The 143,220-nt window shown below is 44.6% G+C and overlaps 5 protein-coding genes and 2 long non-coding RNA genes across 32 annotated transcripts in view; 4 read left to right on the top strand and 3 right to left on the bottom strand.

Annotated features, from left to right (window-relative positions):
• LOC125740525 (uncharacterized) overlaps positions 1–7,962 on the bottom strand; it is a 30,908-nt gene extending 22,946 nt beyond the window's left edge. Inside the window, exon 1 of the long non-coding RNA XR_007397641.1 lies at positions 7,882–7,962. This is a non-coding gene — a long non-coding RNA (uncharacterized LOC125740525). The remainder of the gene's footprint in view (positions 1–7,881) is intronic.
• Positions 1–11,925, top strand: part of LOC125740452 (trichohyalin-like) — a 65,237-nt gene extending 53,312 nt beyond the window's left edge. For 6 of the 19 annotated variants that reach the window (XM_049011597.1, XM_049011594.1, XM_049011598.1 and 3 more), the window contains exons 3-6: positions 3,288–3,530; positions 8,356–8,592; positions 9,191–9,319; positions 9,601–11,925. In XM_049011597.1, coding sequence (XP_048867554.1) covers positions 3,288–3,530; positions 8,356–8,592; positions 9,191–9,319; positions 9,601–10,970 — 1,979 coding nt within the window. In that variant the 3' untranslated portion in view covers positions 10,971–11,925. The remainder of the gene's footprint in view (positions 1–3,287; positions 3,531–8,355; positions 8,593–9,190; positions 9,320–9,600) is intronic. The other 13 variants (XM_049011593.1, XM_049011595.1, XM_049011591.1 and 10 more) reach the window with 9 other exon arrangements.
• Positions 11,926–53,823: 41,898 nt separating this feature from the next.
• dcaf8 (DDB1 and CUL4 associated factor 8) lies at positions 53,824–62,856 on the top strand. 3 transcript variants are annotated; one of them, XM_049011614.1, is made up of 13 exons: positions 53,824–53,905; positions 55,521–55,592; positions 55,718–55,804; positions 56,037–56,725; positions 56,821–56,961; positions 57,320–57,414; positions 57,597–57,707; positions 57,808–57,938; positions 58,442–58,549; positions 58,699–58,829; positions 58,909–59,028; positions 59,178–59,294; positions 60,597–62,856. In XM_049011614.1, the coding sequence occupies exons 2-13, from the start codon at positions 55,556–55,558 to the stop codon at positions 60,705–60,707; spliced, it is 1,878 nt and encodes a 625-aa protein (XP_048867571.1). In that variant the 5' UTR covers positions 53,824–53,905; positions 55,521–55,555; the 3' UTR covers positions 60,708–62,856. The 3 variants fall into 3 exon arrangements, with proteins under 3 accessions (XP_048867571.1, XP_048867570.1, XP_048867568.1); XM_049011613.1 differs by having other exon boundaries at positions 53,834–53,909; XM_049011611.1 differs by having other exon boundaries at positions 53,853–54,092.
• Positions 62,857–65,063: 2,207 nt separating this feature from the next.
• Positions 65,064–69,413, bottom strand: LOC125740526 (uncharacterized). Its single transcript, XR_007397643.1, has 2 exons — positions 69,228–69,413; positions 65,064–68,198 (listed from the first exon to the last, which is right to left on the bottom strand). It is a non-coding gene; the product is annotated as an uncharacterized LOC125740526 (long non-coding RNA).
• Positions 69,414–70,582: 1,169 nt separating this feature from the next.
• LOC125740424 (complement C3-like) lies at positions 70,583–121,268 on the top strand. Of its 2 annotated transcripts, XM_049011510.1 has the most exons (40): positions 70,583–70,767; positions 70,984–71,176; positions 72,715–72,877; positions 77,753–77,823; positions 79,580–79,671; positions 79,887–79,969; positions 80,065–80,152; positions 80,569–80,680; positions 81,343–81,451; positions 83,836–83,948; positions 84,776–85,111; positions 85,425–85,625; positions 88,888–89,043; positions 89,514–89,643; positions 89,937–90,011; positions 90,753–90,947; positions 92,060–92,165; positions 92,342–92,427; positions 92,798–92,937; positions 93,125–93,337; positions 93,423–93,480; positions 93,731–93,817; positions 96,286–96,489; positions 96,957–97,032; positions 97,659–97,818; positions 98,273–98,365; positions 99,483–99,642; positions 101,811–101,968; positions 106,078–106,245; positions 108,816–108,875; positions 110,156–110,267; positions 110,553–110,607; positions 111,530–111,617; positions 113,067–113,156; positions 113,308–113,413; positions 113,502–113,591; positions 113,685–113,753; positions 113,924–114,007; positions 119,171–119,309; positions 120,975–121,268. In XM_049011510.1, exons 1-40 carry the CDS (start codon positions 70,667–70,669, stop codon positions 121,111–121,113), a joined length of 4,959 nt encoding a protein of 1,652 aa, XP_048867467.1. In that variant the 5' UTR covers positions 70,583–70,666; the 3' UTR covers positions 121,114–121,268. The 2 variants fall into 2 exon arrangements, with proteins under 2 accessions (XP_048867467.1, XP_048867468.1); XM_049011511.1 differs by lacking the exon at positions 96,286–96,489.
• A 4,446-nt stretch (positions 121,269–125,714) lies between these two features.
• Positions 125,715–136,326, top strand: LOC125740497 (heterogeneous nuclear ribonucleoprotein C). 3 transcript variants are annotated; one of them, XM_049011742.1, is made up of 11 exons: positions 125,715–125,869; positions 127,430–127,465; positions 130,242–130,287; positions 130,806–130,968; positions 132,123–132,388; positions 132,496–132,568; positions 132,872–132,922; positions 133,291–133,466; positions 133,597–133,710; positions 134,730–134,893; positions 135,624–136,326. In XM_049011742.1, exons 4-11 carry the CDS (start codon positions 130,964–130,966, stop codon positions 135,732–135,734), a joined length of 960 nt encoding a protein of 319 aa, XP_048867699.1. In that variant the 5' UTR covers positions 125,715–125,869; positions 127,430–127,465; positions 130,242–130,287; positions 130,806–130,963; the 3' UTR covers positions 135,735–136,326. The 3 variants fall into 3 exon arrangements, with proteins under 3 accessions (XP_048867699.1, XP_048867697.1, XP_048867698.1); XM_049011740.1 differs by lacking the exon at positions 130,242–130,287; XM_049011741.1 differs by having other exon boundaries at positions 130,242–130,968.
• A 109-nt stretch (positions 136,327–136,435) lies between these two features.
• On the bottom strand, positions 136,436–140,145 carry LOC125740514 (uncharacterized). Of its 3 annotated transcripts, none has more exons than XM_049011768.1 (7): positions 139,589–140,145; positions 139,405–139,524; positions 138,719–138,904; positions 137,890–137,973; positions 137,443–137,590; positions 137,156–137,248; positions 136,436–137,007 (listed from the first exon to the last, which is right to left on the bottom strand). In XM_049011768.1, exons 2-7 carry the CDS (start codon positions 139,510–139,512, stop codon positions 136,964–136,966), a joined length of 663 nt encoding a protein of 220 aa, XP_048867725.1. In that variant the 5' UTR covers positions 139,513–139,524; positions 139,589–140,145; the 3' UTR covers positions 136,436–136,963. The 3 variants fall into 3 exon arrangements, with proteins under 3 accessions (XP_048867725.1, XP_048867724.1, XP_048867723.1); XM_049011767.1 differs by having other exon boundaries at positions 139,405–139,513; XM_049011766.1 differs by having other exon boundaries at positions 139,405–140,145.
• Between the last annotated feature and the right edge of the window lie 3,075 nt (positions 140,146–143,220).

The following is a 143,220-nucleotide window of genomic DNA, read 5'->3' as shown; positions in this document are numbered from 1 at the left end:
TGTAGTTTATTTGCCACGCCCTGTGTGTCAGAGTGTTTTCTAATGAACTTTGTTTATTATTTCAGCTACATGGGTCAGCTACAGCTCTCTGGGAAGCTCAGAAAATCCACTTTTTTGTTGTATAGTCTAATGTAACTTCTAGTCTAGGTCTCTTTTTACATGGCTGAGTTTTATTGACTACTGTTGATTATGAAAAATACAATGAAGTCTAAGGATTAATACAGAACAAGCCATTAATTATACTTCTTAAAGGCACTGCTTGTAATCTAGTCATACTTCACACTATTGTTTAACCTGCCTAAACAAGATATTAGGCAGGTGTGGTAACTGCCTGGCAGACACACCCTGCGCAGTTATTGAAAATTAGTCAGCTTCCTTCAGATGTGCGAATTTGATAATAATAATAATGAAGTATATATGTACTGTATGGGAACTACTTCCATGTAAAACACTGGGCTGTTACTGTACATGGTCCCCCTCATGACAGAATCACTCCCCAAGTGGCATTTATATAATATATATATATATATATATATATATATATATATATATATATATATATATATAGAACCTGACTCTTTTACCATTTACCGATTATTAAAACTGGACACGTGTACTTTCTTGTTTAGACAGGTTAGGGTTTAAGGTTAAACAGTATTGTGAAATGTAACTGGACCACAGCCTGTGTTTGGAAATGTATAATGCACGACTTGTTACTCCAAACTTTTCACTGCATTCACTGTTTTTTATAGTTAATGGAGTTCACGAGATGAATTGTGATTAATGCAAAAGTAAAACTGCTTCCCAACAAGCTATAGCTGAGTCATGTAGCTGTAATAGTGTAAAAAATACTATAATGTTGAATTAAAACGTCATGACCCTTTTTGATAATAAATGTGATGACTTTTGACATGTGACCATGGCTTATTTCCCATGTACAATCCTGGTCAGGATTATTGGCACCCATCAATTGTAAGTACAGAATGTAGAATATCTTCAGAAATAAATGCTAATGAACCAATTTTTTATAATTAGAATATTTAATAAAATGTCCAATGTTTTTGAATGGCAACAACAAACGCTGTCATATAGTGAAATAAAAATATAGACATAAAATGTATGCTGGACATGGTTATTGGCTCCTTCACTGATATTTGGTCGCAGAACCTTTGGTGACAATGATCGCTTCTAAACATTTCTTGTATCCATCTATAAGCTTATTGCATCCATTTGCTAGCAGTTTCCGCTACAATAACATTGCTATGCATTCCTGCTCTTTTAAGTGTACAGGAGCCCTATTGGCAGATTTCAGCTCTCTGCAGAGCTTTTCAATGGGATTTCGGTCAGGATTCATCACTTGTCAGTTTAAAACAGTCCATCTTTCCTTTTCCACCGTTCTCTTGTACTGTTTGATGTCTGCTTTGGGTCAGTGTCCTGCTGAAAGACTCAAGACTTTTGCTCAAATCTTGTTTCGCACATAGACATTGAGGGTTCTGGGGAGGGGCCAAGCTAACACCAGCTGTTGTTTGGCAGGGCTGGTTGGCACCGTGCCCTTCCCCTGTTTTAAAAGCACTTTAGAACAACATGAACCAACACCACATCCGAGCAGACGAAGGGAGGCATGGGGTCTTTTTACACCCCCGTTCCCTGTTCGCCATTTGGGGCTGGGGGCTGAGAGAGGAAGAGCTGGCCGTCTGTTCGGGGTCTGGGCTGGTGGGCTTCTCGGCTGCTGCGGGGTCTGGGGTGGTCTTCTGGTCCCCTCGCCAGAGGAAAAAAAGGGGTCCACATAGAGTATATATGGGGAGTGAGAGTATGTGTACAGCGTTCATTTCTGTGTGTCTAAATGTTGGGTGAATGTGTAAATATTTGTTTATGTGTGCATGAGGGTGGGAACGTATGCTTGTATATGTGTGTGCCTGTTTGTCTATACGCATGTGTCAGGTTGGGTCCTAGACTCCACCCGAAATAACATCTCGGGCTCTATTCCCCCCCGCCACACTCCCTGCTGGTGGATGGGGCCCCCGGCCGCTGGTGCGTTGGTGGTTCTCGATGTCCGGGGCTGGGTGCTCGGGTGGGTGCTGGCTCACCCTCGGTGGTTGCCTGACGGGGTCTGGCCCTCTTGGCTCTGTCGGGCCCTTGCTGGGGGATGGGGGGGCCCTTGGATCTCTGGGCCCGGTCTGCCCTGGTGGGGACAGCCGCCTGCGGAGCTTGCGGGATCGCCACCACGGCCCCCTGGGGCTCCTGCACTGTGGCTGCCGGATGGCCTCCCTCTGGAGCTCTCCTCTGCTCTTTTCTGGGGGGGGGGGCTCCAATACTCCCTGCGGTGGTCCTCCGGGGGCTCCCATGCCCTGGGGGGCCTCTGGATGTCTGGGGCCCGTGTCTGCTTCATGTCCGGAGGGGTGGGGCTGTGGCTCCCCACACACACTACTAGACATTTACATGGAGAAACCTTATGAACACAAGCACGCTCACACACACAGGTGTGCACACAGGTGTACAAACAGGTTCTCACAGACACACACTGTATTTATCAGCTGTTGCGTCTTAACATGTTCACTGTGATTCGTACAGATGTTGGTTGTTTTCTCTCTTCAGCAGGTATTGAAGCAGATTATCTGGTTTTTCTTTTTCTTCTCTTTTCCCTCCCTCTCTCTCTATTTCCCTTCTCCGTTTTCATCCTTCTGTCCCCCTCTCTCTCCCTCTCCCTCTCTTGAGGAAATAAATAAAAATAAATAAATAAATAGACATAAAGTAGTCCTCCGCAGAGGGGGGTGGTAGAGGGAATGCTGTCAGACAGCTCTCTTGTCTTCACCATTATGAAAAGGAAACTGGAAGCAATCAGCCCCTTTTTAAGCAGTAAAACCATTCATTGCTTTAATCCAGGTCATGTCAGAAATGTAGATTAAGTGCAGATGAGTCTTATTTGTTTCCTAACATATTTGAGGAAATTATTCAAAATCATTAAAAGGGAGCCAATAATCATGCACAGTTCACATTTTATATCGACAGTTTTTATTTCACTATATGACAGTTATTTTGCTGCTGTTGTTGTTCAATAACTTTGGGCATTTTATGAAATATTATGATTAAACAAAATTGGCTAATTTGCATTTATTTCTGAAGATATTGTACATTCTGTATTTACAAATGAGAAGTGCCTAATTATCCTGACCAGGACTGTATAGCACTGTCATTTATAACAGTTTAGTAGGTGATGACACCCATGGCTTGGCACTGAGAAACGTGCTTCTGCCAAACGTGGTCACGCTTGTGGGCTTCTTGTCCAGCTGCTGGCTTTGTGGACCAGCACCGGGCTGAGCTCATCGAGAGGGTGAGGGCAGTGGACCCCATCGGGAGGGGTCTGCTCCCACACATGAGGATGCATACCAGGTTCACCATGCTGCTGAATGATGCCAGTCAGAACATCATGAAGAACATCTACCAAGACCTGGACCTTGGAGGAGCGCCTGCAAAAGAGGCTTTTTACAAACTTCTGAAGGAACACGAGCCTCAGCTCATTCAGGAGCTGGGTAAGCTAACTCTGCTTTCCAATAACAATGTTTTTCCAGCCTGTCTTCTACATAGAAAACAAAAAAAAAGATTAAAATTAAAATGTATATATATATATGTCACGGGAAGGTTCGGGTGGACAGGCGATCGTGCGGGCGGTGGTTCAGAAAACCAGGCTGACGAGCAGGATCGGGGTAATCGGGGTTTATTCGAGACAAGGAGACACGGGAGGCGAGGGACAACCAACACCATGTGCACAGATCACGTAATGACGGACAACGATCACAGGCAAGACTCAGACTTAAATACACAGGACTGATCACAGTAATCGGACATAGGTGGAAACAATCAGGGAAACACACGTTGGCAAGCAGGGGGGCGTGGCACACATGAGGAGCCGACGAGCAGGGCATGACAGAACCCCCCCCCAAAGGCGCGCTTCACCGGGCGCGCCAGGGAGGAGGCGACAGACGGAACACGGGAACCCGGACCTGGAACCAAACGGAACAATCACCGAAGCACAGGAAACAAAACTGAGACGCAGAACACGGCAAGGGACAAGACGTAAGACAGGACTTGACAAAGGGCAGGGAACGCAGAGAGACAGACTAGAAAGGGCGGAACAGAGGGAACAGGCGGAACAAAAGGAGCGGGAGTGACGTGAGGGAACGACGGGAAACCAGGAACCGAGCGGGGCAGAACAAAGGGACCAGGAACAGAGGACGGCGGGACAAAGGCGGGAGGCGGAACAAAGACAGGCGGGATAGGGGCAGGAAAGGGAGAGAAGGAGGGGGAACCAAGGGGAGCCCGTGGGAGCCCCAGCGGGCGACGGGAGGCAGCCGGAGGGGCCGCAGGCGGCCGGGAGGCCGGAGCCGGAGGGGACCTCGGAGGGGCCGAGGAGACAGGGCGAGGGACCCGCGGAGGGGCCAGGGAGGGAGCAGGAGGGAGCACCAGGGAAGGGGACGAGGGAGCTGGAAGGGGCCAGGGCGAAGGCCCGAAGGAGGGGGGAGCCGCAGCAGGCGGCGACGTCCGGTGGAGGGCCGGAGGTAGGGGCCCCGCAGGCGACCGAGGAGCCGCCGTCGGGGAACCCCCAGGCGACCGACCAGGCACCGGAGGGGGGAGCGAGGCAGGGCGACGAGGCATCGGAGGGGGACCCGCAGGCGACAGCCGACCCGGAGGGCCAGGACCCGCAGGCGCCAACCGAGCCCCAGCGCAGGCGAGGCAGGGCGAGCCAGGGGGCAGGGCGGGCGGGACCCCAGCCCTGCGTCTGTGTCCCCTTCCCCTGCGGGACACAGACAGGCCGACCCTAGGTCGGGGTCGACGCTGCCGGGGCGAGGGATCAGGGCCAGGGACAGGAGCAGGGCCAGGGACAGGAGCGGGGCCAGGGACAGGAGCGGGGCCAGGGACAGGAGCGGGCGCCTCTGGAGCTGCTGCAGGGCGGTCAGGGACAGGAACACGGTCAGGGACAGGAGTGGAAGTCTGGGGGGGCGCCTGCCCGAGAGCTGCAGCAGGCGGCTGCAGAGGGGGCGCCTGGACAGGAACAGGAGCACGATCAGGAACAGGAGCTGGCTGCAGTGGGGGCGCCGGCCCGGGAGCTGCAGCAGGCGGCTGCAGAGGGGGCGCCGGCCCGGGAGCTGCAGCAGGCGGAGGGAGCGCCGGGACAGGAACAGGAGCGCGGTCAGGAACAGGAGCGCGGTCAGGAACAGGAGCGCGGTCAGGAACAGGAGCTGGCTGCAGTGGGGGCGCCTGCCCGGGAGCTGCAGCAGGTGGCTGCAGTGGGGGCGCCTGCCCGGGAGCTGCAGCAGGCGGCTGCAGAGGGGGCGCCTCTGCAGGAACTGGAGCGCAGTCAGGAACAGGAGCGCGGTCAGGAACAGGAGCTGGCTGCAGTGGGGGCGCCTGCCCGGGAGCTGCAGCAGGCGGCTGCAGTGGGGGCGCCTGCCCGGGAGCTGCAGCAGGCGGCTGCAGAGGGGGCGCCTCTGCAGGAACTGGAGCGCGGTCAGGAACAGGAGCGCGGTCAGGAACAGGAGCGCGGTCAGGAACAGGAGCTGGCTGCAGTGGGGGCGCCTGCCCGGGAGCTGCAGCAGGCGGCTGCAGAGGGGGCGCCTGCCCGGGAGCTGCAGCAGGCGGCTGCAGAGGGGGCGCCTGCCCGGGAGCTGCAGCAGGCGGCTGCAGAGGGGGCGCCTGCCCGGGAGCTGCAGCAGGCGGCTGCAGAGGGGGCGCCTGCCCGGGAGCTGCAGCAGGCGGCTGCAGTGGGGGCGCCTGCCCGGGAGCTGCAGCGGGAAGAGGGAGCTGCGCAGGCATGGGAACCGCAGGCAGTGGCGGCTGCACCTGCGCTGAGTCCGCGGGCGGCGGCGGCTGCATCGGAGCGGGGTCCGCTGGCAGTAACGGAGGGAGCACCTCCGTACCGGCGATCTCCGGTCTCTTCCTCCTCCTCCGGCGCCTGGCGGTGGCGGGAGGCTGCGTAACGTCCGTGAAAACGGACGGCGAGAAAACGAACTCCGGCTCCGGGTAAGGATAGAAGGACTCTTCTTCCTCGTCCGTACTCGAGGGCCAGTACCTCCACACGGAGTACGGGTCCCGTGGGGTCGGTCCTCGGGCTGGAGTCCGGATGGGCTTCTCCGCGTCCGGAGACGGCCACATCCGGGAGAGCGAGCAGGCTCCGAGTCTGATAGTCTCCTGCGGGACTCTCCTCTGCCACCGCTTCGTCTTTTGTAGGTCCGTCATTCTGTCACGGGAAGGTTCGGGTGGACAGGCGATCGTGCGGGCGGTGGTTCAGAAAACCAGGCTGACGAGCAGGATCGGGGTAATCGGGGTTTATTCGAGACAAGGAGACACGGGAGGCGAGGGACAACCAACACCATGTGCACAGATCACGTAATGACGGACAACGATCACAGGCAAGACTCAGACTTAAATACACAGGACTGATCACAGTAATCGGACATAGGTGGAAACAATCAGGGAAACACACGTTGGCAAGCAGGGGGGCGTGGCACACATGAGGAGCCGACGAGCAGGGCATGACATATATATATATATATATATATTTTGAAAGAGTCCAAGGTACTGATGCTCCTCCCTTTATGATCACCTTTAGTGATGCATATTCAGTAGCCAATACTGAATTTTTATCTGTTCCTGGGCTAGCGATATGCCGTTTGATACTGTCTACTGATGCCTTGTAATAACAGCATCCAGAGAACATGCTTGCGGTCTCCGTAGCGATTGTGAGCATAAACATCTCATGCACTGTTTAACAATGTCATACTGGTTTTTTTTCTGTGTTGAACAAAATAAACTTGCATTCGTTTATTTTCAATTACTCCTATTTAGTTAAAGTAATGATTTGTTTACTTGTTCAGTGACAGTAGTTAATTACTAATTTGTCATATTTTGTTCATATTCGACTTGTAATTTTTTCACAAAGTTGATTTTGAAGTAATTTTAAGCTATTTTGAAATAAATTCATGACCCCAGGAGAACTATACACATGGCATCACAGGTCACTGCGACAAGAGATATGTACAGTTAAATGGTGTTTAGCCGTACACTACGTATGAACTACATTATGGAGTCTGTAAGATTTTCAAATGCAAAAAAGACACAACCCTACAGCATTACCCTACAGCACTACCCTACAACACTACCCTGCTGCACAATCAGAACTTGGTCAAAAATGTGATGCTGGAATATATCAGTGAGGGGACTTTCAATCTGTTAGTATCCAGCTGTTTGATGAGACAAAACTGGCAACTGTTATGACTGCGTGTCAGGCAAACGAGCAGGGAGCGGGAAATCAGGATCGGGCAGATGGGAATCCAGGAAACAGGGTTTATAATGGCAGAATCAACAAGGCAGGGTTCACATTCAACGTCAATGACCGGACTGGGGAAACAGACTTGAACGCAGACTTAAATATACAGGACTACTCAGAAATAACACTAAACAGCTGAATACAATCAGGAATTCACATGAGGTAACGAGGGCGGTGTGGCACATGGAAGGATCATTGGAGCAGCAACACACATCCCTAATATTATTTTAAGACACAACATAACAGACACAACAGAAGTATGTCACATATGTCATGAATTTCAATAACTGCTCAGATTAAAGAAGCAATGACAATAAAGCATCTTCATCTTATTTTAAGAGGAAATGGCAGGACAAGACGTAATGGTCGAGTTTGTGTACAAATTCTTGAGTGTCTGAACATAAAGAAATAAATTACATGCATTGTAACCAATGAGAGAGAGACAAGAAGGAAGGCATGGGAATCTCCCTGTATACTGGGCACACCTGTAGGTAGCGTGACCAATGACAGAGAGCCAAGGGGGAAGGGACAGGATGCGCCCTGTATACTGGCCACACCTCCTTCCCTAAAATGGTTCTTTCATTGGAGATCTAAAAAACACACACAAACAGACCTCCTGCAAGCACCCCAATCATACCTTGAATCCTTCTGGTCTTCTGTATCCTTGCTCCTGATGATGATGGAGCACACAGTTTTCAAGTTACAATGCTGTTTGAACTTGACATATTTTTGCCTCATTCTATTTATTGTCTTTGTTTTTTTACTTTTAGTGGTATGTTTAATTTGCTTATGTCATGATACCACCTTTTAGCTGATATGTCTGGAGTCGTAAAAAAGCACTGCTGGAAAATCTATAAATCATTTTTGGAAACTAAGCAATCCCTCCCCCAGGCAATGCACTCTTACTCTCACCTTAAATAAGGGTGTTCCTGTATAAAGCAATATTTAGTTAATATTAAATACAGCACAATTCTATATACACAACTTACCTTCTCTTTTTGTCACCATCAACTGTTTTCTTTCTGAAAAAGAGACGGAAAAGGACAGTGGAGAGATTCAGAGTCACGGTGAAGAGCTACAGCATCTAAAGGAAGAAAGAGAGAAAGAGAGACAGGAGCTGGAAGCGTGGAGAGCAGCCAGAGAAACAGAGGAAATGAGGCTTCAGCAAGTGAGATATGAACTCCAGAGAGAGAGGGAGGAGGTGGAGAGAATGAGGGACACGACCCAGAAAGAGAAGGAGACCATGAACCTGAAGAAGAGAAAACAGAGTAAAGCCACTCTGCTTACATAATCTAATTATACACATTAAAATCATAGATTGGTTAAAAATGATTTAAAAAATGTCACCATATGGCTGTAGCATAACAAAATGTGAAAAAGGTGAAGAGGCCTGAATTCTTTCTGAATACACTGTATACATCATTACAATTCTGTGCTTTCTCAGTATAGGTGATAACAGACATTAGGCTGCATATGTTTGTCAGAGAAGATCTCACGATCCGTCGCGGAGGTAAGCGGCGATCGTGCGGGCAGGCGAGCAAGGAGAAGGCGAACAGGCGAATACGGGGCAAAACGGGAGTTTAATTAAAGGACAGAGTGCAGGAAACATGGGACGCTAACTTACATCAATGACGGACACGGGAAACGAGTCAGACCAGGACTTAAATACACAGAGACTAATCAAAGTAAGCAGACAAAGCTGGAGACGATCAGGGAGGTACACGTGGGTAATCAGGGGGCGTGGCACACACGAGGAGCGGATGGGCCGTGCATGACAGAAGACGTCTAGCTAGTTAATTATCTGGTCGGAATTTGCACATTTACTGAATTTTGAGTATTAAGTATTTTCCTGGTGCACCATTCTAGGGGTTAAACATCAGATAAAGGAGGAGAATGAGACCAAGAAACTGAACAGTGAGAGACCGAGTAAAATCGGGGTGGCACTGAAAAGCCAATTAAGAAGATGTCAAACCATGGACTTTTTAGTTTCATTTGGTAAGTAAAGATATTCTGGATTACATACAGTCAACTACTGTTAATAGAATTTGACTGCATTCTTAATAAAACAACATTATACTGTATGTTTCACCTCAGTTACAAAAAGACGTTTATTGAATTTAAACTTTAATTTTAATGTCGTTATCTACAAAAGTTTTACTCAGATCCGACATATGTCTGAGGACTGCGTATGGGGCCCATTGTCCCAAAAAAAGAGTGGGCCAATCCCCACCCAGTTATGGTCTTTGACTCCTCCTCATTTCATGTTCATGTTGCAGCCAGTGTCCCTGAGCTCCGGCTGGTGGTTCTGGGGAGAAGTACAGCTGGGAAAAGCTTAATAGCAAATGCCATCCTGGGCAGAGAGGTGTTTGTGTCTGGGACGCCCTCACCGACACAGGTCCAGATGAGCAGCGAGATGAAAATCAGGATTATTGCCGGGAGACAGGTGGTGGTGGTGAATACTCCAGACTGGTTTAGCTCTACAGTGTCCCAGTTTGAGCTGAGGCAGGACGTCAAACACTGCATGCAATTGTCAGCTCCAGGGCCCCATGCTTTTCTCTTGGTCACAGAGATGCACGAGTATGGAGAGATGCAGGGAACAATATTAGAGAAGATGAGGGAGATACTTGGAGATGATTGCTTTCCACACACCATTGTCCTACTGACTCACACCAGTGAACTGACAGAGAGCATCACTGGAGGCTTTGTGCATACTAGCAGCCCAGACCTCCAGAGAAAAATGACCAGATGTGGGAACAGGTATCATATCATCAACACCAGTAACAGGCCTGAAGGTTATCAGATCTCCTGGTTGCTGGAGAACATAACGAAGATGGTTGAAGAAAACCAATGGAGCTTCTACAGCAGTAAAATGCAGAAAGACGTGATGTCTCAGATTCAAGAGGTGGAACAAAAGCTTCAGAGGGAAAGAGCTGAGAGGAAACTGAGAGAAGAACTGGAGGTGAAGGAGAAGTTTGAGAAGGAGCTGCAAGACTCTCTGAGGGAGACCGTGATTCCGGAACAGAAGGCAAAGATTGTAGTGCTGGAGGAGAAGATAGTTAAACTGGAGGAACATCTGAAGGAAGAGAGGGATGAAGAAAAGAATAAAGAACTTGAAGAAGACCTGAACAAAGAGGTAGAGCTGAGGAATGTTACGCAAAACAAGGTTAAAAGACTGAAGCAGGAAGCAGAGAAAGAAAAAAGTGAGCAGGAGGAGAAACACAGACAGGAGATTGAAGAGATCAGAGAGGACCATGAGGCTCAGTATGAAGCAGAAAGAGATGTGATGGAAATACTGCTACCTGAAATGTTTAGCAGATTACAGTCCACAATAAAAACCAAGAACAATGATTTTGAGAGACAGACTGAGGAAAAGAACCATGAAATAGCTGTTATAAAGGAAACGTGTAGCAGAGAGATAGAGAGAGTGCAGAGGGAGAAGAATGAAGAGATGCAGAAGTTAGAGATAGAGATGAACAAAGAGATGGAGAGGATGAAGAGGAAGGTGGAGAGCAGCTCACAGGGATCCCCAGGAGAGAAGAAAGGTCATGGAGAGATTCACTGGATCCTGAGGAAGCTGGTCATAGTGCCACTGCTGTTTGGTTTCCTTTTTGTGCTGAATCATATTTGTGGTTCTTTCACACCATAAATGATCCTGGTCTGCTTTGTTCTATCCAATATGGTCTTTTTTACCTTTTTCCTGGTTGACTGGGGGCTGAGGAGAGCAATCAGGCTCCTGGGCTGAGGGCGTATTCTGAGCTAGCAGCCAATAGCAGGGATAAGTAGCAGGGATTAGTCATTCCAGCAGTCAATGGATTTAATGGCCGCAGTATCATGATAAAACTATATATGCATTAATATTTCTTTAATGGTGTAAAATAGAGTTATTAGGATGTCCTGTAGCATGGTGGCTTAGCGGTTAGCATGGAGCCCCACCCCACAGGGCTGTGGGTCTGAACTCTGCCTCCAGCTGAGGGTGTGAACAGAGCAGATCTTCCTCCTGTGTTTCTCTGTGTCTTTTTTATATAGTTCTTCTTTTTCTTCTGTCTCAGGTGAAAAAAAATCTATCATAATCCATCAGATGGCAGCATCATTCCAACAAACTGTGTTACGAAAAAAGATAATGTTTGTTGAGTACTAAACGAACAAGATACAGCAAATGAATGGTTTTAGTTTATGTATAAATTGTTTTATATGTTTTTTGTCTATATGTGTACGTCAGCTTGGCCATTTCAAAACCTCTTTGAAAGTCGCCCCAGTGTTTGTAGTAACCATCCAGTATGCCCATGTACCATACCATACCATACCATACCATACCATACCATACCATACCATGCCTAATCAATATCTCATGAAGGCATTTAACTAATTACGTTAACTAAGTAAGGTAGGGGTGAAGAAAGACGTGTGTCCATTGCTGGGTTTCTTCAAGAAGAGGTTAGGAAACCAAGGCATGTGTTATATTAGCCATCCAATAAGCTTTCCGTAACATTTTGGAGAACACAAGGATTTCTTATGCTTTTATTGTATTATGGAATATCTGTATAATTTTTTTTTTCTGAACAAATATACCTTTACTGCCAAGATAAACAGCTTTAAACACAGTTTCCTTTGGCCTCCAGAGATTTTTGCACAGAGATTTTTTCTTGTAACTATGGTCAAGCTTGGGGCTGTGAAATGCACAGCAGTGTGTACAAAACAGAGCATAGACAGTTCAGAATTTTAAGATTAAGATCATTTTAACTGCAGAACTTCTCCACCATCAACATGATCAGTTATATCAATATATCTGTGTGTGTATACAATAAGTGCAGTGATGGTTTACTGAACCGTTTGTAACTCCAGTGCCATGTGACCTAGCAGAATCCTGAACAGGCTTTACGTTTAAGCAAACTTGCATCACAGAGAATGCTGCTATATGTCTAGTTGTCATCCAATATTTAATTGAATTCACATATTACTGTCAGTATTTATTTTATGTGAACATGCGATGCAAACACATGTACACAAACAGGAGTGACGATCTAAGCATTAACATTTCTTTTCACAAAAGGGTGTTTTATTCTTGCTGGTATAGCCCCCAAACAGACATAAACCCTGCGACCCACGATAATGACCAAGTTAGGAAAGCAGATGAGGGCAGGAACATGTATACACAGATAACAAGTATTTCAAAATGCGCAGGTATGTACCATCACAAAATTTTGATTACTTGCGAGGAATGAGAAACAGCTGGGATGAACGCGAGCAAGAGGACATAAGATTGCCAGCAGCGACATCTGCTGGCCAAACAGGAACATGACGGGGCAGACGGAGGCAGTCAGATGAAAATGACAATAGGATAACATAAAGGCATACCAGTGTTTTGTTAACATGCAAATCACTGTATTTAGCTGATATCATTGTAACTGGGTGACTTGAGTAATACAACAGATCACAAACAACTGAGGCTCTAATTGTACTGATATCATGGTTAGTTTTATTTCCAGCACACTCAGTGTAATCAATTGAAGGTAACACTTTACTTGACGAGGCACAAATCATATAGCGTTGTCCTATTACTTATGAATCAATTAACTAAAAAAGTCTTTGTTACAAACTGATCTCATGTTAATACATCATTAATGAATCATAATGCATGTTTTATCTCTAGTAGTTACTTATTTGCTACTATTTCTGTTAATTCTGTAAGCCAGTGTTTCCCAACCCAGTCCTCGGGGAACCCTGGACAGTCCATGTTTTTACTCCCTCCCAGTTCCCAGCCAATCAGTAACACTGAATGGGCGCAGCATGTGCTTGTAATCACAAAGTTGCCGGTTCAAACCCAGCCTCAGCACGTCTGTGGGCCCTTGACCTGCAGATTCTCTGGTGCCCCAACAAGTGACTGCCCTTTGCAGACAGCTTACTCTGCAAAGAGAAAGTTGAGGGAGGTGTAAAGACAATCTCACCATGGGGATCAATAAAGTATCTGTTGTCATTAGAATACCCGGTACAGGTGTGATGGGAGCTGAGAGAAAACAAAAACGTGGACTGTCTGGGGTTCCCCAAGGACTGGGTTGGGAAACACTGCTGTAAGCCTTTGTGAACTTCTGAAGGAACAAGTAATGAATTACACAAGTTAAATAGCAGTGATTTATTCATGATTTGTACTTCAGCAATTCTCCTGCAGCCAATAAGTGTGTGCAATATACTGTAGGAATTATTACATAGCTTGCCCTTATTTATGGTTCATTTACATTAAACTTTGGATTGTGATGGAAGATTTACAACTTAAAACAAGTTTTGTTAAGAATTGTAACTTGAATGTTAAAGTCAAGGGGCGGCATGGTGGTGCAGTGGTTAGCACTGTTGCCTCACACCTCTGGGACTTGGGTTCGAGTCTCCGCCTGGGTCACGTGTGCGGAGTTTGCATGTTCTCACCATGTTGTCGTGGGGTTTCCTCCGGGTACTCTGGTTTCCCCCCACAGTCGAAAAACATGCTGAGGCTAATTGGAGTTGCTGAATTGCCCATAGGAGTGCATGCATGAGTGAATGGTGTGTGAGTGTGCCCTGCGATGGGCTGGCCCCCCATCCTGGGTTGTTCCCTGCCTAGTGCCCATTGCTTCCGGGATAGGCTCCGTACCCACTGTGACCCAGTAGGATAAGTGGTTTGGAAAATGGATGGATGGATGGATTATGATTATTAACTAATTGTTATGTCAAGTGGTTAGTTCCTCCAAATTCAACTGTGGAATCCCCGTGAGTCTGTTACTGTGTGATTTACATGGGATTCACTAATTACCAGTATTGTTTAGTAACCTGGGTTACAAGACTCGTCCAGCAAGCTGCATCACCAGGTAATGTAAACGATCGGTAGCGACGCTCCCCTTACGGCCAATGAGAGAGGGTCTCGCGATATTTCGGGTGAGTTTGAGGTTTCAGAGCTTGTAGCCGGATTGCACAGAGGCAGGGGCTATTGTGAGCACACAATGAATGGAGGCTGAAGTTGTGTAAATGACATGTATTTATTCCTAGCTAACACTACAACTAATATAAGATAGACATTACACTCAACATATACAACAAACACCAAATAACGGAATAGAAGCAGAAAAAATGTAATTATGGAAATGCAATGACCAGATTTAAATGGGAAATCTTAACAGGGAAATACTGTTCTGCAAAGCAAGCACAGTTTGTGGAAACACCACCCTAAAGTCATAAAGCAGGTTAACAGAACTGCTTAGGTTGTTAGAATGAAAGGAAGTTGGTTTACTTGGGGTGCTTTTCCACCGCACCAGGTACCGTACTTTCGGGACTATGAGTACTTCCATAAAGTACCAAAAGTATGGTACTTCTTTTGTGTCGGTTTCCCACTGGCATAAACACTAGCACTGGTGCGAAAGTACCAAAAGTACCGTACCGAAAGTACCATACTTTGTGCAGTGGAAAAGTGCCCTTGGTTGCAGAGTGGAGGGGATCTTGGCAGTAGGTTGCAGAGGTGATGAGCTGAGGGAATGGTAGTACTCAAGAAGGTGCGACGTTTGGAGTGGTTGTTGGAGTGGAGCCCCTTTGATTTTCTCTCCTTGTGAAGCTGTAAGGTGAAAGGTGGGGTTGCAGTTCTCTGTTGGGTAGCAGGCCTTCACCGGCAGGCTTCAGGACGGGCTTCTTTACTGCGCTTCGCGGTGGTCTGGCGATTTCTTGATGGCGTTCTCCGGAGGGCTTCTTACGGGGCTGCTCTTCTCTTCTCCTCTCTTCTCTCTTCTCTGAGGCTTTACACTGAGGTCCTAGGTTTTATGGTTTAAAGTTCAGGAATAGAATTACCAAGAATCCGACACCTGAATCAATGGCTGGCCATCTAGTTGCCGGGCTTTTGGAGGTCTGTTTGTGGCAGTCTTTTGGTATTTATAACTAGACTGATGCCACTTTACCCATAACTTTCTTTAAATTGGTGTAATATTTGAAACACACAACAAAACACCGCTCGGGTTCAGATCGGGGGGGGGCGTTCCTCCCAATCATGCCCCTCCAGGTCTCACTGTCGTTCCCCACAGGAGCATTGAAGTCCCCCAGCAGAACAAGAGAGTCCCCAGGAGGAGTGCTCTCCAACACCCCTTCCAAGGACTCCAAAAAGGGTGGGTATTCTGAACTGCAGTTTGGCACATAAGCGCAAACAACAGTCAGAACCTGTCCCCCCACCCGAAGGCGAAGGGAGGCTACCCTCTCGTCTACTGCGGTAAACCCCAATGTACAGGCACCCAGTCTGGGGGCAATAAGTATGCCCACGCCCGCTCGGCGCTTCTCCCCGCGGGCAACTCCAGAGTGGAAAAGGGTCCAACCCCCCTCAAGGAGACTGGTTCCAGAGCCCAAGCCGTGCGTCGAGGTGAGTCCGACTATATCTAGCCGAAACTTCACAACCTCGCGCACCAGCTCAGGCTCCTTCCCCATCAGAGAGGTGATATTCCATGTCCCTAGAGCTAGCTTCTGTAGCCGAGGATCGGACCGCCAAGGTCCCTGCCTTTGGCCGCCGCCCAGATCACATTGCACCCGACCCCTATGGCCCCTCCCATGGGTGGTGAGCCCATTGGAAGGGGGACCCACGTGCCTTGTTCGGGCTGTGCCCGACCAGGCCCCATGGGTGTAGGCCCGGCCACTAGGCGCTCGCCATCGAGCCCCACCCCCAGGCCTGGCTCCGGGGGGGGGGGGGCCAGTGACCCGGGTCCGGGCAAAGGAAACTGTGGTTCCAAACTTGTTTTCTCCATAGGGCTTTTTCTGAGCCGCACTTCATCTGGTTCCTCACCCAGGACCTGTTTGCCTTTGGTGACCCTACCAGGCGCATAAAGCCCCAGACAACATAGCTCCTGAGATCACTGGAACACGCAAACCTCTCCACCACGATAAGGTGTCTGCTCCGTGTTCTGTGCTCGTCACGGATTGTCCATAATGAACACCATGTTCAGGCATAAGGGTGTCCATATGTGCACTTGGCACCAGGACACCCTAGGCCGCAGTTCGATGATCGACTTTGTAGTCGTGTCGTCAAACTTGCGGCCACATGTCTTGGACACTCGGGTGAAGAGAGGGGCGGAGCTGTCAACTGATCATCACCTGGTGGTGGGTTGGCTCTGCTGGTGAGGGAGGAAGTCGGCCAGGACTGGCAGGCCCAAGCGTATAGTGAGGGTCTGCTGGGAACGTCTGGCAGAACCCCCTGTCAGGGAGAGTTTCAACTCCTACCTCCGGCAGAACTTCTCCCATATCCCGGGGGAGGCGAGGGACATTGAGACCGAATGGGCCATGTTCCGTGCCTCCATTGTGGAGGCGGCTGACCGGAGCTGCGGCCGTAAGGTGGTCGGTGCCTGTCGCGGCGGCAATCCCCGAACCCGCTGGTGGACAGCGGTGGTAGGGGATGCCGTCAAGCTGAAGAAGGAGTCCTATCGGGCCTTTTTGGCCTGTGGGACTCCAGATGCAGCTGACAGCTACCGGCAGGCCAAGTGGGATGCGGCTTTGGCGGTTGCTGAGGCAAAAACTTGGGTGTGTTAAGAGTTTGGCGAGGCCATGGAGAACGACTTCTGGACGGCTTCGAGGAGATCCTGGTCCACCATCCGGCGGCTCCGGGCGGGAAAGCGGTGCAGCATCAACACTATTTATGGTGGGAATGGTGCGCTGCTGACCTCAGCTCGGGACGTTTTGGGTCGGTGGAAGGAATACTTCGAAGAACTCCTCAATCCCACCGACACGCCTTCCGATATGGAAGCAGAGTGTGGGGACTTGGGGGTGGACTCGCTTATTTCTGGGGCGGAGGTCACTGAGGTGGTCAAAAAGCTCCTCGGTGGCCGGGCCCCGGGGGTGGATGAGATTCGCCCGGAGTTCCTCAAGGCTCTGGATGCTGTGGGGCTGTCCTGGCTGACACACATCTGCGGCATCACGTGGACATCGGGGGCAGTGCCTCTGGACTGGCAGACCGGGGTGGTGGTCCAACTCTTTAAGAAAGGGGACCGGAGGGTGTGCTCCAACTATAGGGGGATCACACTCCTCAGCCTCCCTGGTAAGGTCTATTCAGGGGTCCTGGAGAGGAGGGTCCGCCGGATTGTCGAACCTCGGATTCTGGAGGAGCAGTGTGGTTGGGGATGGGGTCCTCCCCCAAGTGGAGGAGTTTAATTATCTCGGGATCTTGTTCACGAGTGGGGGAACGATGGAACGGGAGGTCAACAGGCGGATCGGTGCGGCGTTAGCAGTCATGCGGTCTGAGCTATGGGTAGTGACCGAAAGAACGAGATCGTGGGTGCAAGCGGCCGAAATGAGTTTACTCCGCAGGGTGGCTGGGCTCTCCCTTAGAGATAGGGTGAGGAGTTCAGTCATTTGGGAGGGACTCAGAGTAGAGCCGCTGCTCCTCCGCATCGAGAGGAGCCAGATGAGGTGGCTCGGGCATCTGATTCGGATGCCTCCGGGACGCCTCCCTGGGGAGGTGTTCCGGGCATGTCCCACTGGGAGGAGACCCCGGGGAAGACCCGGGACACGCTGGAGAGACTATGTCTCCCGGCTGGCCTGGGAACGCCTCGGGATCCCCCCAGAGGAGCTAGATGAAGTGGCCGGGGAAAGGGAAGTCTGGGCTTCCCTGCTGAGACTGCTGTCCCCGCGACCCGACCCCAGATAATCGGAACATGATGGATGGATGGATGGATTTGAAACACACACTTTCACGGTAACCACTGAATGGATTTGAAATCAGGAGTGATTTTCCATCAGTTTGACACCAAACACGCCATACCAGCCTGGAGGTTCACACCTCATACCATCTGTATTAATTAATTAACAATTTCTTATATTATGTATGTTAGTGAATCCCATCTGTATACAGTATTAGTGTTTTGCGTTGCACATCAATAGTTTTGTGAATTCTTTCGATTTGAGACTCTTGTTCTGATAATTGTGTTGATTCGTTATGGGGCTTTTATGGCAGCATATGTTAGTTAGAGGCTGCCGGGTAAAACGGAAAGTTGTCGGGTAAACGAAGGTTGCCATTTTCTTTCTATCTCTCTGCCTACAGCGCTGAGCTGAAGCAGAAGTCACTGCTGATGTAAGCATTTAATTTTCGAATTACAGTATATGAGTGTTACGCGATTGCCTGTGCGATGTTTACATGGGTTAGCGGAATTTATAAAGTTGTATAAGCGCTATGTTGTGATCCGCGGGTGAAGAAGGGGAGGTAGGCAGGCTGGTGGTAGGGAAGGACGACGCGGGCAGGCAGAAGACGGGGAAAACTGGGGATTTATTAGGAACACGACGAGGGAACATGGTGACAGGAATACAACGTTAATGACCGACAGGGAACTGAGGTAAGACACGGACTGAAATAGACAAGGGCGAAAATAATAGGACACACCTGGGTAAGATCGGGAAAGCACACGTGGATAATCAGGGGGCGTGGCACACACAAGGATCGGACGAGCTGGGCGTGACAGAACCCCCCCCCAAAGGCGTGCACTCTGGGTGCGCCTCAGGGGAGGCGACGGACAAGACGAGGAAAACAGGACCTGGAACAGAAGAACAAGACCATTAACGGGACACAGGGAACAAAACCGACAGACACAACTGACACAAGGACAGGAAGAAGGACAGAACCTGACATAAGACGGGAAAAGCGGACAGACAGACAAGGAACGGGGACACGGAGGGAACATGTGGAACAAAAGGGCCAGGAGTGAAAGGAAGGAACACTGGGGGACGAGGAGCAGAGACGGGAGGAACGAAGGGATGAGGACCAGAGAGAGGAGAGACAGAGACAGGAGGCACAAAGACAGGAGGCCAGGGAGAGAAGGAGGGGGAATAAAGGGGAGCCCGAGGGAGCCCTAGCGGGTGACGGGAGGCAGTCGGAGCGGTCGCAGGCGGCCGGAGCAGGATGGGACCTCGGAGGGGCAGAGGAGGCAGGGCGAGGGGCCGACACAGGGGTCGAGGAGGGAGCAGGAGGAAGCACCAGGGAAGGGGACGAGGGAGATGGTGAGGGCAAGGAGAGGGGGGGAGCCGCAGCAGGCGACGACGTCCTCCAACGCGCCCGAGTGAGGGGAACCGCAGGCGACGGAGGAGCCGCGTCCGGGGAGCCCGCAGGCGACCGATGAGGAGTCGGAGGAGGGAGCGAGGTAGGCCGACGAGGCCTCGGAGGGGGACCCGTAGGCGACAGCCGACCCGGGGGGCTAGGACCCGCAGGCGCCGACCGAGCCCCAGCGCAGGCGAGGGAGGGCGAGCCAGGGGGCAGGGCGGGAGGGACCCTAGCCCGGCGTTTGTGTCCCCTCCCCTTAAGGGACACAGACATTGGGGTCCTAGGCTGGGTTCGATCTCGCTGGGGCGAGGGAAGAGGAGTCACTAAGAAGGTCCCCGAGGGGTCCCATTCCAGCTCCTCTCCTCCATGGAGGGAGGAGCGGTGGTCGAACTGTCCGAGACCTCCTCGGGGACTAGGGCAGGAGAGACTGGAGCTGGGTCATGGACAGGAGTGGGGCCAGGAACAAGCGCCCGAGGGGCACAGTCATTTAAGGCAGAGGGAGCGCCTCGGGCGTGGGCGCAGGCGGAGGCAGAGGCGGAGAAGCCTTGGGCTGCGGAGATGCAGGCAGAGGCAGAGGCGGGGGAGCCTCGGGCTGCGGAGATGCAGGCGGAGGCAGAGGCGGGGGAGCCTCGGGCTGCGGAGATGCAGGCTGGGGGAGTGCCTTCGTAGGCGGCTGCGGGGACTGCGCAGGTAGCGGCTGCGCCAGCAGCGGCGGCGGCTGGTCGGGCGCGGGGTCCGCAGGGTCCGTAGAGAATTCTGTCTTCAGTTCAGTCCACATGTCAATCCTGTCCCTTGAGTGCTCCATCTTGTATGTGGGAATTGTAACTTGCTACGCAGTAAAGTTCTTAACTCTGCCTAATGACTCAGTGCTCTCTGACCGGAGCCCTCCAGCCCACAAACTCCTTAAACATTGGATAAACCTAAACCACAGAAAAGATAGAAAATAAATCGAGAATAATATTACATCGATTTCACATGAAATTAAATAAATAGGGTACCCATTAACTAAACGATGCAGGCCTGATTCTTGGGTTGAAAAAGTAGCTGTATCCTCACCATGAGGCGAACATGTCTCCAAGAGTCCCCTCAAGAGCACGTCCCACACCAGTTCTTACAAGGTAGTGCGGTGGCGAGCCACACCGCTCTAAATCCACCACTGCCCCTTTCTCGTTCTTCCGGACGGACATCAGTCCCCTTGGTTGTTCCACTGTGAAACTTCACCGCTCGCTGGGCTTGCGACTGTTCAGCTTCTATAATGGCATCAGCTCCCCGCATTGGCAAGCTAACATTAGCCTATTCTTCCGAATGGCGTTTTAGGGACCGTAAAACCCCATGGGAACATAAGCACGTTCACTGTCCGTTCACTGCACACATACGCCACTGGCTTTAAAGCTTTTCCCCCAAACACAGGGACTATGTATTTATAAAAACTATCTCTCGTCCCGAACACAGACAAACTCCACCATTTCCTTCTAGCCCTTCCCGCTCTCTCTCTTTTCCCCACCCCAGCTTAACAGTGAATGGGCTAACAGACAGACAAACTGAACAACCAATCATAAATTAACACCGATTAAACCACCATAACATTTCTCACCTTTCTAGAATAAAGCAACTTAATTACACAAATATAAAGACATTAACAATACGTATTATTTACCCGGGTTACACATATCACACACCAGCATCATGGGGTAGAATTCCCCAACAAACAGAGATGGCTACTTTGGATAATTTGTACAGACACGACATTGCAGATTCACATTCAAACAGCACATCTTACCCTTAGATAGGCGTGGCCGTTAGTTTGTGGTAATACCAATTTAAATTACACATCTGGGAACAACATATTTTGCTTGGTGTGGCTTATCCCAATTGATCTTCTCCAGAATGGATAATGTACACATTAATTCAGTTCTTTTAATGCAGAATAGTAGGACAAAGAAATGCTAGCGGACCACAACGATCAGATAAGGCCACAGAGGAATGTGGAGGGGGGGGGGGGTTGTTAAACAAAGAAAGAAAGAATCTTTGATAGTCAGGACACACTGAGATACCTGGTTACACTATTTAATTTTCAAGATTCTTCTGGTATAACAATGAGGACATATATGCAGTGGTAGCTGTACATATTTACTTATTCAAATTTATATAAGTGTTTAAGCGTAAAAGGGGTAAAATAGATGATACACTGTGAAACACGGTTATAATAATATAGTAATATATAGTATATAATAATAATATAGTACTTATAGTATTACAGCACATACATAGCGCATCTGTATATATCTGTATATTGTACATCTGTGTATATATATATTATAGTACCTATAGTATCTCAGCACATACATAGCGCATCTGTATATATCTGTATATTGTACATCTGTGTATATATATATTATAGTACCTATAGTATCTCAGCACATGCATAGCGCATCTGTATATATCTGTATATTGTACATTGTACATACACGTATATTGTACATCTATATATTTGCCATCCGCATTTTTTTGAACATTTGTATATATGTCTATATATCTATTCCCACCTTCACTGTGCTCTTAACTGTACATACTGCATTTAAGTGTACATACTGCATTTAACCATACATATCACATACTATATTTATTGCACTTGCTGCTCTTTGCACTTCTGATTAGATGCTAAACTGAATCTCATTGCCCCTGTATTTATACATGTGTAATGACAATAAAGTTGAATCTAATCTAATAATGGTGGCACACAAAACACTGAGATCGTTTAAGGACACATACAAACATAACCCATCTGGATATCGAGATTAGTAATCCTGAATAAACAAATATACAAGGTACATAAAACCAGATCTTAAAAGAACCTTTCTTTAGGGAGTTGGGTGAGTCTGTGGTAGATACAGTACAGCAGGATGGACGGGGAGGGGGCTGCGTGCCAAGTTGAGGGGCCCCTGTCCTTGAGGTCCATTCTGCTGTCTGTAGGTCCCTAAATCTTTGGGCCATAAAAGATGGAATGCTGGCCTCCCTTGTTATCTGTGTATGTGTGAGTGTGTGTGTGTGTGTGTGTGTGGGGGGGGGGGGGGGGCGGGGGGGTGTCACTGACCCCTCTTTTGTACCTAGACTAATGAATACCTCTCATACCAGGCTAGGCCTCGTCTCAGGCAACCTGGAATCTCAGCCCTGTCGTATGTGCGTGTGTGTGATCCTACATCAGTGAAACTTGACAACATCTGTACTGAAAAGCATGACTTGTTGTGCAAACGGCACCATCTCAAGTTTAGCGGGGAAATATGTTATTTGGCAGGTGCTCAGGTCAGGTCAGGATGGGGAGCATGCGCTGGTGCACTGCGTTGCTGCACCCACCACACAGCGAAACTCCCCGGGATCCCGGCCGACGACCCCCCAGGCAGACGCATTCTATTCCCACCGTCCAGAAATGACCATCCATCTGCCTCAGCTGGGTGTTACATGGGTGTCCCCTTAGGTCCTCAACAAGGAGGATCCTGCGAGCCGGATCACCCTCAGGGAAACGCGCCACATGGCCGTAGTGCCGTAACTGACGCTCCCTCACAAGGCAGGTAATGTGCCTCATTCGGGACTCCAGCAATGAGGATCCTGTGAGCCGGATCACCCTCAGGGAAACGCGCCACATGGCCGTAGTGCCGTAACTGACGCTCCCTCACAATGCAGGTAATGTGCCTCATTCAGGACTCCTCTAGCAACCACTCATTCGACACAAAGTCAAACCAGCGGTACCCAAGGATTCCCCGAAGAGACTCAGTACTGAAGGAGCCCAGTTTTCGTCTCAGCTCAGTGGATAACGTCCATGTCTCACAGCCATACAGCAAGACAGGGAGCACCGGGACTCCAAAGACTTGGACCTTCGTCCTCTTGCAAAGATATCAGGAGTCCCACAGCCCCTTTCCAGTGACCTCAGGACCTCCCAGGCGCTCCTATGTTAAAAATTTGATTCTTCATGTCTAATGTAAAATGTGTAGAAGGTATACATCTGAACAAATTTTCAGTCTCTCAAACATTTCTTGTATGATGCAACATAGGTCAACTTCAGAATGAAAGGGAAAGTGTACGGGTGCAATGTTCTGGAAACATCACATGGATCAGTGTACAGTAACTCATTGCATTAGTTTGTACTGCACATGTAACTTAACTGCTGAAGGTGGATCAGACCAACGATGTCATAAAGGGATTGAGAATATTGGACACACAACATTATAATGTAAAAGCCCAGTAGTGTTTATTGGGGGGGGGGGGGGGTGGTAAATCTAAATGGAATTTTAGGTGGTACATGACCCCCCATCCCTACACCACTGGATCAGACCAATATTTCTATATGACTCTGAAACAGGGGGCGGCATGGTGGTGCAGTGGTTAGCACTGTTGCCTCACACCTCTGGGACCCGGGTTCGAATCTCCGCCTGGGTCACATGTGTGTGGAGTTTGCATGTTCTCCCCATGTCGTCGTGGGGTTTCCTCCGGGTACTCCGGTTTCCCCCCACAGTCCAAAAACATGCTGAGGCTAATTGGACTTGCTAAATTGCCCGTAGGAATGCATGTGAGAGTGAATGGTGTGTGAGTGTGCCCTGCGATGGGCTGGCCCCCCATCCTGGGTTGTTCCCAGCCTCGTGCCCATTGCTTCCGGGATAGGCTCCGGACCCCCCGCGACCCAATAGGATAAGCGGTTTGGAAAATGGATGGATGGATGGACTCTGAAACATGCCACAGAATGCAACACGGGAGAACAGTCAGTGTTTTCTGCTGATTCCGTTTATACACTTAGACGAGCAGTACCATTATCTTCAAAAAACCTTTACTCAGGATAAGGGCTAACTATTAAAACCTCTTCTGTATCTCTAATTTAGATCTCAGCATAAAAATTGCATTGTATTGTGTGATGTCCGACTGCCACCAAACCCCACGTTAGTCTTAGGTAGAAGGAACCTTCCTGACTTAATATGTGTTTGAACTTCCTGTCATGTGACCTTTGTAACCTGATCAGCACCTAGCCTCTTGGCTTACAGCCTCAAGTGGAACAACTTCCTCATGCCTTTCATTGCTGACTGACTCGTATCGCTCTGGTACACATTTCTGTGAAGAGTCGTGAGCAAAACACAGCAGCTAATGGATTAGACCTTTCATGAAACATATTTTTACTGAAATAAAATCAGAGTGAAGACAAAGGTAAGAGGTGCCACTTAATCCCTAAAGGATTAATATTAAAAATCACATTGATACTGTCTTAACAATCTGCATGTTGTGTATGTTGATGTTGTGTGTTACAGTCACTCAGAGTGTGTGTATTTGTAAACCCTCTTCACTCCTGTGTATGATGCGGGAAGAGTCTGAGACGTCTTTGGTTGAGCGGTAATCTGGCTACGTTGACTTGATTTTCATAAACGCAACAAACAAGCTGCAGCATACAAACTGCCCTTATCTTTAGTGCTGATTCAGGCAAGCCGTGGAAAAGCTGGGGGCGAGTGCGTGTCCATTTACGTTTATATTAAACTAAAGTAACTCGCATAATCAAACCACACTGATTGTACAGTAATGTTTTGTTCTCAGGTCGTGGAGGGCAAAAATGGAGTCCCAGGATTACGGTGAATATATAAACCCATACTCTCTGTCAGCTTTAAAGAAATATAGGCCGTTTGTTATATTCAGGGCATTTGTGTAAAGGGCATTTGTTTTCTATCAGAGGTTGGTCTCCTAGGTTTTTGTTCTTTCATTGATAATTAATTGCATTACTCTTAAAATGAAGAGCTGGTTCCGTGTGATACTACGTCATGTGACCGTGGCACATTTTCCATGTATAGTTGTGGAAATATCAACAGTACTGTCATTCATTACAGTTTAGTCGGTGATGGCACCCATGGTTTAGCACTGTTGTTGACCTTCAGAAACGTGCTTCTGCCAAACGTGGTCACGCTTGTGGGCTTCTTGTCCAGCTGCTCGTTTTGTGGACCAGCACCGGGCTGAGCTCATCGAGAGGGTGAGGGCAGTGGACCCCATCGGGAGGGCTCTGCTCGCACACAGGTTGGTGCGTAACAGGTTGACCATGCCACTGAAGGGTAGCAGTCAGAAGAAGATGAAGAACATCTACCAAGACCTTGACTTCAGAGGAGCACCTGCAAAAGAGGCCTTTTACAGACTTCTGAAGGAACACGAGCCTCAGCTCCTTCAGGAACTGGGTAAGCTAACTATGAAGCTTTTCTGCTTTTTGTCCTGTCTTTTTTTTTAAAAAATGGCAAGTGTTGCTTTTCTTTCCATCTTGGGTATGACGTTAAACTGCACCTGGCTCTGCAAGAATTTTGGGGGTTGGTGGCGGGATTGGCACTCCAGCCTCCATAAAACACTTTATGGTATCTAGGTCCAAAGAAGCAGAGATTTGGGCTGATGTGGTGCTGAGGCATCTCCCGCTGCATGGGAGACTTGGGTCCCAGTTTGAGGCGGCCCATCTGGGTAGGCACCTGAAACATCTTGTCTCTCCTGCAAGTTGAGTTTTGTAAACCCTGCATTTTGGTGGTGGTACAATCTGAGAGTGGCCAGATCTCTTTAGGTGGATACACCTACTTTTAGTCTGGTCGCTCTGATGGCTGCCATACTCTGGGAATAGTTGTTGCTGTAACTGATCAGCTCCTCCTGATGTCTGAAGTCACTCTTTTCAACAAGCATATTATGAGGTTCAGGCTAAGGCACTCTTTGGATGTCTTGTCTGTTGTCTCAGTGTAAGCTTCAACTGCAGTGAATGACGACTCTTTGAGGGAGACTTTTTACTGGCAATTTCCCTTGGTGGTTGATGGGTGCCCACAAGTTGACACTCCCCTGGTCATGGGTGACTTCAGTGCGGCCACTGGCACTGACAGGGCTGGTTGTGAGGATTGTGTTGGCCCCCATGGGTATGGAGATCATGGTTGAAGTGGCTCCATGTTTCTTGACTTTGCGAAAGGGCAGGGACTGCAGATCACTGGATGCTGGTTTCAGTGCCCTGAGACACATCATTTGACTTGGTACTCTAATACTGGTGGTGTGGTGAAAGATATCGATCACAACCTTGTGGGCAGACGCTGGAGGCTCCTGCAGAACTGCAGGGTCCAACAAAATCGGCAACTCAAATCTATACTGGGAACTGAGAAGGACAGCTTTGAGGGCTTTGAGGGCAGATAAGGAGGCATTTATTAGAAGAATCTATGAGCTGGTGATATAGGATGCGTGGTCCAGTAATCCACATCCTGCTTACAGAGGAATCAAAGCATTATGAACATCTGAATCTGTTCCTCGGTGACTTGCAGTCAGGGTGGATGATGGAACGGTCCTTACGGATGACACTGCAGTTGTGACCCACTTGGCCGGCTACTTTGAGCAGTTGTTTAAAGGTGATCTTCTGGCGAAGATGTTGGACATCTCTGGGTCCACGGTTCTTGAGGCTGATCCTCCAGTCAGCTGTGAACCAGCCAGTTTCACTGAGATTGCACGGGTGGTGAATTAGCTGGGGGTAGGGAAGGCCGCAGAGATCTGTGGTGTCTAGGGTGAACTTCTCCATGCTGGTGGTAAGGCTGTCTTCCTGGCATTGCGGACAAACTTTGCTTCCATTTGGGAGTCAGGCATCATCCAAACTGACTGGAAAAGGAGCTTGTAGTCCCTACTTTGAAAGGCAAGGGTGATTGCCTGGATTGTTACAACTACATAACCCTGCTCTCATTACCAGGTAAGGCCCTTGCTAAGGTCATCCTTAACAGGATCCATGATCGATGATTAAACCCTTGCACTGAATGTTCTCATTGAGTGTAAGTGCAAATATCAGTAGAGGTTCTTTGCAGCCTTTGTTGATTTTCGTAAAAGTGTTTGACTCAGTTGATCGAGTTGCCCTCTGGAACATCCTGAGATTTCACGGGATCCCTCTGAAGCTTCTGGACATCATGGCCGGCCTGTACACTGGTACGGTGAGTACTGTGCAGAGTGAAGTATGACTCTTCCTATGAAGTCAGCAGATGGATTAGGAGAGCATGGCTCAAGTGGCAGAAGTGGCTCAAGAACAAGAACAACTCTGTGAATGTCTTTGAGTGGCTCAGGCAAAGCCAACACTTAAACCCAATCAGAATGGCAGAAAATCCCTAAATGCTAATATACAGAGTTTGTTGTATCAAGAAGACTCAAGGCTGTAATCATTGCAAAGGATGCTTCAACTAAATAGTAAGTAAAGGGACTGAATATGTAAGTCAATGAGATGTTTTTTTTTTCTCATCCATCCATTCTCTGATCCAATCACTTCCATAGCCACAGGTGTATAAAATCAAGCACCTAGGCATGCAGACTGATTCTACAAACATTTGCAAAAGAATGGGTCACTCTCAGGAGCTCAGCGAATTCAAGCGTGGAACCATGATAGGATGCCACCTGTGCAATAAGTCCATTCATAAAATTTCCTGGCTACTAAATATTCCATGGCCAAATGTTAGTGGTATTATAACAAAGTGGAAGCAGTTGGGAACAACAGCAACTGAGTCACAAAGTGGTAGGCCACGTAAAATCACAGAACGGGGACAACGCATGCTTAGGCGCACAGTATGCAGAAGTCAGCAAATGTCAGCAGAGGCAATGGCTACAGACCTCCAAACTTTGGGTTTCCTTCAGAGTAGCTCAAGAACACTGCGTAGAGAACTTCATGGAATGGGTTTCCATGGCTGAGCAGCTGCATCCAAGCCTTACATCACCAAGTGCGATGCAAAGTGGCAGATGCAGTGGTGTAAAACACGCCGCCACTGGATTCTAGAGCAGTAGAGGTGTGTTTTCGGCAGTGACGAATTATGCTTCTTTGCCTGGCAATCCAATGGACAAGTTTGGCGGTTGCCAGGAGAACAGCACTTGCCTGACTGCATTGTTCCAAGTGTAAAGTTTGGTGGAGGGGGGGATTATGCTGTGGGCTTACTTTTGAGGGGTTGGGTTTGGCCCCTTAGTTCCAGTGAAAGGAACTCTTAGTGCTGCAGCATTCAAAGCCATTTTGGACATTTTCATGCTCCCAACTTTGTGGGAACAGTTTGGGGATGACCCGTTCCTGTTCCAACTGGACTGTACACTAGTGCATAAAAGCAAGGTCTATAAGAACACGAATGAGCAAGTCGGGTGTGGAGGAACTTCACTGGCCTGCACAAAGCCCTGACCTCAAGCCAACAGAACACCTTTGGGATGAATTAGAGCAGAGACTGTGAGCCAGGCCTTCTAGTCCAACATCAGTGCCTGACCTCACAAATACTCTCTTGGATGAATAGCCAAAAATTCCCATTAACACACTCCTAAACCTTGTGGACAGCCTTCCCAGAAGAGTTGAAGCTGTTATAGCTGCAAAGGGTGGGCCGACTCCATATTAAAACCTGTGCATTAAGAATGGGATGTCATTAAAGTTCATGTGTGGGTAAAGGCAGGTATCCCAGTACTTTTGGCAATATAGTGTTTATCCCAGACCTTGACATGCATGATTTTTACTAGACAGTCGATATTATTCACTGTGCAGGTTGTCATAATGTTTTGGCTCATTGGTGTATATACAGCAGTAACATTAACCATTCCTACCTTATTATTTTGTCATCATCAACCTTTTCTTGTGGTGGAACAGGGACGGAAAAGGTCAGTGGAGAGATTCAGAGTCACGGTGAAGAGCCACAGCATCTAAAGGAAGAAAGAGAGAAAGAGAGACAGGAGCTGGAAGCGTGGAGAGCAGCCAGAGAAACAGAGGAAATGAGGCTTCAGCAAGTGAGATGTGAACTCGAGAGAGAGAGGGAGGAGGTGGAGAGAATGAGGGACATGATCGAGAAAGAGAAGGAGACCATGAACCAGAAGAAGAAAACACAGAGTAGAAGTTTGGAAGCACCGAAAAGCCCATTCATAAAATGTCGGAGTATGGACTGTTTTCTGAGATTCAGTAAGTAAAGACACTCTGTTTCCATAATCTAATTGTATTATGCTTTGTTCACATAAAAATCATGGACTGTTTTAATCAAAGTAAAGCTTTGTATCACATAGGTCAGTTATTGCTGATAGAAATTAGCTAACACTGCATTCTTAAAAAATATGTACGTTTATTTCAAGGACTATGTTCTGTGTTTTGCCTCAGTTGCAAAACACAGTGTACTGAATTTAATTTATACAGTACTGTGCAAAAGTCTTAGGCAGGCAAAGATGCTCAAAAAAATGATGTTCATATGATCGACATGTCGGGGTAAAACTATGATATTATGTCTGTCAACACATGTCAGCTTAGCCATTGCAAAACCCTAGCATTTGCAGCAACTGTCCAACACACCCATGTGTTCACTGACTTGACCACTTCCCCACCATGTTTGGCTACTCAAGATCTCACTAAGTTATTTCATTAATTAAGTTAATCAAAGAAGCATGGTGAAGGTTTAACAAATATATGGAATAGCTGAGGTTCCCCTGAGGAAAGGTTTGGGAACTGAAGTGATGTTTACTGTATCTAGCCATCCAGCAAGATTTTTTTATATGTTACTGTTAATTGGCTTATGGTCTAATGTTAAATTTAGTTTTTTCTAATCAAATATACACTTACTACCTAGATAAAGCCTTACACCTTTTCTTTGACTGCCTAAAACTTTTACACAGTATTTTAGGTCTTCTTTGAGCCCATGTCCCAATGAAGGAATAGACCAATCTCCACCTGTAGTACGGTTGACTTCTCCTCATTTCCTGTTCCAGTGACTGGAGAAACTCCTGGTACAGATGCCTCCATACCAGCCAGTGTCCCTGAGCTCCGGTTGGTGCTTCTGGGGAGAAGTACAGCTGAGAAAAGCTTAATAGCAAATGCCATCCTGGGCAGAGAGGTGTTTGTGTCTGGGACGCCCTCACCGACACAGGTCCAGATGAGCAGCGAGAGGAAAATCAGGATTATTGCCGGGAGACAGGTGGTGGTGGTGAATACTCCAGACTGGTTTAGCTCTACAGTGTCCCAGTTTGAGCTGTGGCAGGACGTCAAACACTGCATGGAATTGTCAGCTCCAGGACCCCATGCTTTTCTCTTGGTCATGGAGATGCACGAGTATGGAGAGGTGCAGGCAACAATATTAGAGAAGATGAGGGAGATACTTGGAGATGATTGCTTTCCACACACCATTGTCCTACTGACTCACGCCAGTGAACTGACAGAGAGCATTACTGGAGGCTTTGTGCATACTGGCAGCTCAGACCTCCAGGGAATAATTACCAGATGTGGTAACCGGTATCATATCATCAGCACCAGTAACTGGCCTGAAAGCTATCAGATCTCCAGGTTGCTGGAGAACATACAGAAGATGGTCGAAGAAAACCAATGGAGCTTCTACAGCAGTGAAATGCATAAAGAGGTGATGTCTCAGATTCAAGAGGTGGAACAAAAGCTTCAGAGGGAAAGAGCCGAGAGGAAACTGAGAGAAGAACTGGAGGCGAAGGAGAAGTTTGAGAAGGAGCTGCAAGACTCTCTGAGGGAGAAGGAGACTGTGATTCAGGAACAGAAGGAAAAGATTGTAGTGCTGGAGGAGAGGATAGTTGAATTGGAGGAACAGCTGAAGGAAGAGAGGGATGAAGAAAAGAAAAAAGAACTCGAAGAAGAACTGAACAAAGAGGTGGAGCTGAGGAATGTTACGCAAAACGAGGTTAAAAGACTCAAGCAGGAAGCAGAGAAAGAAAAAAGTGAGCGGGAGGAGAAACACAGACAGGAGATTGAAGAGATCAGAGCGAACTACGAGGGGGAGGCTCAGGCTGAAGCAGAAAGACATGTGATGAAAATACTGCTACCTGAACTGTTTAGCAGATTACAGTCCACATTAAAAACCAAGATACACAATGAATATGAGAGACAGACTGAGGAAAAGAACCATGAAATAGCTGTTATAAAGGAAGCATGTAGCAGAGAGATAGAGAGAGTGCAGAGGGAGAAGAATGAAGAGATGCAGAAGTTAAAGATAGAGATGAACAGAGAGATGGAGGAGATGAAAGGGGAGATTGCGAGAATGAAACTAAAATGGGAGAGCAGCCCGCAGCTTGAGGGAACTGCAGTCTGAACTCTGCAGCTGTGTGTGTGTGCAGTCTGTATGTTCCTCCTGTGTTTGGGGTTTTTAGATGATTGTTCGTTTCCTTCTGTCTCAGGTGAATTGATGACTACATTGCTCGTATTGTGTGAATCTGTGTCTGCCTGTCATTGATTATACATTTTTTATTTTGTGCAGGTGTGTCTCTTAGCCAAAGAATTACTTTACTCCCAAAAAATTCTACTACGCTCCATCAGGTGGCAGTATCACTCCAACAAACTGTTACAAAAAAAATATTTAAATGTCTGTTGAGTACCTAGTAAACAAGATGCAGTATTGTGCAAATTAATTTATGTATAAATTATGTTTTATGTCTATATGAGTATGTCAGCTTAGCCATTTCAAATCTTTTTTTAAAGTCACCCCAGTATTTCCAATAACCGTCCAATATACCCCATGACCTTGTTGACTCGTCCACTACAATGTCATACTTGGCTAATCAAAATCTCGTCGAGGTATTTAACTAATTAAGGAAGGAGCTGATGATTAAGTTCAACAAATATATGGCTGGGTTTCCCCAGGAATAGGTTAGGAAATCAAAGCAGTGTCCTTCTAGCCAACCAATAAGCTATCCGTAGCATTTCCGAGGACACAAGGATTTCTTATATTTTCATAGTATTTGTATAATTTTTTTCTGATGCAGTGTACATTTACTGAACAGATAATTAGCTTCTGGCATGGTTCTCTTTGGCTGCCTATGACGTTTACATAGTCCTGCACAGCAACTACATGATTAGTCAATGGGTGTTCCTCAATACCACGAGATCATACTTGTGGTCTTTGGGCAGAGAGTATTTCAACTAAATGTATTTAAAATATGTATTTATTACTTTTAAGTATTTTGTAATTTGAATTTTACTGAACAGAAAAAATCAGATAAAATACTTTGAGAAATTGTATTTTATGTATTTAAAATACTTCATAAAATATGCAGTTTCATTTATGTCATTTTAAGAACCTTCATCACTAGGTTTACAGACTTTTAAGTACAACCTATCTCTGTCTTTGGCTAGATGCAAGTAAATCACGTGACACATGCTGTTCGGCAAGGCTTGCTTGTTACTTCATTTTTCCATGAGCAGTAATCCAAGGAAAGAAGCTACTTTGTTGCTTGGTGCAAATTGCCTTAATGTAAAGTATGCAGTAAAATATACTACCAGACATTTTTCACTGAATGCCAGTATAGGACAGAAAAGTAGAGCAGTTAGCAAACAGAAGACTTTTTGAATTGAGCCATGCGGCCGACAGGGAGCAGGAGAAATCACAAAGACTGACAACAGGAGGGACGGGATGACCAGCAACGTCTGCTGGCCAAAACCGCGGCCCTCACACAAGATTAAAAAAGCAACACCTCACAAGGGACAGAACGAGGGAGAAGGGATGCGGGGCCTGACTATATATATGTATTCGTCATTTACCGTTACCATTTTATTTAATGTTTTCATATTTTCAAATTGCAGTTAATTGTATTTTGTTAAATACAAAGTTCTGGTGTGAGAAAAAATATTTTATTTTGTTATATTTCATGAGCAAGTATTGTAGTTTGTAACGAAATACTTTTTGATGTATTTGTGCCCATCTATAATTTGGGGTGGGAAAAGAACAACATATAGGGATTTTTACTGTACTCTGACGGTGAATCTCAATATGCACATTTGACCGTACTTGTGTTCTCGCGTACCCGTTTTACATCATCTTCCATTGCCGAAGACCAGTTCCAATACTAAGAACACGAGTACACGAGGGCAGTGAAAATCCCCTTATATTGGCCTTGCTCTTGTCCCAATATCAAGGATATATCAGTTGCATCCTCACTGAATGAGACAAATCCCATGATTCATTGCGCCCCAGGTTCGTTCTTGGAAGGCAAGTTAGCAAGACTGATCTTACCAAGAACACAAGTAAGGTCTTTGCATTCTTGGTATTGAAATTCACCCTGTACCTCTGGTTTTGAAACTGATCTTTGGCTATGTAAGATAACATAAAACGGGTGCACGAGAAGAAAAAGTATGCATTCTGAGAAACACCCAATGTGTCTGTGTGTGTAAGTGCAATAATCGTTCACGGAACTGTTCATAACCCCAGTGTCATGTGACCTAGCAGAATTTTGCTGAATAGGTTTTACATATAATCAAACTCGCATTATAGAGGATGCTGCTATATTTCTAGTTGTTATTCTTTAGGTGGTGTTAACTGCTTTTTAAGGTGTCTGTTTCAGAAGTTCATGTATTTTTCTGTCAGTATTTAGTTTGTGTGAACATGTAACACACAAAAATGTACACAAACACACACGATGTGATAACATAAAGATAAACCACTGTTTCGTTAAGTTGCAAATCTGTTTATTTAGCTGATGATACAGCACCTGGGTGACTTGCAGTAATGCGTCACATCAAATAGAGCTGATTGTGGCACTTATTATATTCATATCATGGCTGTAATGCAGTTTTATTCCTAACAAAGTCATTCAAACTGGTTATTCACACTATCTGCTTATAGTGATCATGTCTATCTGGATGGAATTGATCACTATAAGTGTATGATCATTATAACTGATTTTTTTGTCTCAGACAGATTACCACCTAATTGACATTTATATATTTATTACTTGACTATAAGGTAATAGAATGGACAGTGTTGCTATTTACAGAATTAATATTGCCAAAGATACACATACTATTTACAGATATTATTGCCAAATAACTTACAGAAGTTCTTTGTTTTGAGATCAAGTGATGGTAATAACAGAAGGAAGTTTTAAAAGTATAATTGTACGGACAATATTAAAGCAGATGTGTATTTCAGTATATGCAATAAAACTGTGGAATAAATTGCATGATGAGTTGAAAAAATGTTCAACTATCAACTTAAGAAACTTTACAAAGAAAAAATGATACCTTATGAACTTATGAGTGAATAATGGAGATGGAGTGATGTTGTTTGCAATTTATTTTGTATGTTAGTTTATGTATATGACCATATGTAATTTACTTTATAATCATTGAGAAAGGGGCAGGACATACAATAATTTTCTTCTTCCTGATCTCCTTTTCACTTATGGATTGTATGTAAGGAACAGTGTGTGTTTATGGCTTAATGATGCTATTGGAAAAATTCACTAAGTGGAATAAATTGATTGATTGATTGATTGATTGAATTTTATTAATCTTTCAAGATACAGTACAGCTGTTTCTGTCATGCCCGGCTCGTCCGATCCTCGTGTGTGCCACGCCCCCCTGATTATCCACGTGTGCTTCCCGAATCGTACCCAGCTGTTCCTTGTTATTTCGCCTTGTCTTTTCTTTATTAGTCCACGTCTTGCCCTGCCTGGTTGTCCGTCACTGATGTTTGCTGATGTTAGGTATTGTTCGTGTTGTGGTTATGTCCCGGTCTACTCGCAGTGTTCCTTCCCCAAATAAATCCCCAGTTTTCCCTGCTTTCTGCCTCGTCCTTCCCTGCATCCTTCCTGCCCACCTCTCCGTCCACAACCCGCGATCCTGACAGTTTCAAAGGCTTTTCAAATTACAGTACTGTACAAATTAAATTACTGAACTATGTATAATTCAAATACGCTATAATACTGTTGCGCCTCCGGCATCTGCATGTCCTGGCATGCCTCACGAGCGTGTGTATATAGCCCCGTGTATGTCTTGTATTTTTGTATGTATTTTTAGTGTAGGTACTTGTTGTGCTGTTTATCCAGTTGTGTCGTGTGCTTTTAACTGTGGTTGTACTTGGTTCCTTCCTGACCCATCATTGTGCACTGTGGGGGGGGGGGGTGCAAATTCCCAACAGGGCTTTGTTGGATTCTGGAGCAGCAGGAGACTTCATAGACCCTGGCTCGGTACATGTAGATACAGATTCCCTTGCAGGTGCTTCCTACTCCCATGATGGTCCTAGGTGTCAACAGGGAACCCCTTGTTCCAGCTCAAGGAGTTGTCTATGGACACCTACATCAGAGATGTGCTGAGACAAGGTATTATCTGCCCTTCCACCTCTCCCAGAACCGTAGGGTTCTTCTTTGTGAAGAAGAACAATGGTGGCCTGTGACCCTGTATCAATTACCGGGCTCTGAAGGCAATCACAGTTAAAACACCAAGAACCTCTACCCCTGATTATGTCAGCTTTAGAGCAGCTATGCGAGGCAACCGTGTTCATGAAGCTGGACCTGTGGAGTCCCTATAACTTGGTGAGGATTTGACGTGGAGATGAATGGAAGACCTCATTCATCACGAACACAGGACAGTATGAATATCAAGTTATGCCGTATGGCTTAGCTAACAGCCCGTCCATTTTTCAGGCTTTTACGTATACTGTGTTTAAGGACATGATCAACAGGTTTGTGATCGTCTACATTGATGATATCCTGATATGACTACCTTGTAGTAAATAGAACATGTACGGCAGGTCTTGCAATGCCTTCGTCGACATGTTTGTCAAAAGAGAGAAGTGCGAGTTTCACCAAACACAGGTGCGATTCCTGGGCTACCATCTACAACGTGGAGCTGTAGTCATGGGGGAAGGGAGGATTATTGCCATCAAGGAATGGCCCCAACCTCGCACCTTGTTCCTAGGCTTTGCCAACTTCTACCGGCGATTTATTAGAAACTTCAGCCTGGTGGCAGCTCCTCTTACCTCTCTCACCCAGGGGACCAAATCCCCAATGGACACTAAAGGCAGGAACCGCCTTTGAGAGCCTGAAAGGGGCCTTCTGTTCTACTCCTGCTCTCCAACATCCCCGACCGGCGCTCCCGTTCGAAATGGAAGTTGATGCCTCCAAATCTGGAGTTGGGAATCGTCCATATCCAACGGGATCCGATAACCAGTCGTCATCACCCTTGTGCCTTCTGTTATTGGGTTAGGGTTAAGGTCATCCGCAGAGCGTAATTATGATGTCGGCGATTGGGAGTTGCTGGCCATAAAGCTCGCCCTGGAGGAATGGAGACATTGACTGGAGGGAGCTCGTCACCCCTTCCAGGTCTTCACTGACCAGCGTAACCTTGAGTAGCTCCAAAATTCCAAGCGGTGGAACCCACAACAAGCCCGTTGGTCCATGTCCTTTGCTAGGTTACCTTGAAGTGGAACCTATCTCCTGGGGAAGAAGAACATCAAAGCACGCCAGTTCGATCCACCAGAGGCGGAGGGTAAGTCCACTACAGTCCTTGCACCTTCTTGCTTTGCGGCTACAATAACCTGGTCACTTGAGGACACCATCTGGCCAGTGAAGAAGCGCAGCACTCCTTCAGCCGGGTGCCCACTGGACAGATTGTATGTACCCTCTCAACATCACCCTGCCGTAATCTACTGGGTACATACATCCTACAGCTCAAGACACCCGGGGGTGTCGAATACCCTATGGCTAATTGCTCAAAGGTATTGGTGACCCAGATGGAGGAAAGCCATGGAGGAGTACGTGGGCGCCTGTTCCGAATGTGCTGAACTTAAATCATCTCACCAATCACCCCATCACGTCTCTGGTCACATCTGGCCATGGACTTTATCACTGACCTTCTCCTCTTACATGGAAATACGGTTATATTAACGATGGTTGACCGATTCTCTAAAATGTGCTGCTTGCTTGTTCTCCCTAAGCTCCCAACAGCCCAAACTCCCAAAATTATGACCTGAGTTGCATTTTTTATTGGCCTATAACTGGAAACTTGCCTGTCGTAAATATACATCAATGGAAAATTCTTAAATTCAAAATTGGCTGTCAAAATAAAAGCTGCCAGAAGTATCAGGGATTGGATAGTGAAAGATAGCCCCACCCACCTACACTGTCAAAAAGAGGCCAATTAGTGTAACACAAAGGAAAATTCAGCACCAATGACATATATTTACTAGATCTGCTCTCGCATGATTCCAATTGCAACGATTTTACCGCCATATTGGACAAGTTGAAGCAATCCATCACACTCTGAAGCTTTTCGCTGTAGAAACCGGTGTGGATCCTGCTCCAGTGATAAGACCTTCCAGCAGTTGGTGTGTTAACTGAGCATAGTATATTTTTGTATTGACAGTTGTGTAATATCCCCTGTCAAACATACATTTTGCAATTGTACTCTTTCTCCTGAGACTTATACTTGGATGCACGGGCGGATCTAGAAAATTATTTATAATTGAAGTCCTTCTTCCCAGTACAGCTTCTTGTCAAAAACACAAGACAAATTGCTTTGCTTGGCCTTTTTCCATATATATATATAGGAATAAAATAAACGTTTTATTTGCCATTTTGTCATTCATTTTGAGTTCATTTTCTCATACCTTAACCTGCTTTCCTTTGAAATACATGCTCATACATACAGTTGAAAGCAAAAGCTGAGCTAAGCCTTCCTCAAAGGCCCAGTGGAGACGTGACGATTCTACCAATGATAGAATTTGAACCAATGACCTTCCGCATACAGGCAGAGAGCCACAAACCACGTCCACCCACCCATGCTTTAAATCTGTGAAAAATCTGGGAATTCATGGCTAATGTTTATTGCATCTGCAATAAACACATCTGAAATGTACCTTTTTGATGGACAAATATGCTCTGCTTAATTGGTTTGTGGCCGTGCCCCCATCCTTTCTGCACTCAGACCTGTTGTTTTGTACTGTCGTTCACATTGGCCACTAAAACAGGCATTATTTAAACCCATATGAAAGAAGTTACAGGGCTTTTTTTTTAAGAACAGAGAGGTGAGTTTGTCATTCTGACCCAACTCCCATCGCCTATACACTGAGCCGCAGAGAGAACAAACTCTGCTTTCAAAACTCTGCTGTTAACTAACAGGACCCCGAACATAAATAGCTAGGGTTGTTATACCCTGTGAAATACAAACATTTTTTGTCTTCTGTTTTATATACTCTGTAATACGCACATTTGTCGTGCGTACAGGCTAAAAAAAGCCAGGATCGCGAACCTGGGGAAAACATTTAGTTCAACAATGCATCACAAACCTTATGCACAAACCTTAACACATGCACAGATATGTCTCATTTCGGCTCAAGAAAAAAATAAATATATTTCTTCAGCAGGGGAGTGAATCTTTACAGGGAACAATTACAAGTATTTAGAGATAAAAGGTATGATTTTGAAATGAAAAAATTATACATATGTGAATTGCAAAAAATTGTATTGTGCCTGCTTTTCACATTAGACATTGGGAGCAAAGGAATGCACTTCTCATTTCACCCACACAGACGTGCATCTCGCGCTGCTCCCCTCCTCCTCAGCCAGGCGTTAGTGCTGCAGTGGAAGCTGCATCGCAACATCTGCCGGGCGCATGTGGGGCTTTCCGCATGCGTCCCCCCCCCCCCCCCAGGTTATAAATAGAAGCTGCTACCCCACCTCCTGCCAGCTTCTTCCTGCTCTCCTCCCCCACACTGCTGTTAGGAAGCCGCACGCGGATGCACACGCGGGCACACGCCGCGGATGCCGTGAGAGCACTTCGCGTTTTGGCGTGCACGTGTGAGACAGTGTGCATGAGGACAGCTTTGGAAATGGAGAGCCGTCAAATGAAATCGCTGCCTGTGAAAGTGTGTGTAAGGCGCTCTTTCTGCCTCTTTTCCCTTTCCTCTCTCTTTTGTCTGTCCTCTCCTCCTTTATTCTGCTGTCAGCATGTTGTGGTGAAAATGCAGGTCCGCAGCTCAGCTCCCGTCTTGATGCGTATTGTCTGTGGTGAGTGCGGCAAGGAGTTCCTCACTGTGCCGCAGTGGGATCCCCTGTTTAATGCAGGGAAACCCACACACACACACACACACACACACACACACAAATTAAGGGTGAACGAAAACAAGCATGGCACACAGTCAGTCACTGGCAGTGGCCAAACAGAGCAGACAGATTCGCAGTCCCACATGACTAATGCCAAAGGAAATGTCACACTCCCAAAGGTACAGACCCTCAGTCCTCTGCCCTGCCTTTGCACAAACAGCAACACATACAAGCACTGGCTGACCTACAGCTTGTCCCAGTAGTAAAGTTGGCTATTTTGAAAATGGCAACATTGTAACACGGAACGATCTGCATTAGTGTCATTCCTGTGCTTCACAACACCGTAATTCATTCATACCTTTGTCTACTGGTTGCACCAGAAACATCACTCCGATTGTGCGATAGCCCTGAATTATGGGAGGCCCCACCCTCAGGCTCCGCCCCCTACAGGTTTTCCTAAGCACGGACACACTCAAGCGTGCGTGTGTACGTGTGTGCTTGTGAGTATGTGCACGCCACAGTATTTCCGTTCCGCTTGCCTGCAGCCGCGTCGGCCCACTTAGTGCTGAGTGCCAGCTCATTTGATATTCCAGAACTTCTGCTGGAAGCTACATGAATTCAAACATAGGTGACAGCACGAGTGAGCGGTGAGAGTCTTTTTAATTACCCACTACGTCGTTAATGCCCTTGTTGGCCGTCAGCAGGAATAATTCATGGTTTGTTAAATCACAGTGTGATCGCATGAATGTGGAAATGTCTGAGTCCAATAACTGCATATAAATAATACCCTCCTGTACAGCTGCTCAAGGTCATATTAAACCTGGTTATTCTTCGCAATCGTTTTTTTTTTCCTGACAGTGCAGTTATGATACACATCCATCACTGCATCTCAGACATGTACCGAGCCCGGATTCGTAGCCCTTTGGACTTGATATCTTGCATGCTTGTTATTGGTTTGGGCCCAGCTCACTCTGGTTAAGAGCTAAGACTTCTGATTAGGTCTACAGGCAGTTTATCTCAGCGGTGACAGACAGACACCTCCACATATAAAAAAATTACACTCAGTCATGGAGCGTAATTGCTGAAGAATATTGCAGCAGATTTATTTGTACAGAAAGACAGAATAAGAGGGTGTACGGTTTGTGTTAGACAGTTCTTAGTCTACCCAACGTGCCTCGACCTTAACGTAATTTATAAAGAAACAAATCCCATTGATCTGAGCATGCTAATTGAAATTTATTAGACATACGGCACGAAATTATTTTGAAAATCTGGGCCCAGAAGAGGTCCTAAGTGAGGATGTGGAGGATAATGTGAACTTAAAGCATCACTTTATGTGTTGTTTTCATGGCTTCTGTACTGTCACTGGCTTGTTTTTGCTGTGTTTCTTCTGAGATGTGTAACATGGGGATGGTTGGTGTGCGGGTGCAGTCATATACTTTCCTTGAGATTTGATTGGTTTTTGCTATGAATAAGTCTGGGGAAATTGGTGTGTGATAGGTTAAATCTTCTGATGGACAAAATGATACCTCATGAACCATTTGCTGTATTTTTTGTCCCAACTAGACGATGCTCTCAGTTTGCTTTGGGACATGCTTTTTGCCCTTTTTGGAACATAGAGCACCATCTAGTGGGGTCAAAGAATACAGCAAATGGTTCATGAAGTGTCGTTTTGTCCATTGCTAGTTAAATACCTGGAAAATGAACAGGAGGGGGGAGTCTTGGTCCAATGGATATGTCACTCGGTGGATGAATCACATGGTGGATTCTACAATGAATGAGAGGTGAGAAAAAAACACTAGATGGAGAGCCTTCCCAATTATAGGCACCAACTGTACTAGAACAAAGGGCTTGTGTAGCATATGGATTGTATGTAATCCTTCTGTCTCTGCTTCCATGTGCTCAGCTGACCATCCCAAAAAAAGCAGCATTAGTTGGATGCTTCGTAGAGCTGTGCCTTGGTTACATTATTTGTGCCGTTCAAGGTATTGATCTATTTTTTTTCCATATATAAAAGGTTATATAATCTAATATCTATCAAGCCAAACCAGAGGCGGGGGGGGGAGTGACTGGTATTCTTTTCAGCTAGGGAGGAGCGTAACTTTTATGGAGCTAATGTGCTTTACACTTTCAGTTCGATTGTACTCAAAAATGAATTGTCATTTTCAGCTTTTTCTCCGCATAATTTTTTATCTATTCTCCTTCTGTCCAATGTAGCCTCGCCTTTTCTAGCATCCCTCTCCGCTGCCCTTTCGGGCTCATGCTGCACGTCTCAATGCTTAATCGCGTGGCTGACCAACACTGGTCCTTCTCCCCAGCTCTCGGGTCTTCTTACCTCCCGTTACGGCTCTTAATTAGTTCCATTGTTTAGAAGGTGCCGAGACCACCGCCCGTGACGAGAGGCTGCAGGCTTAACGCGCTGCTTCTGAGGCGCCGAAACTGAGAAGGGATGTGGAGATGGAAGAGGGGATGAGGGAAGGGTTTGGTGGGAGCAGGAAGAGGAGTGTAGGGAAGGTGAAAGACTTCCGCAAGGACCGCGCTGTTTGCTTGGTTACTTTCACCCTGTCCTATCAGGGTGTCTCCGGTGCTCTTCTCAGAATTATCTGGGTTGGGGGGCACTACGTGGGCGGGGGTGTGTACGTGGTGTGGGAGAAGGGTTGCAGAGATGCAGGAGCAGGTGGGGTCTGCTGGGTACTTTTCATGCATGATTATTATATATTGCGCTTGTCTTCTGCTCCCTCTGTCCTGCTGTATGCTCCTCCCTTTCTGTACATAATGGAGTGTCTTAACTTTCTGTAATAATGTCATCCCCCCCAGCCTTTTTTTGTGAATTTTCCTTTGTTGCTTTTACTTCTTCTTCTTCTGGAAACGTCTGAACTGGTTCTGTATGGCCAGAGCTGCCTTCTCGGTCTCTGGAGCATCCAGGTCGATGTCGATTTCCTCCTCTGGCTCTTCACGCGCAGGCTTCCCGGTAGGGCCTGTTGGCTTATCTGAATAAAGTAGTGGGGTGGGGGGAGGGGCAGAAAAATTCACAGGCATTGGCATCAGATGGGGGTCATGGAGATCAATGAATCTGAGAAAAACAGACTGGGGGAAAGGTATGTGAATCACAGAGGGAGAGTCAGGGAGAGGGAGCAGTCAGGGAGAGTCAGGGAGAGGGGGCAGTCAGGGAGAGTCACGGAGAGGGAGCATTCAGGGAGAGTCACAGAGAGGGAGCATTCAGGGAGAGTCACAAGCAGGGAGAGGAGGGGTCAGAGAGACAGATAGAGAGAGCAACTGGGGAGAGTCAGAGAGCGAGACCAACCAGGAAGGATCACGGAGAGGGAGCAGTCAGGGAGAGTCACAGAGAGGGAGCACTCAGGGAGAGTCACAGAGAGGGAGCAGCTGGGGAGAGTCAGAGAGAGAGACCAACCAGGAAGTATCACAGAGAGGGAGCAGTCAGGGAGAGTCACAACGGGGGAGCAGTTAAGGAGAGTCACAGGCAGGAAGAAGAGGGGTCAGAGTGTCACAAAGAAAGAGTGGCCAAAGAATCACATATGAAGGATTGCAGGGAGAATCACAGCAAGGGACAAGGAGGGCTGCAGAGACACAACACAGAAAAATATACTTTTATCCATCTGATTAAATGGCTCTCAGGGGAAATTCAACTCATTACCCTGATTCACTAGGGAATCAAATTAATACATTATACCATATCTGAAAGGACAGTGAAAATGAAGAAGGGAACAGGAGATGTATCAGATACACTGGGATGTGCATGGACTAGTGGAGGGGAAATGTGGGGTAGGGTCGAACTTATTCTCTGTGCGGTTTTATTTAAAACCCATCTTAAAATAGAAGATTTGAGGATGTCACAGTTCAGTTTTCACTTATTCAGCTTTTGACTCATATCCCCATTTTAGTATTTTGGGTTTACATTATTTAGGCATCTTTCGTACAATTGTTCAAATGAGAAGACTCCAATTGGGTATCAGCTGTGATTGCAGATAAGGTTTATCGCTAAAAAGTGAGAGCATGTAATGGGTGGTCGAACAGGAATGTGGGAATGAAGTTGTCTCCTTGCAGAGATTAATATGATTTGGTTACGGTTTCCTCCTAAAGCAATACTGAGATAATGTGCTTAAAGGCCTGTTACACTCATCCTAGGCTGTGGTGTTTTGGCTTGCTTGTGGGCTGAGACTATATGGTACTACAAGCAACAAGCCAGCAACTATGGAAGGGTGAGGCAGGGATTTTTTCTTTAACAAAACCTGAATTTTAGGCAAGTGTGTCATAATTTGATATCGACCAACCATCTGTATCTTGAGACTGTATGTTTAATGCCATGCCAAATGGCAACATGCATTACGAGGCAAAAAAAGTATATTGTGGGGCAAGCAGGCTTCAGACATATGAAATGATTTTATGCCCCCCTCCCCACGTACCCCCATTCTGTGGTTCACGGTCTCTGTTATCATTTGTGTTCCTATCTCAGCACTAACGATGCATAATGCTGCATGAAGCCAAACTGACGGACCCCAATCGAGCACGTTCAGGCACGGTGGGGATTCAGTGTCAGACATACTGGAGGCCCAGGAGATGTTTTGCCCGGTGGACCAGGCGTCTGGCACCTCAGCAACATGTGCTATTGGCCAGACTCCTGTTGGCGGGGTCGAAGGGATAGTTCCCTCGCTCCTCTAAACTTATAGTGTCGCTTGAAGTTAAAACAGGCAGTAGGTGGACGACGGATCAGGAACCTGCCGGTCTTCGCACCTTCCATGGATGCTGTACGTTGGGAGGAGAGCGATTGAGAAATGGAGTCAATGGCTATTCTAGATTGGGAGGAAACTGGGAAAAGGCCAGTCCAACTCAAATTAGCTAAATGAGGGCAACAAAAGAGAAAAATGGAATTAACTGATGGGATACAGGAATAGAGGGACTCGGGAGAAATGGAAAGATGAGACGACGACAATAATAGACTCGGGGGAGTGGCGTAGAGACAGGAGTTTGAAAGGAGGACAGATACGCGGAGGCTCTGAGGAGACACCCCGCCAGGCTGGCCATGGGGGCGGATAATTAGGACCCTTCCTCAGAGGAATGCTCGTTACTGGGTCCATTCGCAAAGGGAGGCGACGCCGCAGTTTGAAGGAACTGGCTTTAAGAAGGAGACTTTTTCAAAGAGAAACCTTAATGAAACACATTGCTTGGTCGCCTCTGTCAGGCTTAGTTGAAGGTTTCTGGGGGAATGTTTACAACAGATCAGTATTCAGATTTGTCGATCATGGTGCCAGACACGGGACTTGGGACCTGGTCACCTCGTAAACGAACCTGTCGCTGATAGACCTTCACATAAAGCACACATTGTCTAATTTTGGTAAAAAACTACCATCCAGGCCTGCTTGGGATTTTCCCCTCAGATGTACACTGACCGCGTCCGCAGCACATCGATGGTGTCTGCTGTTTACCATGGTACAGTAGGGCCATTACCATCTGGCCCTTTGTCAAAGCTGAGCACAGTTGTGCCTCAAAAACAGGGTCCTTGCAGGTAAACTGTCTGCTTTCTCTCATGCTTTTGCGTGATATGTACAGATTTGAGCATGGCGATTCTATTTTAAAAAATGCATGCCGTTTTCCAGTTTGCCAATCCTCTTCAGACACGTAGCTGTGCGGACGGGCAGCAAAGCCAGCACCGTTTGGTGTGCAAATGCTGGGGGTTTGTGACCGACACTAAGAATACGCTACGCAGTGTGAAATGGAAGATATTTGAGGTACTGAGTATTCAGTCCGAGTTTGTCTGCCTCTATCAAAAGGAAGAACACTGCATGATGTTTTACATTCCGTGAACTCTGACTGTGCCTCTGAGTTTCTCTTGAGGCAGAGTTTCCACTACGGTGGAATTTTGTCTGCACAGAGAAAGCTCACCCCCCCCCCACCCCCCCATCAATCCAAGTCTTTAAATGCTGGAAAAACGACCCAGTTTCCATGTCGTCAGCACAGCCAGGGAGATCAGGCATCAGACCACTGGATGGTAGGAGACTCGCCTTCGATCCCTGACAGCTGATCTTAATACTCGATGTATTTCATCCTGGGCAGACCTTTGCCATTTTTTGTTTAGTTATTCTATAGTTATAACACATAACACCGATTGTTTTTTTTTTTTGTTTTATCTTTGACTACAGAACACAGATAAAACATCCAGAATGAGCAATATTAGTCTTCATTTCTTCAGATACTGTAGATGTAAACCATTATCAGTGATGCTTCCTCCGTCCCCTTAAAGGGAATGATTTCTGCAATTCAGAGATGCAGGTGTGGGAAGCAAACAGAGAGCAAGACAAGGGGGAGGTGAGATCAGATGGCAGCGGGAGCAGAGAGTCCTGCCCTCAGACCGCAGACAGACCTTTGCTGTTGGCTTCAGACCCTTGGCTGTCGGTTGGCTCTCCTGGTGATCTTACCTTTAACAGAAAGACACAACTGTTGTTACCACTCTGCCTACAAATAACTGAGAAATGACTGGAGAAAAAAAAATGTGTGTGTTGAATGTGTGTCTGGGCTGTCTTCCCATGTTTCCTCTTTTAATTTTGGCCTTCGCTGATCCCTTTACGTTCTCTCTCACCAAATGGGGAGGCAGTGATGCCGGTAGAGTCCCGACTTGGCGCGGCCCATTATACCACATGGTGACACATAATCCACTGCTGTTCTCCTGCCCCCCCACCCACATCCTTTTATCATTACCACTTCCTTTTTCATCTTCCCAAGTAATCTGGACTAATGGTCCATTTTGATACCAACACCCCCGTTCCTGTGATGGTCTGGGCCCCCGACAGAGTGAGGAAAAGCGGAACGGCACTGTTTACATCACTGTTTATAGCTCTGTGGGCTTTTACACGAGCATGACTGCAGACTGCCCTTTTTCTTCCTCTCCTTTCATCCTTCCTCTCATCCTTCTGATGTCTCCCTCTCTCAAATTCTGTTCAGTGCGGTTCGGCTCCTGCGAATTTCAAAATGGCTTTCGGCATGACGCAAAGGGCAGGGATTTCAAAAACTTCCCCATTAAGGGGCGAGTGTGTCAGGACATGCGTCTCCGTTGCTTAATAATGCCGCGCGGCTGTCAGTAATTTCCGCGGCTCCAGTGACTGCAAACCAAGGCCGCCAGCACCTTCCATTGTTTGGCAACATCCACCTAGACTGTCAGTAAGTTCCATCGCCTAGGTAACTGCGGTTTCTGCTGCTACGGTAACAACTATATAGCTTTTCTTTATTTGAACTGAGTAAAAGCACATCACATTTCGCTGATTGAAATTTTGCCCATTTACACAGTTGGGTGTTTTACTGGAGCAATTCTGGTCATGTGGGATCACACACTGTGCCCGTCTTGGGACATAAACTAGCAGCATGCTGATCATGGCCCATGTCATTAATGCATGCAATCCTTGCTACCCCCTTAATAATGCATGGAAACACACTTCTGCCGGTCTTACACTCACACCCAGCCATGTTCCCTCACCTTACATAAGCACCCCCATCTTCATGTAAAAATAATCTCCACTATAGTAGTAAAAAAAAAGATCTGATTCATCTATTTTTCTGTATCCATTTGTCCTATGCATGGCCACCAGGAACTTATCCCAGAGGCTATGGGTGCAAGGCAGGGAATAACCCAGGGTGGGGTGCCAGCCCGTCACTGGGCACACTCACACACCATTTACACCTACATGTAGGAACCAGAGTACCCAGAGGAAACCCCACAGCGACACGGGGAGAACATGCGGAGAACATGCGGAGAACATGCGGAGAACATGCGGAGAACGCCACACACACGGAACCACGGCAGAGACTCAAACCCTGGTCCCAGAAGGGTAAGGTGACAGTGCTAACCACTGTGCCATTGCACCACTGCGTCACACTGCCGCATAAACCGTCCTGCAATTCACATTCTTCTAAGAAAATGACTGAAGGTGAAGTGCATAGGAGACAAGAAGAGGAATGGTGGACGAGGGGCGATGAGTGAGGTCCGCGCTCCAGAACAGGCAGGAATGGCTGCGTTCCTACTTTCTAAAGCACTCCTGGTGTGTTGGCACACAGAAGAGGATTGCATTTTAAACATAAAGCGGAGCATGTTGAAACATCCACTTGAAAACATCCACCATGATGCATCTGCCAGTACCTCTCTCACCTCTCCTCCCCGTCAGTCTTTAGTCATCCATCCATTCCACTCGTTCTTACGCTGCTCTTGTTCATCCCCCCCTTTCTATTTCTGTACGTCAGCCCAAAGTATTTAAATATAGGAGCCTTATGTTGGTCATCTATCCCAGCGACGCATGTCGGTATCTCGTTCCAGCCTCCCCAGAAGTCTCTCCTTGCTTTGTTGCCGTTCATTCACCTTGCCTCGGGGGCAACTGGGCATCTGTTTCCACATAAAAGCCACCGATGTAAAGGGAGAGGAGTTGGTGGGGGCTGTTTGGGATTTGGGGGGGGGGGGGGGTGAAGGGGAATTCAGAGCAAGGCCAGAGAAGAAGAAAGGAAAGCAGGGAGAGAGAATATCCCACACATCGTGGTCGTGCTCGTTTTCAGACTCCTCGGGACGAGGAGATGCGTCACCCTCCTTCCAAGTTTCCTGTGTGAGGCATAATTATAACTTTTCAACGGCGCCGCTCTGGCTCCCTAATGCTGCAATTACCGTCGAGATTGTTCGACTGTACCTCCAGCAGCCCCCCTACCCTGACAAATCCCCTCCATCCCCCCACCCCCACCCCAGTCCTGCAGGCGCAACAATCCTGCTGATGTATGGAGGTGAGGGCAAGCAGGGGGACAGTTTAGCGCATTTATGAGGGGGAGGGCGAGGGAGGCCGGAGGGTGGGGGAAGAGACAAGGGAGGCCGTCGGATGGTGAGAGATTGCCGCATTTTAGCGGCTCCTCCGGGGGGGGCGGGCTTGGCGGACAGAGAAGAAGGGGGCAAGGTGGATCTTTGCTCATTAAGTTATCCAGCAAAGGGGATATTAATAGGGAGAGCCTGAAGATGGCAAAGCTGTAAGACACAGATAGACCGCCACTGATCCACCGCGGGGCCTGACAGCATAAGGAGCAATGCCGGGGTTCATCTGGGGGGAGGAGGGGGGGTGGAGAGGCAGGCACATAGGCAGGGAACAAAATTAGGGAGTCCCCCTCGAAATGTGCTTCAGCCCCCCCAAAATCTACCAAGGGACCCCCTCTCCGCACACACACAATCTACCAAAACTGACCTATAAGTAGGGTAGCCGGACTCCCCCATGAAACATCTGGCTGCATTCTTGTGCCAGGGCATCATAGTATCCACACCCACACACACAGACATTTGAGGGCCAGCTGTGTGTCCCAGGCCTGCAGTTGCAAACCCACGTCAGGCAGGGAACACATGTGGACTCCACAAACACGAAGCGCACAGTTCTGGATGTAGGAGCTTCATTTCCAGACACACACACACACAAAACAGCCTTTCTGCCTCACACATACACACTCAAGTTAAGAGCGTCATCGGCACACACACTTTATGCTGAGAGTGTTATTGCTGCACTCTCCTTTCAGAAGCGAGCTGTGCACTGCACACAGACCATTCCCGTTTGCGGGCGCTGTAGCACACTCAGTGTCCTTCAAAGGCACTCAGGATCACTTTTTTTATATTCCACCTGGTAATTCGTCTCCCCCACCCTCCTGAACCAGTACAGCTAAACATTTCTGTGGTTTTATAGAACTTTTCCCTCTCCCTGTCCCATATCTCAGCCTCCCCCTTCTCTTCGCTGGCTTTGAGAAAAGCCTTTCAAATGCAAATCGCTGCAGCGCCAAGCTGAGCTAAATCATATTTACAGTGAATTAACATCTTCAACTCTTTTCCTTTATGCCCCCCACCCCCCATCTCTACGCACCACCACTTCCCCCTGCTCCTTTTTCTCCTCCATATACATTATTTCTCTACCACTCTCTCACCTCCTGTTTCTTTATTTACAGTCAAAAAAAAAAAAAAACGCATTTAAAAAAATCTTCCCCAAATTCGTGGCAAACCAGTTTATCCTAATGTCAAACTACACATTATGAATGTTTGTGCTTTTAAATTAAAATTAAACTGATCATTCATATCGATCTATGTTTCATGCCTTCTTTTATGTCAATTTTGTCTTTCTGTCCATCTCTTTCCTCTACTTTTACCCAAAATGAATTTTAAATTTAAACGAAGAATGCCCATCGCATCAGCATTCCCTGTCCTTGTTTACTTCCATTTTTTCCTTATTTAATTTCTCACTTGAAATATGCCCCTATGCATTGATGTGGATAACAGGAGGTATCTCCATCCCTACCATGACACCGGTACAACCTACAGTACATAATGACCAGAGGTGGAGATTTCAGGTCCAGAGAGTAAAAATCTAGTCCAGGATTTTGTTTCAATCAACCAGTTGAGCATAAAGAGTCACAGTGACAGAGTACTCAACTGGTTGGTTGAAACCAAATCCTGGTCTGGATTTCTACTCTCTGGACCTGAAATCTCCAACTCTGAAAATGACACTGACGCCCTCCCTTAACACAGATTAGGAGCAGGTCCGGTAGTGGTTAAGTTAAACTTGATCATACGCGCCAAAATTGCATGAAATACGCTTGTGTCACCTTCCTCGTGCCTGCGCATGCATTGTGGTACAAGCTGACCACCTCACATCCACCACCTAGGTATAACATGATGTCACCGCACTTTTCATCGGGACAGCTTTCTTTCCCCGTCACACGCCCACTCGGCGCAAATAAGCTCCCCCCCCCCATAATTAGTCCATCCTCCTAGTACTAGGGAATTCTTCGTTAAGGCAAACCAGATTTATGATATTATGATATTGTCGACGGGTGTGCAAGGTGAACACGTTCCTCTGTGTGCAGGCCAGAAATTACAAACAAACAAACAAACAAATGACTGAAAGAATCTCTTCCTTTAAAATAAAGGTTTTTTTATGATTAATATATAGGTCAAATCTCAACGTATACGGACTGGGACCTTGTTGCAGTGATATTGTACCTTTCATGTTATTTCGTCAAGCCATGTAATTTATTATCATACTAAATCGGCAGCGTCAGGCTCAAGGCTGCATGGGAGTTCGAGGTTTTCTCTTAGTTTGTATAACTGCATGACAGTGGGGGTCCGCTCCTGAACTGGCATGTTTCCGTGCCCCTTCTTCCTAATGTACATACGTGTTTCAGAGTGTTTTCAGCGAACCTCAAGCACCCGGTTTATACACTGCAGCTGCTCCTGTATGTTAAGGTTTCCACGGATGCGGTACTACGTACAATCGCTTTAAATTACGTCAAATCGCGCTTATATAACGCTGGGGACATCAAGCGGGTCTCTTTAAGATATACCTATATTAGAAATAGAACTGTTTGAGAAATATCAACCATTTTTCCCTCTTTCTTTACATATGCTGTATTTAAGCGCCGTTGTCAGATGCTCTGCGCTGTACTTTATGTTCTGTTGCTAAGGAGAATATACGCCGGCTTAAAAAAAAATACATCATTTCAAGCGGAGTTACCAAATTAATAACGTGAGCTATATTGTCATTGCGGAACACGCAGGTTGGCAGATGAGGTGGCATAATGCAACAAAGTACTGTAGCATATTTGTAGTCAACTTTACTTTTATATATAAGCAAAAAACACGAGTAACTGCAATAACTGGGGGCCTGACAGAATGCAGTCATGGTCATTTGGTCAAAACAAGGAGAATAACAGTGCAATAAAAGGGGATGGGACAAATCGCTTCGGCATTGCGGTGTGTTGAATGCTTTTCGATGCAGGTGTTCCTGCACATATAAAGGGCAAGTTGTTACAGAGAAGTACCTGACAGAATAAACGATCTGCCATCTTTTACAGATTTTGCACTGCAGATGCAATAAGAAATGATCGTAACGGTAAAAACATCTGGCAAGCTATGACAATGTTGCATTGGACGATTCCCTTACAATATTCTGGAGTACGCTGCGACCGTGCTTCCCGGCAGGGATACTATTTTCCATCCTTATTTTATATTATTATTATTATTACTATTATCTAAGCTATATTACATCGAATCGGTTTATATTACGGAAAACAATTCAAGATATTTTCGCTCTCTGGTAAAATTAAACCTATGCGTGGTAAATGTTTCGTATATTGTTTTTGCAAACGGACATATCGCTTGTGATCCCCTTAAGTTGCGTGTCAGATTGGATTCGATGTGTCACGGTTTGTGGCACTTTCTTTTGCTAAGATCCTGGCCAACTGGTTACGTTACAAGGGTGGAGAAAATCAACTGTTAAGCACCGAAGACTTATAAAATGCCAGAACAGATCACATCAGCGAAAACTGAAATATACAGAGAGAAAGAAGTTCTACAGGCAAGTTCCTGCGTACGCCGAAATGTAAAGCACTCACAAACATGCACCTGTTTGTAATGTCCCAGGCTGTTAGTTATCTATGCGCACAATAACCAACTATATTATTTACTGACAATAACACACGATAATACAAATGGATTTACAAGTCTCCGCATAGCGCATAGAAATATCCTATGTCACTTCTACCCCAAGAAAATAAATAGTATGCAGACAATTAATCATGGTAGGAAATAAAGTGAAGTTAAATATTAAGCCTTACCTCACTCATTCTGGAATTCGCTTGACTGCGCTCTTGCCTGTATCTCCCTCTGTTTAATATCGGCTGCCTTAAATGATAGGGGTGTTAAATGCGAAAAGAGGAAAAGACAGAAAACCCCCAGGCAGGTAGTAATAGCGCCTCGTCTGTGTAAAAGTAATATTTCGTCTGACGTCGCTGTTGGCTTGAAAGCGATTTAATTGTGCTTAAAATGTAATAGCTTGCTGAATGTTGTGTGGGTATTGGATATGTGATACTGGACGGTCAAATTCATACAGTCAAATACCTTGTAACTCCCTCTCTCTCTCTCTCGCTGACACACACACACACACACACACACTTGCGCACACAACTGCAGAAGCGCGCCGCTAGCTTTCATATCGGCTCCACATCAGAAATGTAACTTAATGCTTAGTCAAACATTTTGTACTTGTAGCGCGTACGCTTGTTTTTCTGTTTTCCAAAAGACCCACCTTTATTTTTGAGTCTAGCATCGCACTGTGTTTCAGTGCTCTGCCTCTATTAATGCATCAAATTATCTGTTAGTCCTTATGTGTTGGCTATAAGACTGAAGTCACCCCCTGGATTTGATGCACAGCAGTGATCGGTTCCCTTAATGGGGTACTGTGGGGGCGGGGGTATCTCAGTGGACTAATTCGCCGATCAGAGTTCTGTGAAAGGGGAATAAAAATTCTCAGTATTATTTGTTAACAAAAATTAGACGCCTATACTCTGTTGCGGAGGTTTCCTTCAGGTCCTCTCTCAGCTCAAAGACATGCAGTTAGGCTAACAGGCGTCTCTAACTCGCCTATTGAGTATGAGAATCTATGCTCTGCAGTGCACTACATACCCCAACCTTGTGCCCTATGCTGCCTCCTTCAGCTCCATGGTCCTAGCCAGGATAAGCCGGTAGAAGGTATATGTATGTATGGATGAAGCCTTATATTCCTCTGCTGGCCACTGGAGGTTGGGCTCCCCCTTTAAGTCTGGTTCCTCCCAAGGTTTCTTCCTTCTAGGGAGTTTTTCCTCACCACTGTCACCTCTGGCTTTCCCATTGGGGGCTTTGGATAGGGATGCTGTAAAGCACGTTGAGACAATGTAATGTTGCAAAAACGCTCCATACAAATGAGATTGAATTGAACATTGAATTGAATTGTGTCAGTAAAGCCTGCTTACATGGAGTCAGGGGCCCAGCATGATCCGCATGCTCTCTGTTGAACTTGGCAATATCACATGGGCAGAGTTGGTGGGGGGGGGCAAGGGGGGGTACTGCCCATCCCCCCCTCCCAGTGGCCTGAGTAGGAATTGCAATTGACTGGCAAGACCAGCATTGCACATTTTGCACCTTTGCATAAGTGGTCTGTTGGTATCGTAGAGGTACGCAAATTAATGCTGTATTTGTGCATCTGCGGAGCCGTACAATAACACATAAAGTAAGTAAGATGCAGGTTTCTTTTGCAGTCCCTCAAACGCAAACATCAAACATTTGCAAGTCATTTGTAAGACCTCTATGTGTTTTTCAGATGATATTGCATGAATTATGCATATATATATATATATATATATATATATATATATATATATATATATATATATATATATATATACACACACACACACACACATACACATCCAACTTTGGCTTTGTTCTCTGCCACATACATATGCTAACTCTGTCTACAATGAACAAAGCTTTTAAATAGCTATGATCATTGTATCTGGGCTGGGCTTTATTCAGTAATTAACTTATTAAAAAACGGATGGATGGATAGATGTACGAATAAAAATTCTCAGAATACCATGGAATTTAAAAAATTTTAAATGACAGCTTTTTTTGTGGCAGTGTCAATATTTTAACGCTAACAATTTCCTTCAGAGACACAGATAGGAATTATTGAAACACTATTTAATACCTTGTTTGCGCTTGAAAATACAAATGAGTCTATTACGATTTTCCTACGCCGGATATTTGTAAGTATTTTTTTTTCAAAGTGTAATATAAAAGAGAAAATACCCCTGCCCACGAGTAAAGCAACGTCTGGACTACATATTACCGACATAAACTACAAATCCCAGGTCGGCTATAGAGGACGAAGACCGGAAGAGGAACTGTAGGAAAAAAACAGCAAGGAGAAGATTCCCGTCAAAACATAAAGAGAGCAAGTACAGTTATAAACTTAATCGTTTTCGCTTTCTTCGCTGACTGCTTTGTGCATAAAACTCGATGTCACGTAATTTGAAAGGGACACCGGCGTTTCGACGGTCTTAAGGAAGTTGCCGAGGACAGAAATCGACAAAGACAGAGGATTAGGACTCAGCCGCAGTGTCGTCGGGCCTACAGTAGAGGTGGCTATGTTTACAAAAACCGAACGGAACGAGAACTTGGAAAACATCAGGCGATATAGTGCGATGTCCTTTATATTTATTTTGCTGTCCGTCCTAACCAAGCCGACGCCTTATCTTTTGTGATCTATGCTTTGCTAGAGTTTTAGATCGTTATTACGGGGTCAGGAAGTGAGGAGAAACCGAGACGCAAGACTCGGCCAGTATCTTCAGATTAACATGAACGCGGAGCGACGTGCTGACCGAGCTCGGATACCGCCGGGAAGCGGCGTGACAGCGGGCCGCTCACACGCCACCCCGACCAGCTGTGCGCCTGCAGCCCCGCGCTGTACTCGTACGCCAGGCTGCTTAACGTGAATCCAAAGCGCACCCTAGTTTGTTTTCATTTTCGGACATTCGTGCCAAAAAGTTTCCCCCCACGGCACGACATGTTTAGGTTAGCAGTCCTGCTAAACCGAATGCGTGGTAGCAGGCCTAGGTCTATTTAAGGAAGCGGCGCTCGGCGCCCCGGGGCGCCATGCCCGGCGCAGCTGGTTCACTTCCCCTGTTCGGGTACCTGCCTAATCCCGACTGCCTGCACACACTGCCTACTTATTCAAGCTGTTAGTTGCAAGCTTCTCATGAACTATATAGGCGCTGTTTTTTTACTCTCGATCGTTAGGTTGACTCTGCAGCTTATACGTTTTATATGCGCACCTGCATTTCTGTATTTGAAAATCAGGGGTGTTTTGTTGCCAGTGTCACAGTAGGTAATAATCAATTTGCATTTTTCCTCCCTTTCTTTGGCTGCAATTTTACATTATCGGCTGTTTGTACAAAGATCCGAGTAAGCTAACGAAAGTACGAGTAGTTGTTCCTGCAGGTTCCGTTATTCGGACGGAGGCGGTGGCCGCTGACTGGCCCTGAGCTGAGTGTCTATAAGCCGGCCGGGTGGGGTGCGGGATGCCGTGGTCCCTGTGCACAGAGGCAGCCTAACCTCATAAACGCCATTGTCCCTGTTATTACGACTTTCCTTTATTCCTCTCTTATATTGCAGCTTACTAGATCCGTGTAAACAGTAACCGGTCAGAATCCCGGAAATACTTTAGTATTCTGCTCATCCCTCCTCATCTCCTAACTGCTTATCCTATGCTTAATCGTCATTAAGTTCCCGAACGGAATATTTTTCAGCTGATGAGAGCTTTTTAATATTTCAGTGACTTTCAACAGCATTGCATATTTTGTGGTGCATAAAATGCCATTCTTCATGAGTGTTTATTGGTTAAATACATGTCCGTTTCTCTGCAGAGTCAAATGAGTCACATTTTTGTACTTTATCACAGACTAGTGTTAATGTTCTGCAGTAACCCATCTGTCACAGTGTTACTGGGTTGACTGTGGAGCTCGAATGGATCTCTTTGCTGCGGTATTAATAGACTCCTGTTTTTTCAGGCCCCTTCTTTGGAAGGGAGGGATACAGAGTAACAATGGCAGATAACGATGGCAAATCCCGTCTACCTAATGGTAAGGAATCGACACACGTCCGTTATAACATTGTTGGCTGCTTCCTCATTGCCATATGTTTGTATGATGGTTTTCGTTCCTTGGTTATTAGATGCAGGTTAATCTGTGTCCATCTCCTCCATCAGGTGACTCGGAGGATCCGTGCACAGGTGATGGTAGCGAGTCAGCCGGCGGGCCCTCTGCGTCCGACGGGCCGGACCGCCCCAGTACAGGTATGGTGCAGCTTGACAGCCTGCCCAGCACCTGGACTGACACCACGGAAATCCTCAAATTCCACGTTGGCCTCATACTCCTATAGATTTGTACGTTTTAGGGTTATTTAGTAGCCACCTTAAATTAGAATTATTAATGGTAATTAGATTGTAATGGTAATTAAATTGTAAGTTTTTTATATCAGGAGGGTTGAGTCCGAAACCCCACTGGCTTACTTCTTTTCACCCCCAGCACCTTCAGCCCCAGCAGAGACTGCACCCCCCTCCGAATCGGGAGAGGGAGATGGGACTGGAACAGCACCGGAGGCGAGGCGGGAGATGCAGCCCACTGAGGACGGGGAGGATGAGGATACGGACAGCATGGACGGCAGTGGGCCGTACCTCCTGACGGAGGAAGCAGAGAGGGATAAGGAGAGCGAGGGGGGCCAGGATCGAGGCGGGCGGATGAGGAGGGCGAAGGAGAGAGATGGGGGTGAGAGGCGGGAGGCTAGGAGGCGACAGAGGGAGCGGACGGGGGGCGGGACTACTCGCCACTCCTCCAGCTCAGAGGAAGAGGATGAAGATGAGGATGAGGAAGACATCGAGGAGGAGGACGAGCAGGCTATGGAGGACTGGCTGAAGGCCGATGTGTCCGAGCTGCCGGCCCTGGCGTGGCGCGCAGTGCCGTCTCTGCGGGCGCGGGAGCTCGGCCAGGGTGCCCAGTTTGTGCGGCGCGCATGCGGCGCCCGGGGCCTGGTGCAGCGGCTGGAGCTGCAGGCCCGTCTGGAGCGGCATGCTGGCTGCGTCAACACGCTGCACTTCAACCAGGCGGGCACACGGCTAGCCTCGGGCAGCGATGACCTGCGCGTGGTGGTGTGGGACTGGGCGCAGTGTCGAGCTGAGCTGGAGTTCGACAGCGGCCACAAGAGCAACGTCTTTCAGGTGGGGCTGCAAGCACCTGACTGGATGCCTGCCTCTAGGTGGCAGAGTCGAGCTTTTATTGAAATCTTGCTTAACCCTTTCATTGCCCCCCACAGGCCAAGTTTTTGCCCCATAGTGGAGACTCCACACTGGCCATGTGTGCCCGGGATGGCCAGATCCGGGTGGCTGAGCTTTCTGCCACGCAGCGATGTAAGAACACCAAGAGAGTGGCCCAGCACAAGGGAGCTGCACACAAGGTCTGTCTGTTTGTGTGTGTTTATGACTAATAAACTTTTTCATTTTACTTGTATGCCCTCCAACTGTGCATTCATACGTAGAAAGTTATGAAGCTACAGGGCTTCTTTTTAAGTGAAATGTTAATTTTAATGAGTGCTGCGTGCCGATTGTTGGGTTTTTGTTGAATGGTTACACTTACTGGCTGGTTTTGTAGCACTTTGGGTCTCAGAAGCTCCTCCACTGCCCCGAAGGGCAGATTTGCGCTGGTCTCTGTAACGTATCATAAATACCATTTTGAGGTTTCAGAGTTTTATCGGAATGGTGTGGTTTTCCTGTCTAGCGTATCTGAGCTCAATCCTTTCCCGTTTTTCCCCCCAGCTGGCCTTGGAGCCGGACTCCCCCTGCTCCTTCCTGTCAGCAGGGGAGGACGCGATAGTCTATAGTATTGACCTACGCCTCGACCGGCCTGCAACGTGAGTCTTATGCTGATTTCTCTTATACTGCATGATACAGTGCTCAGCTGCACTGCACTGGCCCCTAGTGTACTATGTGAGAATTGCATTGCTTTTCTGAATGGGGGTTCTCGGTGAAATATGATGCTCAAATGTGCTACATTGGCTGTGGTCTCTTGCTTATTTTCACCACCCTTTTTCAGTAAGCTGGTGGTGGTCAAGGAAGGGGATAAGAAAGTTGGCCTGTACACAATCTTTGTGAATCCCGCTAACACACACCATTTCGCTGTCGGAGGAAGAGACCAGTATGTCAGGTAGAAGCTCCGTCCCGTCAGTCACTCCTCAGACTTCAGGCCGTCCTGGGCCCCGCAGGGTGATCGACGCAGCTCCATTTGTATCCCCCTACCTCCTCAGGATCTACGACCAGAGAAAGATTAACGAAAACAACAACAACGGCGTGCTGAAGAAATTCTGCCCTTCCCACCTGGTGTCCAGCGAGTCCAAGACCAACATCACCTGCTTGGTCTACAGCCATGATGGAGCAGGTGAGCTGGTCCACAGAAGCTTCTCTTGTGATGTGTGATGTTCTGTTACAATTAGCATCCTTGAGGGATGTTGCTTTTTGTAGTGCACAGCAGTGATGGACAGAATGATTCCTCATGAATCATCTGCTGTGTTTGTTTCACCCCACTAGATGCTGTACTTGGTATGCTTTAGAGCAGGGGTGGTCAGTCTTATCCGCAAAGGGCCGGTGTGTATGCGGGTTTTCGCTACAGCTTCCTAATTAGATTAGATGAATTAGTAGAGGATTGATTGACTGATGAGTCCTCGCACCTGGGTTTGAACAGCTGACCTAAAGCTTATCCCAAAAACCCATCCCTACTTTAGAGCATGCTTTGTGCCCTTTTTTGAACAAAGACCACCATCTAGTGGTGTCAAAAAGTACAGCAACCGGTTCATGAGGTATCATTTTGTCCATCGCTAGCTGACAGCAGTCATTCGTTTGTAGTCCATGGTTGATGGAACCGCTCTCCGTCTTTCTCCGTAGAGCTGCTCGCTAGTTACAACGATGAGGACATCTACCTGTTTGACGCCAGCCACAGTGACGGCGCAGACTTCCGGAAGAGATACAAGGGCCACCGCAACAACGCCACAGGTACCGGGGTGGAGAGAGAGAGAGAGAGAGGTTCCTGCTGATTTCATTGGCCGTGGCGGGAATTTGAATGAATCATAGGTCGAACCGCTGAAGGTGCACGGTCACTGGGCTGTCATGACCTCCTCTATTTGCGTTTCTGTGTCTCACAGTAAAGGGCGTGAATTTCTACGGTCCGCGGAGTGAGTTTGTGGTGAGCGGCAGTGACTGTGGCCACATCTACCTATGGGACAAGAGCTCTGCTCGAATCGTCCAGTTCATGGAGGGCGACAAAGGAGGGGTGGTAAGAGTTCGAGTCCTTGTACTTAGGGTGCCGTCTTTTTCTTCTCCCCCCCCCTTCACTTTTTTTTTTTCTTCCCCAGGTAAACTGTCTGGAGCCCCACCCGCACCTGCCATGTTTGGCTACCAGTGGTTTGGATCATGATGTGAAGCTGTGGGCCCCCACAGCGGAGACCCCCACTGGACTGAAGGGTCTGAAAGAGGTCTCTCTCTCTCTCTCTCTCTCTCTCTCACACACAGGCAGACATTTGTCCCTGCTCGTGTGTCCTCCTCCCATCGGGTGCACTGTAACTGCATGTGTTTTGCCTGGCTCTTGTGGTACCAGCGTGTTGCGTGTGACTCTTCATTGCAGGTGATGATGAAGAACAAGCGGGAGCGCGATGAAGACAGCGTGCGGCACGGAGACCAGTATGACACACAACTGCTCTGGTTCCTCATGCGACACATGAGACACAGGCGGCCTCAGAGGGTAAGAGACCAGCACTGGGTGCTGCGTCCAGTACGATGTGGGTGCAGTGCCCACACTGTCAGTGCATGATCCCCGGCGGTAAGAGAATGGGCCAGAGTGCTGCTCCCAGTAGGGTGTGGATATGGCACCATGGCAAATCATCTTAATGTGTGTGTGATACCACTAACACCATTTACCCAAACGCTCATATCCAGTGAGCATTATGGAGTGAGCCTGGTGTCCCAGGTAGCAGGGGAACACCCGGGATGGATGGCTAATCCTTCTAAAGGAACATGCTTGCATTTAGAGACACCAGAAGGGTGTTGGAGCAGCTTGGATAGCCTGGCTGATTCTGGGGGCCCAGCATATTACAGGGGTGTCGTGAGGCATCCCCCTCCCCCCTCAGCAAATTTGGGGTGGCGTCTTGTTCTTTATCCTGTAAGTGACAACTCTAGCACGGGGTCAAGGTGATATTTTGTCCGGGGGCCCAGAATTCCTAGCTGCAGCCTTGGACTCCTGTTCAGCTAACTGTACGTGGGAGGCGTGGCCAAAGAGAGCCAGTGAGGCAATGGGAGAGCGTGCAAGCTGCCCACACATGGAGTGGGATGGGATTCTAACCCTCAAGCCTGCGGTGTGGGGGCCACAGTACTACCCACTGGGACAGTACATAGCCCCAACTGTACCAGTTCCAGTTCATTAATAATAAGGAGTAATGAACTTGTATAATACTAATGATTATGTAATGGTTTAAAGGTGATTCTGTTATAGCACAGTTTCTGCAAACTGTGGCTAAACTGAAAATGCATGGAAAGCATTAATGAAAAGTATACAAAATAAATATTGGCGAATTATTTATTTTTTCGATGTAGATTTGTAGTGTCTGCGATTGGCGCCTCATCCTGCGCCCATAGCCTCGAGGACAGGGGTCTCAAATTCCATTCCTGGGGGGCCAGAGCCCTGTGTATCTTAATTCTTTCCCTGTTCCACCATAAATGATTCAGCTCAAGAGCTGTGTGGTAATTAGCACAAGGAATGGAATCAGGTGTGTTAAATTAGGGAAAGCACAAATATGTGCAGGTCTCTGGCCCCCCAGGACTGGAATTTGAGACCCCTGCTCTAGGATTTCAGAAAATGGAGGGATGGATGGATTTGTAGTGGTAATATGCCAAGGGGAATGTTTGTTAAAAGAAAGCAAAAATCAATAGTAATAAATTTTGGTAGTATTTGTCAATTCCTCTGCTTTCCTAGAGACTTTTACAGCCAGTTTGAGGAGGACAGCCCCTCCCCTCCCAGTTTACTTACAGTGTTAATGTCCTTCCTCAGACTCGCCGCGGGGAAGCCGGAGAAGGAGAGACGGATGATTCGTGGAGCTCAGCGGACTCGTCGGATGAGGAGGACATGGGCCCCGACCACGTGCAGTGTATGTCCTCCTGAGGAGGGGGAGGAGGAGGAGGAGGAGAGTGTAACTGGCAGATGGATGGGCGGACACGTGGAATCCTTTACCTTTTACAGCACGCATCGCAGCCTGACGGACAGTGGAGGGCGCTTGTGGACAGTTGTGCGTGCTCACGCTTTGACACACATGTTGGTTTGTTACCAGGCTGTTGTGACACACTTGCACACAGAGTAATATTAGAGTGATTTTGTAGTACATCCACTGGCTGAGCGACGAGTACACTGAAGGGGCCTCTTAATAGGGTTCCAGTGCAAAACCCAAACCCATTTGTTGTTTGTGAGGCGGCCCTTAGCGCTGACTGATGGCTGCAGTCACGGGTCCAATCATCAGCTCTGGTCATATGTAGGCTCCTCCCACATCCAGTTGCCACCTGGGGTTTTTCTGCCGACTTGACCGCGTGTTGAGCTGAACGCCCGAGGCAGGCAGACGTCCGACCGTGTGACGGCATCCTAGAGGATAGGGGAAGAGGAAGGAGATGGATAGATTGTCCTGTTCTTTACCAGCGCCTGTCCCACTTCTACCACTGCGCACTGTGCCCCTGGCCCCTAGCACCTATGTGTAACTTTTCATAATTTTGGGAAGGCTGTGTTCCTATATTTTTATTTTTTGGAGATGGGACTCGGGAGATCAGGGAGAACGAATGAGCTGGTTTTTGCCTGACTTTGACTGTGTCGTCTGGGACACAGACCAACCACACGATGGTCTCGGTTGTTCCCATCTCGCTCTAGTTGAATTTACAGACGGCTGGTGCCGGTTGGTCTCGGGCACCTTTCTCATATGGGTCCCGATGGCCTGTCTGGGTCTTAATGATGAGGAACTCCTAGGAGTGAAATAGGCCTTTGTGCTCAAGCCCACGCGTTACCGCCACCCACCACAGGGCGTGCTGCAGGCCCTTGCACTTCCACAGTAGATTGCCAGCCTGCCACACGCCAACACAGGGCCCCTCCTGCTCCGCCCCTCCCCCCATGCTACAGAGTGCACTTTAACCAGGTTTGATTCTATATTAAGGTGAGTTTCGATGGGATGGAGCGCAGTACTTAATCCTTAAGAGTGTGGTTACTGTTGTCGTTTTACACCCGAACCAAAATTAAGGTAAAATGGGCGAACGATGATCACCGGCTCTGTTTCTTTGACTTTGCACTTAACAGGGGTTTGGTGATGGAACTCTAATTGGAATGGGGAGTGTGACTCCCTTTAAATTCCCTCCCCAATGTGCTGCCTCTGTAGCCACTCCACCCCTAGCCCCCTTCCCCCCCAGAAAATATGAACTCCAGCGGCTTTAGTGACAGGCCTTCAGTATTTGCTCTTTTTTTCGCTCTTTGGTCCCAGCCAAGCGCCAGTCCTTCACTGGAAACCATCCAAACCGGCTTCCCTGAGCTGGGCTTTTGCTCGCTGCCACCCGCGAAGCTTTGAGGGCCTTGTCACATCGGGGATGCCTGCTTCCAGCTGTGCGACTCTTTGCTGTTACCTATGAAACGTGCTTAGGACAGTGTTCCCATTCCGGTCCTGGGGACCCACTGTTGGTCCAGGTTTCTGCTCCCTACCAGACAGTCCACACTTTTGCCGGAGGTGGGAGGGAGCAAATACGAGAACTGGCTGGGTCCCCAAGGACCAGATTGGGAAACCTTGGCTTGGGGGAAGCTGTCTGAGTTAATGGCAGCAGCAGCACCCCCTACAGGTGTAGAAAGGGGCAGCAGATGGGTTTCTTTTTTCCTAAAGTATTTACTGTCAGGGGTGGGGTGGCAAATTTTGTACAGGGGAACGAGAGGGAGAGTGATCAGCTTGCCCAATAGATGCTTTTTGTGTGTGTGTGTGTGTGTGTGTTGGGGGGGGGGGGGGGGTTCATCTTTTCTCTTTTTGTATAAGAAATGCATAAAGTCAAATCTATATGTGTATATAAATCTGTAAAGAAACCACAACACTTTAGCTAAGGGAGTGACTTTTAATTCAAGATAAGTATTCAGATTGCTATTGATTCAGAAGTTTATATTATATATGAAGAAAATTACCTTTAAAATGAAAATGGGAAAAAAAATGAGATTGTGTTTTGTGAATATGAAATCCCCAGCTGTTTTTGACATCAGAAGCATTTAATTAAGCTTTAAATAAAACTCTTATTCCCCCTTCTTTCTTTTTCCCTCCATTCTAATTCCATTCTTTTTTTATTCTATTGTACAAATTTCATAGTTTTTTTTTTTTCCTTTTCTTTTTCTGACCGCTGCCTAAAATTGTTCTAACCAGTTCAGTTTGAAACATACGATTTGCATAGTAAATGCGAGACAATGCTGCACCCTGCTGTCCTGCGGGTTTTTTTTTTCCCTCCCCAGACTGAGAAGGGGGGTCACTGGTTAGACACCTGCAAAATGTGAGCTTAGCTGCAAGTAACTTGAAAGTACTGGCTGTAAACAATCAGAATTGTTCGTTTCTGGGGTTTTTCTGACATGGGTTAAAGCTGACAGAAGTATAAATTCTCCATTACGTTGGAGAGAAAGATGTGCATGTTAAAATGTTTTTGTTTTAATCCCCCATCTTGTATAAATTAGGGATGGACATGCAGGTAAAATTACTAGTTGAATTTTGTGACTCACAAAAAAACACAGAGTATGGATCAAAATATTTTTCTTTCCTTGTAAAATGGCAGCTTACACATTGCTGCAAAAGAATAACGTAACATATAAAAAATAAATAGCTTGAACAAATTTAAGCTAAAACCGGAGTGGGTGTCATGGGAGGCATTCCTGGGGCTCCCCCTCCCCCAAATGAGCTATTCTGCCGTCCCAAGCATCACCCAATGACACCCTCATTCATTTAACTTATTTTCACACAGAAAAAAATTTGTTCTGGCAACGGCACTGAATTGAAACTGAAATTAAATTGAAGAGATATTTTAAATGCAATGTGGTAGAAAAAAAATTAAATCAACCTCTGATAACACATGGAGTCAATTGGAATAAAAGTCTCGACCTCTCAGTTTGGTGAGTAAAGGAAATATCTTTTATTCTAGCAATTCCAGCAAAGCGCTCCTGTCACACTCTGGCACTTGGTACCAAGTCACCCGGAGCACACAGAGCAACCAGCTGATAAACCATAACTCCCAATTCCCGATAAGGACTGACTGGTCACGAAACACCAACAAACCGAGCTCAAACGTATAACAAACACAATTCTCCTGCTCTATTGGTTCACCTTGGTAGCAAGGTAAAGTCCACCCATCTTGCTCAATTTACCGGAATCTCTCGGCTTCTAGACTTTACTTAACATATATATATAGATATTGATCATATGACGTTGAATCACTATTAATGTTTGGGTGTTCCATTGATTAATGATTAACACATCAACATCATTGTCATTGAATCACTGCAAGTACATGGTTAACATTTGATTAGTATGATTAACATGATTATTTATACTTTTGCACTCCCACGCAACATACTATATATTGTCTGCCGCAACCATTTTATAAAGCTATAACTCGCTGTGCACCAGTTGGGGCAGCTTCGAATCTCTTCCTGCAGGTGGTTTCTCCCCCCCTTTTGTTCCGCTGTCTGCCTCTCCAAGGTCCGAGCTTTCTTCAGGGTCTACGAACTTATTGCAGGCAGTTATCGCGAAGCGAGGTCACATATGGACAGTTATGCGCGCAATCTCTTCTTGCCTAAGACCTAAGACAGAACAGACCCAATATGGCAACCTCCCAGGCCTACCGATGTCCAATTTTACATCCACAGCAGTTGCGTACAATAACATTTAATAGCTTGTGCCTTTATCAGTTACTACGAATGCCGATTTCTTTATTTTTGATGACACACTCCTAACTACTTCTCTGGCTTACTGGCCACTCCATAAATTCTGTACAATATCCTGAAACTACTTATTGGTGCAGAATGGTAACGTAAGACATTAAAAGTAAGTCTCATATTCGTTACCACAAGTTGTGCCAGAACATGCTGGCAAATCATTTGCTTTTGCTCTATCTGATCTCTGCGGAATCCCAAATATTTCTGTGCAGTCAAAGACGTCTTCTGGCGATCAATTCTAGTTCATTTGTTGGCCTGACGTAAATTTCGCATAAATACGCTACTTTACAAATAGGCAAGGATGAAAATGATTATGATGACACAAAAACAGCGGCGATAAACCAGAACAAATAAATTTAGAGAACGGATAAATCGTAACTAATTATATTGCTGCTGAGTAACATTTAAAAGAACTAATTACTCAATTTTAAGATTTTTTTCTGATTTTATACATGTTCTCGAATATCCAACAATGCAGCCACATCCCTAATAAGAATGTTGAAGCTTACATTTAATATGATAAACAAATATGCATAATTCGAAGTATCATTATTTTTATTTATCACTATTGCATGTATTTCCTGCCCAATCCAGAGAGTGTGTCTTCTGAGCGACACGATAAGAATCGTCTCAATTTCCATTTAGCTAAAGAAGCATCTCCTCACGGCGTCTGAAGCTCCGTCACTTTCTGCACTTTGGGATCAGTGCAGGGCCGTAGGAAATGGACATGTACTTCAGAGTGCAGTGAAACACATACTGCTGACACAGAACAGATAGCAGGGTTATACATTACACAAAATCATGTTTACTTTTTAAGTAGTAACCAATACCAGTGATCAATGTTCAGCAGAGCAAAGGGCCTGTCAGATGGGAAAATTTATTTTCCAAAAATAAATAAATGTATAAATATCATAAACACTGTAAAAATAAATACAAAGCTGAACGGATTAATTCAACGAAGCAAAACCTAAAAACTAACGTTAACATGAAGGTGAGTGGAGACTCAGTTTGCTGAGAATACAATTGTAGGATATTGACAGCAAATCTGAATAAATGTAGTAAAATTGACATTTGTGGTGCTGGCCGGATAAAGAAAGCACGGATCCAGGTATGCGGGCAACTGCCGGCTTTAATGGGAGCACTGGAGCAAAGGTACAGATGGGGATTAGCGGTAAGAGGAGTCGGTAGTCGTAAGCAGGGGTAAGTAGCCAGAAGATCCATCCTACGGGCAGACACAGGACAGGAACACAAGAGGAAGCGGGAACGGGACGTGCCGATCTCAGCGAGGGAGGCTGGTGTGGAAGTAAAATTGGACATTGGTAGCCCGGGAGGTTGGCATATTGGGTCTGTTCTGTCTTAGGCCTTAGGCAAGAAGAGATTGTTTTGAATACTGTGTGAGCTTGCTTCGCGATAGCTGCCTGCAGTAAGTTCCGCAGACCCTGAGGAAAGCTCGGACCTTGGAGAGGCAGACAGCGGAACAAACGGGGGGAGAAACCACCTGCAGGAGGAGATTCGAAGCTGCCCCAACTGGTGCACAGCCAGTTATAGCTTTATAAAATAGTTGTGGCAGACAATATATAGCAAGCTATGCGGTAGTGCAAATGTATAAGTAATTATGGTAATCATACTAATCATATGTTAACCATGTATTTGCAGTGATTCAATGACAAGGACGTCAATATGTTAATCATTAATCAATGGAACACCCAAACATTAATAGTGATTCAACGTCATATGATCAATATCTATATACATATGTTGGGTGGATTTTACCTTTGCTACCAAGGTGAACCAATAGAGCAGGAGAATTGTGTTTGTTATACGCTTGAGTTCGGTTTGTTGGTGTTTTGTGACCAATCAGTCCTTATCGGGAATTGGGAGTTATGGTTTATCAACTGGTTGCTCTGTGAGCTCCGGGTGACTTGGTACCAAGTGCCAGAGTGTGACAGGAGCGCTTTGCTGAATTGCTGGAATAAAAGAGATTTCCTTAATCTCATCAAACTGAGAGGTCCGACTTTTATTCTAAGTGTTATATTTAAAATTTTTCTACCACACTGGTGAGGTTCGGGAGCGGTTCTGGGGAAAGGAAAGGGAACGGGTAAGGAGTACACGCTGGGCAGACAGACCTGGTAAGGGAGAGAGGGCAGACGAAAGACAGAAAAATGCTTGATAAGGCTTAAAGTCATTTGGAACAATACCTCGTATTGTATCCAGGTTTCTCGGTTCCTTTTGACTGTTCGCTAATTACTTGCGATGCAGCTCACCTGCTGGGTTCCGCCTGCATTAGCGTGACAACATTCAGCTCTTCTCAGTTGAGTTTGGTTTCTTAGCTTGCCTAATGTTAAAACATAGGCCTTATGGGGTTTTTTTAGGAATCACTAACTCTGCATTATATCCGAGTGGTCTTATTTGTGCGAACTAAAATTACGATATACGACATAAAAACAGATTTCATGGTGGTTCTGCTGCCCGTGGACATTTGCTTCACCAATGAGTGTCTGTCAGTTGTTGTTTTAATATTGTAATAGAGTATTACTATTATTACTCTTAGTGAGTCAAACTAGCCTGCCCCCCCCCATATACAATGTATAGCCCATCTAGCAAAATGGTTCTGGTGAAAACTCATTATGTAACAGTTACAAACCAATATGTCATTTATCTAGGGAAATAAGTATTTGATCCCTTAGAACACATGCTTTAGTACTTGGTGGAATAACCATTGTTTGCAAGCACAACTGTCAGATGTTTCTTGTAGTTGGTCACCAGGTTTGCACACAGCTCAGCAGGAATTTTCATCCACTCCTCTTTGCAGATGTCCTCCAGATCTTTAAGATTTTTAGGCTGTCCCTTGGATACACGAACTTGGGTTCTCTCCATAGGTTTTCTATGGGATTAAGGTCCGGAGATTGACTAGAGCACTGCATGACCTTAATGTACTTCTTCTTGAAGCAGCTTAGGGTTGTTGTGTTGCTGGAAGACCCACCCACAATGCCCTGGCTGAAGGAAGGAGGTTCTCTTGACCCCATCCATCTTTCTTTCGATGCAGTGCAGCTGTCCCCTTGGCAGAAAAACATCCCCAAAGCATAATGCTTCCACCTCCATGTTTGACAGTAGGGATAGTGTTCCTGGGGTTACAGTCAGCATTCTTTTCCCTCCAAACACAACGAGTAGAGTTGATGCGAAACAGCTCGATTTTGGTCTCATCTGACCACATCACATTCTTACAAGCCTCATTGGAATTATTCCGGTGTTCACTGGCATACTTCACATGGGTCTGAACATGGGCCCTCGTGAACAGGGGTACTTTGTGAGCACTACAGGATTTCAAACTATAATTGTATTACCAATAGTTTTCTTGGCGACCGAGGTTCCTGCTGCTTTGAGATCATTAACGAGCTCTTCCCGTGTAGTTCTGGGGTTAGCCCTCACTGTTCTTAAGATCATTGATGCCGCACAAGATGAAATCTTCCTTGGGGCCTGAGATCCAGGGTGACTGACATTTATTCTCTCTTTCTCCCATTTGCAAATAATTCCACCAACAGTTGTCATTTTCTCACCAAGCTTCTTGCTGAAGGTCATGTAGCCCATTCCACCTTTGTCAAGGTCAACAATCTTCTCTCTGACATTCTTAGACAGCTACTTGGCATCTCTCATGGTGATAATATTGAAGATCTAGAAAGGTTAGTGACAAAAGAATACTCTTTAAAAGTAATGCCATTAAATGTGAATACTGGCTTGGTATCTGTTAATAGTTAATTAAGTACTACTTGTGTTGTGTTAATGTGTAAATTTCTTCCTGACTTGTAGGGGATCAAATATTTAGTTCCCTAGATAAATGACAAATTGATTTGTAACTGTTACATACTGATTTTTTCTTGTTTGTTTTGTTGAAAATATATCTTCCGATGTTCAAATAAACATACCATTGAAATTATAGACTTCTCATTTCTTTATAAATCAGTGAACTTTGGAATTCAATGGGGGTCAAATAATTATTTCCCCGCATTGTGTATACACACACACATACACACACGCACACATACACAGATAGATAATCCATGCAAACATATCACCAATGTCTACGTGCATTTCGACCAATCAGATGGTGGTGATGCAACCAGTTTGGTTTGGTCACACTTTCGACCTGGCTAGTAAGCGAGGTCATGTCAGCACAGGTATGTTCAGATAAGACGTGCATAATTAACAGTGGAAAACTGTCTCTTCCTAGTACAGCTCGAGTACAGCTCAGTTCTTGGTGGCAGTGGAAAAAGCACCAAAATCGTCACGGCCAGACGACTGGGCTGGAGCATCTCAGAAACGGCTTGACCGACAGTGTAGTCAGAGGACGGAAAAACCATGAAATAATAATCAATACTTTTTATTGTCCCCATAGGGAAATTGTCTTTATGCCTCCCACAACTTCCTCTTTTTCCATAGAGGAAGTTGTCTGCGAAGGGCTGCCACCCGTAGCGGCGCCCAGGGAGCTGGGAGTTAATGGCCTTGCTCAAGGACCCACAGTCTGAGGCAGGGTTTGAACCTGCAACCTTCTGATTACAGGCACACAGGCTTAGCCCACAGAGCCACACGCTGCTCCCGTCCTCTGTGCGCTACTCACGCTACTCACACAGACTCACACAGTATTTCTCCCTATTTCCGTATGGGGCTTTGTAGCCACAAACTGCTTAGAGTCCCTGTACTTACCCGTCTCCACTGGGAAAAGCACCTGCAATGGACACCCGATAATTGGGACTGGACCTTGGACCAGTGGAAGAATTTGCCTCTTCTCATGCGTCCCATTTCCTCTTACATCAAGTAGATGGACGAGTATGTGTGTGTCGATTCCCTGGGGAACGGATGGCACCAGGATGCAGTGTAGGAAGCAGACAAGTCGGTGAAGGGAATGTGATACTCTGGCAAAGTTCTGCTGGGAAACTTTTAGTCCAGCCAATCATGTGCGGGAACTTTGACATGTGACACTTATCGCACCATCCTGGCAGACCACATACACCAAGTCATACCGACAGAATTCCCTGATAGTAGTGGCATCTATTAATGGAATAATGCCCCCCATCTCCCCTCCATGAATTGTTCAGGAGTGGCTTGTGGAACGTGACATAGAGTTCAAGGTGTTGGCAAATTCCCCAGATCTGAATCTCATCAAGCATCTCTGGAATGTGCTGGAACAGCAAATCTGGTCCATGGTGGCCCCATTTCACAACCTATGCGACTTAAAGGATCTGTTAAAACCAGTACATACTTCTCCGCATGCATACTAGCGGATGTGTCTGCTCGAAGATGTATGACGTGTTTGACGTCATTGTGCACCTTTGGGGATGAACACCTGCTGCACTCCAAATTTGAGTCTGCGCAGCTGTGTCTGCACAGCTCTGGACACACTGGGCATGATTGACCCGCTAGCATCCACGTTAAACACCAACATGGATGCTTGTTACGAGTTTATTATTAATGATAGAAATACGATGCATTGTGCTCATGCACAAAGTACGGGGCTTGACCGGAGAACTACGAACATTTCCTCGTGCGCATATGCAGAGTGGATACGTGACTGTTACGCTTGTGTGGAGAAGTATGAACCAGCCTTTACTGACATCTTGGTGCCAAATTCCACAAGACAGAGTAGGTCTTGCTTAATCCATGCCACAGCAGGTCATAGATGTTTGGGCAGCACACAGAGGACCAACAGGATATTTGGCATGTCAACATAATGTTTTGGGTCTTCGGTGTATATACGGCACATACCTGTGGTAAAAAAATAAGACTGAAGGTTCATATCATGGAAGAGGAACTAAAACTGAACTGAAACTTCAATATTATAATATGTAACCTGGAAAAATTTTAAGTTATCCTTGTGGTGTCTAGTTATAAAGATAAACATTTGCTTTACCTTTGTTTAATTAATTTATCTTTGTTTATTTGCCTGGCACTTCACATCATCCAATTCTGAGGCAAATTTGTGGGTAAACAGGTTGCGAAACCCTATGTTACATCATCCTGTGTGGTTTGAGATTTCCCGGCAAGTGAAGGACACTTAACTGAATTGTATCCCCTGGTTACAGTTTAACAGAGTTTCAGTCATCAATAGTAAAAGTTGTTTCTTATATGCCTGTTTTAAAGAAGTAATGTCATTTCTGGTCCATGGAAGAAGAGCAATGGGTCCAGCATACAGCTTTGTCATCCTTCTCATCTTCAGCTTTGGCTGGGTCTGTCTAGGAGAACCGCAGTAAGATCTTAAACCTCTCATACATCCCCACTCTGTGTAACAGGTTGTTCATTTGGGTGTATGCAGTATTCCTGCCTGCCTGACATGCTTGTTTTTTGGGACTGGACAGGTTTTCTGATGTCCATATGGGCTTGCTTAGATGTTTTGGAGATATGTGGTGTTAGGTGTGTGTAGTGGTGTTCAGAGTTTGTAACATCCACCTCTGTTATCTTGCAGCTGTGTAATGATAGCCCCAAATATCCTCCATGTTGATAATTATGAGAGTGTCTACCTGGAAGCTCGTGGCACAAATCAGAATGTTCCGGTGACCATTCAAATATATGACTTTCCACTGAAACACAAACAGTTATTTTATGGAACGCTGAACCTCGACAATAACAACAACCACCAGGCTATTTTTAAAGTGAAGGTCAGTCTTTGCAAGTCTGTTACAGTCTGTCTGTGATTGACTAACCTGTCCCTATCTCAGCAGAGTGTCTGATGGACATTTCAAACCCAAATGCTCTGCGATGTTTGTTCTATTCTTTCCATCTAATGCATCATTTTCTAACACTGTGTGCCTCAGAATTTATCCAAAGAATTCTCTGATCTGCTATGGTCCAGTTTTTCTGAAGTCAGACCCAGTCTTTTCAGCTATAATACTGCCTATTGGTTTTGTGTTGTTCAGAATTCTGTACAAAGTAGTCATGACTATTATGACTCATTCTATCAGCCTTTTGTTTACAAAGTGTCGAATCCCCTATGATTAGTTTCTTAAAGGAAAAAGCTTACACATGATTAGTACTACTGGTTTGTTTTTATTTTATAATTGGATTGGTGTGCTAATTTCAGGGTCAGATATTCAGAGCAACCAGAAGCAGCTGGAGTCTGTTTAAATAAATCAGTCATGTTGAATTCTCCTTTTGGAACAGTCTCATACAGAAATTGGCAAGACTTTTAGTATTTTAGGACTTATGTACTTACATCTACTAATATACACATATAACTATTTAACAAATATTGATTGAGCATGCTAGACTGAAAGCTATATTACAAATGACACATATTTATACTCCTTAAAATGAAAACATAGTTCAGAATTAATTTCCATTATTTGGTGCTTAGAGATGATTCTATACTAGAAACAGGGACATGGATTTTTTAAAGACTGGGGTCAAATATGGAGTCAGAATAGTGCCATATATACTTGTATGTGTACTTTCCAATTTGCACCCGTAAAATGAAATTTGCTTGTACGGAACACAATCTTCATTCGCAAAATACTGAACTGAAATACACGTCACGTGATCTGTACTTGTATATGAAGATTTGTGAATGAGCGTGAAAAACATTTTGCTACATTACTACTATTCACACTGTCAGCTCCAAACCTCGGTGGAGGGTGATGGTGTTACAGTTTAGCACTGTGTTTCCCAATCCAGTCCTCAAGGGCCTGCAGACAGTTCACGTTTTTGCTCCCTTCCAGTTCCCAGGGAGTGAGCAAAACTGTGGACTGCCTGACAAGGAGCGGAGAAGGAGAAAAAATGTGGACCGTCTGTGGGTCCCCGAGGACCAGGTTGGGAAACTGGGCTTTAGCAAAATGGCTAAGTTTGCAACAGCTCTGGTACTGTTGTACTTGCGGTCATGACCCCAAACTTTCCCCAGCTGTCACTTTGGACAAAAGCATTCACTAAATAAATATAAGGTATCATTAAACTAATTCTTAGCAAAAGCTGAGTCACTTTACTGACTAATTAATCTGGGGCTCGTTTTCTTTTGAATGGTCTCAATTTGCCGTTATTGTAATATTAACATTGTAATGTCATGAAAGGACCTGGTTACAGGCCTGCCTGTGTTTGCTCCTCTGACTCTGCAGTGTACAACTGATGTAATGTGTAAGTGTAGTACTTTCTGACTGTAACTGTCACTGATCTCTATTGTCTCCCAACCTGTCTCTCTCAATGCCAGGTGTCCAGAGAGAAATTAAAAAGAGACCTCACTGCAAATCAGTATGTGTATCTGACAGCAACAGTTACGGGCAAGGAGATGCATGCAGTCATACTGGTGTCTTTCCAGTCTGGTTATTTCTTCTTACAGACGGATAAACCAATATACAATCCTGGAGAAGATGGTAAGTCCTCATTTATGTGTGTAGTAGAAGTTAAAAAAGTACAGCACTTGCTAGTGGGCCATCTTTCCAGAATGATTGTATTTTCAGCTACCTGCTTGACGTTAGTGTTTTTAAGCTCTCTGATAGGCTGTAGGCTGCTCACCTGACAGCCCATACAAAAAATGCCTCTTGGCCAAGTATATGTTTCATCCTTGCACTGTGCGTGCACAGTAAGTTATACGCAAATTCATAATGGATCGTGCTCGTATTCATCTTATCTGTTTCACGGGGTCTAAGTGGGATTTGGCCAGAGGGAGGCCCTAAGATCCCGTGTTGCAGTGCACTGGGAAAAAATGACTCACCTCAAAATAACTCTCAAATAGACTCAGGTTACGTCCACACTGCAATGTTTTTAAGAACATAAGAACATAAGAACTATACAAACGAGAGGAGGCCATTCGGCCCATCAAGCTCGCTTGGGGAGAACTTAACTAATAGCTCAGAGTCGTTAAAATCTTATCTAGCTCTGATTTAAAGGAACCCAAGGATTCAGCTTGCACTACATTATCAGGAAGGCTATTCCATACTCTGACTACACGCTGTGTAAAGAAGTGCTTCCTTAAATCCATCTTGAAATGTTCTCCCGCTAATTTCCACCTATGGCCACGAGTTCGTGTATTTAAACTAATGCTGAAGTAACTATTTGGTTGAACAGCATCCAAACCTGTTAGAATCTTATATACTTGGATCATGTCCCCTCTCAGTCTCCTTTGCTTGAGACTGAACAGATTTAGGTCAAGTAACCGTTCCTCGTATGACATTCCTCTAAGGCCAGGAATCATTTTTGTGGCCCTATGCTGCACCTTTTCTAAGGCCACAATGTCCTTTTTAAGATATGGTGACCAAACCTGCACACAATATTCTAGGTGAGGTCTCACCAAGGAATTGTATAATCTTAGCATTACCTCCCTTGACTTAAACTCCACACACCTGGAGATATACCCCAACATTCTATTGGCCTTTTTTATTGCTTCCCCACACTGGCGAGAATGGGACATGGAAGCAACAACATACACACCAAGGTCTTTCTCATGATCAGCTACCTTTATTTCAGTGACACCCATGAAATACCTGTACTTTATATTTCTGCTCCCTAGATGGAGTACCTTACATTTATCGACGTTAAATTTCATCTGCCAGGTATCGGCCCAGTCACTAATTAAATCAAGATCCCGCTGTAGCTGCTGAGCCGCTAATTCAGTATCTGCTACACCACCCACCTTGGTGTCATCTGCAAATTTCACCAGTTTACTGTATATATTGGTATCTATATCATTTATGTAAATTAGGAACAATAGTGGTCCTAAAATCGAACCCTGCGGTACCCCACTATGAACGCAAGCCCACTGTGACATTGTGCCTCTTATAACTACTCGCTGTTTCCTATCTGTTAACCAGTTATCAATCCAGGTCGCTACGGTACCTAAAATACCTGTCGCTTTGAGTTTAAGTAGGAGCCTCTTGTGGGGGACAACATCAAAAGCCTTTTGGAAATCTAAGTAGATGACATCATAGGCCTTCTTATCATCAACTTCCTGAGTAGCTTCCTCAAAAAACTCCAACAGATTTGTTAAACAGGATCTACCTCTCCTAAATCCATGCTGGCTATCCTGCAAAATGTTATTGGAGTCCAGGTAATCTACCATTTTCTCTTTGATTATAGCCTCCATAACTTTACCAGTTATACAAGTTAGACTGATTGGTCTATTAAAAACAGAGTTGTCAAACAAAAAGCATCTCCTTCCACACAGCCGTTTCTACATCTTTTACGAAAGTATTTCCAAACATACTGAAACTATTAGCCTAAGATGGGCATGCATGCATTAACACACTACGGTAAATTAGTTTCGTTTTGTGCAAATATATAGCACTCATTTCCATAACACGCTATTTAGCTGGGAATTTAAATTGGGACCAGGGGTATCGAAACCTTCACTGGTTTCGTCACTGGCAGTTTCTGTTCCTCCCCGGAGATGCCCACCACGGTCACTGTGGAGGTGGACACCTGATCGTCTTTCGGAACCATGTTCAGAGTGGAATATGTGGCTTCAGTGTCCACCAGAAATGGCAGTTCTTTGTCCATGACCACAAGGGACAGCATAGGATCTGCCTCTCCTCTGTCCTGGGCCTCTCTTGGGGTGTGTCACTGGGGGACGGAGAAATCTTCCCACTCCCCGCCATCCAGAGCTGGGTATTGGCCTCCTGTCTGGGGTGCAGCTTGTGGGTTTGGGGCCACCATGTGTCCCCACAGGGAGCCCCCACAGCCCCTGCCTATTGGCAGGGGGCCTGTCTCCCTCTCTCGGTTCCCCCTTCTCGGGTTCCGGCTGGCCCTCTCTTCTGCTCTGACCCTCATGATGTAAATGTTCCCTACCAAAACAGGGCCAATTTCCACCACGCCATTCTCTCCTGTTCCTGTCTCTTCTCCTCTCCTTTCCACTTGCTTTTCCCCATTATACCGGCCTGACGCCTCTGTTTAGCCGCCTCATCCCTGTGACTAGCGTGCTCCCATTCTTTCCGCCACAGTAACTCGCCCAAGGACTGTCTATCTTCTGGCTGATACTCCGCGTCCCGAACCATGGTACACATGAGAACTCTGTGACACACCGTATCCCAACAGAGTTTCACTCCCTTACTATTCATGTGTGTCTTATACCCTTCTACAAGCAGCCCCGCCCCTGTCCGTACTTTTCCACTTTCTGGCAATTTCGCCTTATCTGGTACACCATGTTGTTCTGTATGTTATCCTAGCAGCCGCTATGTCTAGCAGCTGCCACCACAGCCTGCGTCAATAGATTAACTTTGGTACGCACAGAGCCTCCCTACGTGTCCTTGTTCCCCTGCAGATATTGCTCTCCACAATACAGGTCAGCAATAGGGAATGGGCCTTTGAAAGCAACTCCTGCATATCTTTAAACACTGTTCACTTCCGTGTAGGGTGACCAGGTGACCAATCAGACAATGAGATGGTATAACTAGTGGGATCAACGCAGGGATGGAGCATATGATGAGTAGAGACCAATTACAATCGTACAATTGTGACAATCGTACACTTCTGACAATGGTAGATTAGGGTCGCAGTGTAGAGGAGTGAAAATGGAGGCTTTTGAAAATGCAGACTCTAAAAGCTAGGGACCTTATATGACATTCCTGACAGTCATCGCCAGCAGTCGCACGCCTCACCTCCATGACAGGTCCGATTCTGAGCGTGACCTAATGTCACTCTAGCTAAGCTAGCCAAAGTGCCAACTGTCAGGTACTGTACTGGTAGCAAGACAGATAGCCAAGTTGTGCATAAAGCCGCTTGTGTGTTGAGAAGCCTCTGGTTGCAACCTGTGGGAAGGCGAGGTTTGACATCCAACCCGGCGCTCTCGTAACGTGAGAAGCCACATCCACGTACAACTTCAAATCGAAGAGGTGAAGCAAACTAACTGAACTGGCATTTAATGAGTCTGAAAACCCGTGCCCATAAAAACCACGTGCGGGAAACCATCCTTGTGAGGGTGTATTTCTGCTCTGCGCACACAAATGGGGATAATAATGATGATAAAGAACTATGTTACTGGCTTATGTATTTACTATACTGTACTTTTTATAATATTCTTACAGTGTACTATTTTCACATAATAAAAAGGAAAATGTTTACTGTGAAACAATATGCCGTGACACTAATAGTGTGTAAGTCCGCTCCACGGTTCGAATTACTGGGGATCGAAGGAGACCTCGGCTAGCCTAACCCCTTACCCCTACCCAACTCTAACCTTAACCATAAGTACCCGAACAGTATACTAGAACTGTGGCATTTTCTATGCCGCAAAATGGATATCCAACCCTGCGTTCCTGCAGGTCAAAGCGAGACATAGTTGTGCGTGTTTGGTGATATTTGCTCTGTATAAGTTCTGTAGAAACGTTGCATAGAAACGTAGCATTTAAAATTACCTACCAGTTCAGACAAAAAAAGAAACTAATTTTATGTTCACTCCCTTTCAGTAGCTAGCAAAAACCTTGATAAGAAAGTTAACTGGACCTATAACCACACTGATGGCAAAGGATGAACATAGAAAAAGGTCATGTGCTGAGAGTGGGGGCGGGGTTGTTGGGGTGGAAGGAACGCCAGGCTACAGCACACAAAAAAGAAACTTGCTTGATATTATTATGTATGAAACTGCCAATTGTCACGGGACGCTAGCGATCGCTGGGTGAGCGTGCAGACAGGCGAGCGAGCAGGAACAGGCAAGCAGGCAAAGTTCGGTACAACGGGGTTTAATTGGGAGACGGGGACCAGGATACAGCAGACACTGACTGACATCAATGACGGACGAAGGACTCAGGTAAGACACGGACTGAAATACACAGGACTGATTGAAAATAATCAGACACAGCTGGGTACAAATCGGGAAAGAACACGTGGGTAATCCGGGGGCGTGGCACACACGAGGAGCCGACGAGCAGGGCATGACACCAATAAGATTTATGTTTTTAATCCCTGTAGTTTCATCTGTATCATGCAATATCCAACGTTATGAATGGCAATCACAAAACCCAAGAATATAGCAATGTGATTTTTTCCCCTAATATTGTTCAGCCCTAAATAGATCTGTTGTTGTACTCAGGATGTGATGAAGGGGGTGTTGGGTCTGTCAATATTGGGGGGGGGGGGCGCTTTCCCCACTTCCTCCTTATTTCCAGTGCCCCTGCCTACCCTGTAATGCAATAGATAACCACCATAAAAATAGATATAAGAAGCAATATCTGTCAAAACAGCTTCTTACCATGATTAGTCAGATTTTTACATACTTTTCGTTTTGCATGATTGATGATTTAAGTTTTCTGTTTCAGTGCAATACCGGATTTTTACGACAGATACACAAGTCAAAACTGTCAACAGAATATTGACTGTCCAGATCAAGGTGAGTCTGCTAGATTTTGCCATAAGGAAAATGTATTGCTCTTAAGGATTAAATGATGGGAATATTTTGGTAAAGCATCATGTTTGGATTTAAAGCCACCCTTCTTTTTTCAGTGAAATTCAGGATGCATTGCATTAAAACGGTGGTGTGGTGGCTCTGTTCTCTTATTTGGGTATTTGAGTCCCATCCCTGACTCTGTGTAGAGTTTGCATGTTCTCCCAGTGTTCATGTGGGTGTACTCTGTATTTTGTAGTGATGAACAAAATTCCACCTGAGGAACCATTTGCTGTATTTTTTGACATCACTAGATGGTGCTGTTGATTTGCTTTGGGGCATGCTTTGTGTCCTTTTTTGAACAGAGAGCACCATCTAGTGGGGTCAAAAAATACAGCAAATGGTTCATGAAGCATCATTTCAACCATCACTAATATTTTGGTTTCTCCTGAAGCTCAGAATCATGTAATTAAGAAAATAATTGTCTTAAATGGCCCACGGTGTGCTTTATTCGATGGACTGACATTTTGGGTAGTGTGTTTCCTGTTTTAATATTCCTGGGATAGGCCCCAGGACAGGACCCAACATGATCCTGCACTGGTTAAGCAGTAATGGGAAATGGATGGATATTGTCTAGTAATAGCATTGCATCATTAAATAAAAGGAAATTCTAAGCACAATTATAATGTTTATTGTCTAAGTCAGTGATTCATGTGTTACTAGTCCTGAACTATTTTGTCAGTTCTTGTTCAAAGTTGGAGCTGCATTTTAACCAGGGTTATGGTTAAAGGAAAATAACTGTAAATAATAAAAAACTGTATATATATTTTTTAATTTTGCTAAATAAAATATGAAGGCAAAATATAAACAAGAACTATAAATATTGCTTCAGCAGATCTGGAGTGGCCATCTGGTAGTGACTGACGAAATGAAGCCTCATGAATCAATTGGTGTTTTTTTGTCACCACTAGATGGTGCTCTTGGTATGTTTTAAAGCAGGGCTATGTGACCTATTTTGAACTACAACTGAAATAAAACTGAGAGTAAAATATATAAAACTAGATAGAAATCCATCCAACCATATTCTTCTGCTTATCTGGGATCAGGGCAGCAGTTTAAGCAGGAATCCCTACACCTCTCTCTCACCAGCCACCTCCCCCATCTCCACCGGGGGGATACCAAGGCGTTCCCAGGCCAACTGAGTGATGTAATCTGTCATGGGTCTGCCCTGGGGCCTCCTCCCAATTGGACATGCTCAAAAAACCTCCCCAGGGAGCCGTCCAGGAGGCATCCTAGACAGATGGCCAAGCCACCTCAACTGGTTCCTTTCGATGTGGAGGAGCAGCGGCTCTACTTTGAGTCCCTCCCAGATGTCTGAGCTCCTCACCCTATATCTAAGGCTGAGCCCAGACACCCTGTGGAGGAAACTCATTTCTGCTGCTTGTATCAGCGTTCTCGTTCTTTCAGTCACTACCCAGAGCTCATGACCATAAGTGAGGGTAGGAATGTAGATTGTCCGGTAAATCAAGTCAGTCTCCTGCACTCTTCTTCCTTTACTAGCGAACAACTAAACTGAAATATATCTTTAAAATAAATAACACACTGAAAACTAGCTAAAACAAACCTGGGTTTCAAATGAAAATTTAAAAGAATATAAAATAAAACTTAATTAATAAAAAACTATAATGTGACAGCCATAGGCTCCTATATACGAAACAACATCAAAATCATAATCAATTCTGTTTATTGTCTTTGCCCACAGAATCCAGATGGGATTATAGTGGAGCAGAATAATGGCATGGCAACAATCAATGGCGTCTTCAGCAAAATTTACAAGGTCCCTGAGGTCATTAAGTAAGTGTTGCTGATTCTTACCATTTTCATGCATATATGCCTTGTTCCTGAAGCACAGTGCGTGTATTCAACCATCTTTGCCACAATTTGTAAGTGCTTCAGTGTATCACTGCCCTTTATGATCCAGATGTTTGCCCCAGAAGAGGCAGCTGACATCCCGATCTGTGGTGGACACACTGGTAGAGATTTCTGTGCTGTGTAACATTTCTCCACAGGGAGGGGACCTGGAGCTTGGAGGCCATGCTGAAGGACCAACCAGAGGATGTGTTCTCCACTCAGTTTGATGTGAAAAAGCACGGTGAGACACCAATGAAGACCTACTGTACCATCAGGCTGCCCTGTCTTCTTTACAGAGTTTGCCTTTAATGACTCTTTTTTATATTTTGTTTTCAGTGTTACCAACGTTTGAGGTGACATTAAAACCAAGTAAAGACTTTTTCCATGTGGATGATAAAACTCTAGATGTGGAACTAACAGCCAGGTGATTTTTTAAGTAAAATACACACAAACACATACACACACAGACCTGTACTCATATCTTTATGGGGACTCTTCATTCAACCCTAATCCCATCTATGACAACTCTAACCCTACCCAACCCTAACCTTAACCATAAGTAACCAAACTAAATACAAGACTTTTGGCTATTTTGTTTTTTTTTCACGGATTCTTATAAAATTTAGGTTATCCTTGTGAGGATAGAAAAAATGTCCTCACAAGGTTAAAAGTTACAGGTTTTATCACATTGTGGGGAAATCTGGACCCCACAATGTAATAACTATAACAAGTGCACACACACATAAGTACGCACACTCACACACGCTATTATTTTGCTTTCTTCATCCTGAGGGCTTTCATTGTGCTGAGTATCCGTTTTTGTCTCTCTTTCTCTGTCAGGTATCTTTTCGGAGAAGATGTTCAGGGCTTTGCTCTTGTCGTATTTGGTGTTAAGAAAAATAATGGGGAGAAAAACATTTTCCCCTCCACCCTAAAAAGGCTGGAATTAAACGTAAGAGTATAATGGTTTGGTGTGTCATTAGTACATTAAGCCTAATTCATACTCCACTTGTCCTCTTACCGGTTGAGCACATGGGCTTCTTGATATTCCAGGAGACCTGGGGCCTGTATCACAAAGCAAGATTTATTGGTTAGTTAGATAATTTATCGAACTTAAGATTCCCTAGTATAATGTGCTTTATCGTTGTTACACTTGCATGGTTGATGCGCAACAAGTCTGCTGAACCCAAAATCTGAGCTGTAGGCGCACGTCCACAGGGACACTCCTGGTAATGAAATTTATGTCGCGCGCACTGCATGTAGACTGTAACGACATGTGGACTGTAACGGCTTGCGGACTGTAACGACATGTGGACTGTAACGGCCTGCAGACTGTAATGGTGTGCGGACTGCAATGACGTGGACTGTAACGGCGGATTGTAACGGCGTGCGGACAGTAACGGCATGTGGACTGTGAACGGTGTGCAGACAGTAACGGAGTGTAGGAAAGTGGAGTGTGAAGTAGCCTTTTCTGGTTTATTTCTTTTACCTTCTTAGTAGCAACTTTACGTCTCTTTATACAGAATTATTTGCCATCACATAAATGTAAATAGATTAACAAAATACAGTTAATTTTTAAGATCGGAACTTCATGTCCCCCCCCCCCTTTCTCAGGGTGGTACAGCATGGGCTAAGCTGGAGAGTACAAGTATCACTGGCAGAAAAATTAATGACATATTAGGTGATTTAATATACTGCAGAGCCACAGTCTTCACCATCACAGGTACGTGATATTTTCATTTGCACGCACAGAAACAAAAACTATTATTAAAACACTAATCATGTGGAATTTTATCTTAGAAAGGACAACAACAAAAAAAACCCAATCATGGGGCCTAGCAGATTACCAGGGCATAGGTGCCATGGAAACAACTTCATGTCATTTTGTTAAGGGTATGGTTATATGCACAACAGATATTATGTCAGTTGACCAAAGATTAAGCAAGATATGAGCCCTCTTAATGCTTGCCATCATTACAGGCAAATTTGATAGGCTGTAATGGACAAATGGTTTAAAAATTTAAAAAACCATTGATAACTTTTGTGAGGCTTTTCTGAAAATTATCTGTGCAAAATTTGGTGAAGATAAGATTTGTGGCCGCTGAAAAGCTTTTGATTATATCTGAAATAGCAGTCACACTAGTTTGATCTCACCCCAAAATAAAAAAAGACACACATTTCAGATATGCCGTAGGACTTGTCCATCTTGGTTGTTGTGGTGAGAGTTGCCTAGTATTGAAGATATCAACCACAGAAATGTCAGACTTCTTTCAAGTATAATCTGACTGATTGACATTCTTATGTGGTGATACATTTCAAAATACATTTCAAAAATTCAACAGTCCTGTCTCTTTCCAGAAATCATGACCCAGTTACTCAAGATTAATAATAATCCATTGACTTTGTAGTGAGCTCTTTAATATAAGAACTATTTTATTTCTACTGAACAAGATACACGAACTATATCATGAACAGAAGTTAGAGCCGGGAAGTTCATGTTCCTGACAATGTGACCAGATGTAAACATCAATGGCTTCCTCCTTGGCTGAGCTGTAATGTTGGCTAGCTCAGTGATGCTAACTGAGTTAACAGTACCAAGCTACGAGCTATTTGTTAGTGTTGGTAGCTGATGCTAACCGATACTGCTAACAGCATATCTGAAACATATGTTTTTTTGATTTTGGGTTGAACTGCCCCTTTAAGATACCACTGTCACATCTGAATGCAGGTAAAGAGTGACAATGCTTACACAGACTTTAGAACGCTGGAGGGGGACTTCATTACAGAACTGTTACACCACTGGATCACAAAAAAAGGACCATAAAGGGTCGAAATACATGGCAGGGAGGGTAAATCAGGAGGGACTAGAGCTGGCTGAGACAAAGGGAAAATTTGGGTGAAATTTTGACATAGAACGTTAACAATAGTGAACCACAAGGGAGAATGAACACAGCACTAACAATAACTGATGGCATACCAGGGCACGGACATTAAGAGTATATGGGATGGTCAGCGACATCTGCTGGCAAAACAGGGACATTACGGGACTGGCAGACAGATCCTGACAATCACTGAACATAACAACCACTTTATAAGGACAGTACATCAAAGAGTGTTAGGAAAAGCGTGTTTTTGCTTATTGTACTGTAGCGCCCCCAGTGGGCAAAGGACACAAAATTTCTTGCACATCCTCAGTAAGTAGTAGTAGTTCATATTCCAAGTTTGGTGTCAAAACACCAAAGCATGGCCGCACTTCCTGTTTGGTGGCTTTGCCACTGACTTCCCTTGCAGGTTTTGAAAAAAAATCCATCCGATAACTTTTGCGAGACTTCGTCCGAAGATCAGCCGTGCTAAATTCTGTTAAGATCTGACAAAATTTTTGGCCTGTGAAAAGGCCCAGGTGATACTTTCAAGTCAAGTCTAGTCAAGTAGGTTTTATTGTCATTTCAACCATACACACAGTATATAGAGAAATGAGATAACGTTCCTTCAGGACCATGGTGCAACGCAGAGCAGGACAAACAGAGCAACATCATAAGTGCAGACAGGACAGCATAACAGTACAAATTGACAAGACAAGACAACATACAGTGCAAATTAACAGTGGTAACAGTCTGGATACAGTATTTGAGTTACTATATGGTAGCAGCGAGGGCTATTATGTGCAAAATTTGGTGGAGATACAATCAATGGCTTAGGACTAGTTTGCAAAAGTAGTTTTTAGAAAAATTCAGAATAACGGACAATTTAACATGGCGGACTTTAACAACAATGGGTGCATTTGAATTCGAGCTGACCCAAAAATTCGGGAGAAAAAACATCGCATCCCTACGACAAAAGGTACAAAAGTTATAATCAAAAATGCACCTTAAAATTTGGCCTGTTGGTGGCGCTAAAGAGATGGATGGATTAACCCCAAATTTGATGCCTGGATACGCTGGACTGTCCCAGTTTCATCAAAATCCACCAAGGGGTTCTATGGGCTGCCATCGACTGTCTATCAGAAAGTATAAAGTAATGACAAATTCTAATGGTTACACTAGGTTCCTCGCACCTTCAGTGAATTGTAGATAACATGGTATCTCATTTTTGTGCAACATAATATAGGCAGTGAAATGGTGGAAGCTGAGGTCGCTGTCAAAGTGGTTAAATCTCCATATAGGATACTGTTCACCAAGACCTCCAAGTACTTTAAGCCTGGCTGGCCTGCGGTTCTTCATGTGAGTATGACTTGGACCCAGTTCGCATGTCACAATGGAGCTGTAATCTATAATGTCCCCCAGGTGTAACTTCATACTCAGTGTGTTTTACCTCGTTCCTGTGATGGTGATAATTTAGCCAAAGTAACCACAGAAATGATGAATATGAAGTAAGACATCCATCCATTTTCCAAATCGCTCATCCTACTGGGTCGCGGGGGGCCTGGAGCCTATCCCGGAAGCAATGGGCACGAGGCAGGGAACAACCCAGGATGGGGGGGCCAGCCCATCGCAGGGCACACTCACACACACCATTCGCTCACGCATGCACTCCTAAGGGCAATTTCGCAAGTCCAATTAGCCTCAGCATGTCTTCGGATTGTGGGGGGAAACCGGAGTACCCGGAGGAAACCCCACGACGACATGGGGAGAATATGCAAACTCCACACACGTGGACCCAGGGGGAGACTCGAACCCGGGTCCCAGAGGTGTGAGGCAACAGTGCTAACCACTGCACCACCATGCCGCCCCAAAGTAAGATATTACATTGGAAATTAATTGCTGTCATTTTGCATTATAATTTGGGAAAATAAAGGTAGAACTGTAGGACAGCAATTCGGATATGTCCAACATGTATGTTTTTGGCTTGCCTCAGTATTTAAAAAAAATGCAAAGTTGAATTTGCTGCAATGGGTTGGTGCCCCATCCTGGTATGTTCCCTGCTTTACATCTGTAGCCTACAGGAATACATTGGATTAATCTGGAGTATCTACTCTGTAGACCAGATCAATTCATATATATGTATTTACCTTCTCTAAGATTATCTGCACCATTTCCTCCTGCTGTAGGTACGGGTGCTTCATCAAGATGGCTCTCCTGCCAAAACGCTCCCCTTAAAGGCCAATGATTACACAGTAAACACGGACAATCAGGGAGTAGCTCTGATCAAAGTTAACACAGCCACCAGTGACAAACAGAAGACTGTGAAAGTGGAAACCAAAGACGAAAAATTACCGGCTAATCATCAGGCGGTGGAATATCGCACTCTCGAGTCTGCTCAAGCACACAGCACTGGTGCATATCTACATCTGGGTGCAGATGTGGTCGTCAATAACAATGTAGATGTCACCATCAAATTCGATAATAAGGCAACCAACCTGGAGTCTGAATACATTTCCTACCTGGTAAAGTCACCAAGTAGTATTGTCAGATATTGTTATATTTCAGAATTATAGTAACATCCTTACTAGTCATGGACGAAATAACGTTTCATGAACCATTTACTGTACTTTTTGACCCCAATAGATGGTGCTCTCTGTTTAAAAAACGGCACAAAGCATGTCTCAAAGTAAACAACAGCACCATCTAGTGATGCAAAAAAATACAGCAAATGGCTCATGAGGCATCATTTTGTCCTTTACATCGGACACAAATCAAGTGTTCTTTGTGTTTTATTGCTCTTTGACTTTTGCATACTATATTTCTGTTTCCTTCTAGGTGGTGAGTAAGGGTCAGGTTATACAGGCAAATAAGTGGAAAGTGGAAAAGGACAGCCATGCCATGAAGCAGAAGCTTAGTGTCACCAAAGACATGCTGCCATCCTTCAGACTCGTAGCTTACGGCATATTACCCGGAGCCAACTATGACATCCTCTCAGACTCGGTGTGGGTAGACATGGAGGACACATGTGAGGGAACTGTGAGTGCCGGCCTTTTGAAGCTATTGAGTGTGGGGCTTTAACGGGGAAAATGCAGATTGATGATGTAGTTTTCTTGAAGGTGTTTGGCTGCTAAACTCTCAACCTCTACAGTTTTTTTGCGTTTAGTTTATTACTGGAAATCCAAGAATTGGTGCCTTTTATGGGATATATACACCCTTGTGCAAATTAATTGAAACAAGTTGTCACATATGCATTCAATGGCCTGGGCTCCCTCTCCTGGAGCCGACACCTTGTCATGGTGGAGGGGTTTGCGTGTTCCAATGATCCTAGGAGCTAAGTTGCCCGGGGCTTTATGCCCCTGGTAGGGTCACCCAAAGCAAACAAGTTCTGGGTGAGGAACCAGACAAAGTGCGGCTCATAAGATCCCTTATGGTGAGAAAAATAATGGATCCACGATTTCCTTTGCCTGAACGCGGGTCACCAGCCCCCCCCCCTGCACCCAGGCCTGGGGGTGGGGCTCGATGGCGAGCGCCTGCTGACCAGGCCTGCACCCATGGGACCTGGTCGGGCACAGCTCGAAGAAAGCACGTGGGACCCCCCTCCAATGGGCTCACCACCTGTAGGACGGGCCATAGCGGTCGGGTGCAGTGCGAGTTAGGAAAAGCTAGCTCTAGGGAGGTGGAATGTCACCTCTGACGGGGAAGGAGCCTGAGCAATAAGTAGACCCCTGACTAGCGCTTCTCCCCACAAGCAATTCCAGAATGGAAGAGTTTCCAACCCCCTTCGAGGAGACTAGTACCAGAGCCCAGGCCTGCTCGGGTCGGGTCAGAGCCAAGTGGATGGACAGAGGAGGCACCGTACCCACAGACGGGCAGGCCTGCTTAGGTGGGGTTTGGGCTGGGTGATAAATGGACTGCATTTATATAGCGCTTTTCTACTCTTATGAGTACTCAAAGCGCTTTACATTTCATACCTCACATTCACACATTCATACACCAGTGGCAGAGGCTGCCATGCAAGGTACCAACCTGCACACCGGAAGCAATTTGGGGTTCAGTGTCTTGCTCAAGGACACTTTGATGGGGTCAGGAGGAACCAGGGCACGAACCTGCAACCCTCCGGTTCCCGAATAGCACTACCTCTTGCTAGGGTAACCTGACTGAGTGGATGGACAGAAGAGGCATTGTACCCACAGACTGGCAGGCCTGCTCAGGTGGGGTCAGAGCAAAGTGGATGGACAGAGGAGGTACTGTACCCACAGACTGGCAGGCCTGCTCAGATGGGGTCAGAGCTGAGTGGATGGACAGAGGAGGCACTGTACCCACAGACCATCAGGCCTGCTCGGGTGGGTTCAGAGCTAAGTAAATGGACAGAGGAGGCACTATACACACAGACCGGCAGGCCTGCTCGGATGGGGTCAGAGCTGAGTGGATGGACAGAGGAGGTACTGTACCCACAGACCGGCAGGCCTGCTCAGGTATGGTTTGGGCTGGGTGGTATGACTGAGTGGATGGATAGAGGAGGCACTGAACCCACAGACCGACAGGCCTGCTCAGGTGATGTTTCGTCTGGGTGGTATGACTGAGTGGATGGACAGAGGAGGCACTGTACCCACAGACCGACAGGCCTGCTCAGGTGACGTTTGGTCTGGGTGGTATGACTGAGTGGATGGACAGAGGAGGCACTGTACCCACAGACCGACAGGCCTGATTGGGTGGGGTCAGAGCTGAGTGGATGGACAGAGGAGGCACTGTACCCACAGACCATCAGGCCTGCTCGGGTGGGGTCAGAGCTAAGTAGATGGACAGAGGAGGCACTATACACACAGACCGGCAGGCCTGCTCAGATGGGGTCAGAGCTGAGTGGATGGACAGAGGAGGCACTGTACTCACAGACCATCAGGCCTGCTCGGGTGGGGTCAGAGCTAAGTAGATGGACAGAGGAGGCACTATACTCTCAGACCGGCAGGCCGGCTCGGATGGGGTCAGAGCTGAGTGGATGGACAGAGGAGGCACTGTACCCACAGACCATCAGGCCTGCTCGGATGGGGTCAGAGCTGAGTGGATGGACAGAGGAGATACTGTACCCACAGACCAGCAGGCCTGCTCAGGTATGGTTTGGGCTGGGTGGTATGACTGAGCGGATGGATAGCGGAGGCACTGAACCCACAGACCGACAGGCCTGCTCAGGTGACGTTTGGTCTGGGTGGTATGACTGAGTGGATGGACAGAGGAGGCATTGTACCCACAGACCGGCAGGCCTGCTCGGGTGGGGTTAGAACTGGGTGGATGGACAGAAGAGGCATTGTACCCACAGACTGGCAGGCCTGCTCAGGTGGGGTCAGAGCAAAGTGGATGGACAGAGGAGGCACTGTACCCACAGACCATCAGGCCTGCTCGGGTGGGGTCAGAGCTAAGTAGATGGACAGAGGAGGCACTATACTCTCAGACCGGCAGGCCGGCTCGGATGGGGTCAGAGCTGAATGGATGGACAGAGGAGATACTGTACCCACAGACCAGCAGGCCTGCTCAGGCAGGGTTTGGGCTGGGTGGTATGACTGAGTGGATGGATAGAGGAGGCACTGAACCCACAGACCGACAGGCCTGCTCAGGTGACGTTTGGGCTGGGTGGTATGACTGAGTGGATGGACAGAGGAGGCATTGTACCCACAGACCGGCAGGCCTGCTCAGGTGGGGTCAGAGCAAAGTGGATGGACAGAGGAGGCACTGTACCCACAGACCGGCAGGCCTGCTCAGGTAGGGTTTGGGCTGGGTGGTATGACTGAGTGGATGGATAGAGGAGGCACTGAACCCACAGACCAATAGGCCTGCTCAGGTGACGTTTGGGCTGGGTGGTATGACTGAGTGGATGGACAGAGGAGGTTTCAAGTGAATGCTCTGGAGACTGGGCACCTCCCTGTGTTATTGTGGGGCTTCTTCCATCGTGGGTTATTCCAATAAATTTTTTATCAATCCATCTATCATAAATCCAGACCCAAGGCAATAAGTATGAATTAATATGACTGTGATGTCTGTCTTAACTGTGTCTGTTTGCACGTAGACGCAAGAAGTTGTAATTTGCAAAAGGGGTTATCAGTTGGCACTCCCATTTGTCACAAAACTAAAACTTGGATAATGGTTTTTTTAAAAAGGAGACAATAATGAATTAATCGAAAAATAACGATGCCTTTATAATGGTTAAGGCATTTTCCTTGACTTTTATAGCTCCAGTGAGTAACTCGGTTATATATATTTATAATATTAATAATATTAATTACCATTCTTTCTCCTTGGTGCTCAGCTTGAAGTGTCAGTTCGCAGAGTGCGATCATCATACCTGCCAGGAACGAAAATCACTCTGCAGGTAAAAGGAGATCCAGGAGCCCAGGTGGGGATGGTGATAGTAGACAAAGCTGCCTTCACACTAAGCAAGAAGGGTCTCCTTACCCAGTCTAAGGTAAGATCCCACCATCCATTAGAGTGGGGAGATCAGAACCCTTATTATAACGATGCTCACATGAAGCTTCATGAACCATTTGTTGTATTTTGTTACGCCACTAGATGGCACTCTTGGATTGATAACAGGCATACTCTGAGCCCTTTTTTGAAAAGAAAGCACCATGTAGTGCGGTCAGAAAATACAGCAAGTGGTTCATGAGGTTTTATTTGGTCATCAATACCTTATTGAACTACAGTTATGGAAACCCACAAGCATTCCCCAGAAATGAGTATCACAAGCTCAGTAATGATACAGACAGATGAGAAGATTCATCACTGATGCATAAGGTTACATTTGAACATCATGTAGTAATACAACAAAAAAAATTGTTCCAGGGGTGAGCATGCCCTGGTATATTATGATATGTATTGGATTGATAGTAGATTAGATTGTGTCTTTCCACTCTGTACCTTAATCTCTTGCCTCAGGTTTGGGAGGCTGTTGAAGACAGAGACATGGGATGCACCAAGGGAGGGGGGCAGAACAACATGGCCGTGTTCACAGATGCTGGGCTTACCTTCACTTCAAACAAGGGACACTCAGCCTTGCCCAGACAAAGTATGAGTGCTGAGGCTTAACAGGCAAAATACAATGAGCGTTAAGCAGTTGGGCTTCATTCAGAATTCTACATTAGGGTGACAGAAATGCTAGGTTCAATGATCCATGGGTGACATAAAGAAATAATAAATAAATTCAGAACAAAGAGTTATCATCAAAATCCAATCAGCACCATCTGCATTTATGGAAATTTCTACCGATTTTTTTGTTCATGTTCATTCATTTGTTCGTTCATTCATTCATAAATTCATACATTAATTTGTTCACTCATTCACACTTGTTGTTGCTTTAAGGCCATTCCTGCCTTGATCATGTCACTCTTCGGAATAAGCGACAGGCCACCTTGCCAGAAATCAAACTGGAGTTTGGTGAGTTGGACCGGTGGCCTGTACTACAAAACGGGGTTACTGGCTTCTCGGGGTAACTTGTCGGATTTAAGGTAGTCTGGGCAAAATGTAAGTGAACGAATATGAAGTCCATTTAAAGTATGGTACCTTAAATCTGACAAGTTACACCAATAAGCCAGTAACCCCAATTCGTAGTTTAAGCCACTAGACATAATGGTTATTTGGTTGCAGGTTTTGTCAGCTGTGATGAGATGGGGGGGGGGGGGAAATCAAATGCAGTATTATGAAAAAATCTTCAGCAATCTCCAGGTTAAGAATATCTGACTTATGGACAACTCGTACTTACGAACAGATTGCAATAAAGCTTATTATGTTAAAAACGATGGTTCGTAATAATGAACACATGCACAACTTTGTGATGCTTATGAAGATATTGCACGACTTCAGTGGTTTGTCAGCTGAAGGTAAAGTGCAGTACTGTATGTAGATCATTTTACTATTGCTGTATAATAATAATAATAATGATCATAATAATAATAGGTATTACCCGACTTACCTAGAAATTCAACTTAAAGACAGACTAAGAGAACAGATCTTGTTTCTGTCCTGAGGACTACATGTATAAGGCCACAATTATGTAACCTCATAGATAATGTCTTTTTGTATTTCACACTCTGTAGACAAATGTTGATCAGATATTTTTTTATATTTTTTTCCCCAGACTTTTACTTACTTTAGGCTAATGTCTCTCCATCCCCACAGAAAACCGTTACGGTAGTGATCTGCAGCGGAAGTGTTGCCGTGACGGCATGACGGCGTTCCCTCTGGACTATTCCTGTGAGGAGCGCTCCCGCTACATCACAGAGGTGCAGCAGTGTGTGGAGGCGTTCCTCCACTGCTGCCAGGGCCTGCAAAAAAAGATGCCACTCTTCAGTACGGAGTGGATACTGGCCCGAAGTGAGTGCGCTTTCTGCAGTGCGCCAACTCCCACCTCCATTCATTATCCAGATGTACATATTTTATGAAAAGTGCCATACTCAAAGATGGGTAAAAAACACATCTAAATAACCCAGCAATATGCCAAATCAAACAAGTTATAATAGACAAAGAATGAACATCTGCTGATCTGTTATTAGTGAAAGATAAAATGACACTTCATGAACCACTTGCTGTATCTTTTGACCCCATTGCATGGTAATCTCTGTTCAAAAAGGGACACAAAGCATGCCACAAAGCAAACCAAGAGCACCATCTAGTGGGCTCAAATAATACAGCAAATGGTTCACAGTGTCATTTTGTTACTAATTGCTGCTCAGTTTTTTCTAGTGACTAAATTTCTTCACTGCAATTGTGTATTCATGCAGGGAGATTTTGCTCAGGATGATGCCCCCATTAACTTACAGATATTCCATCCAGCATGTCCACTGCCTTGTGGCACAAGATGTGATATCTGTTAAGAATTCAGGAGACAAAGTGATGCCTGAGACCACAGGACATAGGGACCCTAGATGGGATGTCAGTCCATCACAGGACACACACTCAAATGCAAGCACAAACTAACAAACCTGTAGAAGCCCAGATACTGATAGACTTTATACATATAAAACAGGCATGCACAGCCTACAATAACAATGTTCAAGAATTCATTGTACAGTATACTGTGAAAATGCTTTCTAAAGTTTTGTAACATACATTAAATCAAAATGTCTCAAGGTATTAAAACAAAAATGACATTGAAATATTTAAATTACTTAAATAATTAATGTTCAAATATGCGTGGTGCAGTGGTTAGCATTGTTGGCTCACATTTCAGGGACCGGGGTTTGACTCTTCACCATATCTCTGTGTGTGGAGTTTGCATGTTCTCCCCAAGTGGTCATGGGGTTTATTCAGGGTACTCTGGTTCCCCCCCCCCCCATGGTCCAAAAACAAGCTAAGATGATTTTAAGTTACTAAGTGCTGTTGGTGGCCCATCCTGGGTTATTTCCTGCTTCCAGCACACGTCACAAGCATGGGAGATAAACACAGTGAAAAGCCAGTTACATTTATCTATGTTGACCTTTTTTCAGGTGATGAGTTTGACATTGACGAGTCTCAGATTCGAATCAGATCCCGTTTTGAGGTCAGCTTTGAGTGGACAACTTTGACCCTTGGCAACAACAAGGGCCCTGATGGGTAAAATGTTTTTCTTTTTATATGTTTTAAGCTATACATTTCTTATATATGCTTTCTTTAGCTTATTAAAGGGTTTGGTGCCAGCTAAGGACCAGCCTTGCTCTCACTCATTTGTCTGTGATAGAGGCTTCTGGAAAGATGCAGCATCCCTAATATTGTGCTCTCAATTTCCTCAGTCTTGTCACAACTGAACTTATGCCATATCTGAAGGACTCCATAACTGAGTGGCAGGTCTTGGCTGTCAGTACTTCTCCTACTAAAGGTAGGGGCAGCAGAGAGCACCCTCACACCACAATAACCATGTAATTTACATTCCAGCTCTTTTAAGTTTACAGGAGTCCTATTGGCAGATTTCAGCTCTCTGCAGAGGCTTTCAATGGGATTTCGGTCAGGATTCATCATTTCCTAGTTTAAAACAGTCCATCTTTCCTTTTCCACTGTTCTCTTGTACTGATTGATGTCTGCTTTGGGTAATTGTCCTCCTGAAAGACCCAAGACTTTTGCCCAAACCTAGTTTTTGGACACTGGATAACACATTTCGTTCCAGTAATCTGGATCAGGACTGTATGTTTCTTTGGAGCCTGTATTATAACATTCAGGTTTGCCTTAGTACGTCTGTCTGTCCCTTCTAGGTGTATGTGTGGCCAAACCATTGCCAATCCTAGTTAAGAAATCCTTTTTTGTTGACCTGCGCTTGCCCTACTCTGTCATTGTAAAGGAACAAGTTGAAATCAAAGTAGTCCTGCATAACTACATGGACTCGGAAGGAGAGGTACCACTTCTTTTGCCATAATAGTCTCCCTCTGGTAACTTGTCTGTACTGTTCAAGGAATGTCATATTTGCAACATTTACAAGCACATTTTAAATCTAAAATAAGTATTGATGTACCATGTTGCCAGAAGTCTTAACATAATTTTACGGAGTAGAGACACAATATTGTTACTCTCTTCCTTTTTAGTTTATTGTACAGCTGGACAAACATGATGCCCTTTGTAGCATGGCAAGTGCAGGTGGAAAGTTCCAGCAGAGAGTGACAGTTGCTGAGGAGTCGAGCCGGGTCGTGCATTTCACAATCATTCCCCTGAAAGAGGGCTCACATGCTATCCGAGTTAGAGCCTTCAGCAGAGAACTCGAAGTCAGTGACGGCATTCAGAAGAACCTTTTGGTTTTGGTAGGTCATGCAGAGACGATGACCAGCTACAATGCAAAGCTTTAGATGAGCTGTCCATGACGGGTCATGTGTCCTCTCATTCCAGGCAGAGGGAGAAGAGAAAATTCAAACTACCATAAGGTTTCTGAACGTTTCTGCTCGAGGTCAGTTGTAGCAGATATTGGTGGCACGTCCATGGTTCATTGTAAAAAAAAGTTGGCCAATTTTAGATTCTTGTTTGTAATTTAATTCACACAATGCATTACTGGCTATTGCTAATTTATGTAAGGTGATACATTATTACCTTGATGCTCTGTAAAACTATAAATTATAGAAATGTTTTTCAGCTTTTTATTATGGCAATCTATTCACCTTCTAACTGCTTATTCTGGTTGATGTTTCCCTTCCCTTGAGGTGGAAAGCGAAAGGAAACCTTCGTCATACCTGAACTGACTTCACAGATTCCAGGAACAAATTCCATCAGTATCATCACTGTCCTTGGTAATACGGCTTTATGGTTAATAAGCTGGCATAGATGTATGATGCTAGTGTCACATCCTGGCACGGTGCGCGGAACAGGGAAGCAGGAAAGGGACGCGAAAGATTGGGGAATATGGGGTTTAACGGAGACTGGAAGCAGGGACATGGAACAGGCAGAGACATGCAGCACAACACCATAAGACTTCAATGACGGATCTAGGGAGACAGATTTAAATACACACGACAAATCAAAATAACAGGAAATAGCTGGCCACATGGATTGCACATGTGGTAAATGAGGGGGCGTGGCACACAGGAGGATCAGACGAGCAGGGTATCGCAGAACCCCCGGCCAAAGACGCACAACCCTGGGCGCGTCTCAGGGGAGGCAACGGACGAGATGGGACTGGGGGACACAGGACCTGGAAGAGAAAAGCAAAACCATCAACGGGAGACCAGGAACAGGACGGACACACAGAACCAGCACAGGGACAAGAAGTAGGACAAAACCAGACACAAAACAAGAAACACAGACAGACAAACCAGAAAAGGAGACACGGGGGAACACCAACCAAAGGAACAAAAGAACCAGAAGTGAACGGAGGAGACACAGAGGGATGAAGAGCAAACACAGGAGACTGGAAGGGAAAGGACTGGGGACAATAGGGAGCCTGAGGGAACCACAGCGGGTGAGGGGTTGCAGTCGGAGGGGCCGAAGGGGACCTCACAGGGAGCGAGGAGGTAGGTGGAGGGACCGGCATAGCAGGTGAGGAGGGAGTCGGAGGGGGCACCAGGAGAAACGAGAAGGGAGTCGGAGGGGAGCACAGCGCAGGTGAGGGAGGAGCAGCTGCAGCAGATGACGCCACATACGGGAAAGGCACAGCCGACCGACGAGCCGTAATGGGGGGATCGGCAGGCAACTGATGAGCCGAGGTGGCGGGACCGAAGGCGGCCAATGAGCCCTCGGAGGGGGACCCGCAGGCGACAGCCGAACAGGAGCCAGAGGGTCCGCAGGTGCCCCCTGAGCCCCAGCCATGGCGAGAGAGGGCGAGCAGGACCCGGCCCCTTCGCCTATGTCCTCACCCTCTTCGGGACACTGACAGGTGGGATCCTGGCTGGGATTAACCCTGCTGGGGCGATGGTAGAGGAGTCCTCTTCATGGAAGAGTCCATTGGGGCCATTAGGTAGGTCCCCGAGGGGTCCCACTCAAGTTCCTCCTCTCCCTCCATCAAGGGAGGAAAAGCAATGATCTGATAGTCCGGAACCTCCTCGGGTACTGGATCCGGAGTCGGGAGAACTGGAGCTGGAGCCATGAGGTGCAGGTGGAGCAGGAGGTGGAGGGACCTCAGGCGGAGCAGCAGGCAGCAATGGCACACCAGCCGCTGGGACTAGCGGGTCAGGCACGGGCAGAACAGGCTGGTCAGAAACACGCAGGTCAGGTAAAACAGGAACAGATAAAACAGAAACCGCGGGGGGCGGAGACAGAGACTGCACCCCAGCCTCATGCGCCCTCCTCTTGGGGCTTTTGGGGACCCTTTAAGGGCCAGGGCGTGCCCCAGAAGGGATAGGCTGCTGGGACTGGCAGTATAGTGGCCAAGTTGCAGGCTTTGGGTACTGATTCCCAGGATGCATCGGTGGTGACATTTGGTCGGAACACCACTGGGTTCAGGATAGGAAGGGGCATCCTCCGACACCTATCAAGGGAGATTGCGGAGATCTGGGTAGCTCCCAGGAAGATTCCTGGTATCACTTCCTGCTTATGGAGCCTCCGCGTTCCTTTCTTTTCCGCAGCTCTCGACGAGCTCCGGGGTGCTGCCGACAGGTGATCATATGGCAGTTCGCAATCAAATTTCACCTGTCTGTACATCGTCTCTGCTGCCGTCTCTCTGAGCCGCTGGAGGTTCTCGTGCACCTCTTGAGCTAGGTGTGCATCACTAGGCAGGGACATCTCCTTCAGGAGATCCCTGCTTCGGTTAGCGAGGGTTTTGGCAGCCGGATCCTCCCGGACGGTACGAACATCAATGACAGATCTAGGGGAGGCAGGCTAGAACACGGACTAAATACACAGAACTAAGGGATGGAAACGCAGAACAGCTGAGAACAATCAGGAATTCACACGAGGTTGATGAGTGGGCGCAGTACACAGGAGGATCGTACGAGCAGGTCATGACAGCTAGAACCTGGTACACTGAGTCTGTAATAATAATTAAGCAATTTATCTTTGTGTATTGTTCTGAAATACATTAATTTTTGAGATACATTTTAAATACATTAATTTTTAAATGATTAATTACATGTTTTTAAATGCAAACTTAAGGGTAAAAGGGGAATAATTTATTGAAAAAGCATGTAGTTTTACAGTTCATAGTGATTTTTAAACTTGCTTAAAAGTTTGTAGTTTGTACAGAGACACTGGTCTGAAGGGAGGCAAACATTTTTTATTGGTGCTCAGTGACGGTACAGACTCTCACGATCCACGCTGTGTCTAGGGGACGAGCTTACAGACACGATCCAAAACTCAATAAGTGGGAACGTCCTGAGCCGGCTCATCCGTATGCCCGGCGGGTGTGTAGAGCAGAACTTGGCTTCCATGACATGCCCCATCATCGCCACCCGCTTCCTGGATAGCACCAATGGCTGGGAGAGTGTAGGTGTGCAGAGGAGGATGGAGGCCATCTCCTACATCAAGGCTGGTAAACGGCTCCTTTTTGCTCTGCCTTGCTAGGTTGGTCATGTGACTGTGTGACTAAGTGAATACGTGCCTGTGGCTTAAACTGAGGCTTATCGCTGCCCCTAAGAATTGCAAAATGCTGCATGTTTAGAGCTGCAAAGCATGACAGAAACCTTCAGCAATATGAAATGTTTTAAAGAACTTCCAGAATCTTGCAGACACGGGAAGCTTGATGTGTATTCATCTGTAGGAACAGAGTGGGGGGGGTACAACATGCACCCCCCCAAATATTTAAGTTGACTTCATTCATCCTCCTATAAATAAATCTTTGCCTTTAAAGTCGTGTCCCCCCCACCAAATCAAACTCTCCTACGTCCTTCTGCATATTTTGTCACTTTTAAGGAGATGTATACATTTGGGTCCAGCCACCACGAAGATGAAATCGCTCTTGCAGAAAAAAAAAAATTAACTTTCATTCTCTTCTTTAAGGTTATGGAAACCATCTGCAGCATCGCAAGTCAGATGGTTCATATCCTCCCTACGGAAACTTAAAGTCAAGCACATGGTAATTTGTACTCCTGCATGTCTGTTTGCTTCTGGATGAACTTGGGGATTTTCTGAGAACATTGGACCTTATTCACCAATCTAGAGTTTTTTCTTAAATTTGTTCTTCAGAAAGGTCCTAAGAAGTGTTACATCCTGCTCACCTGACCCTCCTGTTTCCTCCCTGGCTTGGTCCTAACAAGCCATGCCTGTTAATCATTTGTCTTATCTCTCATTCAGGCCCTCGTGTGGATCACTCCAGCTGTCTCTCATTTGCTCACTCATCAATCTTGTATAAAACTGCTTCCCAGTCCTGTGTTCCCCAGTCCCATAACTGATGTTAATCTAGCACTTTCCTTATCTCCCTCTCCCCCATTTTCGTGATCCCTCACAATCCTGTTTCTTTCCTGCTTTTATCCTTTAAGTTCAATAAAACCTCTTTTAGTTTGCTACCATGGTGAATGAGGCCCATCCTTAGGAGCTGATGGTGAATGGGGCCCATTGTCTTTAAGTGTTCGTAGTGAGCCACTCCCCCCACACCTTCTTCGGAGTGGTTGGTGAATGAGGCCTATTGTCTTTAAGTGTTCGCAGTGAGGCCCTCCCCCCACACATCCTTCAGGGATTTATTTGCTGCTATTTTTTGCTCAGGGTGACAGCGTACACAGGCAAGGTTTTTGCAATGAGTGCACAATTTGGTGTAGCATCTATAGAGCGTGTGTGTGAGACCATAAACTTCCTAATCCAGCAAAGACAAGCACCCAATGGACGCTTTGAAGAGGATGCTGCAGTTTCATCCACGTCCCTCATGGTATCATGTTCCATCTCATATTCCTGTTTATCATAATAGTATCATATCCTATTATGCTTTTTGCAGTGCTAGATTAAACAATTGTAAAATGTATAGCCTAATTTAATATTCTGGGTCGCTAAATCAACAATTATTAGCTTAGCAAATGCATTCAAATGTCCATTTTCATGTCACTGAAAATGGATATAGTTGATTTCTTTTTATAATTCACTATAAAGCATTCATTTCATTTATTTCTTATACGGTAATCTGACCCTTTTTTGTATTTGAAACTATAATTAGTAAATATTGCATGTATCTGAGACATTAGGATCAATGAAACTAAAATATTGCCTATATGTGGCAAAACAATGTAACATATACATGTAAATCTGATTTGAAGGTGATTATACTTAATGCTAAACACGATGTATGTATTTAATACCAGTGAATGAAGTCTTCTCCTGTGTCTCAGGGTGGGACCAAACATGAAGGAGTTCCAGGGCTTACAGCTTTTGTTCTGATAGCCATCGCAGAGGCCCAGAGTATCTGCAGTGAAGACATACCTGTGAGTTGGATGCATTCTCTGTGTACTTCCTAAAGCACAGAATGCAACATGACAATATTATGCATGTGGGGGTACAAATGATGTAGTATTATGCTATTACTTATGTATTAATTAACCACAAACTAAGTCTTAGTTACATACTGATCTCATGTTTATTTATCATTAATGAATCATGGCACATGTTTTATATCAAGCAGTTACTATATTTATTGCTATATTTCTTAATTATATAAACCTTTGTGAACTACTTACCAAACCCCTGAAAAAACTAATAATAAATAACACAAGTGAAATACTGATCTCATGATTGTTTCATTAATGAATCATCTCAAGTAGCTACTATATTTGTTCATGATTTGTACTTAAACAGTAAGTAGTGATGAACAAAATGATGCAGCTTTTATATAATATTTACATAAATGGTATTGACACTAATATGTATAGTAAACTGGTTAAATTTGCAGACGACACCGAGGTGGGTGGTGTAGCAGATACTGATCTAGCGGCACAGAGGCTACAGCCTCTTGATTTAATTAGCGACTGGGCTAATACCCGACAGATTAAATTTAATGTAGACAAATGTAATGTAATCCGTGCAAGGAAGAGATACAACAGGATCAGGATTGCAGGGACAAGAAATGAAGTATTTTGTATAATAATCTAGGTGTTATTTTGTTATCGGGGTATTTATCGGAGTATTTATAAAGCAAATTATCGGGGTATTTATAAAGCAAAAAGCAGCTCAACATGCATTTCTCACAAACCTATGTAGGAGTGATTTAAACAACAAGGATGAAACTTATTATTGTCTCAGAGAACACATATTGAATAAAAATTAAAATTGCAAAGCTAGCTAAGTATTTTTCCTTTGACTTTTTCCTATCCTCCTCTCGTCTCTGAACTATTATTTGCTGTATTTTTGTCTCCACTAGATGGTGGTCTTGGTTTGCTTAGGAGCATGATTTGTGTCCTTTTGGATAGAGATCACCATCTAGTGGCGTCAAAAAATACAGCAAATGGTTCATGAATTGTCATTTTGTCCATCAGTACAGCTAAGTATGTGTGCCCCATCAAGTGCCTGGTGTCTCATCTCCGGTGTGTCCATGCTGTTCCTCAGAACCTCGAAAGCAGTATGAGCAAGGCCACACAGTATCTGCTCCGTGAGCTGCAAGGACTTTCACGGCCCTATAGTGTGGCCTTAACTTCCTATGCCCTGGCATTACGTAAAGTACCGAAAGCGGATTTGCTCAAGAACTTAAAAAGAGTTGGCTCTTCAGGTAAGGCTTTTTGTGCATCTGTTACTGTGGCAGGCACGTCTTAAATCCAGAATCAACCATCCATTACTCTGCTGTTTAATTTTAGGCAGATGCCATTTGCACCCAGGTGTCATTAGCCAACAATATTATACTATTATTATTATTATTATTATTATTATTGTTGCTATTATTATTATTATTATTACTATTACTATACCTTAATTAATACCTTATATTTGTATCCAGTTTTGGTGCCCTTAGTCACTGAAGTAATGTGAAACCATGCAAGAAACACAATGCTTGCATTTTTTTTTGCTGAGTCAGGGGGCGGGGACTGAGAAGGCCAGGGGGGTATTCCGTGAAAGTAGCTAAAGAAAGGCAGACTTTCCCAAAAGGCAGACTCAAGTTAGCGCCATCTCTAAACTTAGCCTCATGTCGTTCCATTAACGCAGTTCAGCTTTAATTAATCAAGGTTCATACAAGACAGACTAACCCCCAATCCCGAGATATTTAAGAAGCCCGGATGAATGGATGAACAATAAATTGATGCCATGAGTCGGGAAGCGTGTAAAAGGAGAGCAGTGTTTCTTTCCACCGCAGAACAAACGCTGCTGATGGAGCTGTATGAATAATGCAAAGATGTAATCGCTAAAAAAGGCAATACATACTGTGGCCATAAATACAGCCAGGGAGTTGGCTTGGCAATGAATTGCAGACAGATTAAATGCATAAGTTACACAAATGTTACCAGGTCTTAGTACAGTTGCATGGCGGTACGGTGGTTTATGCTGTCGCCTTACACCGCGAAAGTTCCTGGTTTGATCCCCATAGCCAACGGGGAACCTTCTGGGTTGAGTTCACATGTCATTCTTACTGTAAAATGCTGTTCTGTATTATTTGATCTCCGTAAAATACTTTCAGTCGTATCCATGTGAAATGTTATACATAAATAACCATATCTTGTCTTTGCTTTTTACTAATAAACTTTCAAAGTAGACTGTGACTAAAAATATAAAAATATTTTCCTGTTCATACAGTAAAATCCCATTATAATGGACTTCAAGGGACCTGGCAAAACAGTCCGTTATATCCAGAGTTGCTGTATGCCCAGAACACAACTACAGGACATCATTTACTCATGCCACACCCCAGCAGACACACTTGTGGTATAGATTATTATATTGTACATGTAGTAATCCAACTTTACCTGACCAGATGCGTGACTATTATTAATCCCGACTACATATCTGCGCTGGTTATCACCGGCACACCACGCGCCTTGTAGGCGGAGCTTCATGTCTGCTATAGCCGAACAAAACTACGCTGGATATCTCCGGCACGCCACGCGCCTTGTGTGCGAAGCCTGCATCTCTGTTATAACCGAACAAAACTACAGCTAAAAGTGGCCCTGGGGAGCAAATTGTTAGTCCGTTATAAGCGAGTCCACTATAACGGGATTTTACTGTATTTTAAAGGATTTTTTCAGAAAGGTTTGATTTTGATATTAAACCAGTGCTTTCCTTCGCTCCCTCCCATTTTCATGATCCCTCACAATCCAGTTTCTTTGCTGCATTTATCCTTCAATAAATAAGTTCAATAAAACCTCTTTTAGTTTGCTACCTGCAGAGGATTACTTCAGAAAAGATGGATTTTATTCTTATTCGCTTTCTCATATGTCATTTTGGTACATTACACCTTACAGGTTAACAAAATAATTCAATCAGACAATGTAAAATATTGTGACAGATGAGGACACATAATTCAACAGATTACATGACGTGAGTAGTGAGAGCACGGAATTTCATCTGCCGGAACGATCTTTTGGGATGTCAGACGTTCTTTGAGACAACGCTTAACTAAACGAAACAGTTAACCCGGTCCGGAGCAGACTTGTTCACTCGCCTAGTTACCATGGTAGCTCAGCGGAGATTCATTTAAGACATGGTGATGGAACGGAACTCACTTAAATGAGCCATACTTGGCGAAATAAGACAGACTTTCCCTTAATCCTGCTTCGTGGAACACCCCCCTGGTCTAAGTAGCTGAAGAGATGGGCAGATGCTTTTGTATAGCCAGGTGCAAATAGATAAAAGTTCTCGAACTGTTTTCTGTGACATGTCTGCCTTCCTTACTGTTTCTCCACATCTGCCTCATATGTCTGCTATGTCTCCTGGCTCCTGATTCTTCAGATGGTACTCACTGGGGTGAATCTGGTGACGTGGCCATGGAGGCTACAGGGTATGCTCTGCTAGCTCTGTTGGCGCTAAATGAATTCGAACTGGCCACTCCAGTGAACAACTGGCTCATGGAACGCACCAATGAAAGAGGCCAGTTTGGGTCCACGCAGGTAACTTGCATCCATAGGTGTATGCTTCTCTGTGTGTCTTTAGCTGTATGCTCAGCGCTCCAGATTGCAACCTTTCAGTAGCATTTTCAGACCAGTTTTGGAGATAAGTAGATTTTATAAATAGGCGCACCATTGTGTGGTGTATATGTGTATATTTTTTTCTGGAACCAGGAACTTCTGTCATGTTCCCACCACAGGAACTCGGTCCGATTGTAACTCTTCAGAGGCACTACAGTGGAAGTGCTTACAGCGGTAACTTGCTGGTTGTTTGACCACAAGCTAACTTGGAAATTAGGCAGAAGTGCAGGGAGAAGAGATAGAATTAGTGGAGCAAAAACTAAGCAGACGGAATTATTTTTTGTACCTCAATTACATTTAAAACATTAATGAATACCCTTTTGCTTGCGTCTTCATATGTCTGCATTGGAAAATTGACCAATAACTAATATATTTTTGTCTAATCATTGGTGCCTGCAGTGAAACTTGCTTATTAGCAGAGTAATGTTACATCATTTTTTATTCTGTGGAAAACTAAATATAAATAATGACTTATAAACATGTTGCGGGTCCTATAAATAAAAGGCTGTGTCCCATCTTGCTCGGGTGCAGGCGTAGCTGGCAGGGAGATATGCGAGTCCATAATTCGAGAAAGATGGGGTTTATTAAAGGGGAAAACAACAAATACGGGCAGCAGAACTCACATCAGGACTACACAATGTTAATGACAGACCTGGGGAAACAGACTTGAACACGGACTGAAATACACAAGACTAAACAGCAGGAAACGTAGAACAGCTGGCAAACAGAAGGATTCCACACGGGGTTAATGAGGTAGGCGTGGTTCACGAGAAGGCTGGATGGAGGGACGTGACAGAACCCCCCAGCTAAGGTGGGCATTCCGGGCACGCCTCAAGGGGAGCGATGGACAGGACGAGATCAGAAACTGTACAGGACCTGGGAAAAACAAAACCAAGAACATTAACGAGGAACTGGAAACAGGACGGACACACAGAACAGGCACAGGGACAGGAAGTAGGACAGGACCTGACACAAAACAGGGAATGCCAACAGGCAGACCAGGAAGGGAGACACAAGGGAAACACCAACGGATGGGGACAAAAGGACTGGGAGGGAACGGAGGAACAAAAGGACCAGGAGTGAATACGCGAGGCACAGAGGGACAAGAAGCAGAGACAGGAGGGACAGAGGGATGAGGAGCAAAGACAGGAGGCCAGACGGGAAAGGTCAGGGGGGAAAGGGGAGCCCGAGGAAGCTACAGCGGGTGTCAGGCTGCAGCTGGAGGGGCCGCTGGCGACCAAAAGGCTGAAGCTGGAGAGAGCAATGGAGGGGGCGAGGAGGAAGCCAAAGGGGGCACCAGCAGAGGCAAGGAGGGAGCATAAGGAGACCATAACGAAGGCAATAAGGGAGGGGAAGCCGCAGGAGGCCGACGAGGTGACGGCGGGGGACCCGCAGGCGACAGCTGAGCAGGAGCCTGGGGGACTGCAGGTGAGCCAGGGGGCAGAGCGGGCAGGAAGCGTCCAGGAGGCATCCTGACTACATGCCTGAGCCACGTCATCTGGCTCCTCTCAATGCGGAGGAGCAGCAGCTCTACTCAGAGTCCCTTCCGAATGACCGAGCTTCTCACCCTCTCTCTAAGGGAGAGCCCAGCCACCCTGCAGAGGAAACCCATTCTGGCCGCTTGTATTCACGACCTCGTTCTTTTGGTCACTACCCACAGCTCATGACCTTAGTTGAGGGTAGGAATGTAGATCGACTGGTAACTCGAGAGCTTTGCCTTTTGGCTGAACTTCTTCACCATGACAGACCGATGCAGCACCCGCATCACTGCTGACATCGCACCAATCCGCCTGCCGATCTCCCACTCCATCCTTCCCTCACTCGTGAACAAGACCCTAAGATACTTAAACTCCTCCACTTGGGGAAGGATCCCCTCCCTGACCCAGAGAGAGCACTCCACCCTTTTCCGGTTGAGGACCATGGTCTTGGATTTGAAGGTGCTGATTCTCATCCCAGCCGCTTGACACTCAGCTGCAAACTGCTCCAGTGAGAACCGAAGGTCACGGTCTGATGAGGCTAACAGAACCACATCATATGCAAAAAACAGAGACCTAATCCTGAGGTCACCAAACTGCACACCCTCAACACCCTGGCTGCACCTAGAAATTCTGTCCATAAAAGTTATGAACAGAATCGGTGACAAAGGGCAGCCCTGGCGGAGTCCAACCCTCACCGGGAACGAGTCTGACTTACTGCTGACAATGCGGACCAAGCTCTGGCACCGGTCGTACAGGGACCGAACAGCCCTTATAAGGCAGCCCTTCTTGAAAAGGGGGACCATCACCCGAGAAGCACTGCCCCCAAGTACCCAGACTCTACTTCCTCATTGGAAGGCATGTCGGTGGGATTGAGGAGGTGTTCGAAGTATTCATTCCACTGACTCACAACATCACGAGCTGAGGTCAGCAGCGCCCCATCCCCACCATAAACATTATTGATGCTGCACCACTTTCCCGCCCTGAGCCGCCGGATGGTGGACCAGAATCTCCTCGAAGCCGTCCGGAAGTCGTTCTCCGTGGCCTCACCAAACTCCTCCCATACCCAAGTTTTTGCCTCAGCGACCGCCAAAGCCGGGTTCCGCTTGGCCCGCCAGTACTCATCAGCTGTCTCCGGAGTCCCATAAGCTAAAAAGGCCAGATAGGACTCCTTCTTCAGCTTGATGGCATCCCTCACCACTGTTGTCCTCCAGTGTGTTTGGGGATTGCCGCCGTGACAGGCACCAACCTCCTTATGGCCACAGCTTTACAATGGAGGCACGGAACATAGCCCATTCAGACTCAATGTAGCCCATTCAGACTCATTGTCCCCCGCCTCCCCTCCGACATGGGCGAAGTTCTGCCGGAGGTAGGAGTTGAAGCTCCTTCTGACAGGGGATTCTGCCAGACGTTCCCAGCAGACCCACAATATGCTTGGGTCTGCCAGGTCAGACTGGCTTCCTCCCCCACCAGCGGAGCCAACCCACCACCAGGTGGTCATCAGTTGACAGCTCCGCCCCTCTCCTTACCCAAGTGTCCAATACATGCGGCCACAAGTCTGACGACTTGACCACAAAGTCAATCATTGAACTGTGACCTAGGGTGTCCTGGCACCAAGTGCACATATGTACACCCTTCTGCCTGAACATGGTATTCATTATGGACAATCCGTGACAAGCACAGAAGTCCAATAACAAAACATCACTCAGGTTCAGATCAAGGGGGCCGTTCCTCCCAATCACGCCACTCCAGGTCTCACTGTCATTGCCCACGTGAGCATTGAAGTCCCCCAGCAGAACAAGAGAGTCCCCAGGAGGAGCGCTCTCCAACACCCCTTCCAAGGACTCCAAAAATAGCATAAGTGCAAACAACAGTCAGGACTCATCCACCCTCTCATCCATAGCGGTAAACCCCAATGTACAGGTGCCCAGTCAGGGGGCAATAAGTATGCCCACCCCTGCTCAGCACATCGCCCCGTGAGGAACTCCAAAGTGGGAGAGGGTCCAACCCCCTTCAAGGAGACTGATTCCAGAGCCCAAGCCATGCATCGAGGTGAGCCCGACTATATCTAGTCGGAACCTCACAACCTTGCGCACCAGCTGAGGCTCCTTCCCCAGAGAGGTGACATTCCATGTCCCTAGAGCTAGCTTCTGCAGCCGAGGATCAGACCGCCAAGGTCCCTGCTTTCGTCCACTACCTAACTCCCCTTTGGCCCCTCCTACAGGTGGTGATACTTACATCCAGGAGAGGAATTTATTTTTTAATTTATATTATTTATATCATTTTTATTACTGCTCCTCATCCTGCCACAGGAACTTGCGTTATAGAGCCTATAATAAGCTTCAGTCCATCTGCTGTCACTTTTCATGTAAACTTGTTAAAATGACTAAAAGTATCTATAGGAAATACATAGTTGTGCTTACATTCCTATTGTGAAGTTTGTCCTATTTGTATTTGTTACAGTAAAACCCCTGTGTAGCTCCAATTCATTTTATATTCACAGGTTCCTTGTCACATTACCGCTACATTAATGTCACATTAACGTTACCTCTCCAGAGCACCATCGTAGTGTTCCAGGCCCTAGCAGAGTACAAGTTAATGCAGGTGAAGGAATTTGGCAAGAAAGAGAAAAAATTGCAAGTGAATCTGGTGCTTGATACGAGGAGCCGGCCAAAACTGTGGACGTTTGACAGAAACACCTGGTCAGCTGCTCGAACTGAAAAGGTAAGATCCATGACCGAGTGTATGTACATGTGTATATGTGAGGGTGTGTCAGCTCCTGTCAGACACCGCTGGGGACGATCAGGGGGGCGTGGCACACACGAGGAGCATACAAGCCGGGCATGACGGCTCCATTAGTAGCTTGCTTTTTTCCCCACTACACCCAGCATTCTATAGTATAGATGACCCCTAGATACTGGTTATAACACCCAAAAGCTGAAGCTACCTGTTACAAAATACAATAGATTATCATTCATAATTACATCCATCCATCCATCAATTTTCTGTACCTGCTTGTCCTATTCAGAGTCACGGGGCTCCAGAGCCTATCGAAGAAGCTATGGGCACAAAAGCAGGGAATAACCCATGATGGGACACCTACCTATTGCAGAGCATTTCTTATAACATTGAACTAAGCCAATTTTAAAAATGCACTAGCAAATGACCATTGTTGGCTTTACCAAAAACATTATGATACCAGGATCATAATGTGTATTTTATTTAATTAGGGGTCTCCAGCCTTTAGATTTCTGCAAACCAGTTTGTGTCATGCAAAAATTTCACGGACCAGTGGATTAGTGGGGGTTACCGACAGATCAGTTAGAGATTTAATAAGTTTAAACACTTACTTTTTTCCATATACAAACAGAAATTACTTTGAAAACATATCGTTTATTTTTGCCCCTCCACAAAACCCAGTCCCACCGACCGGGGGTTGGGAACTCTTATGTTAAATAATGTAACATTACTAAGCACTTTAAGTGAGGCAAGGGGAGCCTTGCAAAGAACTAGCATCCCAGCAAACAATTTTTGGTTCCGCGGATGTACGCTGATCAGTGTGGGAACGTTCCCCAGATCACGTAAGCAAACATTCCGCTATGTAATTCAGCAAAGTTTTCTTAGCGTTCCCAGAAGGTTCATTTTTGAGAAACTGTACGGTTCGCAGAACGTTCTCCAAACGTTCGTAGGACATTCACGAAAGTTTGCGGTAAATTTACAAAATGTATATTAAAATGTGGGATCACCTAGTTTTTTCTTGTTATTCTTTATATCTTACTGGGTCTCCTCAGTCTTGCAGTTAATAGATATGCAGTGTCTCTTCATGGTCTGCCCTGCCCTGCTGCCATTACAGCAACTACATATTGTTCAAAGTACAGTCCGTGTAACGTTTATCAGTTCAAATTTAAGCACAGACAGACATTTGGAGTTCAAATATCCAAAGCTGGCATTATGAAATTACTGCTCCTGGACTCAAATAATTCAATATTGTAGTGATTCTCTCCCCAGGTCCTGACGAGGATTGGTACAACACCAAACCAGCCTACCAAAATTACCAAAAGTCCCAAATAATCCCAAAAATATACAAATGTAAAACACCTATCACTATAATTATCAGAACTACATAACCAAATATCAGAAACAGAAATTAAACATTTCACTTACCATGTCCAAACATATTTTTTATTATACATCACATGTATAACGTATTATACATTTGTATATTTATAATGATAGATAGTAAAATTATTTTTAAATAAGGAAATAAAATAACGTTGTAAAGAAATGGTTGGGGCAGAGGGGTCACTGTAGCCAAAATGAAAATTTCAAGTACTCCGGCCTAACATGTAATCTCACTCTAAACATTCGATGAAACTTGAGAGCCCTGCGTGTCATAATGTTATAATACTAGAAAAAATATTAACATGATATAAACATTTTCAATGGTCATGTATGACTAAAAGTGCAGAAAACCTAGTTTCTAGGTTAACTAGCATATGTTGAAAGTTAAATATGTGAATCAAATTGTAAAAAAAAATAAAAAATCTTAGAAATTCTGTCAGATTAGTGCAATAGTAAAAAATGTTACATAAAATCTTCTCAGAAATCATTTCATATAATATGACTGTTCATATAATATGACCCTAAAGGTTCTCCCAAGGTTCTACAAAATGTGCCCTTTATAGAACGTTCTAGGAATGTTCGTAAAAGGACACATTTCGTGGAACTTTTTAGAACATTTCAAGAATGTTCTCTAAACATTCTTGAAATTGAATTCACACAAAACAAAAAAAAAATATATAAAAATAAAAGCTTTGAATCCCAAAATTTCTGAAGTAGTTCTTTCTCGTAGACTCTGAGTATTGTCGTGGCAGGAATGAACCATAAATCACACTAATGGGGTATTCACACTCAGCCCGGTTGCCTTGTACCATGGCCGAGCACGTTTACCTCCTCCGCCCCTGTCCCCCACTGGTATGTGCTCACACTGCGGTTAAAGATCCTGGCCAAGCATGCTTTTGTTATTGTCGTGTGCACTTCTATTTGGAGTCATTTTGGGCACAATGATACATAGGATTTATCAAGTTTACAACGCAGCGATTTTAATTTATTCATGCAGCACGTATAAGACAATAGTCTCATATTTCGCTTGTGCAAACTAGTGTTGCACAGAATTCTAGCACTGAAAGCTACTGAATTGAATATACACTGTTCAGTATTGCATTTCTTCAGTACCGGTATTAATGACTAAATACATTTATTTCTAATATTTATTGTTGCATATTTCAATGCAGGTCCACAAGCTTAAGAACTTCACTATAGAAGCAGAGGGCAGCGGAACTGGAAAGATTGTGGTACGTCCTACATGGATTCATAAATTCTCAGCTCGAAATATTAAATCTCCTCTCTAAGTACTTTCTAAATTATGCTTAAAAATGTGCTGATGGGTAACTGCTCACTTTTTTTTCTTTTTTTTTTTTACACATAATTCATAAATGATTTCACCCATCATTACATCATTACAAGTTGACAAGTTGTCTTCAACAGAGTTGTATAATTCTCTTAAACACAACATATTCAGTACTTCAGGATGGGGTATCATTCTAACTGAATCTAGTTCTCTGTTCCTTTTTCTCTTCAGCAACAGAAAGCTGAATTGTTTAATAAGGAGCACATATAATTCTGAAGAATACCGTGTTCAGGGTGTCAATGTTCTTAACTCCACAGTGAAAGTTCAGAAATAGACTGTATTGGAGTCAACACCATATTTCTCACAGTATATTTATGCAATCAATTTTAATACAATATAACTGTACAGGAAAGCAAACAAAGCTATGTGACACGGCAATGGGGGCGGAGGCGGGGCAGGTGCAAGTAAAGCATTGGGGAGGTAAAAAAAAATATGCTTTTTTGTATTAGCAGACAGTAAAAACATAAACAACATTTGGGCAGACAGGTCCCAGAAAGGTCTGACACGAGATCTCGTTACACCCCAAGTCATTAAATGACAACTTTGGTTGGTTCAAGAAGTGAAACGCAAGCACCTCCCTCTTGGTGACACGTCAAACTCAGTAAAATCTGGATGTCCAATGATGCAGAAAAGAAAATAAGACAAGTGAGGGGACTTTGTTAAATTCAAAACTTAAATCACATGACCAAACTGTCTTAAAAGGACATATGTTTTAATTTTCCAGGAAGTCTGTACGACAAATAATAATCAAAAGTTTTATAGTTATGGTGGAAAAACTTGATTCTTCAGACAGTGAACAAACCCTCCAGGGATTGGAGGATGGAATGTGACGATACTACTGGCACCGTCAGGCAAACAACGCTTTACAGAGGACAGTTCTCCTCTAGAACTGTACAGCCACGTGAGCCTGGCCATTGCTCACAGGCTCTCTGTTTTCCCCAGCACACAGCGAATTTGCTTTATATGCAGTACAGAGGTGTGTAGAGGAGCTTAGCTGCAAAAACACCCACACCCTCCATCCAAATTGAACAACTGAATGTATTCAGACACCTTATTAGAAGCCTAACAGAAATCAGCATCAGACATTTGTACTGCCTCCTGCCCATGATCGTCTTCTTATAAATGTGAAATTATACTAACTCTATAGGCTTTTGTACCTTCTAGATTGAGACCGTATATAGTGCCATCCCTGAGCAAAAAATGAAGTCATGTGTGGGTTATGAGATGGATGTCAGCATAGATAACAGAGATCTACAAGAACTGCAGCGAAGGCACAGTGAGTATGCAATGGCCCCTCTGAGTCACCGTTACGCTCATCTTGGCAGACATGCTTACAGTGTAGAACCATTTAGGTTTTTTTGCACTAATGGACTTCTGGTTAACTAGAACTTGGCATAATGCATGGACTAGTCCAGATTTAATTTGATAATGGTTACATCCATTTGAAATTTGAGGGGGAACTGGGAGATGCAGAAGGAGTACTGGATTACCTATGCGTGTTCCTGTAGCATCATATGTCATTAAGTCTGTCTGTCTGTCTGATACTCATGTGTTCTTGCAGATGCCGAGTTTCCAAGCGGAGTGAAAAAGGGGTATCTCATGGAGATCTGCCTCAGGTACAGTAAGTGGTGGCAGTGGCAGAAGTCATCTCCAACATCAGTAAACCAAAATACCAGATACAGTATTTCATCTTTTAACTTTCTATAGCAAATCATTGTCTCCTCATAAGTTTCCAACGATTCTCCCTGAATAGGTGAGACCTCTGAAATTCCCAAACTAAGACGCACATTCACTACAGCTCATACTGTAGATCTTCATTCTGTCATTGTCCACACTAGGTACTGAATACCTGAGTTCAGGTCGAGATCCTAACCCTTGTCTGCTGTGCCATCTAACTGTTCAGCTATAGTTTATAAGCTTTACAATGAATTGTGAATATAATGGATATAATAAATGTGTTGGAATACTCTGCCTGTGATCAGAAAATCACCAGTTCGAATACTTTGGTTGGCAGAATGATTTTGCTGTTGTGTCCTTGAGCAAAGCCTGTAACCCCATGTACTGCAAGGATTGTCAGACCCTGCTTTCTCAAAAATGCACATGGCTTTGGATAACAGTAGCTGCTAAATAAATGTAAATAGTTCATATGTTAAGTTTTCCCTGGACATTTTCAGCATAATTTATATATTCTTTAGAGTCTTGGTTAATTGTTATGATTGTCTTCACTCATCTCTGCAGTTTCACTATCTCTATCGGTCCTCTGTTACTAGTGATAGACAAAATGATGCTTAATGACCCATTTTCTGTATTTTTGACCCCCACTAGATGGTGCTCTCTGTTTAAAAAGGACACAAAGCATGCCCCAAAGCAAACCAAGAGCACCATCTAGTGGGGTCGAAAATTACAGCAAATGGTTCATGAAGCGTCATTTTGTCCATCACAATCTGTTCCTGACATTCAGCTTATGAGTTCTTCTTGCCCCTAACATCTGTTATTTTGTCTATTTTTTCCTCTTGTCTCTCAATCTTTCCTGTACAGAATCCATGAAGATACCCCTGAAACTATGACAATTCTGGACGTGTCTCTTCCCACAGGTTTTGCACCATCCTTGCAGGCTCTGGAATGGGTGAAGTTCATTATGCAATACTAACATTCTGTATTACTGAGTAGTGAATGTTACCATCGGTTTAAGGATAGTTCTTCTTCGATGCATATGTCTAAAGTAGTTTCAAGGGAGAACATAATGCATGAAAATGCATGTCTCAGGAGAAAAGAGCGTATAATTAAAAATGTACTTTTTACTGTTATGTTTTTAAATCAGAACTGGTCTTGCTAGTTTAAAATATTTAAGTATAAAAATGTACAGGGAGTTTTGAAAGAAGCACATTTTGTTAACTTTGGGTGATAAAGGAATGATCTGACTGATTCAAAGAATTTATTATTTATGTTTAAGACCTTATTTTTCAGGCCAATTCACTAAGATGGATTCACTGATAGCAAAAGCATTAGAAGAAAAGATAAAGGCTTAGGAATTCATAAATTCATAAATAAATCTCTGATTTCTAGAACATTCTGGAATATTTTGCCGATGGATTTTAATGTCAGTAAAATTAAAAACTGCTGAGATATAAGTTCCTGTGATGGTAACATAATGTGATTTTCAGACCGAACTTCCAGAACCTGGGCCCTGGTTGTAAGTCCCTGGGTCATCTTGACTTTTGTAGCTCCCGGTCACTTTTGTGTGTCGCTTTCACACCGCAAAAGACAACTGGAACCTTTACGCTAAATCAGCATGGGAGATACAAAAAACTCGTAGCTTAAACTTCACACATAATATGAAACTACACCTCAATCCCAAAACAATGGAGAATTAACTTATTTGTTAGTTATTGGAGGGGGCAGCGATTGTCCAACATGTTTACATTATTAATTCTGAGCAGCAGGTTTCACAGAATTTAAAAAAGCAGTGTAACATATGTTCCTAATAAGCAGTGGCACGTTTCAGTACCAGCACTGGAGATATTAGAGAAAAGTATTGATCATTAATCGAATTTTCTGATGCAGAAATACAGCAACTCAAAAAACGTTGTAATTAAATGTAGTTGAATTACGAATTGAGCAGCTGGAATTAATTTGTTCTGCTAGTTACAGTGAGCCCTTCTGAATTCTCCATATTCCTGCCTAAATATGACTTAAAAAATCATCAGAAAAATCATCAGTAGTCCTAAAAGTAGGTGAATAGAACACAATTGAACAAATGATACAAAAAATACTCACAAATTTGTGACACTTTGACGATTGCTTGCGCTTATGGTCACCTAATTAGCAAGTTATCACTTTAAGTACCTCCACAGTAGAACAAAAAGTACCTAGTCTGGAGCAGTTAATAAAAAAGGGTTCTTGAACAGCCTCTGCGGAACTACAATAAGGCCAAGTCCCTGCATTTTGAATGCGATACAGGTTCTGGATAAAGGTTCTGGTTACAAAAAAAAAGTTCCTGCAGTGTGAAAGCACCTAAAATAATGAAATTATAATGAACTTCCTGGCTCAGTGTAATTTAATGTTTTATTTGCAGCTCATGAATCGAGTGGACCATCTGATTGATTTTTACAGTATGGATTCAGAGCTATCACGCAAAGGGTCACTCATCATCCATCTGTACAAAGTGAGCGCAGCTACTGAGTACAACCTGTGTCAGAATTGGGAGGGGGGGTTCAGTACAAAATACACAGTCAGTTTGTGTTTTTGTCATGCAAGACAATATTTTTATCACTATTTTGCTTGTTTCGTACACTCTTCTACTTTTTTCCTAAAAGATAGTGCAAGGCGGCCCCAATTGTATCCCAGTGGTTCTGTACCAGGAGTTTGAAGTGGGTCTACTCCAGCCAGCCAGTGTTACCGTCTATTCCTATTACAACAAGGGTGAGCAGCAAGTCTGTGTCCTTCGACATCCCTGTTAAAACTATGACAGCTTAGTACCTATGTAATGAAAGACATTTAAAATTTTCAGAGAAACACTGCACCAAGTTCTACCATCCGACAGGAAACGCGACACAGCTGGCCACTATATGTGAAGGAAGAATGTGCATCTGTGCTGAACGTAAGTGAAATCCCCTTGTCTATCGCAAAAAGTGTGTTTTTTTTGTTTCTGAGAAACAACAGCATGTTATTTTTTATTAATGCTCTTTTATAGAAGCATGTCCAACCCTCAGCAAACACACAGGGGACCGGGAGACAAAGGCCTGTAGTACGACCACCCACGGTAAAAAAAAAGCTATGCTTTTGGGTTAATTATGAACTGAGGAAATGTATAATCTACCCTGCTTATAGTCAGCACTGGGGCACGACAATATTGTTCTTTTTTCATGATTTGTACATGTGCTGTAAATGTATTAACCAACATTCCTTCTTTTCATCTTCCAATGGCCACAGTTTATATGGTAAAACTTAAAGACATTAAGAGGGAAGAACTGTATGACAAGTACATCATGGAGATTGAAAATATCATTAAAACAGGTAAATGACACATATACTCAGTTATGAATTTATAGATTGTAACTAGCTAGCTGTTTAGCGAGACATGCTACTTCAGTATCTCGCAGATAAGGAATGCATTTATTTAATATTATTATTTAATGTGCTTTTTGAGGGGCGTTAAATAGCGATGGATGAAATGACGCTTCATGAATCATTTGCTGTATTTCTTTTACCCCACTAGGTGGTGCTCTCTGTACAAAATAGGGCACAAAGCATTTCCCAAAGCAAACCAAGAGCACCATCTAGTGGGGTCAGAAAATACAGGAAATGTTCAATAAAGCATCATTTTATCCATTACTAGTGTTTAGCACTGCCGCTGTCTACAACAGATGTGAAAAGGAGGGAAGCACAGGGGTATATTGCACAGGAGAAGCAGGCAACCTGGAAGCTTTAGCATCATTAGATGTGCGCCTTGTGTGGCAGCCTTTGCCGCCAGAGTATGAATGGATGAATGTGAAGCATGAAATGTAAAGTGCTTTGAGTACTCGTAGGAGTATATAAATGCAGTCCATTTACCATTTACAGTGGTACCTCAGAACTAGAACTTAATCCTAAAAAGTTCAAGTTCTGATAAAATTTTCCCCATAAAATACAATGGAAAATCAATTAATTGGTTCCTAGCCCCAAAAAATTTCAAGTAAATGTGTTTTTTTTAGCATTTAAACACAAAATGAACAACCACAATATAAATTATTTATATATATATATATATATATATATATATATATATATATATATATATCCATCCATCCATTTTCCAAACCGCTTATCCTACTGGGTCGCGGGGGGTCCGGAGCCTATCCCGGAAGCAATGGGCACGAGGCAGGGAACAACCCAGGATGGGGGGCCAGCCCATCGCAAGTACAGACACCCTCCCAAAAATTTACTTTGATAAAAGTTCAAGTCACCAATTAGAATTCCACCCAAGAAAAAATCTTAAAGTATCTAGTATTCACTATACTTAAGTATTACAAGTAATCTATAACTAACCGTAACTGTGCAAGTAAATGTAAATAACAGAACGCTATCTAAACTTTTAATATTAAAACATTAACTCAGCATTTTAAAGCACGGAAAAGAAAAATTTTACCTACATCACACACTTCAAAAACAGGGCTTTAAAAACCTAAACAGGAGTAGGCTATTGTTAAAAAAGAAGTACAGGTTAATGTTAACGTATTTTAAAGCCATTTCTATTACCAGCATGAGGTTCATTATATCACAAAACCCTGTTTTCCTGTTTAAATAACTATTTCAATGTTTATATTAGTTAATATTAGTGATTCAAATGCCCTATTACCAGCCTATCACCAAGAGAAGAAAACGTTCACTTAACATCAGACACAAAGCTCACCCAAGCTTTTATCTAGGCTAATCGCGATAACTGAAGTTAATTCACTGGTGTTCACCATTAATTTACCTTTCCTCGATGTGCTTCTTCAGACTGGACGGGGAGCTTTAAAATCCAAAATTTCGATATCTTTAGGCAGGCACAAGAGGCATTTCATCTGATAGGACGAATCTTTCCCACCCACGTAAGAAAACATTGTATTTAAGCATGGCCAGGGATGCTGCTCATCATCTTCTCCGTCATTTGTAGCCGACGCTGCTCCCGCTCTTTCTTCCTCATTGACTGCTTGTAGGATGGCTGCTCCGCGCGCACATTGACACATAACCGACAGGTTGAGTGTGGAGTGATGCGTGCGCACGCCGCGTCACGTGATTCATAGGACAATGGCGAGTCAGCTTCCGCAAGTTTCTGTTGCGGTCACCTAAACTAAGAGCGACAGGGAAAACACCAAATCTAATTTGATTTTTGTAACGAGTAACGACATTCCGCGCTGAAAATGTATTGGAGTAAAAGTATGCAGTTAAATAAAAAAATGTAGTGAAGTAAAAGTGAAAGTTGACAAAATAAAAAAAAAACTCAAGTAAAGTATAGATACTCCCAAAACATACTTGAGTACAGTAGTGAAATATTATTACTTCATTACTATACAACACTGATTTTATATATCATATATATATATATACCCACACACACACACACACACAGTGGTACTTCAGAACTAGAACTTAATCCTAAAAAGTTCAAATTCTAATCAAGTTCTGACCACTGCAACACCATGCCGCCCCCTATATATATATAGGGGTGGGCGGCATGGTGGTGCAGTGGTTCGAGTCTCCGCCTCTCCCCATGTTGTCGTGGGGTTTCCTCCGGGTACTCTGGTTTCCCCCCCACAGTCCAAAAACATGCTGAGGCTAATTGCTAAATTGCCCGTAGATGTGAATGTGTGCGCGAATGGTGTGTGAGTGTGATCTGCGATGGGCTAGCCCCCCATACTGGGTTGTTCCCTGCCTCGTGCCTATTGCTTCCGGGATAGGCCCGCGACGCAGTAGGATAAGCGATTTGGAAAATGGATGGATGGATAGATGGATAAAGAACATAACACTACCCCTGTCCTGCCCCGATCGTCCGATCCTCCTGTGTGCCACGCCCCCTCGTTAACCTCGTGTGGAATCCCTGTGTGATCAGCTGTTTCTGATTGTTGTCATTAGTCGTCTGTATTTAGTCCGTGTTTCAGGTTGTTTCCCCAGTCGGTACCAGTTTTTATGCTAGTGGAAAACCGACACAAAAGCACCATACTTTTGACACTATGGAAGTACCGAAAGTACGGTACCTGGTGCGTGGAAAAGTGCCCAATTAAACCCCTTGTTTCCCGATCGCTGGACTCTGCGACAACCCCAAGCCATGCCCCAACACTAGACTATGCCATGCGTTCCATTGTTTATTTTTATTATTATTCTGTATTCGTTAATTTGTTCATAAATCCCAAACCTTTAGGTTGTAACATTTGTACATTTGTCGGTTCAAGCTGCTCCCGAGCCGGCACTACACCGCTATGTTCTTATGTTCTTATGTTCTTAACTCTCACCTGAACTCCTTGGAGATAATTACATGAAGCCAACTGGGACTTTTAAAACTATGGACTGAAATTAATGTCAATGTAAATACAGTTTCATGCTCCCCGGTCGCCCAGAGGAGGATGGGGTTCCCATCTGAGTCTAGGTTCCTCTCAAGGTTTCTTCCTGCTAGAGGGAGTTTCCTTGCCACTGTCGCCTCATAAGTTTTTGGTGAGCAATGGCTACCAAAATGATATAAAGTATAGTGTATTACCTGATACAGTATTTTCAATTTTAAAAAAGCACTATCACCAACAAACGATGCTATCACAGCAAGTGCGAGGTTGACGCTGCAGTGCTACCCTTCGTTTCCGCTGAGAGATGTGCCGCAACTCATTTCCCCGCACCTACAAGTTATCTTACGTCGGCATTCACGATTCGACTTCTAAGATTCAGATTGAGTTATAGGTAATTTTTTTCAAACTGGTTGGTTTGACGTTTAAGAAATTTGAGTTCTAATGAGTTCGAGACCTGATTTACAATAAAATATATATCAAGTACGCTATATATTGAGGTTAATTGCTAGGTTGTATAGTGCTCTGTATTGTGATTTCTTGTTTTTCAGGAGAACCATATAACAATTCATTGTTAGTGATCAGCATGATGGAATGCAGAGAGATCTCTGATGATGGCACACTATTTATTCCTGATCCCTGTAGTTCACATGATATTTAAATCCCATATGAAAAAAAAAAACAAATGTAGAACATTTCACTGTTGTTTGTCTCAGACTCGGGGCATGGTACCGGCAGGAAAAAGGAGGCGATTCACTTACGGCTCCAGAACACAACAGGGGTTTATTACAGTATTATAGAGAATGAGAACGCTAGGAACACTACAAACAGAAAGATCACGAGGAGTCAAAACTAAATAGGGGAACGATATAACTAACAGAACAAAAAATGATCTACGAAAGGAAACTGGTAACATAGAGAACAAGCAAGGAAACAAACATAGCTCATCGGAATAATCAACGTCAGGAAATGACTCCACAGGGAACAGAGCAGGATCAAGAACGTAAATACACAGGGTTAACAAGGAAACACAGGACAGGAGAAAGCAATCAAGAGGCTCATGGAAACAGCACACAGGTGAATCTAATAAACTAAATCATGGAATTCAAGAAACTAGGAAACAGAATCCAACACTAGGGAAATAATCAAGATGGGTAAAACACAACCAAGGGCACAAAGCAAAAACCAAAGCATAATACAAACCACAAAACTCAGGAACTAGAAAAACTAATACAAAGGAAACACTAGGGAACAAAATCTACTAAATACAAAAACAGAGGTGGTTGGGCTCAAACACATAACTGACAGATTAGTTGCCACATACTCAGCCCATAACACTACGCAGCAATCCAGGGGAAACACACTAAGGACTTGAGCACAGGGAGGAAAGGATGGCCAGCAACACCTGCTGGCCAAAAGGGGATTAGACACGACAGGCTAGGGCAGACGAGTGCTGACCCTGACAGTTGTTTTAATTAGAGAAAACCAGAACAGTCGCTAACCACATAAGCGTAAGTGTTAATTGCTAAGAAGCAAATGGAAATCCATGAGTGTATTGGAGATCCTTGTAACATATTTGGCAGCATTTAATCAATAAAGCATGCAACAAGCTGAAGTCCAAAGGAATTGCAACATTCAGGACAGATCCTTAAGAGGAATCCTGCACCAAATACTGGCATTTGACTGTTTGGTCGTGTCTGATATTTTAATTGAAATATGATGGTGACCTGGTTATTATTACCATGAAAGTTGTTAGTGTTCATCTAAATATCAAGATTCCTCAATAGTTTTTCTCCGAGAGCCAAGTTTCATCAGTGACACAAAGCCAATGGTCACTGGTTCATTGGGTAACTCAGGTATAAATGGTCTGCATTAGGCTGCAGAAAAAAAAAAAAATTCCTGATGTTTTGTTCCGTTTTTGTTAAATTGTGCATCGGTCCAAAAATAGATGAGTCTGCCTATTGAGTACCCATGAGCAAATTTATTAAAGAATATACATTTCTGATTCTTCAGCATAAATCTAAGTAAAATTCTTGTAAGTTCTATTTAATCACATTTTTGCTCTGTATATAAATAATGTTTAATTAATTCCCTTTAAACAACTGGAAACTGCTACTTGTGAAAAGAAGTGTACTTGTTGATTGGCTGATGTTGCTGTGTCCAGGGCAAGACGAAGTGGTGAAAAAGGATGAGAGATCGTTTCTCTCACACATCAGCTGCAGGAAAGCGATGAACTTGAACGTAGGAAGTTCCTACCTGGTGATCGGCTTGCCAGAGAGTATGACCAGGATGCCAGATGGAAAGTGAGTGTGAATTATTTCTCTATCAAAAGTTGATGTTTTACTTTAAGACTGATAGAAAATGCCTTCACTTTTGTTCATTTACTTACAGTAGCAGATGGTTTTGGTCAACAGGGCATATAAGTGGCACAGAAAATGCATCACAAGCATACTGCTGTAAACTTAGGTACAAGTGTTTCTAGGCTGAACTTAGGAGTGTCCAGTGACAAGTGCAAATTATCATTAGACCAGTAGCTATATAAGAATCATTACAACATAGCATCAGACACACTAGTCAATATTAATACACCTTGAGGACTTGGATTCCTTGTTCATTTCATTGCTGGATGTTTGTTGAATACAAGGCAAGAAGTAATAGAAAAAATGACACTTTGTATACCATTTGCTGTATTTTTGACCCCACTAGATGAAATGAAATTAAATGAAAGTGGGCTAAGCCTCTGTGCCTGTGATCAGAAGGTTGTTGGTTCAAGCCCGGCCCTTAAGCGAGGCCCTTAAATCCCCCACACCATGACCACAATTACGGGTGACTGCCAAGCTTGCTCTCACATACATGTGTTTCTGCGTCAAACAGACCAAGTGTAGGGTAGGTGAAAAGTGAATTTCCACACAGGTTTCAATAAATTACTGTCATTTCATTTAGCTATAATGAAGAAAACGAGAAATATACACACCTAAATTCCAAGATATGAAGAGGCATTTCAAGCATTAGACATATGGAGAATGCAAATGGTCCCTACATACAATTCCATAATTGAGTACAAGTTATTGCAAAGCATCTGCATCTGACGTTATTAATAAACACTAAGGGCCTGTTTCGGGCTTAGCATGCAATGAACCAATCAGATCGAAGCTTCGATTCACCTTTAAAAGGCAGCCACACATGACCTACTGAGGGTTGCTATTATAATGGAGCGTTTGCCCGGCAAGCCAGATCACTTTTTGGCCGAGGAAATGGACATGCTTGTGCGTGTGGTGAAAAGGTGTGAGCATATCATCTACTCAAGCGCCACTGTTCCAGTGCGAGCTTAATTCTGATAATGAACTCGAAAGGTGATTACGTGAAAGGACCAGATGTACTCAATAAAAAAAGTATACAAATGAAATAAAAGAACAAAAAAACATTAGTGGACTTAAAGCGTGTATCTGTGTCAATAATGAGCCGTGTCTCAAAAACGCGCCTCATAAATACCGTTTAATAATGTGCCACTGACTTTAGACATGATTTTGTTGCCTTAAAATAGCACGTGGAGAATGCACCCAGCCCCACCTCCTTTAATAACCACCACTCCTACCAGCAGAAAGTGGGTGCAAAATCAGTTGCTATTTTGACTATGTTCGCAGATGGCGTGAAAATGAGCAATGCACTGGTAGGACACTAGCAAAACTGCTTTGCGTCACGCTTTGGGCAAATGGAAAATTGAGCCTTTAATTGTTTGCATTCACTATAGCACAAACATTTTTATGAACCAGATGAGCTTAACACCACGGACAAAGTGTATATAGAAAATATTCTTCGTGGTAAATACTGTGGAGATGCATGCTTTTGAATGGTGCAGGAACTTACAGACTTTCATACGAGCATAAATGTAGATATTTGATTCATTCATGTACTGAATAATTATGACATCAGTTTTCAAAAAACATATTTTTCTGATTTATTCGCAGATATTCCTACATCCTGTCTTCTGACACCTGGTTGGAGAAAATTCCCAGTAAGGCCGAGTGTCAGACAGATCAGAAAGCAATCTGTGACGAAATTCAAGAATTTGAAGATACAATGCTGGAGACAGGCTGCCAGAACTGAATTAATCCCACCCCTGCCTTTTGCACAAAGATCCACTTCATAATCCCCACAATGTCCTGCTTTTTGCTTAAATACTTATGGTCATCAATTTACCTTATATTGATCATGTTATCTTTACCTTTAAGCATTTGAATAACACGACAGCAGAATTATTACTTGTTTCACACCCATCTCTGTTCACCTTACTACTGTTACAGCGGGTAATGGCGAAGGAAGGATGATCCACGGAGTGGCTCCAACAAAAGGGGGTTTATTTAACAAAACAGAACAGAACAAAGGGGCCATGTGGGGTCAGAATAAAACTGATAAAACAGAAGCAGGAAGATACAGCAAGAAAACGTCAGTAACTAACAGGGAAATTCTACCATGACCAACATTAACAAACACAAAGCTACACAACAAACACCAGAGCAACAATAACATGCAAGACAACTACGAACTACAAATTGCAAGTACAATACAATGACTGACTAACAAATGGAGTGAGGGCAAGCACTTACATTAACACAGATATGAAAGGCTAACGAGGGGCAGGTGTGGACCATAATGAAATCAACCAATTTGTACAGGCATGGGAGAAAAGGAAACAGGTGGAATAGATTAATATTAACGAGCACTAGAAACATTAATAACCACAGAAGGTTAACTATACTGGGAGTGACTAGGAACATAAGTACAATGATAAAGAATATCATTAAACTGGGCACAGGCAGGGTAGACCACAAACAAAGACATAAAGCAAAGAGATAAACAATACCAAACACAAAGGAATAAAAATAAAACCAGTTGCTGAAATTAAACAAGTGATATTGCAACTACTTCTGACCAGAGGGGTTGAGCTTCTGAGCTCAACCCATTGAGCTACATGGTGGCCCAGGGGAGCAGGGCAACATACTAGGTATTTAGAGCTACGCGACAGAAGGAACAGGATGGCCAGCAACAAAACACGGACAAAACAAATGGGACAGGGTGAGACGGACACTGACCCTGACAAGTGCAATACATATTTTTTCCCAATAAAATACACTGCTCAAAAAAATTAAAGGAACACTTTGAAAACACATCAGATATCAATGGGGAAAAAAAGAAATCATGCTGGATATCTATACTGATGTAGACTGGGTAATGTGTTAGGAACGAAATGATGCCACATCGTTTGATGGAAATGAAATTATCAACCTACAGAGGGCTGAATTCAAAGACACCCCGAAAATCAAAGTGAAAAATGATGCGGCAGGCTAGTCCATTTTGCTGAAATTTCATTACAGTAACTCAGAATCATACTCAGTAGTTTGTATGGCCCCCACATGGTTGTATGCATGCCTGACAATGTCGGGGTATGGTCCTAATGAGACCACGGATAGTGTCCTGCGGGATCTCCTCTCAGATCTGGACCAGGGTATCACTGAGCTTCTGGACAGTCTGAGGTGCAACCTGGTGGCATCAGATGGATGAAACATAATGTCCCAGAGGTTTTCTATTGGATTTAGGTCAGGCGAACGTGGGGGGCAGTCAATGATATCAATTCCTTCATCCTCCAGGAACTGCCTACATGCTCTTGCCACATGAGGCCAGGCATTGTCATGCACCAGGAGGAACCCAGGACCCACTGAACCAGCACAGGGTCCAACAATGGGTTCAAGGATTTCATCCTGATACCTAATGGCAGTCAAGGTGCCGTTGTCTAGCCTGTAGAGGTCTGTGCATCCCTCCATGGATATGCCTCCCCAGACCATCACTGACCCACCACCAAAACGGACATAATGATCAATGTTACAGGCAGCATAATGTTCTCTATGGCTTCTCCAGAGCCTTTCACGTCTCTCACATGTGCTTAGGGTGAACCTGCTCTCATCTGTGACAAGCACAGGGTACCAGTGACAGACCTGCAAATTCTGGTATTCTATGGCAAATGCCAATCGAGCTCCATGGTGCTGGGCAGTGAGCACAGGGCCCACAAGAGGACGTTGGGCCCTCAAGCCATCCTCATGAAGTCTGTCTCTGACCAAACAATCAGAAACATTCACATCAGTGGCCTGCTGGAGGTCATTTTGTAGGGCTCCGGCAGTGTTTATCCTGTTCCTCCTTGCACAAAGGAGCAGATACCGGTCCTGCTGATGGGTGAAGGACCTTCTACAGCCCTGTCCAGCTCTCCTAGAGTATCTGCCTGTCTCCTGGAATCTTGAGACTGTGCTGGGAGACACAGCAAACCTTCTGGCAATGGCACATATTGATGCGCCATCCTGGAGGAGCTGGACTACCTGTGCAACCTCTGTAGGGTCCAGGTATCGCCTCATGCTACCAGTAGTGACACTGACCGTCGCCAAATGCAAAACTTGTGAAAAACTGTCAGAAAAGATGAGGAGGGGAAAAATGCCAGTGGCCTCCACCTGTTAAACCATTCCTGTGTTGGGGTTCGTCTCATTGTTGCCCCTCTAGTTCACCTTTTGATAATTTCATTAACACCAAAGCAGCTGAAACTGATTAACAACCCCCTCCGCTACTTAACTGACCAGATCAATATCCCAGAAGTTTAATAGACTTGATGCTATACTCTGATTAAAAAGTGTTCCTTAAATTATTTTGAGCAGTGTATGTAAAATATATCATTTGTAAGTAATGCTGTAAGTAATCGTCCACATAAACAATACTAAAAACAATAACAGTAAAAATATTAAAATTAAAAATAAAAAGAACAAGACATTTAAAAATAAATTTTGAAAGTGATAACATATAAATTGCATCAAAGCAATTTTACAAACAAATGGTAACATTTAGGGCATATTTTATGCTCACTGGAAGGAGGTTCCAACATCTGGCAACAGAATGACTAAATGCCATTTCACTCTACTTTGTTTCAACTCTGGACACCAGTAGCTGACCAGTCCCTAACGACCTAAGAGACATATTAGGCTTATAGTATATTCTTCAAACATATCAGCGATATAATTTGGGGCTGAATCATTCAGCGATTAGTAGACCATAAGAAGTACTCTGAAGTGATACTGTAAGGGACAGGGAGCCAGTATGAGGATCAGAACTGGAACATTGTGCTCTCTTTTCTTGGTGTTAGGATTTTTGGGAAACACCAGTCAGGACACCATTGCAATAATGCAATCTACTGGAGAACAATGCATGCATACTGTATGTTTCTCAAGGTCTTATTTCGGAAAACAGTCTCATAATTTAGCTATATTTTTAAGATAATAAAATTACACATTAGTTTGGCTTTGATGTGGTTGCTGAAGTTAAGGTCCTTGTCTTTTATAATACTGAGTTTTCATGAAGACATAAAGTTTACACTGATGTGCAGGTTTCCCAAAATAGCAATAAAACAATGTGTCTGTTGTAATTCTAACTTGCACAGAACCTTTAACTGAAAAATTGAACTTGCAGTTTATTTCCAGATGAATTTTATTGCCAAATCAGTCTTTCTCTTATTCATCAGTCTGGTTGTGTGCGTGTGTTTGTGTGTGTGTGCGTGTGTCATGATTGGGATTAGGGTTTTTCCCATGGAAATGAATAACGGTCCCCATTTAGATAGGACGACCAACTTGTGTGTGTGTGGTTTATGTTTATATTACATTGTGGGGCCCAAATGTGTTATTTTGACATTGTGAGCACCATTTTCAGGTCCCCGCAAAGATTGCAATTAAAGAACTAAAGATGCCAAAATTCTCATATTTAGTTTGGGTACTTATGGTTAAGGTTAGGGTTGGGTAGGGGTTAAGGTCATCATGTTGGGATTAGAGTTTTCCCCATATAAATGAATTCAGAGTCTCCACAAAGATACAATTACAAACCTGTGTGTGTGTGTGTTTACATCATCTTCACTCGGTATCAAATGATTACTGACAAATCATCAGGAATAATGTTTAATCACTATTTCTGCTTTCAATGACGGTTTTCTAAACTAATAATTTAATAAATTTGGTTATCGAAAAGGACGGTATCCTTTCTAACCGATGAGGCATTCTAGGCGAGCATCACCACCAGTGCCGCCCATTCAACGCAAAGTCGGATTGGTTGGCAAATCGCCGCCCCTAGGAAGCTGCCCGCCTATAGGATTGACCGGCCTTGGGAAAAAGACATTCAGAACCTCAAAAAAGGAGACACAATCGTTTCAATCGTTGGGGCAAAAGAGCACATTGCCAAGCACCCTCGTCTAGCATGTACCTGGTCATCAATAGCCCTTGGAACTATTTTAGCCTTCGCTATATTTGAGTAGAGAGTATAACAGTCCAAATTAAACAGTGGCAGGATTGTGGGTACGTGTAATATCGGAGATAAATACATAAGCGAACCATTCTAAACAGATCTTTATCTAAACTAACTTAAACCAACAGATTCACTGCAAATATAATTTACGCCATTACTGACATTGCTGAAAAAAAGAGGATCAGTGACAGCGATCCTACACAATAAATTCCCATGTCATTTGAGTGACATCGTTTTTGACCAATCGGAATTTTTCAAACGCCAGGGTCATGGAACAACGCTGACAAATAGAAAAGGAGAAGAGCTACCCATTTCAAACGCAGTAAACCAATAGACACGGTCTAAAAGCCATGTGGGCGGAGTTCAGCAAATCTGTTCAGTTTGGAGTGTTTATACCCGTCGCCATTTCAGGCGACATAGTGTGTAGCATTCTCTTTGAGCTCCAAAGAACTGAGGACGAAGGAAAAACAACGCATATATGTTCAACAATATACGTTGAAGTCGCCGAGTTTTAATAATTTTAAACTTTGAGTTCTTGGTGAGTATTTTGTTTTGGGATTTTTTTCTATTTTTTATTTTTCTTGGATTTTTTTTATTTTTCTGTCAAACGGGTAGACTGTTGGTTTAATTGTGACGTACATTTTGTGAAGCGATGCTGCTGCCTAGCTAATGCTAATTAGCTATCTGGACTTTTGTTTCATTTTTCCCCTCGAAATCTTTTGATAAATAACGATTTTTGGAGTCTAATTAGCTTGCCAGTAAGATTGTGTAGGAATATGTTTTTTTAAACAAAAAAAATGAAAACATCGGAGATTCTAAAATACCGTAAATGGACTCAATCTATTTTTATTCCTTGGGAATCTTTTTCGCTAAATGTTGGAGTTCAGAATTTAAAATAGTTGTTTTTTTTACGTTACTTTGCCTTTTCCAGTTATATTTTAGCATTTGAGACAGAATTTGGGATTTAAAATTTTTGGTTGACCTTTTTTTTTGTTTTGGGGCTGTAGATGTGACCAAAAGCTGACAATATTATTTTTAAGGGAAGATCTTTTTGGACAAGAACAGTGGCCTGTTGTCTGTTTTTCATCCAGAGTTTTAACGTCATTGTGGCTTTTTTTTTTTAAGACTCGAAATTGCCCTTCGAAGTGTTCACCGATCACGATAACTATTAATGCGCAATGTATGTTTTCATTAAAATGAATTTTTACTGATGGAAGCCACAGTGTTGTCTTTTACTTGTCTGCGCTAGATTTAGATTAATAATTAGGATCGCCGGAATAATATTGGCGGGAATACTGGCGCGATATAGTTTTGAGTAGGCCATTGCTCTTTTGTTAATACACCAGGCATGCAGTAGTGCATGGATTAGGCCGGTGTCCATTGTTAGGGCCGGGGACGCTCCGTAGCCTGCGGATCGCGCCTAGATGCCCAAATGCAAACGTGCTTTCAGGCTAGTGCATCTAGGTGAAATCTGCCTCGTAGGAACTTTTGTCTTGTTTTCATGTGTCTGTGATCCACCCTCTTTTCTCAATCCGCTTGTATTTATTACGTTGCGCAAATAAGTTTTCATGGATTTCCGTAATATTTTTCCTGGCGTGTATGTCAAAATAATCGTGAGAATGGATCTTGCATCGGTGCTGGGTGTGGCCACAACGAAACAACGAACTGGAACTGTAGCTTGACCTATATTATCTGGATCTTGACATGGATTGTCTTAATACCAGACCATATGCATGCAATCAGTGCACGATTAGCCTATCACATAACTCAGTTATAGCATGACCTGTGACTGATAGCTCACTTTTCCTGGTAGGATGAAGTATTTAATTTTCCCTTATGTATGAGCTAGCAAAATAAATGCTTTGGTTTGGGGTTTGTCACTGTATGTTACTAACTTACTGTTGTAATTTTGTCAGGGGTAATGCACCTTTGTGGCTTAGGCCATATTATCGGGCACACACATTGATAATGCACTGTTGCACGCCGTTTGTTTTCCCCTAATAGTCTGCTGTTGTCTTTAACCCCCTTGGAGATGTCATTGTTCCTGCTTTCATCATTTTCTAATTCCACTTTTTATTTTTTTATTTATTTTTTTCAGTTTTTGCTGCAGCTTTTTTGATCAGCGAACGGACCCGTAAGTTACATTTTTAATTACCTCCACTCATGCAAAGCAACAACTGTATTTTAAATATATCCATTAAGCTTTTTTGACAGCCTGGCCATTCCTTCCTATGCAGCCCCCCCCCCCCCCCAAAAAAAAAGAACAATCTTTTGTACTTTGATCAAAGCTGATTTTTGCATTTTTTTGTCAAGTTGCAAAATGTCTGCCGTTATTTCATTAGCACAGTACATTTACTGTAGTAGCTCTTACATTAGATGTGTGTTTTTGTGTACCAGAGCCGTAGCTTTCAGTCACACCCCAGCCCTGTGCGTATTTATTTTTGGGCTTTCAGAATGCACATAAAATCACATGTCTGTCGCCCCTACAATTGATTGGCCATTTAGTGGTCTAATGGTGCATGTTTATTGGACAGTCAGGAACACCTTTTGCACCTTTAAGTAGTTTCATTTTATTTTACACAGTTATTTCACATTAACTCGCTGCAAGAAATGCTACTGTTCCTTATCAGATTGGCCAGTGATTCTCAACTAGCAACCAGTCCCTGTATTTTACACACAGTGCCAGTGCTTTTCGATAGTTTCACGATGACATTTTCGCAACAGGCAGTGTGATTTGAATGCACAAGAGCTTTTTCTATTTATTTATTTTTTTACGGATTGGCTTGTTTTAAGCATCCTTATAATGGTGCACCTTGAATTTTATTTTAATGGGATGTACATAGCACATGCATCTCTTGATGATTCCCAAGGAAGACTAGAGTTTTCATGAACATTGGGGATTGTCTTGAGTGGTTCTGCCCTCTTTCTTGGATTGTGTTATGGCACGTTTTTCATTTTTTGGTGTTTGATACAATACAGCATTAATATTAATCTCATGATTTTGCTCTTAACTTTTATAATGTTATCAGTAAATCACAGTAAACCGATATATTTGCGTGTGGTCTTTCTCACAGCCTATTCCCTTGTTTTGAGCTCAATGGTGGAATCCAGTGAAAATGGGGAAAGCCAAATCCCACCGTGGTGGAAATCTGTTTTGATGCCTCAGGAAAACTTTTTAGGGAAATGCTAGTTACTTGTTCTTGGAACCATGTTATTAATGTTCTTTATTTTTTAATATATTTTAAAAACACTGTTATATCCAAGGCATGAGTCAAAGCTGGCTTTGGTTTTCTGAAATGTCTCACCTTCCTTCTGAATTCAGTGGGCATTTTATTTCTAGTTTGTACTGGGAGTCTGTAGAGCTGCATGTGTTCCAGAATGCTGGTCAGGTTCCTTTTCACTGAGAATGGTCTCTGCTCCCGGTTCCAGCATCTTCTCCCCATCTGCCTGAATGATGTTGCCACTCATTGAAACTACGACTGCCACTACAGTCACAACACAAAAAACACAATTTGATGCACATTTGTACTAAAGTTAACATGAGAATAGCATAACATTAATTCAGAGTAGAATACTGCAAGTCTTAGTGTAGATTATATTGTATGTATTTTTTTTTTCCAATTTCCATTCGAGAGAATTTCTCAGGACCTTTACGAAAGTGTTTGGAACATCAGATTTGCTTAGGACATTAGCATGTACCACTTTCCCCAATGTGCTCCTTAAGGTTAAAATATTTCAAATATGCTGTTTTGAGTCTCAGTAATCCTCTTATTAAGTCAAGCAAATGAGAGCTCTGCAGTAGTGCAAAATGTGGTGTTTTCCAGGGCTATTAATGAGGTCCTGTGAGCACGCGCGCACACCCCCAGTCACATTATGGTTTGTTCCATCAGAAGCACAGCCCACCTGATTCAGCTAACCGAACGCTCAATGAACGTGGGTGAATCTGTCGTGCTTGTGTAAGAACATGGCATTACATGTCTGCCCTACAGCACTGCTCTGTAATAAGCCAGCTTAGGGAAAGCAGCTTAGTTCAGTTTGACCATTAGGACATCTGTTTTATGTGGATGTAGAGCTCACTTCGGGTAAAACCATTGAGCATTAGGAGTTCCGTACTTTCTTCATAAACAATTCAACTACCGCATCGTTCAAACATGATTCACAAGCATGTTTTCCCTTATGTAGTCTTGTTTAAGATGGACAAGCTTTAGTGCCATTATTGGCAGAGCTGGGTCGAGTGCTTCATTTCTTAAAATCGGCTCACCTGCTTCTTATGACACACAGGTTTCAATGAAGTATTTGTTGGTGAGGTATGTCACCCCACACCTCCCAACAGCAGTTAGGTTAGTTTAGGTGCCTACAAGCAACCTTATCTTGCGTATATACGCTCATCTGTTTGGACAATTAAATAATTCTAATCATAATTGTCCACTTTTTAGTTGCATCTCTCCTGAAGATGAAAGCTAGCTGCCAAGTTTAGTTAAGTTTCATATTGCCACACGGCAAACGAGTGAAGGGTTCGGATTAAATTTTCCACCATTGTATTTTAGGTATGCTATGCCTGATTGTCTACAGTCCACGTTTTTGCAACATGGACCATCTGAGGGTCCGCAAGGACCAGTTTGAGAAACGTCGACCTAGACCATCAGGCGTAGTAGGAGGGAGCAAAAACATGGACCATCTGAGGGTCCCCGAGGACCGGGTTGGGGGAAACTATTACTTGTATATTAAAAAGAGCTGACTTTAGTTCTGAGTGACAATGTCACGTTCTGGGGATGTGGGTTTCTTTCTCCTCTCTTAATGGTGCTGGGGGGAGGCAGGGTGTGGTGTGGGTGGTAGATTCTTATTGATGTCTATCACCAATGGCTGCAGGCTTGTTGTTTTTTAAATTTTGTCTTTATTCCCTTTCTTAGGAGAGCAGGAGAAAAGTCCCTGAAGATAAAGACTGAAAAAATGATTGTGGGTGGGATTAATGGGGCATGGGATCAGGTTCTGAGCCTAATGTAGGAGTGAAACTCTGCCCCCTGCCAGTCATTTTAGTAGCTACAGCTGAAGGTAACCCTAAGCACGGTTACTGAACCATAACTATTGAATTGCCCTTCAGCCACTGGTCACCCAAAGCACAGTCCCTTTCCTCCTACCTGAAGAGATTCCTGAACATATGTCAGTTTATCTCACATGGGGAGCAGTTTCAAATCATTGTCCACACATCAAAGTACATTGTGCTTATATGTGATTAATCAGAGGTCAAATCAAGTGTGTCAAATCACTTCCATTTCTGCCTACTTTCTCCTAAGCCAGTTTGCAGTTTAAATCCATTTCCTCTCATTTTGTGAACAAGCTATTCTTGAAGCATTTAGGTTCTGCTTCTTATATTGGGCTCAGAACCGGGATTACTTCACAAACCGCCATCAAATGGGGAAAGTTGAACAATAACCTTTTGTAGTGTGACTGAGGTCTGTTCTTTGTCACCTCAGTAAGTCTCTTGGGGGCAGTGCTGCGTTCTGTGACGTTAAGCGGAGCCTGCTGGGATTTGTAGTTTCCCTGAGAGGGAGGCAGAGACTCCTGCTCGCACACACTGGTCCAACCACAGTGAGAAAGTACATTCAGACGACCAGCCCGCAATACAGGCACTATGGAGTGAGTGATGGTTATATAACCCCCCCCCCTTCCTGAATTGCTATAAATGTTTTGCACCACTGTTCCAGAACTCTGAATGACCCTATAGGCTTTGAACTAAACTGTAAACTCAGTTCTATTTTTTTTTTATTTGTTGCTGTAGCTCAATAAGTAGTGCATTGCGATAACGCAAAGGTTGTGGGTTTAAATCCCAGGGAGCGCCCACAAATTATAACCCATCCCCTCTACTGTAAGTTGCTTTAGATACAAGGGTTAAATAGATGAGTTAAATGTAAATTGTATAGGAAAGTGTCACCTGGGAGACCACTTGGCCACAAGGTCCAAACAATCTAATGTTCTGCTGTTTGTAACCTTAGAGGCCATCAGTGCAGTTTGCTCTCCAGAGACCCCAAAATGCTGTCACTCCGCTTAGATTAATACTCTGGGAATGTTCAGAACCGGTGGGAGTTGTGGGGTATTGGAATTGGCGGGTTTGGGGTAAATCTGTTTTACGTGCTGACTGAGTGGAGTCACCAGAGTGTATAGAACTTGGAGAATAGGACAAATGTCTTATTTAAGCCACCCGTGGCACTGCCGATAAAAGCCTGCAGATTATATAGTGTGTTAGGTCTGAAATGCGGGGGTGCCTGTATACTACCTTGTTAGCCTTCCTTGTTTTTTAGGTTGTGAACTTTTTAAGAACGCTTGCCGTTTTCAAGATTTTACCAACAATGTTTTTTCCCCTCTTTAAATCAGTGCTGCTTATTTTTGCTACTATGGTGTTAAATGTTTACTACTAGAGCAGCCTGCCGCATGAAATGCTGTCGTCTTAAAGCGGTTCAGACATTCTCAGCTGTGCTTTTACAAGCGGCAGTGCGGACCAGTGCAGAATAGGCGTCATACAGGCAGAGTGAGAGTGCACCGGCCCTGTCCTCACACTCCGTGTGTATGTGGTGCACTCCCTCCACGTGTAAAGATGTGCAGTTTGCATTTTAACGTGCACTCTGTAAAGATGTTCTCAAAGCAGACCAGTTTTATTAGATCCCTCCACCATCGTCCAGCTCCATTTTTATTCTGCTATTTGTACTGTCTACCCGATGGCATTGCTAACTCTTCCTCCGCCTCTCTTCTTGTGCCCCCACTTGCCCCACCCCACCCCCACGCCCGGAAACTAGCCGATCCCCCACCACCAGCAGCCTCATGGCCAGCAACGTGACCAACAAGACAGACCCGCGCTCGCTCAACTCCCGCGTGTTCATTGGCAATCTGAACACACTGCTGGTGACCAAGGCTGACGTGGAGGCCATCTTCAGCAAGTACGGCAAGATCGTGGGTTGCTCTGTGCACAAGGGCTTCGCCTTCGTGCAGTATGCCAATGAGCGGAACGCTCGCGCTGCCGTGGCCGGCGAGGACGGCCGCATGATCGTGGGTCAGGTGCTCGGTAAGTGTGGCCCGGTCATTGCTCGTTTCCGTGGCTAGGCTCGCGTGTGCTGTTTGCCTGCTGCAGCAGGCCATACGCTCCTGCAAACCCTGCTTGTTCCTCCCCAGACATCAACCTGGCCGGCGAGCCCAAGCCTCACAGGGCAAAGGCTACTAAACGCTCCGCGGGAGACATGTACAGGTACGTTGCTTCATCCGTCTTCTGTCGTGGCAGTACTGCAACCATCTCCTACCTTGCAGGTATGTGCCATTATGGCACTGCGACCATCATGCGTTCTGGAGTCTGCGCCGATGCGGCGCTATGACTGTCTAGCATGCTTTGTCTGGGGCGTTAAGGCGCCGCTACCGTGTTGCGCCCGCTCTCGAATCATCGGAGCCGTTATGCCACCGCGGCTGTCGCATGCTTTCTTGAGTGCCGTTAAGGTACCGTGACTTTCTAAACCCTGAAGCCCCCATGCCGGCTTTATGCACTGTGTTCCCACAGCAGTTCCTCTTTTGACCTGGATTATGACTTTCAGAGGGATTACTACGACCGGTGAGTCTCGCATACTCGGCTGTCCAATTCTGCAGAAGCCGATTTTGGCTTTTTTTTAGCGACAGACCAGGTTAGTTTCAATCTAGGTATTGATGCTGGGTGGTGATAGCATAGGGTGGCTGATTACACCAGTGCCAGACATTCTGCAGAGGACTGTTTTAGATGGATTTGATTTGCTGCTCTTAACTAGATCTGCCATCGTGACTCTGTATTTACAGTTATCAGAAACGGCAGAATGGGCATATTTACCGAATGGTAAACATTAGATATTTGTTTAGTCTTTTAGCCTTGCACCTTCATGGCTGTGTGCCTGTGGTGGGCGGACATCAGTTTATGGAGCAGATCTGACTTTAATTTTGTGCCCCCAGGATGTACTCGTACCCCTCCCGTGTACCACCACCTCCCCCTCCCCTCTCCCGGGCTGTGATTCCCTCGAAGCGACCACGGGTCAGTGTCAGTGGAGGGGGCAGCCGGCGCACCAAGACCAGCTTCTCGTCCTCTAAGAGCAGTCAGCGCACCTCGTCTTCCTCCTACTCTCGCGCTAGTGAGTGCCGGCATCACCTGTCCCTAACGTTCACTCCTTTCCCAACACACACATATTGCATAGACCATTGAATTGGCCTGGTAACTCTTATCCCCCCCCCAACCGTGTTTGTTCTGTTTGCTTCCCTCAGTGAAAGTAGATGACTTGCAGACCATCAAGAAGGAGTTGACCCAAATCAAGCACAAGGTGGATTACCTGTTGGAAAGCCTGGATCGAATGGAAAAGGACCATGCAAAGAAGTCAGGTAGTATCATGTGGTCATGTGACCTCGGATTTATGCTCTAAACAATGTTACTGTCTTCCATTCCTTTACATTTATCATATTTGGATAATGCTTATGTTGCAAAGTGATGTACCAGGGAGGTAAATGACCCACTGCAAACTTGCATGCTGTCAAGGAGTCAACTTGGCATAAGTCCAGCTAGGCTAAGCTTCCAGTGAATGCCCAGGTACGAGTGTAAGTGGTTTTGAAGCAGGGGCTATGCAACTTATAACAAAGCAAGAACCTGGTAATGACCAGAAGTGCACTTAAGAACATTCAGGCAACATAGAGACATCGAGCTAGTACTGGAATTAATGGAGCAGATGGGCTTTGAGGTGTTTCTTGAAAGTAGAGAAGGAGTCTGACAGGACGTGGCTCGGCAGCTCATTACACCATCTGGGAACTAGACAAGATAAATGTCTGAAGTGGCATGCTTCTCGTGGTGAAGCAAAGTACAAGTGGTGATGGATTTCTGATGAAATTGTGCAAGATGGGACACTGGACTTAAGAGAAGGATGGGATGTGATAGGACATTTAGGCTGAATAAATGTCGGATGTGCTGGGTGTTTTGAATCCCCTGCAGTGGTCAAAGACGAGACAGACTGGTAGACCTAGTAGTACAGAGATGCAGTAGTCTAGTCATGATACAGTAAGTGCGTGTGCTAAAAACTCAGCTGCATGTTCAGAGAAAAAAGGCTTTGAGGTGTGAAGAGAAGAGGACTGAGCCTTGGGGAACATTGGTTACCTGATGTGATTTGTATACCTCTGCACTCCAAGCCTTAGAATGATCTGTCTGGTAGGAACGAGACAAAATGGCACAGAGCAGTCCCCATGGTACCAAGTCCGGAAAGGGTGGCTAGGAGGATTTGGTATCCTATTGTTGGGATTATTTGTCTTTGGGCAAGTTTCAGTCTCAATGTAATGCTCAATTTTCACTTCAGAATTTGGTGCCGTTTGTGCATCTGCTTACTCTCCCCCTGACCCGGTTTTCCGCTGTGCAGACGGCAAGAGCGTGAAGTCAGAAAGCGGGGAGACATCTTCGCTGCAGCACTCCAGCAGCTCGGGCAGCAAGAAGGAGGAGTGCGTGAAGAGGGAGCGGGAGAGAGAGAGCCAGGAGCTGAACGACTCTGAGGAAGAGGGAGACCTGCTTGAAGAGGAGGAGGAGGTGAGTCAAGGAGTTATTGGAAAATGCAAAGTCCTAAGAGGAGGGGATAGCAGAAGATCAACAGCGTGAGAAAGACAAAGGGATTGTTGGCATCTGTTATGAAGGTGCTGCCAGATGGTTTATGGTAGCTGCTGAAAAAGGCCTAGCATATAAACCGCCAACATTTCTTTGTGTCGAGGTGCACGGTGTTAAGCCTCCTTCATTCTTCATTTTCTTCACGTGCTTTCAGTCCATGGACATTCGTGCTTCAGAAGTTTTGTTCATACATTTGTCTGTGGGCATAGTAGGCAAATGTTTTATCACCCAGATTATATACAGTGTCTAATCAATTATGTAATGCTTAATATCTAAAAAATCAGGCATGCAGGGATACTGCCCCACCTCTTACAACAATCCTTTCTTGGTTGACCTCTGCCCTGTTAGTCTCTGCTGCCACTTCCAGAAGACACCTAGTCAATATCCTTGCACGTGCATAGTTGACATGTAGCGACAAACATGATCTCCACTTAACACAAAAATGTGGGCTGCACGCGCACAATCTGGTGGAAACCCCGGATAAAATTTGTCACTCATCCTGTGCGTTGGCCGAAAGCAGACGCGGGCAAGTGAAAAATGAATGGATTAGCCTTTAGATTTTCGCTGAGCTGAATATTTACATAACCTGACTTGCCGAAATTCAGATTTTCTTGTTGTGTATTGGCAAAGACTGTACTGTTGCGTTATGCCACAGGTGAAGAGCCGAGGAAGGGCAGAAGACAATGAGGATGATGAAGAGGAGGAAGGAGAGCAGGAGGAGGGAGAGGATGATGGGGACAGTGTAAATGGGGATGATGACTCGTAGAGAGAGATCAAGCAAACATTTATGTACAGGCTATACACACATAGGCCCAGATACCTTCACAGACTTTAGAGGTATTTCATAGGTGCACATTTTCTCAGAGGCAGAACATTTTTCTAAGTTGTGAGGTCAAACATGTAAACAGACTCAATGCGGCCATGTGGAGACCTCTACTGGCAACAGGTGACATTGCATTTTGTTATCCTCCTTTGTCCCATCAATTTGTCTGCATCTTAAGTCTGAGGCTATGATATGTAACAATTCACCTGTGTCCTGTACCACTTTTAACCTGGTTGTATAATAGAGTAGGTTGTGAATAAGATGGGCGTTCATGGAGCTGCTGCGGTGTTTTCTTGACCAACCGTTTGGCTTTTTGTTTTGAGATTTAATGTGATAGTATTCAATATTCATTTTTTTAAAGGTTTAAATGTTTGTTAAATGAGATTAATAGAAGTGTATTTTTGAAAAAGACTGTGTGAATGTGTTAAATGTCTCTTAAGTACCCATAATTTCACTTCATGTCTTTTGTTTTTTTTGGTTTTTTTTTTGTCAACTGTCTCAACTGTCAAATTAAAATAAAATGAAATAAATGTGAGGTGGTGCTTCCCGGCTGTCTGCTAAGATGCTGATGCTGCGATATTTGGGGCCATTTTGTCTAAGCGTAATTCTTTAAGCCGTGGAAGAAAAATCACTTCTAGCGAGCAGATGGTTGAATCGGCTGTCCTTTATTGACAAACGTGGATGCCGAGAAAGCTTGAGAGCACGTGCAAAAAATACGACTCAAACGATACAATAGGATCTCTGCCCAGGTGTTGTTTGTTCAGCTCTATTCGCACCTCCGTTACCGCAGGGCCAGGTAGGGGGTGAAGGGTGTTATGTGTCATTGGTACCCGGTGGGTCACTCGCATATTAAAGGGGTGGAACATACAGGCAGTGGGTGACACCGTTCCAATCGCCGCCCCCCCCCCCCCCCCAGATTTAAAAACAGGATGAGCATGCATTCCATTAGCACATCGTGATACTGTTTAAGTCATAAACTGCCTTATGTACAAATTACAAATAAAAGTTCACTCCCCACGCTTCAATAGGGCTGATCTCTACTGAATATTTTAGTGCAAATGAAGCATCAAAGTCGAACGCCGCTGCGGAGTAATGGATTCCTGCCAGAGCTTGGTGGTCCTGACCGTGTTTGTTTCGGCTCTAGAGAACCACATGACCCACGCTACAGCTCCTCACAGCAGCTGGACGATCGTGAAACTGAGCAAGCTCATCACAGCTGAAAGATGTAAGAGGTTTTCATTAGCTGATGTTGGACAGAAAATGCAATGAGGCTGTATTGGATAATAATACTACTGTTGTTATAGTGAGATAATACAATGTATCCTCTCATGAACACTTGTGATACAAGCAGTGAAATACATTACCTGACAGACACTGCATGACTGCACCACTTGTGGGGTTGGTTAGGTCCAGCTTAGTCATACTGGCGTACAGGTAATGTAAGGTTCCTAGGCTACCTGTCGATTGAAATAAAGTCATTAATTACTGCTGAGCGCTTCCTCTCTTCTTGCATATTTTTCACTTGTGTCATTAACTCTGGTAATTTGTTTTTTGCTGATCTTTCTAGGCCGTCTTTTGTCCATAATAGTCCCTGTCATGTGTTAGGGTTCCAGTGATAAAGATAATAAATGAATCTCTCAAATCGACTTACTGCCATTCAAGGTTCCAGTAGCGATGGAGACAAAAAAGCTGGTAGGGGTTGTATTGGTGAAGACTGTGGGGTCTAGAGGGCTCACGATGCTGCATTTAATGACGTCCTCGCTGATTGAGGCGATAACACTTAGGCCTGCTGGAAGGGCCTAAAAATAGAGAAGCAACTCCATCAATGCCAGCAGGTTTCACCAAAGATCATTATGGTTAAACTGTAAGATTAAACCAAACTGCTTTTAACCACATGCTTCGCACATCACATGTACGATAGATTCTCCGGCGAGGCTGCAGCTTATCATGCAACAAACTCTCAGCAGCTGAAGGGACTGCACTCGAATGGTGCTTTCACTCGTGAATGCAATATCCGATACTGCCAGCTCTTCGTGGCGACATCTTCCCGATGTAATCGACATTAGAAAGAACGCTGAAGTCTGAAGCATAAACTTGCCGTTGTAAGCAGTGTTCCGTTCCTAATCAAGTTGAAGCAGACACCTGAATTACTCTGCGAGGAGACGAAGCCAAAATCAACACCCTGCAAAAAAAAAAAAACATTTACTGACAGATTGTCACGAAGAGAAAAAGATGGTAACACTGTACTTAGTGTACTGTACACACTACTACATTATTTGTGTTCCCTCAAGTATGACCAAAAAAAAAAATTAACGCAAACGTATCACAGAAAGTTGGGAAACTTTTTTAACTCAGTATAAACATTGCAAATGTATTGGTTTTAGACCAAGAATTATTACTTTATCTGTTTACAAAAATGTATCACGTTAGAGATAGCAAGTAGTTATAAGTAAAACATTCATTTCAGGTAGTAAAAAAATGAAACCCAAATAATACTATCATAGTTCTAAAAGAGCTGCTCTGAATTAAAAAGTTCACTGACAAGCCGTCTCGCTGGGTGCTTTTTAATTAGTAACACCTTTGCAATAACATAAAACACCAAATGTTTGATTTAGTATTCCGTTGTGAGCGAATGACTACTTCTGCGAATGACTACTTCTGCAATTAATAGCAAGAACAGAACTGAATAAGTCATTAAAAAAATCAAACTTAAAGAGAAGAAAATGTCTGTGTGGAAGATATGAACATCGCTTGTCAATGGACTTTGGTTATGAAACCAATAAATCTGCCACATTTTTACAGAATTCAGTGCGAAGACTTTCTGTAAGCTCTGTACATAAAAGGGAGTGCAAATACTGTACTCTTGATTTTTATCCCCAGTGTAAAATTAATGGCTTTATCTCTCACAGTGACAATGCAGTACATACGTTCGCTTGGCTTTGTGATAGCAATACTGCGACGAAGCCTGAAGATTGTCCCTGCAGCTCGATGGAAAACGTGCCTGCGCCCGCAGTGATGATTGATAAGAAAGTGCAGCTACTGCTTTCCAGGTCACATGACGAGGGAATAGACACACACATCTTGAGCTTCCCACAATCTGTGGACGTCAAGTTCTGGTGGCCACATCGAAGAACACATTCATTCATCCTGCGCATCGTTAATGATATAACCACCACCACCACCACCACCACCATCATCATCATCATCATCATCGTCATCATCACCACTTTCAGTCTGACCCTCACTGCTCCACTTCTATACTTCTGAAGTCGGATGCACGTACACTGCACATGTGTGTATTTAAATGTTCTTTCTACCTACTTTCTGAACTGTGCCAAAGGTATGAAATACGAAAAAAATATATTCTACATACTTAACAACACACCAAATCAGAAACAAATAATGGGTCTATTTTAAACAGTCCGACCAGCCCATAGTTAATTTTCATGCAATTTGCACAAAAGAGGTACTACCAAACGCAGTTATAAAGTTTAAATCTTTATAGACTTGATCTAGTTTCAGCCAGCACCATCCTGATGAATGACGGTAAGTATTGGAAGAACACTGGGAGATGCTCTGTTCTTCATAAAACACGAATTGAATGTATTCTCACCGGGTCTGTGAAGGTAGTGGTGTTAAACAAGCATGAAGACTGTGCTTCGGCCAAAGTTACCAAGTTGCCCATCATCAAGACGGCTGCAAAAACTAGTCTGTCATCCATTCTGGAAGAAAACTAGACATATAATCAACGGATTGTTATCGATTATGCGTTTAAGATATATTTAGGCGATATTTACCTGTGATGCGATCTCGTAAATTAGTCGTTTAATTGTCTGCGCAGTAACCGCACTTCTGCCGTAGCACGTCGCCCAGATTACAGAGGTGCATCAGTGTTCATGCTTTTATGGGATGTTAAAATTAAAGTTTTGGGCGTGGCGTGCAGGTTTAGGGCTAAGCCGCGTTTAAACACCGCTGTTCACGGGATTTTGAGGCTTTGCTTTTAATAGTTCGGTCTAGCAGTGTATTCAAATAAAATTATTTTTCATGTCGGTCCCATAGAATTCGTAATGCGTGACATAATAATGAACCTACTCTTTATTACTTTTTTCCGCATGAAAAGCAAACTGCACTGAGTTGACAGCACTGTACAAGGACGGCCAGAGGAGATTCCATAACTTCGGAGGACGCTCAGGTTTATCGGTGTGTATGGCAGAACTGCTGGAGATGTTTTCCGAGTCCATAGTGGTCGGGGTCCCTCTCTAAGCCATCCACCAAAAAAAGTCATAAGGAAGGTCAACTTCATCACAGGACAGACCCGGGACACACTGCGCAGAAGAAGACCATGGTAAAATAGAAAAACATCTGGAACAATTCTGCCCACCCTCTACATGGGGGGTGGTTTCCGGGAACCGCTTTAGCCACTGGCCACCACCGCAGTGTGCTGGGAAGTGTTTCTGGGTTCCCATTGGGCACTGCGATCCTCACTCTCCAATATACCAGCCTTCTCTGAAAGTGATTGGGTAGCTTTTTAAATTGCCATTCCTCAGAATCACAGTATTCATTTTCAGACATGTTAAACTAAAAAGATACATTCTAAACTGTATACCAAAATCGCATTTAGCAAAAAAACAGATTTGTGATGTTTAGGCCTGCTTATTTATCAATTTTTTATTTTTTGTGTCCCCCAGATAACTGAACACATTTGTTTTTAATGATTTGAATTCCCCCCACCTAGCCTGAATTCTCTCCCAGTATCGCCATATTACCCATCTAAAAAACGTTTTTCCTTTCTCCAGTGGGCATCCAGATTTGTGCCTGAAAAAGACTGATACATTTGATGGATGTTTGAAATTCCTCGCAGGTGGTGGGTGGAAAATATCATGCAACACATCCAGACCATGACTTGTTCTCTGGTAATGATGTTGATGTCTTAATGTCTTAATGTCATGCCAGTTTTGTATGACAATGGATCAGTTTGACCATTGTCACTTATCAGGGTCACCGCCCATCCTACCCTGTTTTATGTGTCTTGTCCTCTTTGGCCAGTAGGCGTCACTGGTCATCCTGCTTCCTCCTTTCTGTCTTCATTCAGCCCCTAGTGTGTTTGCCTGTTCCTTGGGCCGCTGTGTAGCTCAATGGGATGAGTGTGTGTCTCAGAGGTCATACCCTTCCAGTCACTAGTTGTATAATTATAATTCCCCCTTTATGTGTAAACACATTTGAAATAATATCCTTATTAACAATTCAAGGGATTTCCGTAAGCAAATACAAAACTCTATCATATGTCATGGAATATTATAGAAATTTACTGTAAAATCACATTAAATGGAAAAAGGTTGAATTTTTAAGAATGTAATGCAAAACATGACTTCTTCTAAACAATACTCGTTTTAAATAAACTTATGTTCAGGTAGTGAATACTATTCAGACCCCAGGAAATGGTTTACAAAGAAGTTACTTAACATACATAATTTTTTTCTGCGTTGCAGGAATCATGCATTTTATTTTGTCACTTCCTTGTAAAAAAAGAGGCAAACGTGGTTCTGTTGAATTGCAGTTTTTTGTTTATCTTCCTAAATGAAAATCTAGAAACAAATAATTTTATCTGACCAACACTTTTATGTTTAAACAGATTTTTCTGTTTGCCAGTGTCCCTCCAGGGGCTCCATACAGTGCTAAGTAGCTGTTAGACAGTTTTCTAGATTTCACGAAAATTTTCCAATAACCTTTTAGAATTTTCTAGACCATCATAATGTGATGTATATTCAATATAACAGAGGCCTACTACTTCAGTTTAGTTCTAGCTGGCTAAGTAAACACATAGACCTATTTAAATTTACCACAGACAACATCAAGAGGCTGCAAGCATCTAGACACATTCTGCTATATATAATAATAATAGATACTTTTATTGTCCCCGTAGGGAAATTGTCTTTACGTCTCCCACAACTTCCTCTTTTTTCATAACCCTGCTGGGGGTTAAGGGCCTTGCTCAAGGAGCCACAGGCTGAGGCTGGGTTTGAACCTGCCACCTTCTGATTACAGGCACACAGGCTTAGCCCACTGAGCCACATGCTACTCCAACATTCAACCAATTTATCAAGACAAGACCGAAAAAGTACTCTATAGCAGCATCTGTTAAAATGTATGAAGTCTATGAGGCATGTTCTGGTAGGTCTGCCTGGGATCAAGACGTACCCTGGGCACCTCATTACATGCCAGTCGCAAATCTCGAAAGACTACTCACTTCTAAATATTTTTGTTCATTTTTGTATAACTTTAGCATAAATACATATACATCTTGATTCATGTGTTGTGTTATTCAGACTTTATGTGGATGAAAATGTGCAGATTTGCTCATTTTTACATAGGAAATAGATTGATTTCTAAGTTTCATTATCCAGGTCACAAAAGCAAAGTTTGAAGAGAATAATGGCAATTTCCTATACTTTTCCAACATAAGCAATTAAGAAAAAACACTAACTGTCCAGGAACAAAATTTGTGTTACACAGTGAATTATTACTGTGTATTAGGCTCCAAACATGTTTGCTTAACCGGCATGATTTTAATAATTATTACCTTGACTGTAAGTCTGTAATATTAGGGATTTTGCTTTACCGATATAGATTTAATAGCAGACCTAGTTATGCTACACGTAATCCAAATTTTCATGCACAGATTGTTATAAGTATTATAATGTTGAACGGTTATATAAGGACGTGTTTCATTGTAGCTTTAGCTCTGTATTGAATCGTCAGTCTTTCAAGTGTCGGGCATCATGATGTCACCATAATAAATAAATATTTTTAAATCAGTGCTGAATGCTGTGTGCTCATGTGAATGTTGTTGATCCCTGTTCCGATTTGGCTAATGCACACCCTTTTTGGCTGAATCTTGATATTTGTCTGTATAAATACACAACAACACCACAAGCACTTTATTGTTATCAATAGACCAACAGTACACAATAGACTAACAGTATACAGATCAGCACAAAAGGCAGCGTATTGGAGCAATTCAACCCTAGCCAGGTATAAGCGAAATGGTTGTCCTCTTCCAGGACGTCCAGGAGGCTAAACATGAAAAAATGGCCAAAAGTCATGCTAGATTAGTGACACACAGATACACTTAACGTGTTTATTTTTGTTCTATTACTGGTAATTTACACATTTATTTTAAATTAGATTTGCACTGCTAATTCGAAGCTAAATATATTGATGTTTTGTTATAACAATTGTTATCCATCCATCCATCCATCCATTTTCCAAACCGCTTATCCTATTGGGTCGCGGGGGGTCCGGAGCCTATCCTGGAAGCAATGGGCACGAGGCAGGGAACAACCCAGGATGGGGAGCCAGCCCATCGCAGGGCACACTCACACACCATTCACTCACACATGCACACCTATGGGCAATTTAGCAACTCCAA

Source organism: Brienomyrus brachyistius, chromosome 4 (assembly GCF_023856365.1).
Source record: "Brienomyrus brachyistius isolate T26 chromosome 4, BBRACH_0.4, whole genome shotgun sequence".
Lineage (NCBI taxonomy): Eukaryota > Metazoa > Chordata > Actinopteri > Osteoglossiformes > Mormyridae > Brienomyrus > Brienomyrus brachyistius.
This window is presented reverse-complemented; position numbering and strand designations above follow the sequence as displayed.

What these genes read in the sequence shown, in the direction of transcription:
- dcaf8 (XM_049011614.1), top strand. Translation starts at nt 55,556, where the DNA reads ATGGCAGATAACGATGGCAAATCCCGTCTACCTAATG. An exon ending in CAAATCCCGTCTACCTAATG is followed by an intron (nt 55,593 to 55,717) that starts GTAAGGAATCGA and finishes CTCCTCCATCAG; the next exon opens with GTGACTCGGAGGATCCGTGC. An exon ending in GCCGGACCGCCCCAGTACAG is followed by an intron (nt 55,805 to 56,036) that starts GTATGGTGCAGC and finishes TTTCACCCCCAG; the next exon opens with CACCTTCAGCCCCAGCAGAG.
- LOC125740424 (XM_049011510.1), top strand. Translation starts at nt 70,667, where the DNA reads ATGTCATTTCTGGTCCATGGAAGAAGAGCAATGGGTCCAGCATACAGC. An exon ending in GGAGTGGATACTGGCCCGAA is followed by an intron (nt 90,948 to 92,059) that starts GTGAGTGCGCTT and finishes ACCTTTTTTCAG; the next exon opens with GTGATGAGTTTGACATTGAC. An exon ending in CAGTATCATCACTGTCCTTG is followed by an intron (nt 93,818 to 96,285) that starts GTAATACGGCTT and finishes CGCTGTGTCTAG; the next exon opens with GGGACGAGCTTACAGACACG.
- LOC125740497 (XM_049011740.1), top strand. An exon ending in GATCGTGGGTCAGGTGCTCG is followed by an intron (nt 132,389 to 132,495) that starts GTAAGTGTGGCC and finishes GTTCCTCCCCAG; the next exon opens with ACATCAACCTGGCCGGCGAG. An exon ending in TCCGCGGGAGACATGTACAG is followed by an intron (nt 132,569 to 132,871) that starts GTACGTTGCTTC and finishes GTGTTCCCACAG; the next exon opens with CAGTTCCTCTTTTGACCTGG.
- LOC125740514 (XM_049011766.1), bottom strand. Translation starts at nt 139,512, where the DNA reads ATGGATGACAGACTAGTTTTTGCAGCCGTCTTGATGATGGGCAACTTG. An exon ending in TATCACAAAGCCAAGCGAAC is followed by an intron (nt 137,974 to 138,718) that starts GTATGTACTGCA and finishes TTTTTTTTGCAG; the next exon opens with GGTGTTGATTTTGGCTTCGT. An exon ending in ACGGAACACTGCTTACAACG is followed by an intron (nt 137,591 to 137,889) that starts GCAAGTTTATGC and finishes CTCTATTTTTAG; the next exon opens with GCCCTTCCAGCAGGCCTAAG.